The sequence below is a fragment of the Budorcas taxicolor genome, chromosome 5 (assembly GCF_023091745.1).
Source record: "Budorcas taxicolor isolate Tak-1 chromosome 5, Takin1.1, whole genome shotgun sequence".
In the NCBI taxonomy this organism is placed as follows: Eukaryota; Metazoa; Chordata; class Mammalia; order Artiodactyla; family Bovidae; genus Budorcas; species Budorcas taxicolor.
This window is the reverse complement of record NC_068914.1, coordinates 132,134,708-132,256,603: the sequence shown is the minus strand read 5'-3', so window position 1 is coordinate 132,256,603 and position 121,896 is coordinate 132,134,708. Positions and strand designations below refer to the sequence as shown.

Below are 121,896 nucleotides of genomic sequence, written 5' to 3'. Positions count from 1 at the left end.
TAAATAATTAAAATAAAATATTTCTAAATAATTTTTTTTAAGATCTCTTTGTGAATTAACTAGATGATAAACTGGGAAACTCCCTTCTCCCCTACACTCTGAGGGCTAAAACAGAACATAGCACACACACAAAAAAAGGGGGAGGGGGGTGTAATTGTCCAGGAGCGAAGGAAAAAAGTAGAAGATTCTATAGGCACAGAAATGACTTTGATCTTTTCATGCAGGGATTCAAAAGTCTGGTGGTAATGACCTTGACCCTCTTCCTGGTGTTTTCTTTCATGGGAAATTGCAACAGTGCTCCGCAGGTAATCACAAGCAAAAATTGGGGCTCCTCTATGCGCTGAGTATACGTCCTTCCTTCCTTCTCCCCTCCCCTTTATTTCTTCCCTTCTTTTCCTTCTTTCTTCTCCTTCCTTCCCTTCCCTTTCTTTTGTTCTCTCCCCTGCCTTCTCGTTTATTTCTAATGCTGGGCTGGGCAGCAACGCCTAACTGCTTTCCTCTTCTTGGGTTGTAGAGACTCTTGGAGAGAAGGAACTGGACTCCTCAAGCTATGCTCTACCTGAAGGGTGCACGTATGTTCCAAACACTTTGCTCTTCTGACAGTGGTAAAAGGAGAGCCTTAGGGCCGCATGAATCCGTGGGACAGACGGTGCAGGGAGAGAATCCTATCGAGTTTGTCCCCATAAATAACCGAGGTCATCCTAGTCTCAGTTAATCAAGGAGAAAGGTCGAGGGTGGAGGTAGGGGTGAGGTGGGGAGGATAATCAGAAATCCTCCAAACAAAACCGGAAGGTAGTTGGCTCTTGCTCAAAGGAAGATTGGGGTTTCCCAGGCACACCGCCCTGGCTGGTGAGCGAGATCGCCGCTCCTTCCAAAGCGCTAGGGGAGGTGCGCGGCTTTCCCGGTGGTCTCCTCCCCCATCCGCGCCGGGGGCCGGGAGGCCCGCAGCCCCGCGCGCCCCGGGTGGGAGCACCGGCCTCGCCGCCCCGGCTCGCCCGCTCCTGGTCCAGAAACTCCGATCGGCCGGGCCGGGCGGGCGCTGAGCCCTTGTCTCGCCTTGGCAGAGGGGCGCCGCTTCCTTTCCGACCAGAGCCGGAGGAAGGACCTCTCCGACCGGCCGCCGTTCGGTGAGTGCGCGGGAGCCAGGAGGCCGCGGGCGCCGGAAGACCGCGCGGGTCGGGAGGGCGCACTCCGCCCCCGGGAAGGCGGGCTCCGGGGCCGCCCAAGGGAGAGCCGGCCGCGCGCGGCCCGGCTGACCTTAAGGATAGAGATCCGGTGGCGGGAGCCGGGGTTCCGCTCCAGACAGCCGGGGACGGGGGGGAGTGGCGGGGCGGGGGGTAGCGCGGAGAGGTCACGATAGGTATGAGAACTGTGCGCCTGCGCCTAGAAATGTGCCTCCGGTTTAACGCAAGATTTCCTTTAAACGCTGTTGTTACCAATGTTATCATCATCGTCATTATTAAAATAGTGATTTGCCTAAAAATTTCAGACGCCTCTATTTTATTACTGTAAAGAACTATCAAAAGTTTCAAAGCCAGAAATAGTGAAGAAGTGGGGGGACTTTAAGGATGGAGCCGGAGACTCTTTCATGATAAACTTTCCACGCCGTTGGATTAAAAAATAGCAATATCATTCATTTTGATAAACCTTCAAGATTGCTGAGAATTACCAAGTCTACTCGTTTTGAAAAATACCAAACACTGTTTTGAGCACGTAGTAGGTGCTTATCAAATTTTGATTTACCTTCTTCAAGCTGGCACCTTATTTACTGTAGGAGGGTAAGGTTTGTTTTCCCACTTCTGTAGATCCCCAAAAATCGTGGTTTGTGTTGAATCAGGACGGTTTGTCTTCCATCAACTTAGGTTTGAAATAGTTTTGAGTATTTTTCAGATTCTCTTTCAGTCAAATAATTGCCTTAAATGTGGCCAAGAAGGTAGATTATTGTCTCAAACTGCTTTGGAAGGAGTAAGAAAGAACTAGACTCCAGGCTCTGTGTGTGTGTGTGTGTGTGTGTGTGTGTGTGTGTGTGTGTGTGTGTGTGTGTGTGTGTGTGGCTCTGTGTGTGTGTGTGTGTGTGTGTGTGTGTGGCTCTGTGTGTGTGTGTGTGTGTGTGTGTGTGTGTGTGTGTTAGTCATTCAGTGTTTGACTCTTGCAACCTCACCAGGCTCCTCTGTCCATGGAATTCTCCAGGCAGAAATACTGAGTGAGTTGCCATTTCCTCCTCCAGGGGATCTTCTTGACCCAGGGATCAGACTCCAGGCAGAGTGCCCTCTAAACTTTTCCACTCAGGCATCCCATTTTAACCTCTGAGGGGGAAAATTCCTCCTGGGCTCTTTATCTTATCCTCCTTGCTTTAGTGAAATTTGCTGTAGTATATAGTTTAAATTTTCTTTCATTCCCTGTCATACACAATATAACCAACTGTAAGTAATGTCCAAGGAAAGTGTGAAATGTTTCAACTTGTAAAAATCAGTCTATGCAAGGGGCTCTTTGCTGAGCAATCAAAAAGCTATTTTACAGAGATTTTTCTAGTATTATAGCATAGTGGAATAAGACTTATCTCTATGAGTATTTAGGATTCCCTGGTGACAGATGGTAAAGAATCTGCCTGCACTGCAGGAGACCGGGATTTTGTCCTAGGGTCGGGAAGATGCCCTGGAGAAGGGAATGGCAACCCACTCCAGTATTCTTGCCTGGGGAATCCCAGGGATAGAGGAGCCTGGTGGGCTCCATGAGATTGTGGAGTTGGACACAACTGAGCAACTAACAGTTACTTATATGAATGTTTAAACGCTAATAGAACCTGTATATGTTTTTTCATTTCTCCAGAAAGACGAAGCCCAAATTCCCAACAACTAACTCTTCCAGAGGCAGCAGCTGTACTATTGGCTTTTTTGCAGAAACCACAAGAAGGTACAAGCATAGTGAACTCTTTTAACTACAGGACAGAGAAGATTTGAGTGCTTTGGAGATTCTGTGTTGAGTACAACAAAGTTGCTTTTATTTATTTAGATTTTTAAAAATAATTAACAGTTGCCCAGGCCATCAGAAATTCACAGAGATGTTTATTATTTACAGACTACCATATTTCTCATTATAGTGAGTCCCAAGAATGTAAAAACATTTCCTTGATGAGATGGTGGAATTTCATGTTAACTCCATAATCCATAGCCTTTTGGATCTTTTATTTCTCTTAGAACCCTAGAGACTCCAACTTCATTATTTTATATTTGAAAAAAACTGAGGCCGAGTAATCACAAATCCAATTACTTGCTATGAAAATTTGAAGCAAATGAAATAGCTGAAAATCATTCATTTTTGACTTATAAACAGGGCAGTTTCTTACGGTTCACCCTAAGAGATATGGGCTAGTTCTGATGCTAAATGCTAAACCTGTGTGATTTGTGTTTCACTATTCAACTTCTTGGATTTCCCCAATGGCTCAGTGGTTAAAGAATCTGTCTGCAGTGCAGGAGACACAAGGAGACTCAGGTTTGATCTCTGGGTTGGGAAGATCCCCTGTAAGAGGAAAATGGCAACCCACTCCAGTATTCTTTCCTGAAAGCTCCCATGGACAGAGGAACCTGATGGACTACGGTCCACGGGGTCGCAAAGAGTTGGACCTGACTGAGCAACTGAGCATGCATACATATAGCTGCTTGCATGCCAGGATTAGGTGTGATCTTCAAACAGAGACTCTCTGTCCCTGTGGCATTAAAACCACTATTTGCATTAAGGCATCTTGTAACACATTAGCCTGGACTTTGGAATATAACAGGACTGGGTTTAAATCCTGGCCTGACTGTTTTCCTATCTGGGTGGCCTTAGTGTCATTATAGATAAAAAGGGATAATGACATCTACCGGCAGGGTTGCTGTAAGAGCCAAATGAAACAAAGTATGTAATTTTTTATTAGTATTAACAATAGAGGTCATCAAAGCATAATAAATAGACCTAGACGTTTTGCTCTCAAAAACTGTAATGATGCCATATTTATGATATGATTTAAATGATAAAATGTTTCAAAAAAACAGAGTGAGTAGTGTGTGCTCGGTCGTGCCTGACTCTGAGACCCCATGGACTGTAGCTGACCAGACTCCTCTGTCCATGTGACTTCCCAGGCGAGAATACTAGAGTGGATTGCCATTTCTTCCTCCCAGGGATCTTCCTGACTGAGGGATCACACTGGCATCTCCTGAATTGGCAGGTGGATTCTTTAGCACTGAGCCACCTGGAAAGCTCTCTGGTGGGTCAGAGCACAAACTGCTGGCCTGCTGCTCTGACAAGAAAACCCTGTGCTCACTACCTGGCATTGGATGGGCAATGTCTGGGAAAGGAAGAAAGGAGGAGGTTCTTTCTGGCTCCAAACTTACGGCTTTGTTGTGGAAAAACAAAACAAAAACAACCCTACAAGAAGCAAATTGAAGAGACGGGGATAAAGAAGTCTTTTGAACTCAGAGCAAGGTGGGAGTTGACTTGGGGAGGAGGTTATACTACTGAATTCAGCAAATCTGCATTGATGTCTGCTAGGTGCCAGGCACTGTGGCAGATAGAGAAAAAAGCAGGTTAAATTAAAAAGCAAAAATGAGAAGGACTATGTAGTGGTCCAGTGGTTAAGACAGCATCTCCTGCATTGGCAGGCAGATTCTTTACCACTAGCACCACCTGAGAAGCCCAATACATTTATTAATAATTGATTTATCCATACTAAGTGAATTACCTCCTAAGATTACCCACTATTATCATCCATACTTTACAGATGAGGAAATAGAAGCACAGCAAGATTGAGTAGCTTGCCCACTCTCAGGAGGCAGGGACATACTAGAACTGGGCTGAGAAATAGAAGGTAGCTGATTCTTCATCAGAGAATTAATCACATGGTCTATGGATTTTTAACAGAGAGGGAACATGGTAAAGGAAGATGTAACTGGTTATGGCTTATAGGGTAACCGTCAGAGCAGGAACAATAGCTACAATATGAGAACATCTACTGTGTGTCAGATTTTAATGTCATCCTTGTAACTCAGAAAACTGAACCTTTCTGGGGTGTATATCCTTTCCTAAGGCCACGTGGTTAGTAAGAAGTGATATGGGGAGTTTAACTCAGGGCTGTGGGCATCTGTAACTCTTGCCATCTCTCAAATGGATGGTGATAAGAGGGGGGCTGGAGAGGAGGGTCAATGAGAAACTAAGGCAGTCATTTGGGGGTGGAGTCATGAGGTCAGCAGGAATGGAGGCTCTATGCTGAGGCATACCACAAAGAGAGCAGATAACACAAGGTAACTATTTGCTAAAAGCATAAAACAGAATGGATAAGCAACCAGGTCTTACTGTATAGCACAGGAAACTATCAAATATAGCAGAATGCTTAGTAAGAGTACAGAAATCAGAGGAGGAGGAAGATTGTGTTGGGTAGAAAGGGTCATTAAAGAGGATTGGGATGGAGGCGTGGGAGGGAGGCTCAAGAGGGAAGGGATATATGTATACCTATAACTGGTTCACACTGTACAGCAGAAACTAACACACCATTGTAAAGCAGTTATCCTCCAATTTAAATTTTTTTCAATTAAATGATAATAAATTGCAGTTCACAAATCTTTCCCTCGCCCTACCCAATGGTATGATTTACTGCTGCTATGCCCATTCTGAAAGCTTGTTTGGAGGGAATATGGGAAAGGAAATTAGACTGCAGAGTTAAGAGAAAGTGGGCGCTTGCTGGCATGGCCTTCAGAATTCTTGCAATGAAAAAGTGAGAAATAGTTGAGTCATGGGTAGAAGATGCTGCATCCAACATTTGGCATTCTTAGTGATTTTTGAAGTCAGTAGGAGGACAGCAAAGTAGAGATGAGGGGATCATGAAGTCTGAGATTTCATTGCTGGGAAGATTTGCGGAGCCAGAAAGGAAAGTGAGCTGGAACGGAGAAAGGAGGGCTCATTTTAAAGAGAAAGAAAGTAAACTTCCCTGACAGTCCAATGTCTAAGACATTGAGCTCCCAAGGCAGGGGGCCTCCGGTCAGGGAACTAGATCCCACATGCCACAACTCAGACCTAGCACAGCCAAATAAATAAATAAATATTTTTTTAAAAATAAAGAGGAGAAGGATCTTCATTAGAAACCACAGAAGGATTTGACTCTAGGTCTCCATTTCATGTCTTTTGGAAAAATACATTCAAAATTGTAGTTCTTTAAGTTTCTGAAGTGGCTTGTCTCTGATGATGAAATTAGAAAACAAATTTTATTTGTCTAAATTGATGGGAAATTTTGGATTCTTACATGATAGATTAATCAGTGTTCACCTTTATATTTTTATTCTGAAGTCCCTAGATATGATTTGGACTGACTCTTTGCGACCCCATGGGAATTCTTCAGGCCAGAATACTGGAGTAGATAGACTTTCCCTTTTCCAGGGGATCTTCCCAACCCAGGGATCAAACCCAGGTCTCCCATATTGCAGACAGATTCTTTACCAGATGAGCCACAAGGGAAGCTCATATTTTAAGTAGTGGATTATTACTTTAATGGAGGATATACAGGGATGATTCCTTTCTTGTTGTTGTTTTTTTTTCCCCTTTCCTTTAAATACACACTACCCTATATAAAAGAGATAACTAATAAGACCTACTGTATAGCACAGAGAACTCTATTCAATACTCTGTAATGACCTATATGGGAAAAGAAGTGGATACATGTATATGTGTAACTGATTCACTTTGCTATACAGCAGAAACTAACACTATAATAAATTTTTTTTAATGTTTTCATTTAAAGAATAAATAGAGTAGCTGATTATCTGTAGTACTTTGAAGTTTGGTAGCAATTCAGGTTAAATTAACTCAGATATTCCAACTATAATGTTACTGATTAGGGGAAAGTGGTTTTCTCTAGAGATGACCTTAGACAAAATGAACAGTGAAATTTTGCCTCTGGTGACTTCCTCTCCCTTCCCCATTGTCAGTTTCAGCCCTTAAACCCAGTTTTAATTCTAGGAACCTAGTGTCCTCTCAGTCTGTTCCCACACAAGAGGTGATTCCTCCTGCTCTGAAGTTTTGCAATCCCATCCAACTAATAAATGTCCCTTCTTTTTGGCTTCCTTCCACCCCAGGCCTCTAGTTCAGCTAATAAGAGAATATGTGTTCCTTTGGCATCTTTCCCTACCAAAGTGCATTTTAGTAGGAAATATAGAAACAGTGGGACTTTTCAGGTGGTGCTAGTGGTAAAGAATCTGCCAGCCAGTGCAGATGTAAGAGACTCAGGTTTGATCCCTGGATCAGAAGATCCCCTGGAGGAAGTCATGGCAACCCACTCCAGTATTCTTGCCTGGAGAATCCCATGGACAGAGCCTGGCAGGCTACAGTCCATAGGGTCGCACAGCGTCAGACATGACTAAAGCAACTTAGCATGCATGTACGCATAAAAACAATACGTTGATGCAAGTGCATGGTTCTACTAGTGAATATTTAAGACACGAGGCATATTTAGAGAAAGACATGTGGCCATTTTTGATTTCTACTAAACACACCATGTAAATTCATTCACTGTGGCGACCCACATGTTAGATATGAATTCTCTGATGGATCCCAAGCTGAGGGAGGAAATTTTTTAACAAAATCAATCAGAATCCAATTGGGGGCATTCCGTAGCAGAGGGCATGAGTTGACATAATGCAAGGGGGGCAAATCAGATGTTTACTTCCTGAAGTTCTCTTCATCTTGTGTCTTCTTGTAAAAAACAGGATGTGTTTATGTTATGTATTTTTTTTTTTTTCCCTTACAGCTGGAGAAGAAAACTTGGATCAAACCAGATTCCTAGAAAACAGTCTGCTAAACTGGTGAAAATATACCAGATTCCATTCAATTATCATTCTATTCTTGTTGAAAGCATGAGCCATGTGAATAAAGCCTGTGGACCCTTTTTCCTTCGTTTGTAATCTTAGGAACATGTGCAGCCAGTTTTATTCTTCCAGAAGCTAAAGTGATGCTGCGTTCTTAGAACATCACTGCTTTCTCCATGACTTCAGGTCCTATTTATATCACCTGGTGTCTTACTCTTGAATTTAACCCATTTATAGTTACTAGGTTGAAGACTCTTTAGAGTGTTCCTTCTTTTTGTTACAATACCCATCTTAATTTAATCATTCATAGTTGGGTGTTTTTTTTTCCATTTTATTACCCACTTGCATTGTCTTAGCACTCAACAGTGAATCTCCTCTCCTTTTCCCCCTCTTTCCTCACCTCCAAGGAGAGAGAGGTGGGAAGCATGGGAGGATGGGAAAGAGTGAAATTTGATTGTTAGTATCCAGAAGAGAGTTGTCAGGAAGGGAAGCAGTGGGGATGACTGGGAAGAAGCCCTGTGATCAGACACGACACTCTGGTTGCTGAGGGAGGGGACCCTTGGTGAGGCAGGAGCCAGTGGAAGGTTCTACAGTGGGGTGCTCCCCCGTGCTCTCTGGGGATTTCCCTGAATTCAGTTGAGAAACGAGGATCTAAAAGTTACTAGAAAATAAGAGGGAAACATACTCCGCTCCTGGATATATTGCACAAAAGAAATGAATCATTTTTTTAGAGCCATTTTCCTTGGCTAAGCAGATTCAAAGATTGCTTCCTCTGTCTAGAACTTTAGGCTTTATTTGCCCCTGGAGGAGGAAATAGCAGCCCACTTCAGTGTTCTTGCCTGCGAAATCTCAAGGACAGAGGAGCTTGGCACGCTGCAGTTCACAGGGTTGCACAGAGTCAGACATGACTGAGAGACCGAGCACGCACTAGACTTTATTTGCATTAAAACATAACATAACAGCACCCCAAGAATGTAAGTGCATGATACTATGCCTAGTTTTTTCAGTTTTTACAGTCAGCTCTAAAGTCAACAGTTTTTCAGTACTGTCTGAAAAATAAAATATGCACTACCTACAGCAAGCATATGGTATATTTATTTGGAATTACAATATGACCAGCATGTTAATTATTTCTGACTTAATGAATTGAAAGTTGTTACTGATAATTGTCATAAGTGGAAAGCACTGTCATTCTTATTATCATCAGTATATAAGCTATTAGTGAGTAGGTAAAGAATATCATTATATGAATGTCTCTGTAACTTGGAATTACAGTTTTACTGTATTAAGTAAACAAAACCCTATATGTAAGATTTGTCTGTATCTCATTTCATAATTGAATAATGAAACTGTTTTCAAGTTAATGTAACACAGATCTCTGCCAAAAACTTAATATGCTAACATTAAAAAATTCTTTGTGGCATTATAATAGACGCCTGTCGTTAATTATTATTTTATTTTAAAGTGGATTTTCTAGACAGTATAAATGTCTAGTCTATTGAGAATTATTCACTCACCTGACATAGACTTGCACATTTGAACTACTTAAATATTATGTCTATTTGCAGAATATATTTAAAGTCTATCTTACAAAGTAATTCTTCCACCTAGAACAATCTCAAGCATTTCCCACTAAAACAGAGCTTTTAAAAGCTGTCTAAATGGCCAACAGCTGTTAAACTATTATCAGCTCCAATATTAGAAGTATTTGAGTTTCCTGAATATTCTTCTGCTATAAAGATGTGCTCATTAACACAGTAGTTGCATAAAGACCCCTATGCCTGGTTTGCTATAACTTTCTATCTCTCCTGGAGTGACTTTGGAATTCTCTTCATTTCTGCCTTTTCAAAACTGAAATGAATCAAGTAATCAGTGGTCAAAATCTTTCACATTGTATGACTTGTATTTTATTTACAATTTTTCAGAATTATTCAACCTTCTGCTTTACTTTTAAAAAAATGTGAGAATAGTTGCTTTATCCCTGGAGAAGGGTATGGCAACCCACTTCAGTATTCTTGCCTGGAGAATCCCATGGACAGAGGAGCCTAGAAGGTGACAGTTCATATGGTTGCAAAGAGTTGGACACAACTGAAGCAACTGAGCAGGCATGCATGCATAGTTGCTTTATAATGTTGTGTTAGTTTCTGCTGTACAACAAAGTGAATCTGCTATATATATGTGTATATATATATACTTATATCCCCCCTCTTCAGCCTCCCTCCCACCACCCCCATCCCACACCTCTAGGTCATCATATAGCAACTTCACACTAGCTATCTATTTTGCACATGGTAATGTATATACATGAGTGCTACTCTCTCAATTCATCCCACCTCCCTTTCAGTAACTCATCTCACCTTTCAATTCATTCCACCCTCCCGTTCCCCTGCCCCTCATGTCCCCAAGTCCATTCGCTACGTCTGCGTCTCTATTCCTGCCCTCCAAATAGGCTTGTATGGCTTGTACTTAAAATTGGGAAATATTTGCCTCCTATCCATATCCATGTCCTAAAATACCCCACTTCTGGATTGGCCTTGCAGCCACTTTCATACCATCCAGTTGCTCTTGCCCTCTTTGCCTCTATATCCTTCTTCCCCTATGGCTATGTGGCCTCCAGGCTACGTGGCTCTCAATTATCTTCTGTTTCCCTGGGTTTCCCCAGTGGATGTCTTCTCTCCCCCAGTCCCCACATCACCATGGTCATCCTAAGCAAGGAGAGGAGATAAGTCCTAACAGGTTCCCTCCAAGTAGCATTTCTTCTTTACCTGCTGATGAGAAATAAAAGTCTATATCCTCCCAACCCTGAGTTACATTATTTTACCTTGGCCTCAGGAGAAAGAGCAATTGGGAATGCAACTTGCTGGCTTCCTCTTACTGGACTATAAATTCCTTAAGGAAATGTTCATGTCCAATTTGATTTGAGCCTTACAATCACAATGTGAAATGGGCAACTGTGTCTCCCACATTATTTCAGAGAAATTTAGTCTCCCCCTAAGACGTCTCTTTGAATATCTTCAAGTATACACTTAACCAATCCCTCTTCTGAGACCTCCTGAAAAGCTATTTGAATAGCACTTGTAATATTTTATATTCCCGTCTGTATATGTAAAGCCAGCTCTATTCACCCTTCTTCCTACCATAGAAGAAAGGGTCGTACAATGCACTAAAAAAAAAAAAAAAAATCTTGCTGTCAGCTGGCCAAGCACACAATTTTCTATAGTTCCTGACCTCCAGTTTATGGATACATACATTTTTTTCTCTTTTTTTGGCCTCGCTCCACGGCATGTAGGAATGTTGTTCCCTAACCAGGGATTGAACCCACATCTGCTGCACTGGAAGCGTGGAGTCTTAACAAATGGACCACCAGGGAAATCCCATACATTCTTTATTTTTTCTCTTTTTATACATACATCCTTTAAGAGCATCAACTTTCTTATCTCTGTTTCTTTCATTAAAATCGTGTATAAGGCACTATGATAGGCATGGAGTCATCTAATGATCCCGTTGGTTGTTCCTCACCGAGCTTTGTCAAACTTGGGAAAATGACAACTAAACACAGTTTTGTCAGTCTTGGGGCAACAACAACTAAACACTGAACTTTGTCAGTCTTGGGGAAAGAACAACTAAACACTGAGCTTTGTCAGTTGTGGGGAAATGACAACTAAGTGCCTGGAGCAAGGGGTTGGAGTCAGATGGCAGCCGCTGTCTGAACAGAGGACCAAATGCAGGGTAGGAATTAATTCCTACACCTGCCACCAGAAGCCAAGTATTTGCAAATCAGTCTTTCCCCATGACTTATACCATCTGTACTCATTTCTAATCAGAAAACTATTCTTTCATTTTAAAAACAACTTGAATTTTAAAGTTTTATATTAAGAAGTTATAGCTTCTATAGAGTGCATGCTTTCAACCACTTACCAATCAAGAGGATCACTTGAATACACACATCACAACATCACATCACTTTACTAGGGATATATTTTCACGGTTGTTGCAAGAGTGAAACCCATTTTTATCATGAGATCTTTCTGGTGCTTCAACAAATGGGTATTTGAATTGTAATACAAATCTATTTCATATTTTGTTTTTCTAATCTTCTCTGCAGAGCTTTCCAAACTGCTCTGCAGATGCTGGGTTAGTTGGAATCCATTGGGCATTTTTTAAGGAGTAGGCTTTAGGTAACTTACTTTCCTTCCCCACAAACCTCTAAGTGAGGGAGGTTACCATGATCTTCCATTTTGGTCTGAGATGTTGCTAATGTCTGTCATTCTACTCTCCTCTAATTATGGGGCAACAGGAGAGCTGGAATTCAGTTTTCACTGGTCTTGCATGATCTGATTCCAGCTTGCACTTCATCCAGCCCAGCATTTCTCATGATGTACTCTGCATATAAGTTAAGTAAGCAGGGAGACAATATACAGCCTTGACATACTCCTTTGCCTATTTGGAACCAGTCTGTTGTTCCATGTCCAGTTCTAACTGTTTCTTCTTAACCTGCATACAGATATCTCAGGAGGCAGGTCAGATGGTTTGGTATTCCCATCTCTTTAAGAATTTTCCACTTTAATATCTCTTTAATAATTTCTCTTAAGAATTTAAGTTTGTTGTGATCCACACAGTCAAAGGCTTTGGTGTAGTCAATAAAGCAGAAGTAGATGTTTCTCTGGAACTCTCTTGCTTTTTTGATGATCCACCGGATGTCGGCAATTTGATCTCTGATTCCTCTGGTTCCTTTTCTAAATCCAGCTTGAACATCTGGAAGTTATTCTTTTAACTTTTTAAACTTATATGCAGAGTACAACATGAGAAATGCTGGGCTGGATGAAGCACAAGCTGGAGTCAAGATTGCTGGGAGAAATATCAATAACTTTAGAGATGCAGATAACACCACTCTTATGGCAGAAAGCAAAGAACTAAAGAGCCTCTTGATGAAAGTGAAAGAGGAGAGTGAGAAAGTTTGTGTAAGTTCAACTTTCAGAAAACTAAGATCATGGCATCTTGGTCACATCATTTCATGGCAAATGGATGGGTAAAAAATGGAAACAGTGACAGACTTTATCTTTGGGGGCTCCAAAATCACTGTCGATGGTGACTGCAGCCATGAAATTAAAAGACAGTTGCTCCTTGGAATAAAAATTATGATCAACCTAGACAGCATATTAAAAAGCAGAGACATTACTTTACCAACAAAGGTCCGTCTAGTCAAAGCTATGGTTTTTCCAGTAGTCATGTATGTATGTGAGAGTTGGACTATAAAGAAAGCTGAGCACTGAAGAATTGATGCTTTTGAGCTGTGGTGTTGGAGAAGACTCTTGAGAGTCCCTTGAACTGCAAGGAGATCCAGTCCATTCTAAAGGAAATCAGTCCTGAATATTCATTGGAAGGACTGATGCTGAAGCTGAAACTCCAATATTTTGGCCACCTGATGCAAAGAAATGACTCATTGGAAAAGACCCTGATGCTGGGAAAGATTGAAGGCAGGAGGAGAAGGGGTCAACAGAGGATGAGATGGTTGGATGGCATCACTGACTCGATGGACATGAGTTTGAGTAAGCTCTGGGAGTTGGTGATGGACAGGGAAGCCTGGTGTGCTGCAGTCCATGAGGTCGCAAAGAGTTGGACATGACTGAGCAACTGAACTGACCTGTATGATCTGATACACTGTCATTGTTTCTTTTCCTTTTTTTTTTTTTAAAAAAATTACAGGTTATTTATTTATACTGTGCTGGGTCATGATTGCTGCCCACAGGCTCCCTCTAGTAGCAGCAAGAGGAGACTGCTCTTCTTTGTGGTGCGTGGACTTCTCACTGCAGTGGTTCCCTTCGTCGTGGAGCATGGGCTCTAGGCACTTGGACTTCGGTAATTGTGGCCCATGGGCTTAGTTATGCCGTGGCATGTGGAATCTCCCAGACCAGAGATCTAACCCATGTCCCCTGCATTGGCAGGAGGATTCTCAACCACTCTCAACCATTCTCAAACATGGACCACCAGAGAAGTCCCTGTTTCTTTTCTTTTATTGCCATCAACAACCCAAAATTGAGCAGACCTAAAGAGAACCTCTACAGACCTGGGCCAACCAATAAGCCAACCAAGGCATTCTCTGTTATGGAAAAATAATCCACAGGTGAATTTGGGGTTTGTTTGTTTGTTGCCAATTTAGGTTTAACTACATTCAAAACATTAATATGTTTAACTACAACCATTCAACAATGTCTCAGAGACACTGTCCTTATGATAATAGACTCTCTATTTTCTTTTGCTAATATTTTTTAAAGATAGTTTTAAATGTTATCCTTCATAAGGCACTATTTTATAGTAAGTGTTTTTGAACATATTATTTAAATGCCTAAAAGAATTTTAAACAAGACATTCTCAATGCAGTTAAACTTTAAATATTGATGTATTTATTCATATGGATTTAACAATTTATCCCCTATGGAAGACTAACCAAGTTTTCAAAAAGACTTTCCTTTTACACAATAGAACAAACTGATAGAGTGAGGTGGCACAGTACAGATGATAACATCTCCCCACCATTAATTTGAGAAGTAACCTTGTACATATACATTAACATAGCAAGATCTGGATTTTGGATAGCTATTGTCTTATGGAATTTGATTGTCTGTAAAAGTAAGCTTAAATTCATGGTTCTGATTCATGTGAAAAATAAAAATAATCACTAAAGGCCAAATTATTTGAAATATAAAGGTAGAACACATTCATGGCTAAGGTCAGGATCCTTTGGGGACGGGATGGCAGACTTGTTTAGAAGGTATGAAGCTTTATAAACACTAAGCAAAGGGTTATGGTGATGATAATTAAAAAATCAACATTAGGAAATGAAAATTCTTACCGCTTAAAGTAACCATTTTAAAAAACACTTCCACTCTCCCTCCTATAATTAACATTCTTCCTCATGACCTAAACTGACTGGAGAAAAGGAATTGGGGAAAAAAACTGGGATTTCATTATAAATTACAAAATTGCCATTCACTTAACCTCCTCCACTTTTTAGGCAAAGAATAAATCCCATTGTAATACTGAGAGGAAGAGAGTGAAACGTGTGGCATTTCCATCAGTAATCGTTCTTATGTTCTCACTAAGTTAGCCTGTCGGACCAGAGCGGACCTCAGTTCTTGTATTCTCCGTGCTGCTTCTTCTTCCCGCGAGGAACGTGACTCAGAGAAAAGGGCGACTTGATATTTAACCGATCCCTTTCGGCCTCTTCCTCCTCGTCGTATCTCTCATCCTCATCGTCATCCTCCGCATCGCTGCTCTGAGGACTGGAGGCCTGAGATCCCGACGGAGAAGGTGGTACCGAGGGCGGCCTGGGATACTTAAACCCTTCTGTCTGCCAAAGCCAAAAATAAGACACGAAACATCAGAACGACTTCTTGATTTTTCAGTGAGGTAAACACTTGGGATGTGCATTTAATAAAATCACAGTTGGATATTTTTTGTGGTCTGTTCAGGGTCTGTTAATTTTTACTTAATTTGACTCTGGTACCACCAAGTTCAAGAGAGATTCATTAAATAAATAGCTTCATTTTACTGAGCACTGAAATCTGCCAGGTGCTATGTGTATGTGTGAGCGTATTTAATCTCCAACCAATCCGTTCCTCCCTTTTACAGAAGAAAATTGAGGGTCCAAGAGGGTCCAAATGATTTTCCCAAGGTCATACAGCAAATGGTAGAGCACAGATTGGTTCCAGAAGACCTGAATATTTTCAGAGCCTCTACAGACCTGGGCCAACTAATAGGCCAGTCAAGATGTTCACTGCGATCTAAGTGTAACATTCTCAATTCTGGAAAAAACTAATCCATGGGTGAATGTGGGGTTTTCTTGGGTCAGTTTAGATTTAACTACATTTAAAACATCGTGCTGCAGTCCATGGGGTTGCAAAGAGTCAGACACGACTGAGCGACTGAACTGAACTGAAAACATTAATACGTTTAACCACAATCATTCAGCAATGTCTCAGAGACATTGTCTTTATTATAATTAAGTAGGATATTTTCTTTTTGCTAATAGTTTTACGATGATTTTGGGGATGATCTGGCTGTGACTGCCCGAGAGCCTTTAATATCTACTGCCATGATACCCTATTGAGATTAAACAGTCTCTATTTCATCCTTCAGATTTACTCAATCAAACTGCAGAACATGGGCAGCCTGGATATCCATGGACAGCCACCACTAGAAAGATTCCTGAAAGCCAAGCCACTTCGTTGACCTCAAAATTCTACCAGTTCCATTTATTTCAGTTAATGAGCATTTATCACTAGGTTTTAATCAATTGCCCTTCTACCTAAGATGCACTGAGATAACTCATTGGATAAACAGACACTGAGCACCACCTGTAGGACAGACTACCCTAACGCCACTGGGAAAACAAAGATGAAAAACAGGAGGCTTCATCAATCAGGAAAACAGATGGAACAGCACTTGTCATTCTGAATTTCAACTATTTTTTGACACTATTATGTCATATATATAGAATCACTTCAAGACTCTGATACTTTACCTGAAAACAATACAAAACAAGAGAAAAAAAAAAGAGCTGAGCATAGGAGTTCAATATTTATTTAGTTGAATTAGTTAAATAAATGGATGAATATAGCTGAATTATCATTCAGGGCAGTGACCACCTCTATAATAATCTAAGCAAGTCACTCTGAGGACATGGACATGGGAACTGAAACAATCACGGACATGGGAACTGAAATTTATATACTGAGGGATTTATGAAGCCCTTTCATTTTCTCTATTAGCAAATTTTACCTCAGGTTAGCTTTCTAGATCTGGTCCTCAAACACCAAATAAAGGTGAATATAAGGTTTGGGGGAAAATTGTTTATGGTAAAAATGACTCCTGACTGAAACACTACATCTACATTTGGAGTATCTATGAATACTTGACGAAGACCTCTAGCTTTTAGAAATCCTTGAATTTGATGACTCTTGTAATTGCTCACAATCCTTGCAGAGCCCACAGAAGCTTATCAATGAAGATTTACATGAGATGTTGCCTCTTGTGGGGCATGGAACTACTAAGCTAAAATAGATCTCAGGATCAATGGCAGGGCTTTCATCTTTTCGCACCTAAGTGTTCACCTGGTGGGGAGGGGACAGAGAAGTTTAGCTCTTGGACCACTGTGTAGACTGCTGCAAGGACTTATTCCACTGAAGAGAAATGTCTGATACTGCTCTACTTACAGCTGTGTTTCCTTCTAAGTAAATGTGATGACAAGTAGTCGCCTCTAGTCTCATGAATATAAATGTCTAAGGTGACTTTAGAGGAAGACTCCCTGGTGGGCATGGCTGAATGGAATAGAAATGGTCATCTAGTCCAATTTCTACTATGGTGCTTGAAGTCTATTATTCTTGCTGAGTCATCAACCAATATTTAAACATCTCCTTGGGTAGCAAATTCACTTCTGATGAAAGGAAGCCACTTTACTTTTCGACAGCTCTCAAAAGAACAGATGTCTCAGAGAAGTTTCAGGCACCAAAGCACAAGAGTTTTCATTTGAACGTGCTTCGTCAGTGACATGAAGTAGCTGATTGCTGATCCTAGTAGGCTAACTGAATTGTGGGCTTAGAGATGGTCTGACTTGTCAGTTTCTCTACTTGTTTTGTTGCGACACTATGAAAAAGTATAATAATTTGTGAATTTAGCTACTTTCAAATAAAAGGACTTACTACACATAAACCTTTTAGCTTTCAAAACAAATGAACAATACATAAACTGTTTACCGTTGGTGGTGATGTGGGTTCCATGTGGAATTTTTCTGGAAAGGCTCTTCTTAATGTCAGGAGCCTGGCATGCTGGTAATACTGTGATAGAAAATCAATCCATGGTTAAAAAACACTTATATATTTATATCTCAGTGGCCAAATTATTATATAAAAATCTTATTATCCCACTTATAAATGTATATACTTTAAACTGGCAGATTTTAGTCATCCTAAACTTAAGAATCAAAAAGCCATGACATTGCTGTGTAATACTGGGAACTCAACCAGGTTCTCTGTGACAACCTAGAGGGATGAGATGGGGGGGTGGAAAGAAGGTCAAGAGGAGGGGATATATGTTTACTTACGGCTGATTCACATTTTATGGCAGAAAGCACCACAACATTCTAAACAATTATCCTCCAATTAAAATAATTTTTAAAATATGGTAATTTATAGGTTTATTATTTTTCAGTGAATAAATAAATAAGTATTACCAAAAATTTGAAGGGAAGGCCATCCTTCTAAGTAAATGAACTCTTACTTGAACTCTGAATTGAGCACAAAGGTGATTGAAAACACTGGTTTTATTCTACAGAGAAGGAGTATGGTGTGGAAAAAAGTTGGGGCATGAATAGTCAGACAAACTGGATTTAAATCGTGCTTCAGATATTAAGAAAGAAACATAACTTTTACGTGCCTTATCATCCTGCTTTCATTATAAGATGAAGACAGTAAAATTAATCTTCCAGGTAATAAGCGTAACTGTCAGCATTAGTGTGTGTGTATCCTCAGCTGATGGCTGCATCTGTCATTTGTCAGCCAGAGTTCAGCAGTATATAAGCAGCTACATTATGTGAAGGCAAAGTCAATTTAGTTTTTATTAAATTATCCAGTCTTGCTTGGAAAATCCTATGGACAGAGGAGCCTGGTAGGCTGCAGTCCATGAGGTCGCTGAGAGTCAGACACGACTGAGTGACTTCACTTTCACTTCTCACTTTCATGCATTGGAGAAAGAAATGGCAACCCACTCCAGTGTTCTTGCCTGGAGAATCCCAGAGATGGGGGAGCCTGGTGGGCTGCCGTCTACGGTGTCGCACAAAGTCAGACACGACTGAAGCGACTTAGCAGCAGCAGCAGCAGCAAGATGTATGAACATCTATCTGAGTATTTATAAACTTACTGCAGAATAGAATGGAGGTATTTCCTGTACCTGTCATTTGAAGAAACAAGATTATTCCCACTCCCCATTGTAGTTGAAAAATGTGATCATATTATCTCTTAGAGTGAAACAAAACAGGGACTTTCTTCTTGATGTTTTCCTCATCTTCATGAAACAATATCTGTAATGCATCAAGTTAAGCCCTAGCAATAGAATAATTAGTAAGCTCATGGCTAGATCTCTCTGAACTGGCTGTTCTGGTCTCAAACTAAATATGCAGAATTGGAGTTAGGACTTTGCAAACTCCCATCAAGTTAAAAGTAGTCATAGTAAGTATGTGAGAACATCAGTGAGATCTTAACAATGATGATACAGATTGACCTTATAGATGGCAACTCAGATCAGATCTTTTATAGTCCAGGGGGGATTTTTAAAGGGGTCCTCTGTGTAGATCACAGACGTGCTTACTCTGCCTAAGTATCTCCAGTCCAGAAGATCTGAGAGCCTCTCGGTTCGATTCCTTTGAATAATCCTCTGGCGGCGTGACTGTTTGCAAAATCCGTAGAGAAACTGAGTCAGTTGATTGCAAGAATCATCAGGTGAGCGGAACCGCCTGTCAACGATGTAAATTCCTGAGGGACACAAACGCGAGCGCACAAGTAAAGGCAGGGCTAACCTTGGAGCGTTTCTACTCCTGTTCCTTAGGATCCATCATGGACCGCATGCTTATCCACTCCCTGACTCCCCTACTGCTTCTGCTTCATCCTTTCCCTTCCAAGACTGTATTTCTCCTGTGATTTCCTTCTAATAGCTCACAACTCTCACTAACATACAGCCAACCAAATGAATGTTGCCATAAAAAATCTGGCACAACAGGGCTACCCCAGATCAGTGGTCATCCTTGGGGCTGCTGGCTAACCAGAGTCTCCACGGTAAAGACTGAATCTCAGTGCTTTTCAGGTTCCCCAGTGTCCCCACTGTGCACCATGGGGGTGAGACTACAGCTATCACCCAAGGAAAGACAACGCTGACAATGCGACTCTAGAAGACCAGAGGATCAGCATGTCCAGGCAGAGCATCCAGCCCATTCTAATTTTTCTTGCTGCTAGGCAACATGGACACAGAGATGATGACACCATCTGCCATCTTAAATGTGAATTTTGATAACTCAGTAGTTGGAACTTACAAACTAATTATGCTGACCAATACACATACTCTAAAGCAATGGATATCATAATATTACTTCCAGGTAATAGGAGACCAAACCAGTTCAGAAAAATGAAAAGGTGAAAAGGCAAGATTTGTCCAAGTTTAGCACTCCTTTTGGAGAAGGGGATGGCTACCTACTCCACTATCTTTACCTGGAGAATCTCATGAACAGAGGAACCTGGTGGGGTACAGTCACTGGGGTCACAAAGAGTTGGACATGACTGAGCAACTAATACTTTCATTTTCACACTTTGTAGTTTGACTTTTAAGCAATATATTCGATATTAATATCATCCTTATCTTTTCTATGGACCTTATAAGTAATCTACTTTTAATCAACCAAGAAGTATAAATATTAATTGGGGTTTCCCTATTGACTCAGCAGTAAAGAATCTGCCTGCAATGCAAGAGACCCAGGTTTGATCCCTGGATCAGGAAAAATCCCCTGGAGGAGGGCATGGGATTCCACTCCAGTATTCTTGCCTCGGAAATCCCATGGACAGAGGAGCCTGGCAGGCTACAGTCTATGGGGTCACGGAGACCAACACAACTTAGCGACTAAACGACAACAAATAAAACAATCGTCATCGGGATAGTGTTAGAGTTGGGCTCTGTAAAGACTCTGTGCTTTGTTTGGTAAGAGGTCCCTTCTCCTTGGTTGGGTTCATGATGAAAAGCCTCACCGTATGCAGTGGGGTCAGCCACATGCTCCTGCATGAAACAGCCAAAGCCAGAGAGATTGGTGGTCACACTGGGGATGCCCATCACAGTGCATTCAGCTGCCAGGGGAAACAGAAAAAAGCTTGGCTTCAGACCAGCAATTATACCCTGCTATACATCCAGAGAAGGAAATTGCTCCAGTCCTAGTAACAGCAATGCTTGTTTTGTGCCAGGCACAGTATTAAGCTCCTTACATGCATGAATAAATTTAATCTTCTTGAGCAGCCAGTGAAGTAACGCTATCACTATCCCCATCTTATAGATGAAGACACTGAGGCCCAGGGAGTTTAAATAGCTTTCCCAGCTTCACAAAGCCAGGGAATGTGGTGGAGCTGGGATTTGTAGCCAGGTCGCCAGCCCCAGAGCTGCTCAGAACTGCTACCTTACACTGCTTCTCTCATTCCAGCTGCCTTTCTTTTGCTCTGTTCAAAGCTTGTGTCTCTAAATATATGGCAAGTTTATGCAGTAAGCCAACTCACTGGGAAAAGACCCTGATGCTGAGAAAGACTGAGAGCAAGAGAAGCAGATGACAGGAAGAGATGGTAGGATGGCATTACCAACTCAATGGACATGAGTTTGAGCAGGCTCCAGGAGATGGTGAAGAACAAGGAAGCCTTGCATGCTGCAGTCCATGGGGTCGCAAAGAGTCGGGAGACGACTGAGCGACTGAACAACAAAATATGTTATGGACAAGACCAGTTCCTCCCCTCATTTTCGTCTCTTTTGCCACCAATCTCTTCCACTTTCTCAGGTGCTCAGCGAAACCATGGTTTATTTCAATCCTCTATCACCTTTTAATCAAAACCTTTTCTCCAGACAATCTCAGATGTTACCTCACTCAAGGATGATTGAATTGTTAACATGAAATTTATATTCAATTATGGAATTTTTCTTGGTTGATTAGTGGGGATGGTGGATAAAAAAAATTTCCTCATGACCCATGTACTCCTATTCTGCAAGTATTTCCTCTTGGTTTAGCTCCAGAGAGTAGTGGTTTTCAAATCTGGGGAAAGATGGATGAGGAGAAGAAATTGAATTAGGGATTAATGACTCATTTGAGAATGTGATGAAACCCTAGAACTCCTCCCCAGAAAAATTTTGCCTACAATTCTATGAAACTTCACAGATCCTTAGTTTTATTAAATATTCTTTTACACTTTTGGAAGAAAAGTTATGACCAACCTAGATAGCATATTGAAAAGCAGAGACATTACTTTGCCAGCAAAATCCGTCTAGTCAAGGCTATGGTTTTTCCAGTGCTCATGTATGGATGTGAGAGTTGGACTGTGAAGAAGGCTGACCACCGAAGAATTGATGCTTTTGACCTGTGGTTTCGGAGAAGACTCTTGAGAGTCCCTTGGACTGTGAGGAGATCCAACCAATCCATTCTGAAGGAGATCAGCCCTGGGATTTCTTTTGAGGGAATGATGCTAAAACTGAAACTCCAGTACTTTGGCCACCTCATGTGAAGAGTTGACTCATTGGAAAAGACTGATGCTGGGAGGGATTGGGGGCAGGAGGAGAAGGGGACGACAGAGGATGAGATGGCTGGATGGCGTCGCTGACTCTATGGACGTGAGTCTGAGTGAACTCCGGGAGTTGGTGATGGACAGGGAGGCCTGGCGTGCTGCGGTTCATGGGGTCGCAAAGAGTTGGACACGACTAAGCAACTGAACTGAACTGAACTGAATACAATTTCAGGCACCTTTGTAAACACCGTATGTGTCCACTGAATGAAATTAATGAAGTCAGTGTTTATCTTCTCTGGGTTTTCTCAAAACATAAAACACAGATTTTAATACTTTCCAGAGTGAGAGTTGGCACCACATAAAGCAATTTTTCTAAAAAATTATCTAATATGCTAATACCAAACCTATACCACCAAAGTTTCTGCTATTTCTGTAATTCAAGTTAGGAAATAAGGGGCCAATTTCTTTTAGTTAATTTAAAACAGAGAAGGATTCAGTCACTGTTTGGCATGGATTTCTCACACACCCCTTTTCATCTATTTATCTTTTATAACAGCTTTGCTGGCCTTTGTCTTAAGCTAGATATAGCTCTTCAGGTTAAGTTTGCCTTTGTCCTATAATATGATATTCTGGTGGGAAATAAAAGCCTTCTCTTTATCCAGTATAAATGACTTCCCACATTCCCGTTGTCACTCATGGTTTGGTTTTGTCCTTTTTTGTCCTCCATATTTACAGTTGAAAATTATATTACTTACTAGAAAGAATAGGAGTACCAAAGTTGCCAGTTCGTCAAGTGAATTGTTTCAATGTATCTCAAAAGATAGTTACTTTATTAAAAACAATTTAAGATAACTGTTTGGGCATTTTACAAGTAAGAAAATACTGCCTTCACGAAAATGGAATTGGTGCCAAAAACAACTTTTAGAACTACGAGAGAGAGAACTGGAGGATTCAGATTAGTAACTTTACTATGTCATGTTTCAAGAATGGGTAATTCTTTATTAATCTTTCCGCAAACATTCTTATGGTTTTACAGCTGCTGGCAAATTATTCTTGCTGGAGCCTAAGACAATATAAAAGGAACTTTATCAAAAGATGCAGAGCCTTGTCACTCCTGTTGTAAAGAGTATAGTATCCTATTTATATAGACTTTAAAATTCTATACTTAAATTCTGGGGTCAGAATGTAAAGATTAGAAAAACCTTCCTCATAATTCAGCCTATGACCGCTCTCACCCTAATTGCTGCTGCCCCTTACTTAGACCATGATGACACTGAGATGCAGAAGGCAAAATGTATTCATTATAAATAAAAATGTTTTCTGAGCCTTTTATTTTCAATTATAAATAGAATTATAGCTGTACTGGGAGGAAAATCTCTGATTACCAAGAAGATGGAAAAGTCATCAATGTCTTCTTTGCATTGGCATATAAAATAATTGTTTCCTTTTTAATTAGGCATTTCAGTACAAATACAAATTGCCAGCCCCTGATGCCATTGACAAGCAAGTTAGTAGGATACAGAAAAGAAAAAAAGACAGTGGATCTGAGAATCTACCACCTGTGGAAAAAAAAGGAGGGTGGGCAGGTGCGGAGTCTGAATGGAATTACGTCATTGGCATAATGCCTACCACCAAACTGACATGCTATCTTTACCTCTTTTTTTGAGAGACAAGGGTGTGAAGATGACTTTTCACCATACATCTCTTTATACTATTTGTGTCTTTAACCATGTGAATGCATTATGTAATTAAAAGATAAATATATCCTTAACTTAAAAAAGGATTCTTCTGAAATAAATTTTGTAACAGTTTCAGAAATAATCGTTTCTCATATTAATTTCCTTGTAGTTAGTTTCTCCTTCATATTAATGGATAAGACTGGTGAATTTAACTAAAAAGATATATTCTTTATAAAACAGTCTTTTTCTTTGGAATGCAATGAGGCAACAATTCAGATACTAAAATATGCCCAACCACAACCTCTTACACTTATATAAAAGATTACATAGTATGTCCTCAGGCTTCCCAGGTGGCACTAGTCGTAAAGAACCTGTCTGCCAATTCAAGAGACACAGGAGAGGTGGGTTTGATCCCTGGGTTGGGAAGATACCCTGAAGGAGGGCACAACCACCCACTCCAGTATTCTTGCCTGGAGGATCTCATGGACAGATGAGGCTGGCGAGCTACAATCCATAGGGTCGCAAAGAGTTGGGCACAACTGAAGTTGACCTTAGCATGCACACATGCATTATGTCCTTACGCTTATGTCAGAAGCAACAAAGCGTAAATCTGATCTGGGATAGATCCGACCAAAATCACTTTTAAAACAAACAAAACCAGAACCTTAGTAGAAATGACATATCAACTTGGAATATTACATACTTATGTGTAGAATAATATTCTAATACAGTTTAAAGCATCTCACAATCTATACATGTCACATACCTGGAGTATAACCCCAAGGTTCATAGTATGATGGAAATACTCCAAGATGACAACCTCGGACAAACTCTTCATAATCCATGGGTAGCAAGGGGCTGGTGGAGGACAGGAACTCTGGGTGCAAAATCAACTGAAAGAAGAAAAAAAAATCTAATGAGAAAAAAGAGAAAAGAAAGAATAAATCAGAGCAAAAAAATCTCCTAAAGTTTTTTTATTTCAGAATTTAAATACTATAGAATCCTTGTGTTATAGACTCAGGGGAAAGGAAGAGAGATAAGGAAAAAGGAAAAGGTCTGGGTGTTTTTTTCTCCCCTCTCTATTCTCTGTGAATATCTACTCTAAGGACTGATTTCCCCTCAAGTTCCCAGGCCTAGATTGGAGGATATAGAGTTGTGTCCATTTTTGTTCTCATGCAACCCAGCCTTTATTGACAGTAAAGATTTTATTTGCTTTTCTACCTGCTGGCCCCTGTCTTGTTTTTCAATTTATTCCCACCAGGAACAGAAAAGAAGGGAGCTACCCTTCCACGACAAGTGAAATGGAACTGAGGGCCAGTTGCAAGCTGTAATGTCCCTGAACTGGAGACAGGAAGAAGGGCAGGACATCCTGATAGGATATTTTCACCATGTGAGTACAATGGTCAAAAATAACCTCCAGAGCAGAGGTTATAGAAAAATGCAGTAAACAACTAAGATGCAATGAGTTTGAGCATTACCTTTCCTTTTAGCATAATTGATTTTTTTTAAGTTTATGCAATTTGATTTCACAAAACACTTGTGTTTAAAACTGGCACACAGCATTCTGAACAGTTAGCAATTGGCTCGCGGGCACTGTATGAGCCTTTTCTTGGACTGCACAGCCTGTGTGTGTGTGCACTAGTCACTTCAGTTGTGTCCGACTCTTTGCGACCCCATGGACTGTGTCGCCTGCCATGCTCCACTGTCCACGAGATTCTTCAGGCAAGAATACTGAAGTGAGTTGCCATGCCCTCTTCCAGGGGATCTTCCCAACCCAGGGATTAAATCTGTATCTCTTACGTCTCCTGTATTAGCAGGAGGGTTTCCACTAGCGCCACCTAGGAAACCCCGCAGCCTTTAATTTTCTGCCAAGGCAGAGACCAGACTGCAGCTATACTTGGACAGCTATGACTAGAACAGCTATGACTAGAACAGCTACTTAGCTGGTAACCTAGATAAATGAGTTCTATTTCTCCTACTTATTAAAATGATGACTTATGAAATTTAATATAATTATAATATATAAATTATATTACTACAGTACTTTAAAATCAGATTTTTCTAATTCATTTATTAGAATTTAATTTTCATAACTTACTTAGCTATGAGGGGAGGCTGATAAGTAACCTAAAATTGGTTTGGTGAGAATTTTAATAAAATGGGGAAATAGAATTTTATATATATATTTTTTCATATATAGCATGTTTTATATATTTTTATTTGTTTATATGTAAACATGTTTATATATAACTTGAAATAATGTCAAATTTACAGAAAAGTTGCAAGTATAATGTGAAGAGAATTAATATTTTTCCATATGTGTATAAATTGCTGACTAGATACTCATATCCACAAATACTTAACGTGTGTTTCCTACAAACAAGAATATTCTCCCTTAAAAAACTAAAAATAGAGTAACCATGCTGCTGCTGCTGCTAAGTCGCTTCCGTCATGTCTGACTCTGTGCGACCCCATAGACAGCAGCCCACCAGGCTCCCCCATCCCTGGGATTCTCCAGGCAAGAACACTGGAGTGGGTCGCCATTTCCTTCTCCAATGCATGAAAGTGAAAAGTGAAAGTGAAGTCGCTCAGTCATGTCTGACTCTCAGTGACCGCATGGACTGCAGCCTACTCTGTCCATGGGATTTTCCAGGCAAGAGTACTGGAGTGGGGTGCCATTGCCTTCTCCGAGAGTAACCATATGATCCTGCAATTCCACTGCTGGGTATGTATCTGGAGAAAACTCTAATTTGAAAAATACCATGCACCCCAGTGTTTACAGCAGCACTATTTACAATAGCCAAGACATGGAAGAAACCTAAATGTCCATTGATAGATAAATGGATAAAAATGAAATATTACTCCATAAAAAGTGAAATAATGCCATTTGCAGCAACATGGATGGACCTAAAGAGTATCATATTAAGTGAAATAAGTCAGATAAAGACAAATATCATATGATATCACATATGCATAGAATCTAAAAGATGGTACAAATGACCTTATTTACAAAATAGAAATAAACTCATAGCCATAGAAAACAAACTTATGGTCACCAAAGGAAACAGTGAGGGAGAGGGGAAGAGAGATAAACTACAAGTCTGGGATTAACATATATACACTACTGTATATAAAATAAGGAAACAATGGGGTCCTACTGTATAGCACAGGAAATGAGACTCATATCTTATAATACAAATAACTTATAGTGGAAAAAACTAAAAAAGAATATATATGTATATATAGCTGAAACACTTTGCTGTATGGTTGAAATTAACAATTGAAATAAGAGTATATTCTTCCAAAGAGATTACTTTGAAGAAAAAAGAACCCTAATTTGGGATATACAGCAATAATGATGACAATAGTTGTCTAATACTTTATATACTATAAATCAGTTTCACATATATTACCTCATTTAATTTTAGCAACACTGTGTGATAAGGAGAGTAGACATTCTGATTGTCCTTATTTTATTTCTAGTTTTAAAAATAAGGAAACTAAGACTTTGCAAGCATATGTCAATAGATCCATAAATAGGAGATATATAACACTAAAGAAGAAATGAAATGGTAAAATGTCCCAAACTAGTACCTATAAATGATGGTTTATTCAATCATAAGAGTTACAAATTGGCAAAGAAAATGAATAAAGTATTTTCTTCCACAAAACATAATTTTAATTCCTATTACATGCAAAGTACTGCACTAGGAAAAGAGGCCCAAAGAGACAGACTCTTGACTGTGTCTATGTCTACAAGCCCGAATCCCACTGTACTCAGTTGGCAAATAGCAGCAAAGAGGGATTTGAAAGGCATTGTGCCTGTTTTGGCATTTCCAAACAGGAAAATTTGTTCTCTTCAAAGCCCATTTTGAAACATGAAAACATCATGGCTCATGCGTTTTGTTCCCAGCCAAAGGGAATAACAGCACAACTAAAATAAGAACACAGCTGTTCTACATCCTAAGACAGCCAATGGCAGAAGCCCAGGGCAGAGGAAGGGATGTTAGAGGTCAGCCCAAGGTCACAGGGAGGATTAAATGAGATCCTGTGTGCAAAGCCCCCCAGCAGAGCAGCTGGTTCACAGCAAGACCTGGATCAGTCAACATACAACAAAAACTTGTCAGGCGGTATTTATTCTGGGAAGGAAGCAAGGTCCCCGGAAATTAGTTTGCTTTCACAGTGGGCAGCACAGGGTCCAGATCTGAAATCTGCGGTCCAGACTTTTCTCACTATGCCTCAAAACTGAGGCAGGATCAATGATAAATTCAGATTCAAAATTATCTGCAATGCTTCCTGAATCAAACGGTCACATTAATATAAAAAAAACTTGCCAATTCAGTTGGAGAGTGAAGAATCACTCTATAGCTGTCTATAAACATGCAGGTAATCCAATAGATACTTACACTGTCAAACTTTTAAAGAGCACTATTAATAAAATAAAATACCTAATTCTGAATTGACCGAAGTTTATCTCAGTGCTTTGAATGTATATTGTTAGAGCTATTCTTTGGAAAACAAACTTACAGTTAGCAGGAGCTCAGGCGGGGGGGGATAAATTTAGAGATGCAGATTGGCACATACACGCTACTATATAAAAATGGGCTTCCCTGATAGCTCAAATGGCAAGCAATCTGTCTGCAATGCAGGAGACCCAGGTTCGATCCCGGGGTCAGGAAGATCCCCTGGAAAAGAGAATGGCAACCTACTCCAGTATTCTTGCCGGGAAAATCCCATGGACAGAAGAGCCTCGAGGGCTACAGTCCACGGGATGGCAAGGAGTTGGACACAACTGAGCAACTGACACTTCCACTTTCATGTATAAAATAGATAACAAGTAAGTATCTATTCTATAGCACAGGGACTCTACTCAATATTTTGTAATGACCTATATGGGGAAAGAAGTTTTTAAAAAGGAGCTGATATATGTGTATGTATAACTGATTCAGTTTGCTGTACAGCAGAAATAAACACAACACTGTAAATCAACTATACTGCAACAAAAATTTTAAACAGGTAAAGAGAGGCTATTCTTTTATTTCTTCTCTGTATGTTTGTCTTATATTAAACAGTGAATATCTGAAAATATTCATGAGCTTAACTGCATAAACACGATTTCTTTGAGAAGCCTGCTAAACAGGGTACGTATGATTTATTTAGGGCTTCCTGGTGGCTTAACAGTAGAATCTGCCTGCCAATAGAGGAGACATGGGTTCGTTCCCTGGGTTGGGAAGATTCCTTGCAGAAGGAAATGGCAACCGCTTCACTATTCTTGCCTGGGAAATCCCATGGACAGAGGAGATTAGGGGGCTCTAGTTCATGGGGTGGCAAAGAGTCAGACACGACTGAGGGACTAAACAGCAACCTCTTCTTTCCATTTTGCTCTCTCTTCCTTGTGTCTGGCTGCACCTCTCTGCCTGCTCTTGCTTTCCACTTCTTTATCCTTCACAGGCATTTCTGTCAATAAGTTTTCATAACTACTTCTGTCTCGGTATCTGATTTTCAGAGGACAAAAACTGAGAAAACAGATAAGACGTGATCACCAGCTCAAAAAAACCACAGTCTCTGGAGAAATGGACACATTAAATTAAAATATATAGAATTCAGTGTGATAACTCCTATAATTGCAGAAGATACAGACAAGGAAACAATTGTTCTGTCTGGAGTAGGTAAATGTATATTAAGGAAAAGCGTAAGAAAGAGATGACTTTGAGGTTAGATTCCAAAAGAATTGTTCAAATAACAGAAATAAGATTATTTCAGAGGGAAAAAATATCAGCAATTACATAGAGATATGAAAGTGTTTCACATGTTTAGGAAATAAGTTACTTGTCCATTCCTAGGAATTGCTTCACTGTTATCATACTTTTTTAAAAACACCAGTCTGTATTTATTGTACATAATAAGCATCAAGCACAGATAGATCATCAGAGGAAGAGTCAAAATTTTAGATATGGATGTGACATGAAATCAAATCACACTGGCCTCCAAAATCAAGTCCCCTGGGGATTCTCATTCCCTTTGCCGGATCCCCAGGTTGGGAATTCTGTTGTGGGTCCTAGAAATTTCTTAACAGTGAGAGCATTTCTTTGGTATAATTGTTCTGTAGTTTGTGGGTCATCTGCTCTATGGCTCTATGGTGAGGCTAATGGCGACCTCCTCTAAGAGGGCTTATGCCACACGCTGTGTGACCCAGGTCTGCTGCACCCAGAGCCCCTGCCTCTGTGGCAGGCCACTGCTGACTCATACCTCTGCAGGAGACACTCAAACACTCAAAGGCAGGTCTGGCTCAGTCTCTATGGGGTCTCTGGGTCCCAGTGTGCAGAAGATTTTGTTTGAGCCCTCCAAGAGTCTCTGGCGGGTATGGGGTTTGATTCTAAATGCAATTTCACCCCTCGTACCATTTTGCTGGGGCTTCTCCTTTGCCTTTGGATGTGGAGTATATTTTTTTGGTGAGATCCAACATTATTCTGTCGATGGTTGTTCAGCAGCAAGTTGCAATTTTGGAGTTCTTGCAGGAGGAGATGAGCTCATGTCTTTCTACTCCACCATCTTGCTTCCCCCCAGAAAAATATCCCCAGGGAATTTGATTTTGGAGGCCAGTGGGATTTGATTACAGCACTTACACAGGACCAGGGAAACAGATTCTTGGAGGGCACAAACAAAACCATGTGCATATCAGCAGCCAGGAGAAAGGAACAGTGCCTCCACAAGAGACTGAGCCAGACTTGCCTGTGAGTGTCCAGGAGTCTCTGGTGGAGATGTGGGTCGACAGCGGCCCGTTGCAGGGTCGGGGCACTGAATACAACAGTGCGTGCACAAATCCTTTTGAAGGAGGTTGCCATTATCTTCATTACCCCTACCATAGTTTGGCCTCAGTCAAACAACAGGGAAGGAACACAGCCCCACCCATCAAAAGAAAATTAGAATAAAGATTTACCAAGCATGGCCCCATCCATCAGAACAAGACCCAGATTCCCCCACAGTCAGTCTCTCCCATCAGAAAGCTCCCATAAACCTCTTATCTTTATCCATCAGAGGGCAGACAGAATGAAAACCATAATCACAAAAAATTAACCAAACTGATCACATGGACCACAGCCTGTCTAACTCAATGAAACTATGAGCCATGCCATGTAGGGCCACCCAAGACAGACAGGTCATAGGGGAGAGTTCTGACAAAACGTGGTCCACTGGAGAAGGGAATGGCAAACCACTTCAGTATTCTTGCCTGAGAACCTCATGAACACTATGAAAAAGCAAAAAGATAGGACACTGAAAGATGAACTCACCAGGTCTGTAGGTGCCAAATATGCTACTGGAGAAGAGTGGAGAAATAACTCCAGAAAAAAGGAAGAGACAGAGCCAAAGCGAGAACACCCAGTTGTGAATGTGACTGGTGATGGAAGCAAAGTCCAATGCTGTAAAGAAGAATATTGCATAGGAACCTGAATGTTAGGTCCATGAATCAAGGTAAATTGGAAGCGGTCAAATAGGAGATGGCAAGAGTGACAACTGACATTCTAGGAATCAGTGAACTAAAATGGACCGGAATGGGTGAATTTAAATCAGATGACCATTATATCTACTCCTGTGGGCAAGAATCCCTTAGAAGCAATAGAGCAGACCTCTTAGTCAACAAAAGAGTCCTAAATGCAGAACTTGGATGCAATCTCAAAAATGACAGAACTATCTCTGTTCGTTTCCAAGGCAAACCATTCAATATTACAGTAATCCAAGTCTATGCCCCGACCAGTAACGCAGAAGAAGTTGAAGTTGAACAGTTCTGTGAAGACCTACAAGATCTTGCAGAACTAACACCAAAAAAAGATGTCCCCATCATCATAGTGGACTGGAATACAAAAGTAAGAAGTCAAGAAATACCTGGAGTAACAGGCGATTTTGGCCTTGGAGTACAAAATGAAGCAGGGCAAAGGTGAACAGAGTTTTGCCAAGAGAACACATTGGTCATAGCAAACACCCTCTTCCAACAACACAAGAGACAACTCTACACATGGACATCACCAGATGGTCAACAGTGAAGTCAGATTGATTATATTCGTTGAAGCTGAAGATGCAGAAGCTCTATCCTGTCAGCAAAATCAAGGCCAGGAGCTGACTGTGGCTCAGATCATGAACTCTTTATTGCCAAATTCAAACTTAAACTGAAGAAAGTGGGGAAAACCACTAGACCATTCAGATATGACCTAAATCATATCCCTTATGATTATACAGTGGAAGTGACAAATAGATTAAAGGGATTAGATTTGATGGACAGAGTGCCTGATGAACTATGGACAGAGGTTTGTGACATTGTACATAAGGCACTGATCAAGACCATCTCCAAGAAAAAGAAATGCAAAAAGGCAAAATGGTTGTCTGAGGAGACCTTACAAATTGCTGAAAAAAGAAGAGAAGCTAAAGGCAAAGGAGAAAAGGAAAGATATACCCATCTGAATGCAGAGTTCCAAAGAATAGCAAGGAGAGATAAGAAAGCCTTCTTCAGTGATCAATGCAAAAAAATAGAGGAAAACAATAGAATGGGGAAGACTAGAGAGCTCTTCAAGAAAATTAGAGATACCAAGGGAATATTTCATGCAAAGATGGGCACAATAAAGGACAAGAATGATATGGACCTAACAGAAACAGGAGATATTAAGAAGAGGTGGCAAGAATGCAGAGAACTATACAAAAAAGATCTTTATGACCCAGATAACCACGTTGGTGTGATCACTCACCTAGAGCCAGACATCCTGGAGTGTGAAGTCATGCGGACCTTAGGGAGCATCACTACAAGCAAAGCTAGTGGAGGTGATGGAATTCCAGTTGAGCTATTTCAAATCCTAAAAGATGATGCTGTGAAAGTGCTGCACTCAATATGCCAGCAAATTTGGAAAACTCAGCAGTGGCCACAGAACTGGAAAAGGTCAGTTTTCATTACAATCCCAAAGAAAGGTAATGCCAAAGAATATTCAAACTACCCCACAATTGCACTCATCTCATACATTAGTATAGTAATGCTCAAAATTCTCCAAGCCAGGCTTCAATAATATGTGAGGCGTGAACTTTCAGATGTTCAAGCTGGTTTTAGAAAAGGCAGAGGAACCAGAGATCAAAAGGTAGAGAGCTCCAGAAAAACATCAACTTCTGCTTTACTGACTATGCCAAAGCCTTTGACTGTGTGGATCACATCAAACTGTGGAAAATTCTTAGAGCTGGGAATACCACACCACCTTACCTGCCTCCTGAGAAATCTGCATGCAGGTCAAGAAGCAACAGTTAGAACTGAACATAGAACAACAGACTGGTTCCAAATTGCGAAGGGAGTATGTCAAGGCTGTGTATTGTCACCCTGCTTATTTAACTTATATGCAGAGTATATCATGAGAAACGCTGGGCTGGATGAAGCACAAGCTGGAATCAAGACTGCCGGGATAAATAGCAATAACTTCAGATATGCAGATGACACCACCCTTATGACAGAAAGTGAAGAGGAACTAAAAAGCCTCTTGATGAAAGTGAAAGAGGAGAGTGGAAAAAGTTGGCTTAAAACTCAGCATTCAAAAAACTAAGATCATGGCATCCTGTCCCATCACTCCATAGCAAATAGATGGAGAAACAATGGAAACAGTGACAGAGTTTATTTTGGAGGGATCCAAAATCACTGCAGATGGTGACAGCAGCCATAAAGTTAAAAGACACTTGTTTCTTTGAAAAAAAGCTATGACCAACCTAGACAGCGTATTAAAAAGTAAACACGTTACTTTGCCAGCAAAGGCCCATCTAATCTAAGCTATGTTTTTCCAGCAGCTGTTTATGGGTATGAGAGTTGGATGATAAGGAAAACTGAGTATTGAAGAACTGATGCTTTTGAACTGTGGTGCTGGAGAAGACTCATGGACTGCAAGGAGATCCAACCAGTCAATCCTAAAGGAAATCAGTCCTGAATATTCACTGGAGGGATTGATGCTGAAGCTGAAACTCCAATACTTTGGTCACCTGATGCAAAGAACTGACTCATTGGAAAAGACCCTGGTGCTGGGAAAGACTGAAGGCAGGAAGAGAAGGGGATGACGGAGGATGAGATGTTTGGATGGCATCACCGACTCAATGGACATGAGTTTGAGCAAACTCCAGGAGATGGTGATGGACAGGGAAGCCTGGTGTGCTGCAGACTATGGGGTCACAAAGAGTTGGACATTACTGAGTGACTGAACTGAACCTTGACATGAAAGGTTCTGAGAAAAACAGAAATCAAAGGGGAAATAACATGCTTTCTCGCTCCCACTATTTTCTTTCCAAGATACAAAAAACTGAGAAGGAGCAGTCTGGAGTAAACTACGTGAGAATGATGACAAGTGTGTGTTGACGTACTCTGTGGACAGAATCCTGCTGAAAAAATGTAAAGAGTGGTGCAGTCTTGGCAGCAATAGTCCTACATTTCCAAGGGAAAATGTGCAGCCTGGCTCTTATATGTGTGCTATGTGTTGAATATTTGGAAATTCACAAACACAAAAGAAAAACTAAAAATCACCCATAATTCTATAGCACAGGGCAATATACACATATATGTGGGTCTATGTGTAGATTGTTTGAAATGAAAGGGTTAACACAATATGGAACATTTTATAAACAGCATGGATCATCTAATGCAGTACTATGAGCTCTTTCTACTATTATTACAATTTCTCCTGCCTTGATTTCTTATATATTTTCCTCTTTCTTTCCCTAATCTTTCATCTTTTAATCCTCTCTTGAGGTTTCCTTGGGTCAATATTTACTTCATTCATTCCACCTAGTCTTCCAATATGCCAAGGTTATCATTCCTTGGCCTTCACTACTGCCCACATGCCAATAGCTCCCCTCGCAACTGTCCTTATAAACCCCAGGCCTATGTTTTCTAAGTACCTCTTAAGCATCTTAACTTGAATATCCCATATGTAACTCAATCTATGAAAAATTGAACTTCATTTGAGATATGACCCTCAAACCAACTTCTTTTATTTTATTTTTTTTTAATATTTATTTGCCTGTACTGGGTCTTTAGTTCCAGCATGTGAACTCTTAGTTGTGGCACGTGGGATCTAGTTCCCTGACCAGGGAATGAACCTGGGCCCCCTGCATTGGGAATGCAGTTTCTGAGCCACTGGACCACTAGGGAAGTCCCCAAACCAACTTCTTTTAAAGCTTTTCCTTAGGTTCTAGAAAGTGTGGGTTACATACTGAAGCCTTGCCTTCTGCCTCTTTCTCACTCTGTGTCCACTGGTGACTTAAATATGGTCTTTTTCTTCAGGCAACCATTTCTTCCATTGTTCCATCCTCTCCAGAACTTCTGAGAAGGCCTTTGGTAGTGGCCCTCGGTATCTCTCACCTGGACTGTTGCAGTAGGTCCTTAACTTGTCTCCGTGACATCCACTGATGCCTATGTCAATGATTGAGTGCAGGATGAGAAATACATTTACGAATAGATTGTGTTTTCCCAAGAGACTTTACAGAGAAGAGTAGAAAAACATTTAAAAACATCAAGAGGGGGTAGAGTTAAGGCAAATCTTGTTTTTTCATGTGGAAAAATTTCAGAAGTATTTGTAAACAGCAAGGGAAAGAGCTAGTAAGCCTACAATATAGAAAAGGATAAACAGGGTGCATTTCCTAAGAATGTGGGAGGAAATAAGGTCCCAGAAAAACTCTTACAATCTGAAGGAAAAAAAAAGTAAGAATGAGTCAAAATCTAGATGTGAGGCCAGTATGAAGGGACTGTGAAGGAATTTAGAATTCATATCATCTGCTAAAGGCAAAAGAAAGGGACACTGGGACCTTCCTTTCAAAAAGATTGGTAAATTCTTGTGACAACTTGATCTTGAGTGCTGGTGGATGGAAGTGAGTAGGAATAAGCTATGATCTGTTAACACATTTACCCTTGTCTCCCACACCTAACCCCATGCCTAGAACATAACACACCCTCAGTAAACGTCATGGAGATTAAGCTCCATTGCAGCAGAAACCAGGTCTTATTTATTCAACACTGTGCTTCATCACTGGAGAAACTCAAAGAGTCAAAAGAACAAATTAGTCTGTAGGAAATTATATAAAACCATCATTAGCCACATTCTCTGAAACTTGAATCTTCTCATACTATGCCCTTAAATTGAACTTTATGAGGAAGAAATAAAGACAATTTATGCTATCTCCGAGATTCATTCATTAAACAGTTTTTAGACCATATGTGTTTCATTAAACATAAGGCCATTTCCTGATGCTTGCTGACAGTATTTTACAATGAAAATGAAAGCTGCATTACAACTCAAAGCCATAAATAGTCTTCAATTATTTTTAAGAATGATACCAACATAGTCACTTTTTAATTGCTCAAGACAGGAAACAGTATTAGTTTTCCTTTAGAAGTATCATTTACAGTATTTCCGGTAGATGTTAAAACAAACAAGGGATGCTTCTAATAAATTCTCAAAAACCTGTCCTCTATGATTTTGAAATGTCCCGCGTAGACGAGTTGTACCTTGACTCTGTCTGTGCGGCTATTGAAGAGCCCAATACGTCTAATGGTGCTGAGGATGGGATCGGTGGAATCATCAATCATGTTGTGAGTGGTCACTGGGGGCAAAGACTGCCGCTGAAGGAGCAGAGGGAAGAAAATGTCAGTGCAGGAAAAGAATTACTAAGTGTGACTAATTTCAACAATAGGTCATCGGCAATATGTCATCCAATCTTTATGCCTTTATGGTCTGAGATGCCACTTAAGTGGATGAGGGGTTGTCTGTGTATTTCATAGGAAGACAACAGGTTAAAGAACTTCCTTCCATACTCTGAACACCCGATGCTTTTGTTCACCAGCAGCCACTCTATGGAAAGCCTAGAATTCTTGAAGCCTCCTGAGACTTAACAGTAAGTCCCCAACATACAAACCTTCAAGTTGGGAATTTTCAAAAAGATGCAAAAGCACATTCCGTCAGCATCAGATGTGTGTGGAATTGCAGCTTGCCCTCCATCTCCTATTGCTGGTGGTCCTTCAGCTCCACCATCTCCTGCATCTTCTACCTCCTCCAGTCACTAACTCTTCTTGCCTGTTCATTTGATGCCAGCCCCCAAAGGCCAGCTGTTGTTGGACTGCCCTACTGTACTTTTCAAGGTACTGTATTGTGAGATTCAAAATGTTTATTTTTTGTGTTTGTTTTTATGTGTTATTTGTGTGAGAAGTACTATAAACCTATTACAGTACTGTACTATATAGCCAATTATATTAGCTGGGTACCTAGACTAACTTCATCTCAGAACATCAGCTCATTCATATGTAGGGGACTAACTGTATTTGGAATAAGAATGGAACTCCAGGTGAGCTACTCTGCTGGTTCCCACCAGGGGGCTGTTCTTCAGTGCCTCCCTGTGCATTGCTGTACATGGCTAACACAATTACCTTTTTAACAATTCCACTCGACTGAGAAACATTCACCTTTTCTCTAGATTGCCTCCAAAGTCTATGCTTTTTTGAAAACTTTAGGCACTTCTTTTTTGTCATTGCAATATACATAGTTTTTCAATTGGCATATTGGTTCCAAATGAATTTTTAAAGTAGATATGAAGACGAGTTCCTTGAGATTTGTTTATAGGAGCCTTGAAAAACCACTGGTGAAAAAGAACCCACAAAGGTGTCCTTTAGGTAAATACCTAAGGATGACTTTTCTAGCTTTCAGGTTTAAAAATTTCCCAAATTAGCCCATTTCAAAAATTAAGATATTGATCTACATAGACTTTAACAATTATGGGAAGTAATGGGCATTTTTTCCTTTATTACCTGAGTTGAAAAGATAGCTCTTTTCATAATTGTCCGATCATCTCGATCCAAAATATTGTTCATGTCAGGAATTTCTCCTCTGTGGGGAAAATAGTTTTAAAAATCAAAATAAAACAGCTAGCACTAACCAACTACTTCCTATGCATCAACACCATTTCAAGCAATTTAAAAATAAATGTAAAGCATACATAGTTTCCTGATGAAGCTCACAGACAAATTCCAAAGGGCAAAGAAGTTTGATAAAAGAATACCTTTGCTAGCACAAAAGAAAATTGAAATTAACTTTTAAAACATAACTCTTGATGACCAGGAGGATACTTTCATAATATTTTGTGTACTTTAACAATTATAGGAAGTGAGTACTATGTTCTACAGTGGCCATAACTTTTCCATCTGTAAGTTGATATTTTAAAAAATTGTATATTTATTTTTGGCTGTGCTGGGTCTTTGTTGCTGTGCGGGTTTTTCTCTTCATTTCAACGAGTGGCGGCTACTCTAATAGCAGTTCATGGGCTTCTCATTGTGGTGAGCTTCTCAATGTATACTAAGTATACATTAGGTAATGTATATTATTTAAGTAAATGTTACTTCACATTAACTACTATGTTCATTAATAAATATATGTTAATATGTCAATATATATTTTGACTTGAAATCTTCCACAGCTTCAAACTGACATATTAACTCTCAATGAGAATTCCATTGAAGGAGACCCTATCTGCGGGCTTCCTTGATGCCTTAGCAGGTAAAGAAACTGTCTGCAATGCAGGAAACTTGGGATTGATTCCTGGATTGAGAAGGGAAAATGGCACCCTCCTCCAGTATTCTTGCCTGAAAAATCCCGTTTTCAGGACAGAGGAGCCTGGTGGGCTACAGGCCAAAGTGTCGCAAAGAGTCAGACATGACTGAGTGACTGAGTTCACACACAGATAACTTACCCACGTATTTAACTATGTTCTCATTTGTACAACTGTCCACAAATATTTGTCAGATGAGGGATTAAACAAAGCCTGCTCATATGATGCAACATATCTTCAGTTCAGTTCAGTCGTTCAGTCGTGTCCGACTCTGCAACCCCATGGACTGCAGCATGCCAGGTCTCCCTGTCTATCACCAACTCCCAGAGCCTACTCAAACTCATGTCCATTGCATCAGTGATGTCATGCAACCATCTCATCCTCTGTCGTCCCCTTCTCCACCTGCCCTCAATCTTACCCAGCATCAGAGTCTTTTCAAATGAGTCGGCTCTTCGCATCAGGTGGCCAAAGTATTGGAGTTTCAGCTTTAGCATCAGTCCTTCCAATGAACACCCAGGACTGATCTCCTTTAGGATGGGCTAGTTGGATCTCCTTGCAGTCCAAGGGACTCTCAAGAGTCTTCTCCAGCACCACAGTTCAAAAACATCAATTCTTCTGCACTCAGCTTTCTTTATAGTCCAACTCTCACATCCATACACGACTACTGGAAAAGCCATAGCCTTGACTAGTCGAACCTTTGTTGGCGAAGTAATGTCTCTGCTTTTTAATATGCTGTCTAGGTTGGTCATAACTTTTCTTCCAAGGAGCAAGCATCTTTTAATGTCATGGCTGCAGTCACCATCTGCAGTGATTTTGGAGCCCCCAAAAATAAAGTCTGACACTGTTTCCACTGTTTCCCCATCTATTTGCCATGAAGTGATGGGACTGGATGCCATGATCCTAGTTTTCTGAATGTGGAGTTTTAAGCCAACTTTTTCACTCTCCTCTTTCAGTTTCATCAAGAGGCTCTTGGCTCTTCTTTGCTCTCTGCCATAAGTCTGGTGTCATCTGCATATCTGAGGTTATTGATATTTCTCCTGGCAATCTTGATTTCAGCTTGTGCTTCATCCAGCCTGGCATTTTGCATGATGTACTCTGCATATAGGTTAAATAAGCAGCATGACGATATACAGCCTTATCATACTTCTTTCCCTATTTGGAACCAGTCTGTTGTTCCACGTCCAGTTTTAAATGTTGCTTCCTGACCTGCATACAGATGTCTCAGGAGGCAGGTAAGGTGATCTGCTCTTCCCATCTCTAAGAATTTTTCACAATTTGTCGTGATCCACACAGTCAAAGGCTTTGGCGTAGTCAATAAAGCAAAAGGAGATGTTTTTCTGAAACTCTCTCGCTTTTTCTATGATCCAACGGATGTTGGCAATTTGATCTCTGGTTCATGTGCCTTTTCTAAAACCAGCTTAAACATCTGGAAGTTCACAGTTCAGGTACTGTTGAAGCCTGGCTTGAAGAATCTTCAAAGGCTATTAATTCTTTTATATTTGGAACAAAATAAGTATAGTGTCTAAATATTTGTCTCAATAGTAAAGCCCTGAATGTTTGAGCGGTGTAGTGTTCCAAGCTCCTACCTTAATAATGCATCATACAGTTTCTTTCCAAACTTTTCCTTCACAGAATGTGCAGTGTCCCTGTATGAACAGAAAGATACACAACTCAAACAATGTCACCCTTTTAAGTCTTTCTTTGCCATGATGGTGTTCTGTCAATGCATTCTTTGAAACTGCAGGTCTCTTTTATATAACCTCTCTTATTCTTTCCTTATTTGCCAGTTTAGCCTGAGTTAACACCTCTAGAGCTGAGGTAACTGAACACCCTGACCAGTGTGGGGAGTGTAACTTTCTTTGGCTTGATGATAATCAGGAGAAGGTTGGGGGAAGGGAAAGGAAGTGTATGTAGGTACCCGTATAATATGAGGAATTTGTTTATGAGAAATGGAATATTTCCTGCCATATCAGTAAACAAGGATGTCACAGTCATCAGCAATTTGCAGTCCCCAGTGTGAGATGGTGAGCCCTAAGGAAACTCAGGAAGGAGAAGAATACCTGCCATCTAGCAGCTATCAGACTGCAGTCACTACCTACTGTGAGTCCCAAGGGAGCTCAGAATGTGAAAAACACTGGATACTAGCCTCAAATAGGTGAGGTTTCTATCAAAGGAACGTTTTCAGTGAGTCCAGACTCCTGCATCTTCCCATACAAAGAAAAGCACTAAGTTCCTTAACTGGAGATATCTGATTTTCTTTTATTAGCAATAATCTTTTGATGTTCAGACTACCTGCCCTTTGTTGCAAAACTGCTATATAATCTGGCTCCTCTCCTGGCCTCCTCAGAGCAGTTCTCTCAGGGTTACTTGAGATGCTGTCTCACGGGCTCAAAGTTTTAAATATTCCCAGCAAATAAAACATAACTCTCAATTTTTAGGTTGCAACTATTTTTTAAGTCAACATTGATCATTGTTGAGTCTGGCCTACGGGGGAGAGGGGAAGCACGATAACTAATTTCATTATTTTGGCCTATGTTTTAACATTTCCATAATAAATTTTTTAAAAATCTGACCCATCTTTAAAGATTTCTACAAAGGCCTGATCCTTCCACAGTAGCTCGTTCCAACATTTTTATACGAACACAGTTTTATAGACATGACAAAATTTAACAAAGGAGCCCAATGAGAAGAGAACTGAGTAGTATGTAAGCTATTATAATCTTAAGGGGAAAAAATAGTTCAAGGAAATAGATCATAAATCATGCACTTAGAAAAATCCCTTTACACCTATTGCTTGAGAATATTTACAAGATGTGAGGTTACCATAGCTGTTTGCGCACTGCCTGGCCTTTCAGGGTTTCCACATTGAAATTATTTGTCTTGGCAGGCATAATGAAAAACACCACCACGGTGACGTCACTTTTATGCATCTAATGAGGGGTTAGAAAACACAACAGAGTCAACTATCAAAGATAAAATAAACCATGTGACAGCTGGACCTTAAACTGTGACAAATAGTGCTTTGAAACATCTTGAGAGAATAAGAATACTTATTTATGACTGACAAAGAAATTATACATCACTGTCTTAAAGCTTCTTCAGAAAATTTAAATATGATGTTCAACTAAGATCTGACAATTAACAATTAAAAATCCACACAGAATAATTTCATCACATCCATCATCTAAAACATATAGCAATTGCTACTGATATCACTGTGGTTTTCTGTAGTTAAGAAATAACATAAAAGATAACACAAATGTTAAAATTCCAGATTGGAAAGTTAATGAGGATTTCGTTTTGGTTTACTCTACGTCTTATAGCTAATTTACATGGATTTGCACAAGCAGGTTATTACCATTTTTCCATTAAATGTCTTGATTCTCATGATGTTGCATTTTGTTATTTTCAACCATAAAGGAACCAGAATGGGTACTCAGAACTTTTGATGTAGCAGTTACTGTGTTGGGTGCTTTAAACACATAAGTTAACCCAAGCCTAACTCTCACTCTCGTCATTTATTTCAAAAGAGAGGCACAAGAGTTTTGATTCTTCTTCTGAGCTCCTATCACAGGTTACTGGCAAACCTGGGAGTCAAACTAATGTTTTGTTTTGTTTTTTTTAACTGGTGTTTTTTGACTCTACAATCTGTTTACTTTTCCTATTCCAAAATATTATTGACCTGAAGTTTCTCAGAAAGAAATGACATGCCAAAGAGCTGTGGGAATGAAAGCGTAAACTTACTTAAAACTGTGAACTGATGAATGCTTTTATATTCTGAAATGACTGACTCTTGAATGTGGGGCACTATCATCTAATCTGTGGCCTCTGCCCTCTGGGACCTTATATTCTATTTAAAACATCTACAGGAGCCATAAAACAGGAAACACCCCAGGAGTAGGCAGTGTGCTTTTATTAAAGACTAAATGTACTATATGGAAAGAAAATGTCTTATTTTGATTTCTCCAAGGATTGTAATTATCTTTGATGTCTAGAATAAGAGAAATTCACTTTTTCTTCACATCTAAAAATAAAGCAAATATTTAATAAATGTATGGATAAATTAATAATGTCTCTGGACATGACATTTTTATATAGCTGTGAGTCCATCTATAAAGCTTGTTAAATAGATACATATCAGAAAGTACTGTGAAATAAGATTATTCCAGTTTATTCTTGAATAATCTTTCTGGTCTTCAACCCTATTTTATAAGCATGGATGTTTACTAATGTGATTTTAGTAATCTCTTAAAATACTTGGTACAGTGTATGTGCTTAGCCTCTCAGTCATGTTTGGTTCTTTGCCACCTTTTGGACTGTAGACTGCTAGGTTCCTCTGTTCATGGGATTTCCCAGGCAAGAATACTGGAGTGGATTGCCAGTTCCTTCTCCAGGGGATCTTCCTGACCCAGGGATCAAACCTGCAACTCCTGTCTCTCCTGCGTTTCAGGCAGATTCTTTACTCTCTGAACCACCCAGGAATATCTGGGCTAAGACAGTGATAAATCTACATCCAAGAAATAAAAACTGAATGGGAAAGTTATACAGAGCTCAGGAAATTTTAGATTGCCTCAGCATCTCAATAAAATTAGACTTCCACACTGACCTCTTCTATTTTCCTTATGTATTCTATATTTTTGTATGATGGGACAAGAATATAAGCCAATAATTTTCATCAGTATCTATGATGCAGTCCTTCCGTTGGCACAGGTTTTATTGCTGGATTAGTTCAGAACCTATTACAAGAATACACCTGCCAATGCAAGAAACACAAGAGACATGAGTTTGATCCCTGGGTCGGGAAGATCCTTTGGAGAAGGAAAGAGTAACCCACTCCAGTATTCTGGCCTGGGAAATCCTATGGACAAAGGAGCCTGGTGGGCTACAGTCCATGGGGTCACAAAGAGTCAGACATGACTGAACATGCTCACACAACAACAGTTCACAACCTATTTTAAGATTCTGAGCAAATCTAACCTATTGAGCAAACAATCATTCCGTATTTGGGAGTGGGAAACTCCTCCATGTTTCTGTGTGGTGGGACCTCTCTTAGTTTCATGGCTGGAGGCTTTCAGATCTCAGAGTAGAGGCATGGCTAGTGAGTTGGGAGAGGAACAGAGTTTGTGTGTGTCTGCCCCATTCTACGAGGGCAACTGCTTGGCTGTCAGTCATGTCGCACATGTTTTTCTGAAGGCTTCTGGTTGGAGGGGATGGAAATGGCCAGGGCTGTCTGTGACCAGATGTCTAATACCACAAAATTTAATACCAAGGCCCAATATTAGGAAGCCCATTAATGCCATGCAACCAAGCCATATCTCCCATTATAGTATTTTTAAAAATTAATTTTTATTGGAGTACAATTGTTTTATAAACCCACTCCAGTATTCTTGCCTGGAGAATCCCAGGGATGGGGGAGCCTGGTGGGCTGCCGTCTATGGAGTCACACAGAGTTGGAAACAACTGAAGTGACTTAGCAGCAGCAGTTGCTTTACAATGTTGTGTTAGTTTCTACTGTATAGCAAAGTGAATTAGCCATACATATACAAATATCTTCTCTCTTTTAGACTTCCTTCCCATTCAGGTCACCACAGTGCATTAAATCTATCGACTTTTAAAAAGGCAAAGTTTTGTTCTCTTTACTCTCTGTTTGCTTGATTTCTCTGTATCTTTCAATTGTTTACAAACTCTTGGGGGATAGATGGGAAGAGGATGCTATGTGGTCAGCTTAAAACATGGCACATATATAACATATAAAGGAAGAGAATGTAAAAAATGAACATATACATTTATATATATGTATAACTGAATCAGGGCTTCCCAGGTAGCACCAGTGTAAAGAACCCGCCTGGCAATGCAGGAGACACAAGAGTCCTGGGATGATCCCTGGATCAGGAAGATCCCCTAGAGAAGGGCATGGCAACCCACTCCAGTGTTCTTGCCTGGAGAATCCCATGGACAGAGGAGCCTGGTGAGCTACAGTCCATAGGGTCTCAAAGAGTTGGACACGACGGAAGCAACAGAGCACGTGTAACTGTATCACTTTGCCATACCCCTGAAACTAACACTGCATTGTAAATCAACTATATATCAGTAGAATTTTGAAAAAATTTTAAATTAACATAAAATGTCCTTTGGGGTGCATTTCCAATAAAATTTTGCTTCTATGATTCTTTAAAAGAAAAACACCATACTATTATATTGGCTATACCCAATATAACATGATAAGTTTGTAGCTGTCTTTAAAAAATACCTGACATCCTAGACAAATATATGAGCAAAGAGTGTGGCAATCATATTTATCATTTTAAATATGATAATTGAAAGACCAAAAGCATTTTTAAAATAAAGCTACCATTTTAAGTCTTCAAAATCATATATTTTTTAAAAAGCCAGGAAGTTCTTTACTTTCCACAGAACAAAGTTCTCTACGAAAGCAGTTTCATGTTCTAGAGCATTCTTACCCTCAGCAGGAAGTTTAACCTGGATAAGGATTCTAAGAAGATGTCAGCTCCTTTGTTTGAAAACTCATACCTCCCAGCAATGAAGAGGAACAACGTTTTTTCAAGATCAAAGTCCAGATGACTAAAACAAAACAAAACAGTTTCCAATGAAAGAAAGCAACAGCAACAAAATGTACACATGAGTTCTGTTAAAGTACAAAGGGGACTGGGAAAGATAAATATTTACTTTAACAACCCTGTTTTCTCTATACCCCAGATCCCTAACATCACAGGGTAATTTTTTCTTAATATAGAAAAACATACCCATAGAAATGACCTCGAACAAACTCTTGGATCCTGGCCTTGTACATAGCATGGAGATTTTGAAACTCATGTACAGCTGAAAATTTCTTAACGTTCAAGCCATTTGGAGTAACTACATCTGGAAAAGCAAAGTAAAATCCTCATGAAAAATCTCTTTTGAGAGAGGGCAGCACTGCCAAAACAACAGTATTTTGCTAGAGAAGACTCTTGAGAGTCCCTTGGGTAGCAAGGAAACCAAACCAATCACTCCTAAAGGAAATCAGCCCTGAATATTAATGGGAAGGACAGGTGCTGAAGCTGAAGCTCCAATACTTTGGCCACCAGATGCGAAGAGCCCACTCATTAGAAAAGACCCTGATGCTGGGAAAGATTGAAGACAGGAAGAGAAGGAGGAGGCAGAGGATGAGATGGTTGAATGGCATCACCGACTCGATGCACATGAGTTTGTGCAAGCTTCGGGAGCTGGTAATGGACGGGGAAGCCTAAAGTGCTGCAGTCCATGGGGTCACAAAGAGTTGGACACGACTTAGCAACTGAACAACAACAACAACAAGTTAGGTGTCTATTAACATTTCTAGTTTCTGACTATTATAGAAGTGGAAGTTTATAAAAATCCATAATGAATCCCTGACATAGAAAATCAGGAGGATCTGACTGAAATAGCATTGAGTAATGGGTATTATGTAATAGACCAATAGCAAAAATAGTCATTGTTAAGAGTTTTCAGTTACCAATCACTTACTATGCATTAGATACTGCTCTAAATGCCTTGTAATGTAACTCATTTAATCCCTGCAACAACCAGTGGAGCAAAGTGATATTTCATAGGCAGAAACTGAGACACAGAGTTGTTCCAGAATCTGTTCCAGAACACATGGGTAAAGGCCATGCTGTCTGTCTCCACCTGTTTTACCCTTAACTATGCTGTGTGCTAAACGAACTCCTTTTTTGTTTTAATTTTTATTGGCGTAAAGTGGCTTTACAGTGTTGTGTTAGTTTCTACTGTATGGCAAGGTGAATCAGCTATATATATATATATATATATATATATATATCTCCCCTGTTTTTTGGATTTCTTTCCCATTTAGATCACCACATAGCACTGAGTAGAATTCATGTAGGTTCTCATTGGTTATCTATTGTATACGTGCATGTGTGCTAAATCACTTCAGTCATGTCCAGCTCTTTGCTATCCAGTGAACAGTAGCCCATCAGGCTCGCTGTCCATGGGATTCTCCAGGCAAGAATACTGGAGTGGTTTGCCATGTCCTCCTCCAGGGCATCTTCCTGACCCAGGGATCAAACCCAGGTCTCTAATGTTTCCTGCACTGGCCAGTGGGTTCTTTACCACTAGGACTACCTGGGAAGTCCATCTGTTTTATACACAGTAGAATAAATATGTCAATCCCAATGCCTCAGTTCCCATCCTCTCCTTTCCCTCTTGGTATCCATATGTTTGTTCTCTATGTCTGTGTCTCTATTTCTCTTTCTTAAATAAAATTATCTATACCAATTTGTTTAGACTCCACATACGTGCATTAATATATGGTATTTGTTTTTCTCTTTCTGACTTACTTCACTCCATATGACAGCCTCCAAGTCCATCCATGTTAAACTACCTCTTGTCATTTTATTTTAGTCAAATGTGTGAAGAGTGTTCTGTCCATAAGGAATATTGGAAAAGTAGTCCTTTATTCCAACACATAACTGATTCTTTCTGCCTAGAAGATTTTGTTGCTTGGGTAGGGAGATGTTTTTGGTTTTTCAGAATATTGGTCTATGCCAAGAAAGATAAAGACTGCTCAGAATACATGATGGAAATCACCTACTGAGTTGAATTCATGGGTTATTGTATTTAGAAGCAGCAAAAACAACAGACAGAAGTTAGTAGAGAAACTGTTGAAACACTAGAAAAGAATATTTGAGAAACCTCAGAATGTGCAATGTCATGCAAATAAGGAATGACAGAGGTATCTGCCACCTTTAATTGCCAAAGAATGTCAAGGAACAAAAAAATTACAGAATTGTGAACCTGGTGATTTTTGAAAAAGCAATTTTAGATCAAGTGTTGGAAGTTGGAAGTTAAAGTTGAAGAGGCTCTAAGTGGAAAAACTGGATTATTTTTGTAAAATACTTGATAGCAGGAGGAAAGATGAGATTATGTAGACATCTAAGAGGGTAGTGGTCTTCAGAGAAATTTTTATTTCAGAATAGGAAAAAACAAAGCATTTTTGTAAGCACAGAAAATGATCCTGATGACAGGAAAAAAAAAAAGTAAGATCCAAGAAACAAGTGAGCATATTGAAGCAAACTCCTGCAAGAGACACGAGTGTGAGAAGCAAAGTGGATTCAAGAGAACCTTTGGAAAGAATAAAGACCAGCACAGGATCTTCAGGTGCCACTATTCAGATTACTTGCTTCCTTTGTAATTATGTAGAACTTTTTAATGCTTTCTCTAGATGTTAAACTGGTATACGAAAGAAAGATTAATTAACTAGAGATAAGACCACCGGAATTAAGCAAGGAAAATGTATTAATTAGGACTGTTTTGTTGCGAGAGAAACCTGGACTTCCCTGGTAGCTCAGCTGGTAAAGAAACTGCCTGCAATGCAGGAGACCCTGATTTGATTCCTGGGTTGGGAAGATCCCCTGGAAGAGGGCATGTCAACCCACTCCAGTATTCTTGCTTGGAGAATCCACATGGACAGAGGAGCCTGGCGGGCTACAGTCCATGGGGTCGCAAAGAGTCAGACATGACTGAGTGACCAAGCACAGCACAAGCGAAATCTACTAACACTGATTTAACTATTACAAGGAGGAATTATTAATAGGATGCAGGAGTGTCTGATGGCAAAGATGTAGCTGGGCCTCAGGAATTAATTTAAACCATGGTCTAAATCACTGTGGAGAATCTAGAGTTCTCTCAGTCTGTTTCTGCTTCTTAATTTACTTCACTGTAGCTTATCTTTCTTTGCATCTCATGCAACATAGGAAGTGAACACTACCAACAGCTTGCAAGCTTCTATTATACAAGACTATTCAAACAAACTCATCTGTTTAGACTCATTATGAAACCATTCTGATTGAGCCAACTTATACCAGGTATCCACCTCTGGACCAACCAGCTGTGGCCAGGTGACAGGGTCATGTTTTATGAACATACCTCTTGGCATTGCAACCTTGGGATGGGTCTGGGGCTAGTTCCCAGAAAAACTTGCAAGAAAATCTTGGGAGAAGTAAAACAACAGGTTTCTACTAAACAGGACCAATGAGGCAATGTTCTAAGATGTAGGACTGGTGAAGTCTCACACACGTTTCTGATATTTTCCTGACATTCATTTTCTTAAAATAGAAAAGTCAACTCAGCTTGCTTAAACTCAGGAAGTCATCATGACAACCCAGCTCAGAATTAGAGTATGTTATGGGGAGGGAGGTGGGAGGGGGGTTCATGTTTGGGAATGCATGTAAGAATTAAAGATTTTAAAATTAAAAAAATAAAAATTAAAAAAAAATAAAAATAAACATAGACTATTCAACAAGCACAGATTGTATACTATGATGTTCCAGATATAGCTTAGTGTTCAACAAAGCTACTGAAAATGAGAATTCAAATATGTATAAAGATTTGAGTAGTGATAGTGCAGTTTTCCTCTTATTTTATGCATTTTTGTTCAAAACTATCACAGATTGGTGACAAACTCAGGGATAATAATCACCAGGTTTTCTCTTCAGCATGTGTTCTGCCTCAATTGCTGTAATTTCAGAAACTGTGGTGAAAACATGAGCACAATGGACGGAAGCGCGCTCCATGCAATACCGGTGATAAATCTGCCTTTCCCCAGCCTCTTTGTCTATGTTAAACTGTGAAAACAAAACAAACACACACACATAGGCATTTGCTTGCACCAATTCTTCTACATAAGCAAAGCAAAATCACATATTTCTCGCACTGTTTTTCCTTACAGCTATGTGGAATTTTATGACCACAGAAAAGAAGTGACAAATTTTTATTAAACCCATCACTGAAACAAAAAGCTACTTATGCTTACAAAGAGTGCTTTTTACTTTAAGCTGGGGAGACATGCAATCATATTTGAAGGCAGTGTGATATGAACACTGACTTTTTATTGAAAGGATAAAGTTATAATATTGATATATAACTATATATTATGATTTTATTCCTTAAAAACAACTAATAAAACCTGATGAATATTATTAGTTGTTTTTATTAATTGCTGTATACTGGCGTGCTGTGATTCATGGTGTTGAAAGAGTCGGACACGATTGAGCGACTGAACTGAACTGAACTGAACTGATGCTCCTAAGTATTTTGAAGTGAAATATTTGATGTGCTTGAAATATTCGCTATGCCTCTGTAGTATTTTCTCTTTCACAAACATCAGAGCCTGCTCTTCTCCAGGAAGCACGGTGGTTGAGCTTATCACAGATCACTGGTTTGCCCTTATTAGTCTACTATTAGGAAATCTCCCTGACCTCTTGACCTTTCTGAATTCCTTGGTGACTTTATTTTGAATATACATCTTATGTTTACAATTTGACCTTCAGGTTCAGTTGACCTTTTTATAGGCAAACTCTCCTTAGGACCATTCACTGTTTTGCAAATGTTAAGTTTTGTCCAAAAGAGCTTTCCTGCACTCAAAATCCCTCTGAGATGGTGGCATAACTTTCTGTTCTCATTATCAGAGTAGTATTAATCATGTATTACAAATAGGCACAAAAATACACTCAGAAAAGTATGCAGTCTATTGCATAGACTCCTAGAATTTTTTTAAACGGGAGGGGAGTCAATTTTTCAACTTCCTAATGTTCCGGATAGTGAGACAAAACTCTAAAATGCTAAATTGACTTGACTGACAATATAGACACCAAGTCTGCAAAACTCCTGACTGTGTGTTACTCAAGTGCTTAACCATGATTTTTTAATTTTAACTTTTTTACATTCTTTCCTTCCTTATTTTTTGAAATTTATTTGATTTTAATTGGCAGATAATTGCTTTACAATGTTATATTGGTCGCTTGACCACTACTACTGACAGAATATGAAAAACATAGTTACATTAATCTGAACTAATGAAAACCAGAAGAAAGAAGTCAAAACTGAATGACTTTAGGTCATAGAATAGGGCAGTCTTCTAAGATAAGCAAACCCAACTGTTTGATCACCAGGGATCTACATTCCTGTTTTTGGTAACTCTGTCTTAACTGGACCCCTTACAAAACTCCACCTATAACTCACTGCAGAGTTACAGCAGAAATCTGACCTTCGTTCATCTGGAGGATGGAGGAAGTGAGGCTCATAGTACAAGCGGGTGTCTAGCATCCCTGTGGGGTACCTGCCGCTCAGAGCTGTGTGAGGATCCTGGGGTCCTCACAGCATTTCCCAAGCAGCCCAACCTCAGGGCCGCAGGGGCTGACGTCTTCCAGGCCCCTTTGGATCTTGGGTCTGTAACTTCAAAGTGGACAGACGTCTGGCCTGTCCCCGCTACACTCAGCTGCACTCTGAACAAAGTTAAATTTTATGAGCTCTCAGTCCGCTCAGGGGAAGCTGTGTCATGAATATTGATTGGTCAAAAGGGCATTTCTGCCATCTGGATGACAGATGAAAGGTGAAGATCAATACTTCCCATCCTTCAGCTTCAAGAGTCGGAAAGAAAGGTGGCGAGGGTGGTAGAGCTAATTACCTTATCAAGGTGGTTGTAGAAATCGATGTTAGCTGCACAGAGATACCGCCCAAGCAGGGTGGCGTGGGTGGTAAAGACTGTAGCAATGGGCAGTTTCCGAGCTCGAGAAAGGATCAGTCCAATCCCGGCTTGCCATTCATGGAACTGGACAATGACGTGTCTCCCGTCAGCATGGTCCGTCACCTAGGTCAGACAAGAAGCTTGTAGAAAAGTTCAGGATGAAGTTTGATCTTACTCATAGTCCACAGAAAAAGGAAAGTTGCTATGCTTGTAAATTTTAGTACAATTAAAAGGAATCTGAATATAAACCATGCAGATTTAGCAACTATAAGGGTTTTCTAGAATTTAGCTTCCTGTTCATAAAGCCCATATATGTTTATGGCTTAATCCTCTTTTTCAATATGGATCAGATTTATTTTTGCATTCACAGAGGGGACTCCTAGAATAAATGTGCAGTAGGTGGTCAATGAATATTCATTGAATGAATGATTAATAGCAACAAAATTTTAGAAGTTTCACTGAACAGCTGAATCAATTGGGACAAGCCACTTACAATCTTCTTTTTTAAATTAAAAGTAATGACTTCATGTTTTAAGTCAGTCTTACTTGGATTTTCTGCTACTTAGAGCCAAAAACATTTTAGCTGATATATTATTATTATATACATCATTATTTTATATTATTAATATTATTTTTAATATATCTTATTTGTATTTGTATTCACTTTCATGCATTGGAGAAGGAAATGGCAACCCACTCCAGTATTCTTGCCTGGAGAATCCCAGGGACGGGGGAGCCTGGTGGGCTGCCGTCTACAGGGTCGCACAGAGTTGGCCACGACTGAAGCGACTTAGCAGTAGCAGCATTTGTATATTATTATTTTAAGAATATGGGACTGGGGGAAAAAGAGATTTGCTTAGAGTCAAATAGAAATTTAGTAACACACTGAGGACCCAGATCTAATTCCAGGTCTAACTCTAACACTAGGCAAGGCACCGATTTCTTAGCCTTAAAGTTACTTTGTTTTACTACAAATAGAGGTATCATACACTCCAGCAATCCCACTCCTGGGCATATGTCTGGTAAAGATGAAAACTCTAGTTTGGAAGGATACACACACCCCAGTGTTCATAGCAGCACTATTTACAATACCCAAGACCTGGACGCAACCTAAATGTCCATCAGCCAATGAATGGATAAAGACATGGCATATATATACAATGGAATATTACTCAGTCATAAAAAGAATGAAATACTGTCATTTGCAACAACATAGATGCAGTAGAGATGATCATACTAAGTGAAGTATATCAGACAGAGGTATCATTTCTAAGGGAAATTTAAATAATTCACAAATGAATTTGTTTACAAAATGGAAACACACTCACATAGAAACAAACTTAGAGTTACCAAAAGGTAAACAGTGGTGGGTAGGGATAAATTAGGAGTATGGGATTAAGAGATACACAGTACTATATATAAACTAGATAAGCAGTAAAGATTCACAAACTGTATTTTATATCTTGTAATAACCTACACGCCCTTTATGGTTGCTGGCTTCGTCAGAAAGAAGTTATACTGGTAAAGCGGACACACAGCCAATATACAGCTCTGTGATTTATTCTTAGAACGTAGTCCCACTTTGCCAGAGATACTCTTAATTTTTTGATTTTTAAGCAAAGCATAATCATCTTGAGGTAATGCAAGGAATGTGAAGAAATCCTACTGCCATCCTTTCAGGAATTGAGTACAGACTTGGCTCATTTAACAAAGACTGATTTCCAAGGCTTTTATTGTTGTTTTACTTCTACACAATATTTCATTGCTGTGGACTTCTTAGCAACTGCTGAGATCACTTCACCCTTTAGTAAATGATTGAAAGATATAAGAGCCACTGCAGTCACACAAGCACTCATGCATGAACAAAACCAAATATTTCAAGCCATTTTCTACTCCCCTGATGCTGGAACGCATGTACTTAGTCCATGATGTAGAGTATTTTTCTTGCATATATACTGGATATTACCTATGTAGCAGGAAATATAATTGGGTGTTTTACCCACATTGTTCTAGTTAAACCTGACATACGGTGAATATTAATAAGCATGATTATCACCATGTTTCAAAGACTGGTATTCAGTCACAGGGCTTCCCTGGTGGCTCAGACGGTAAAGAATCTGCCTGCAGTGTGTGAGACCTGGGTTCGATCCCTGGGTTGGGAAGATCCCCTGGAGCAAGGCATGGCAACCCATTCCAGTATTCTTGCCTGGAGAATCCCCATTGAGTTACAAGAAGGCATTTTCTCAGATTCCTTTGATATGTCAATAAAACAATTAATAATGGTACCATCTCAAAACTAGCTTGAAAACCAGAGGATCATTACTGGCTACAGCAATGTGCTTCTTGTCTATTGTGGGGCTCTACAGTAAACAGTACCTCTTTCAAGAACCAGGCAGTTAATGACCCAAAGATCAGCATATCATTGGCTTCCTGGTCGTGATAAGGAATGCCAACGTTGCATGCTTCCCAGAGGTCTCCTTTCCACTTGTCCAGGTTCCAAGCCGAATAGCCAATGTCAAAGAGAACCACGTAAGGACTCCCTTCTATCAGCCATCTTCCAAAGCGCACCTGCCATAGAAAGGACACACAGCCATGGAGTAACGCTAGGCAATGCAGGGGAAGAAAATGTATTTGTACTTAGAAGCTGTACTTGATAGAAACTGTATTTAGAACTCTGGAGATTACACAAGCCGTATAGAAAACAACAGTGGTAACATGCAGCATCTCATGTTTGAGCCTGAAGAGGAAATGGGCCGGCACCCAATCATCTAGAATCTCCAAGTTCTTGCTTTTCATTAGATTTAGTCATTCAAAAATGAAGTATGTAGACCGTGTGATCTTTGTTCTTCTGTCTATCATTACCTTCCCATGACCTTCTCATGGTTTTAGGTTGTTTCTCTAGACAAAAGTATAAGATTTCTCTTATTCCTCCTATCAAAAAAAAAAAAAAAAAAAGTGACGATAAGTGTTTCCCAGTATGGTTACTGCAAGAAGTCTTAACTAAATATATTGACCAAGACATATTCTGGGGGCTTCCCAGGCAGTGCTAGTGGTACAGAACCTACCTGCCAATGCAGGAGACATAAACGCGGGTTCGACCCCTGGATCAGGAAGATCCCCTGGAGGAAGGCATGGCAACCCACTTGAGTATTCTTAACTGGAGAATCCCATGGACAGAGGAGCCTAGGGGGCTATGGTCCATATGGTTGCACAGTCGGATACGTCTGAAGTGACTTCACGCACACAGGCAAGACACATTTTCTCTTTAAGGTAACTATTCTATTATATTCTTCAAATTGATTATTTATTCCAAAATATTTTACCTTGTGGATGTTTTAATGTAGTAGCTGTTTCAAATTTTTCCAATTAAAAACTAGTCATTTGTATGTTTAAATTTTAACTTTCCTTTTGGTATCTACTTTACTATAGTAATTTACTCATGTTTTTTATTTTACGTTTCTTCTCCTATTATGTGCAACGCAATTCCATAAATGAATTCAAACCCTTTTTGAAGTTGGCAGAAGCTAAGAGCCTCTCTCATTGGGTATCTAGTCCTCTCTATTAAACTGAATTTACATTGCCAGCATTGACCTTATGACTCTTCCCAAGGCTGAATTTTCCAGAGTGTGAAAGCCCATTTGATCACCATTCCCTTACTTGGGACTCAGGAATTCATGGTGATTTCTTTCTCGCACCCATGCCTTGGTCAACACTGAAAGATCCTCATTACTTGTCAGCTGCAGCCATTGCAATTCAGTATTTATCATGGCATAATTTCCTTTTCAGATTTAGTTTTCCTGAGCTCCAAAGAACTTTTCAATAGATTCTTCTGGGACATTCATTGATTTATACATTCATTTAACAAATAGGTACTGGCTGCCTGATATGTGGCATATGATGTAGTGAGCTAAGAGCACAGAGAAGTGTAGAAACTACAGAAAATGTAAGCTAGCTTGTCTTGACTTCCAATGCATTCTTGCTCATGACAGGAAGCATCTTTACATCAGAGATCCACTTGGAATCTTGAGTGCAGTCAGTTTCATCATGACTTTCATCTCCCTCTTCTTTCACAAGAGCTTCAAATGTGAGGGGCTTCCCTCATAGCTCAGTTGGTAAAGAATCCACCTGCATTGCAGGAGACCCCGGTTTGATTCCTGGGTTGGGAAGGTCCTCTGCAGAAGGGATAGGCTACCCACTCCAGTATTCTTGGACTTCCCTTATGGCTCAGCTGGTAAAAAAGCCTCCTACAATGTGGGAGACGTTGGTTTGATCCCTGGGTTGGGAAGATCCCCTGGAGAAGGAAAAGGCTACCCATTGCAGTATTCTGGCCTGGAGAACTCCATGGACTGTATAGTCCATGGGGTCGCCAAGAGTCAGACATGACTGAGAGGCTTTCACTTTCACACTTTCAAATGTGAACCCCTTCTAACATCTCACTCATTTCATCCCAACAGTATAACCTGCAACCTTTGTTATTCTAATTCTCCACACCATTTTCACTGTGATATGCTTCCAAAGTACCCTCTGGGACTTCGGCTTCCCTTTTAAACTAAGTGTTTTATACCCTAAACCTCCTAGATATCACCACTCCCATCGGCATCTCAATGAAAACTCATTTTTCCACTCATATATTCCTCAGGTGAATGCAAAGGAAAGTTAAGGTTTTTTTACATCATACTGAAACTTTTAAAACCTTATTCTTTCTTTGCATATAAAGACATCTCTGAAATTTACATTATCCAAACATGTTACCTTTCCCTATTCTATGAATCTCTTGGGTACTTTTCTATCTTATTCTGGGAAATTTTAAAATCAGGATTGTATCCTACACACTTACCTCATAGCTATTTGACCTTACTGACTTTAAAGAACTTCATGTCCACTGCATGTCAGCCACCCAAGCTCAAGGCTGCAATCTTATCCTTGTTGATAGCTGAACTGTTATTTCTCTGAAATGTTTATCCTTCAACCACAACTTCCATACTTCTCTCACTGTGTTTTTCCCAGTGTATGTATTCTTTCATTTTCCTCTTCAGCATCTCCAGTTTCTAGGACCCTCCTTCTTGTCCTACATCATCACCATTTTTTTCCTTTCATCACTTCCTTTCCTGTCCATTTCAGACCCAACCATCCAGCAACTCAACCGTTAATTCAGTCAATTGCACAGTTACCTCCAAGACTTATGCCACCTTGCCCCGTTGCACACCTGCTGAAATTAAATGACATTGAATCTCCAACTATTTAACTTCTAACACTTTCACTCGGGCTGCTGACTGCAGTAAAGCCCCTCTACATATAAACCTTCAAGCTGCGAACTTTCAAAGAGGCAAACGTGCATTCACATGTCCAGTCACATAAATTAGTTCACATGTGTGGCATTCATTGCCACATGTGTGCATCTTCTACAAGTGGTTATGCTTTTGTGTACTTTACTGTACAGTACTATATAGAACACAGTAGTATAGTACTTTATTTCAGGCCCCAGACCCTGTGCCATCAACATCAGTTATGCATGAAATTACAGCTCACCTTCCATCTCCTATTGCTGATGATCCTTCAGCTCTACCATCTCCCACCTCCCTCCTCCAGTCAGTAAATCTTCTTGTCGGTTCACCTGATGCCAGCCCTTGAATGCTAGCTATGGGACGGTACTACTGTACTATTGAAGGCACTGTACAGTAAGGTTAAAAATGTTTTACTTTTTGTGTTCATTTTTCATGTATGGTTTGTGTGAAAAGTATCATAAACCTGTTGCAGGACAGTGCTATAAAGCCAATTGTGTTAGTTGGGTACCTAGGCTAACTTTGGTGAACAAACAATTGAACTTGAGAATGTGCTCTCAAAACAGAACTCATTCATGTGTAGGAGACTCCTGGAGAAAGTCACAGTTGTGTATATTTGTGCCATTAAAAAGTCACGACTATACCTTAAGGAGGGGCTTCTCTGGTGGCTCAGTTGGTAAAGAATCTGCCTACAATTCAGGAGACCTGGGTTCAATCCCAGGGTCAGGAAGATCCTCTGGAAATGGCAACCCACTCCAGTGTTCTTGCCTGGATAATTCCATGGACAGAGGAGCCTGGTGGGCTACAGTCCATGAGGTCACAAAGAGTCAGACATGACTAATCGACCAACACACACACATACCTTAGCGATGTCCGGAAATTCTTTTCCCTATTCCTTAAACACTTTTCCAGAATTTCTTTCTTCACACTCTTATATTAATACTTGCCTTCTAACTCTCAGAACTTTATCTTGAGCACTTAAGATCACTGAAAACACGGAGTGAGATGATCTTGAATTCCTCAGTAACGCATTTCTGTTTGCATTAATCCTTTGTTTCCAGTTTGAGCAAAAGGAATGAAGAACAATCCTTTCAGCAGGGCTTTGGATCTCATTTCTTCTCCTGTTCTCAGTGACCTTACTCTCATCATCTATTCCTTCTAAACTTTCAGTTTCTCTCCGTCCTCTGGATGCTTCTTTATGGAATATAAATATGCTCACTCATATCTAAGAAAACATGAATTCTCAGAACCATATCACTTGAAATGACTTTTATCCTTCCTCTTCGTAGAAGAACCTCCCAGCCACATTTCTGTATCCTTTACCTCACTGCTCATTCATTCCTCAAGCTACTGCAATCTGCTTTAACCCCACTTTCTCCTCTGACGTTGTCATTAGCAAGATGACCACAAATGACCTGAGTATTTATTACTCAACCCAACTGACCTGGGTTCAATCCTTAGTTGATCCAATCCCTCCTTTGTACTTGAAACTCTCTCCTTCCTTGTCTTGACATCTCTATTTCTATTGAGGTGGCAAAAATTACTGCAAGTTTAGTAGCTTAAAATGGCACAATTTATTATCTTACAGATTTAGGGGTTCGCCCTCTGAAATGGATCTTATGAGTTAAAACTGACATGTTGGCAGAGGTGCATTTCATCAGCAGTCTCTTGGGGAGAATCTGTCTTCTAGCCTTGCCCAGTTTCCAGAGGCCACGTGCATTCCTTGGCTTGTGGCCCCTTTCCTCCACCTCGAAGCTTTCGTCACTTCAATTTCTGCCCACGTTGCCATATCTCCTCTCTGATTGTAATTCTACTGCCTCCCTCTTACTAATATCAGGATACTTATGATTACATTGGATCCACCCAGCTAATCCGGGATAATCTTCCCATCTCAGGAACCTTAACACTGTGACAACTACAAAGCCCTTCTGGTTCTAACCATTAGCTGAGCTTCCACTTTTGCAGTCTGTGACTTGTTTTCATGTCGATGTTCTAACGCACTGACATCGCCCAAGTTTTGGCTCAAAATGTTGCCTCTTAGTCTATAATCTTCCACTGAATAATGTTATAAACACCCATAATGTCAACTACAATTTAGACACAGCTGACTTTTCCCCAAGCATCTCTATTCTATGCCCTCTGCTGAGTTCCAAACCTACTATACTACTAGGTTTTCATGAGGTGTCTCAGATGTAACCTATTTAAAATCAAGTTCATCGTCTTTCTCATACACTAACTTCTTTGGCCTAAGAAGATGAGTGGTCTTTTCTCATGAGTTCATGTAAAGGGTGGTGTGTTTCCACAACAGTTTACTAAGACTTGCTGAAGGAAGCATCAGACGGTATCTTTTACCTGGCAACCGTGTTTGTTCATCGCGTCCATGGCTCTTCTAACAGCATCATTCACAGGTTCACACTGTTCCACCTGAGTCTTCATATTATGCTCAAAATATGGACCAATCAGAAAATAGTTGTCTCCCCATTCATCTGCTGTTGTTTTGGCCTTTGTCTGAATCACGGTATAGATGCCACCAACTGTTGAAAAAAAAAAGGTCCCATTACCCTTCAGGTTAATAGCTCATGTTAAGTGATGAAGGGATGGAAACAAGTCCTCAATTTTTCTATGTTGCTTAAGTAAACATATATTTTTTGCTGTGCCATGCAGCATGTGGGATCTTATTTCCTTGACCAGGGATTGAACCCATGCCCTCTGCATCCCTGCATTGGAAGGGTGGAGTCTTAACCACTGAACCACCAGGAAAGTCCAAGCCAACTTTTTTTTGAAGTATAGTTGGTCTACAATATTGTGTTAGTCCTCATTTTTAAGTTAGCACCTAGAATCAAGCACAAGGATTTATTTAGCTTTGTAAAAGAAAGGTTTTAAAGAATACTATCAGAGAGTTAGTATTTGTTTCAATTCCATGCTGGGTACTTTGCCAGAGAGCAGCAGATTGGCAGCAGCAAATCACAAATATTTCAAGGAAACCTGAAGAGACAACTGGGATGAAGCAGTACCCGGCTTAAAGCTCTATCTACATGGACGTGTCAAAGGTGGGACAAATAGCTATTTTCAAGGCATGTGCCCTCAGCAGCAGTAATCACCTTTCACCTCTTTTCCTTCAGTGGCCCAAGGGCGTAAGATAAGACCAAGTATCAGCTACTGCTCAAATTATGAGCAAATTTGATGGGTCAGTTGGTAAAGGGTCTGCTTGCAATGCAGGAGACTTCCCTAGGTCGGGAAGATCCCCTGGAGAAGGGAATGGCAACCCACTCCAGTATTCTTGCCTGGAGAATTCCATGGACCAAGGAACCTGGCGGGCTACAGTTCATAGTTGCAAAGAGTTGGACATGACTGGGTGACTAACACTTCCACTTTTTTTACTTTCTCCCAGAATAAACAACCACTTCCCTTCTAGGAACTAAGCAAGTACCTTTTGACAAGGGGAAAAACAGGACAGATCTTAAAGGGGGGTGCTTGGTCCAACATCCAAGTTTTCATATAGTACTTCATTTTAGCTCTCTGCCATTGCTGCCACTACTATTAAAACATAAAGCCAAAAAATAATATACTTTTGGAAAATATGCCTACTGTTATAGCCAGCATGTCTACATCTGGAAAATTATCCTGACGGGAAAATAAGATATGCATTTAAGGATATTTGGGTTTCCCAGGTGGCTCAGACGTTATAGAACCCACCTGTCAATACAGGAGACCCAGGTTCGATCCCTGGGTCAGGAAGATCTCCTGGAGGAAGAAATGGCAACCCACTCCGGTATTCTTGCCTGGATAATTCCATGGACAGAGGAGTCTGGCGGGCTACAGTCCATAGGGTTGCACAGGGTCAGACATGACTAAAATGACTTAATATGCGTGCACAAGGATATTTATTAAAGAATTATAAAGGTGAAAATTGTAACTAGCTTAAATTAAACTAGTTAACTCGTTTAACCTCTCTGAGGCTCCATTAGCTCACCTGTTCAAGGGGGATACAATAGTACTGAGTTGGCCAAAAAGTTTTTTCAGATTTGTCCCTGAGATGTAACAGAAAAACCTCAACACAAAACCTCTTTTTGGCCGACCCAATACTTCACCTGGGGAGAAAGGACAGGTTGGAGCAGCAGTATTAAAAATTATGCCTCATTGAAAAGGTGATATTTAAAGTAAGTACTTAAAAGACTAAGGAAATCAAGCAAGTTGATTCATGAGGAAGAATTTTTTAGGTGGAGGGAACAGCTGGGGCCAAGGCGCTACTTCTGGAGCAGAGGGTACCAGCAGAGTCATAGGCATTCAAAAGGAAGAGTTCAGTGAACAGGTAGGAGGGATGGGGAAGGTCAAGGGGAAGAAGACCCTTAGTAAACTGCACAGGATAATTCTTATGCCAGCTCAGAGCAATCGCCTAGTATGAGAATCTGAAAACAGTCTAAATCAGTTTCTTAAGTGGTACTTTGCCCATGAACCATAGGCAAAGGAATGACTCAAGAAATTCTATGTAAAATCCCCCAAGCTAATACAGATTCTGGCATTAATCATCAACTCTACTTCGAAGAATAATTTTGTCACTTGTACACGAAGAAGAAAAAGTCTTATTTTTCATCATGGTTTTTCATAATGTATTTCAGTTCTTCAACGTATGGAGTTTGGTAGCTACTACATCTCTTAAATTTCTTATTTCAATCATTCAGACCGTAAGTAATATTTTACTTGTAGTATATGACTTACAATGATAGTCAAAATTGACAGCCAAAAGGTAGAATTGCCATCTGCAACTTTCTTGAACCACTCAGAACATACTTGTTGATAAGTTGCTTTTTGCGAAGTGAGATACAAAAGGCAAATATAAATAATACTACATGACAAAACAAGGTTCACTAATTTAGAAAAGAGCTAATGTAACTTCCAAAATGTAAATATTGTATGTAGTTTTCATATAAGCCTACATGTTTATTGTCCTTTGAAACTTGATCTTTAAGAAAAAACTTTTTGACCATACCTAAAAGAGATTGAAGTGGCCACTTGAGCAGAGTCTGATAATAAAGATATTATCAATCCCAGCTTCCACTGGCTGATGAATGCAGCATGGGACACAAGAGGATGATCTGCAAATCTACAAGCAGAGCCTTCCAGACTGGATCAGAACAGACAGGGTTCACTTAACCATTCAATGATGAATCTGATTGATGGCAACCTCAAGGACACCTACGCACTTCGCCAAATTCCAGAAAAGTTTGGGAACCATCAAAACCATTTGTTGAGAAAAAAAAAAAAAAATTAGACAAACAGTTTGCAATAGAACTTTTCTCTAAAGTCTGAGTCATGTCTTAGCAACATATTTAAATATATATATTTATATAAGCTTTATTCAAGCCCACTATCAAAATAATTCAAACTCTTCAAATAATTGCTCCTCTTTGTAGACTTACTAATTCCTTCATTTGTATCTAATCCAGGGGAGTAAAAGTTCTGATGGCATACACTTCTTAAATGTCTTACATTTCTATTCTGGGACAATCTTTTTTTTAATGGCAAACTTTTTTAAAAATTAATTAGTTGATTTGTTTTTGGCTGTGCTTGATTTTCGCTGCTGCCCACAGGCTTTTTCTAGTTGTGGGGAGCAGGGACCACTCTTCGTTGTGGTGTTGGAGCTTCTCATTGTGGGGGTTTCTCTTGTTGCAGAACACCGGCTCTAGGGCAAGGGCTCCAGAGTTGTGGTCCACTGGCTTAGTTGGCCCGCGGCATGTGGAATCTTCCCGGAACAGGGATTGAACCTGTGTCTGCTGAATCGGCAGGTGGATTCTTAACCACTGCACCACCAGGGAAGTCCTTTGAGCACTCCCTTTTATTTGCAACTATGTAGTGTTGCAAATTCAAATACAATTGTGTTAATGCAAACAAAAAATTTTTATTTGTTAAAGGATATACGGGAGAAGGGGAATTCTTTATTTCAAAAAAAGGTAGGATTTGAGAAGTGAAATGCAAAGATAAACACAATTAATTAATTTGCTACTTCTTTTTCCCATTTGAGGACTTCAGTTTTGAAATAAAATAGTCCCCAAATGGCCTTAAGAGTGCTTATAAATACTATGACTATATTATTTCAGTCTCTTAGGGACAGAAGCATAAAACTAAGAAAATGTTTTTCATCCCATATTGGTTGAGACCTGATTGTAAATAAGTTTTCCCCCACCCCCCAGACTTCTCCCCTTACACTCTTTCTGTGAGGAGGTGCTCTTACTGCTAATTGTAAAGCTTCATTTCAGGCCCTCTCTGCCCTTCCCAGATTTATATGCCAACTACTCTCCTTAGTTCTCACTCTATTTACCATCTTTAACCCAACTCCCCACCCAGCATACTAATTAAAGATGAGTATGATAGCCTAGAAACAGGGTCATTCCTATTTTTAAATTTGGAGTATAGACCAAGGGTTCACTAAAATCTATTTTTTAATGAATTATTGTTTTCCCACAGTGTAGGTCATTGAATTTGGACTGACTCTTCAAACATGTACTTTGCATTTTATTGATCTCTACTTTGCTGAAACAACATGGGAGCTATTTCTCGTGTGAGGGCAAAGTAAAGAAAGAAAAGATGAGCTCTCGTAAACAGATGTGTCAGTGAAGTAGCTAAAACCTCAAGTCATCATCTAGAAGTACTGCCGACATTGTTAAAAGCAGAACTCCAAGGCAGTATGGAAGGTGGGAGCTAGTCACAATAAGGATTTTTTGTTGAGTTGCTAAGGCATGGCCAACTCTTTCCTGACCCCATGGATTGTATGTAGCCCACTAAATGCCTCTTTCCATGGGATCTCCCAGGCAAGAATACTGTAGTGGGTTTCTTTCTCCAGGGGACCTTCCTGACCCAGGGATCGAACCCTCATTTCCTGCATCGACAGGCAGATTCTTTATCAATGAACCACCAGGAAAGTCATAAAAAGGAGATACATATAATAATATATAAGTATGTATATAAAGAGACTCTTCACTATTTCTAAGTGATTAAAAGTCAGAGAATTTAAAAGTCTATGATTTCAGTGTGCATAACTACTCATCTGACTCCTATCCAAAGACACAGTTGCAGAAGCAGGGACAGTCATTACAGAATTAGACATCATTCTCTGAGGCAGCAGGTCTGGTGGGAAAGAGACTAAATGCTACTGGTGTCGATGGTCACCAAATGTTTGTGTGCCTGGCAATCAACTAGGTCTGTGTCTCCAATCAGAGCAACTGTAGTCCGGGGCAGTGGGAGATGACAGACTTGGAGAAAGCCCACAGGCATGACCTCCCTGATTCTATCCGCAATGGCAGATCTGAATGCTTTATGCAAGAAGGGCTTAGTCATGGCAATCTGAATGAAAGGAAAGTGGGGAGTCTAGTGCTCTTCTTGAACCTATGTATGTGCCAAACCTAGTTCTTACAGAGACTGTGTGTTTCATGTGGTGAGACTTGGGGTGCCTTTGAGATGACATGGCTGCGCATATCCACAGCAGGCAAAGCAACCCCAGCCTCTAATTTTAGTGCTGCTCATGACTATATAATCCTGATCCATGTGTTTCTTCCCTTTTTCCTGCTTTTGCACTTAAGAACAAAATCATGCAATTGTTCATACTGAGAGTTGGTGTGAAAATGAATGATTCAAGGTCTCCATTTTATGAATAAATTTTGTAAGAAATAAAAATAAGCTAACAGTAAGGGCTAGGCACTGTTCTAAGTGATTTACAGTTGGTATTTTCTTTTAGTTTTCACCACATTGTTAAGGAAGATACTATTATTATCTTTTTTTTTCTAAGGTGGGGAAACTGAGACATAGAGGCTGTGAGATGGATCCAATATTAGACATGTAATGATAGAGCTGGGATTCCAATCCAGGCAGTCTGACTCCAGACGTACAAGCCTTAGACAGCAGGATTGTAAGTAGAATTGTCCCTTGGTATCCATAGCAGGTTGGGTTTGGGACACAACTCCCTGGCTACCACTCTGGATACCAAAATCCTAGATGCTCAAGTCCTATATATAAAATGGCATAATATTTGCATATAACTTATGCACATCCTCCCACATACTTTAAATCATCTCTAGGTTACTTGTAAAGGCTAATAGAGTTTTGCCAAGAGAATGCACTGGTCATAACACTCTCCTCTAACAAAACAAGAGAAGACTCTACACATGGACATCACCAGATGGTCAACACCGAAATCAGATTGATTATATTCTTTGCAGCCAAAGATGGAGAAGCTCTATACAGAAAGCAAAAACAAGACCGGGAGCTGATTGTGGCTCAGATCATGAACTCCTTATTGCCAAATTCAGACTGAAGTTGAAGAAAGTGGAGAAAACCACTAGACCATTCAGGTATGACCTAAATCAAATCCTTTATAATTATACAGTGGGAGTGAGAAATAGATTTAAGGGCCTAGATCTGACAGACAGAGTGCCTGATGAACTATGGATGGAGGTTTGTGACATTGTACAGGAAACAAGGATCAAGACCATCTCCAAGAAAAAGAAATGCAAAAAAGCAAAATGGCTGTCTAGGGAAGGCTTACAAATAGCTGTGAAAAGAAGAGAAGCAAAAAGCAAAGGAGAAAAGGAAAGATATAAGCATCTGAATGCAGAGTTCCAAAGAATAGCAAGGCAAGATAAGAAAGCCTTCTTCAGCGATCAATGCAAAGAAATAGAGGCAAACAATGGAATGGGAAAGACTAGAGATCTCTTCAAGAAAAGTAGAGATACCAAGTGAACATTTCATGCAAAGATGGGCTCGATAAAGGACAGAAATGGTATGGACCTAACAGAAGCAGCAGATATTCAGAAGAGGTGGCAAGAATACACAGAAGAACTGTACATAAAAGAGCTTCATAACCCAGATAATCACAATGTGTGATCTAGGTGTGATCACTCACCTAGAGCCAGACATCCTGGAATGTGAAGTCAAGTGGGCCTTAGAAAGCATCACTACGAACAAAGCTAGTGGAGGTGATGGAATTCCAGTTGAGCTATTTCAAATCCTGAAGGATGATGCTGTGAAAGTGCTGTGCTCGACATGCAAGCAAATTTGAAAAACTCAGCAGTGGCCACAAGACTGGAAAAGGTCAGCATTCATCCCAATCCCAAAGAAAGACAATGCCAAAGGGTGCTCAAACTACCGCACAATTGCACTCTTCTCACATGCTAGTAAAGTAATACTCAAGCCAGGCTTCAGCAATACGTGAACCATGAACTTCCAGATGTTAAAGCTGGATTTAGAAAAGGCAGAGGACCCAGAGATCAAATTGCCAACATCCGCTGGATCATCAAAAAAGCAAGAGAGTTCTAAAAAAACATCTACTTCTGCTTTATTGACTATGCCAAAGCCTTTGACTGTGTGGATCACAATAAACTGTAGAAAATTCTGAAAGAGATGGGAATACCAGACCACCTGACCTGCCTCTTAAGAAATCTGTATGCAGGTCAGAAAGCAACAGTTAAAATTGGACATGGAAAAACAGACTGGTTCCAAATAGGAAAAGGAGTACGTCAAGTCTGTATATTATCACCCTGCTATTTAACTTATATTCAGAGTACATCATGAGAAACGCTGGGCTGGAAGAAACACAAGCTGGAATCAAGATCGCCGGGAGAAATATCAATAACTTCAGATAATCACATGACACCACCTTTATGGCAGAAAGTGAAGAGGAACTAAAAAGCCTCTTGATGAAAGTGAAAGAGGAGAGTGAAAAAGTTGGCTTAAAGCTCAACATTTAGAAAACGAAGATCATGGCATCTGGTCCCATCACTTCATGGGAAATAGATGGGGAAACAGTGGAAACAGTGTCAGACATTATTTTTTGGGCTCCAAAATCACTGCAGATGGTGATTACAGCCATGAAATTAAAAGACTCTTACTCCTTGTTAGAAAAGTTATGACCGACCTAGATAGTATATTCAAAAGCAGAGATATTACTTTGCCAACAAACATCCATCTAGTCAAGGCTATAGTTTTTCCAGTAGTCATGTATGGAGGTGAGAGTTGGACTGTGAAGAAGGCTGAGCGCTGAAGAATTGATGCTTTTGAACTGTGGTGTTGGAGAAGACTCTTGAGAGTCCCGTGGACTGCAAAGAGATGCAACCAGTCCATCCTAAAGGAGATCAGTCCTGGGTGTTCATTGGAAGGACTGATGCTGAAGCTGAAACTCCAATACTTTGGCCACCTCATGCAAAGAGTTGACTCACTAGAAAAGACCCTGATGCTGGGAGTGATTAGGGGCAGGAGGAGAAGGGGACAACAGAGGATGGGATGGCTGGATGGTATCACCGACCTGATGGACATGAGTTTGAGTGAACTCTGGGAGTTGGTGATGGACAGGGAGGCCTGGAGTTCTGCAGTTCATGGGGTTGCAAAGAGTCGGACACGACTGAGTGACTGAACTGAACTGAACTGAACTGAACTGAGGTTACTTGTAACATCTAACACAATGCAAATGGGGTATGGTCAGTCTGCTGGTGTGTGTTAAAGTTTTGCTTTTTGGAGTTCTCTGGAATTTTTTTTCAACTATTTGTGATCCAGATTTGGTTCAGTCCAGATATGGAACCACGGACAGGAGGGCTGCCTTTAACTCTATGGAGCAACATATTGATGAGTCTTTGCAAGTGGTGGTGGGAGGGACAGAAGGAGAAAGTGAGCAGGGTCACACAAGAACAAGAATCTTTATGTCTTGGAGAGGGTGCAATCATTTCTACTCTGCTTTAGAGAAGGCCCATCTGGAAAACAACACTTATGGAAAATGGCTTTTTTACTTTGGTTAAGGGAACTTCAGAGCAGTAGTTCTCACACTGATCATAGAGCCCTTTGGAAATATAATGAAATCACTCAGATCTTGACTCTGAAAAAACACATATATATAATGAGCAAAAATTGCTATATATCTTGGCTCTTCTCTTACCACTTTGGAGCCGTCCCTTGGAGCAATCTGACAGGCTGTACCCCAAGCTATAGTCCTCAGAAAGTCCACTTAATAAAACACAATTCTCAACTTTTAGATTGTGCTTTTTTTTTTTTTTTTCAGCCAACACTGACTTAGGGCTAAAACAAGTTGTTTTTAGTCAGTTTTTAGAGGGAAGCATCTGTTTAGTGACTAAATTTCAGAATGGTTCACATTTATTAAATTAGCATACATTACTTTTGACAACATTCATTAAACTCTTTTTAATGACTCCAGAAATTCTCAACATGATCATTGGTCCACAGTTTTCAATGATTTAGGCAAGTTTGTACAAAAGAAACAATTGTAGCAGAGAAGTTGAAAGTAAAGCTTATTTCAGGGTTTGGGCAAAGCCTCCTTCCTAGATCACAGAACAATCTCTTATTGTTACTTTCTTGCTAACTTGTCCCCCAACTAGTTATAGTGCTTTTTGTGGTGCATATTAATATAAACAGGCTTCCTTCCTGCCTCAGATGGTAAAGAACCCACCTGCAATGAGACAGACCGGGGTTTGTTCCCTGGGTTGGGACGATCCCCTGGAGAAGGAAATGGCGACCCACTCCAGTATTCTTGCCTGGAGAATCCCCACAGACAGAGGAGCCTGGCAGGCACAGTCCTTGGGGTTGCAAAGAGTCAGACATGAGTGAGCGACAGCACAGCACAGCACAGCATTAATGTACACGATGGAATATTACTCAGCCAGAGAGAAAGAAAGAAATTTTGCCATTTGCAACAAAATGGATGGACTAGGTCAGACAAAGAAAGACAAATTCTGTACTGTATGATACCACTTATATGTGGAATCTGAAAACTACAACAAACTAGTGAACAAAAAGAAAGGAAGCAGGCTCACAGATAAAACAAATTAGTGGTTACTCGTTGGGGGAGGGAGGGGAAGAGGAGCAATGTAGGGCTAGGGGGGAAAGTTATTGTAGGATTACATGAAATCATGTGTGTGAGACTTGAAAATTATAAAGCACGCTAGAATTTAATGAATCTTTCATTCAGCAAAAAATAAAAAATTAAAAAATTAAAAGACACATCTCACTCCTTACCGCTTTCCACTATCTAGAACTTCAATGGCTTCCCACGCTCCTTGGTTGGAAATGTAAACCCTTAAGGCTATTAACTCACTCTACATTTCACAATCCAGCCCTTGTTGGTGTCTCCCATCTCCTCTCAGGCTCTGCTCCTCTTACCCTTTCTGAGCTTCCCTCAGATCCCTGAACAGAGTTCACTTTCTCACTTCTGCATCTCAATATGTACAGTTCCCACACACTGAACACTGTCTGGTCTTTATCACCACCTCCTCATCTCTACCCAACAACTATTTATCCTTCAGGAACCAGCTCAAATGTCTCTCTGTTAAAGGTTTTTCCCAAGCCTCCAATTAGACAGAAACCTCCCCTCCCCCAACTAAAGCACAGGCTGACCTTAGAGATATTACAGGTTCTTATCCAGATCATCCCAATAAAAGGAAATTGCAATAAAGTGAATCATGAATTTTTTGGTTTCCCAAGTGCATATAAAAGTTGTGTTTGTACTATAATGCAGTCTATTAAGTATGCAATAGTATTTTGTCTAAAAACATAATGTACCTGCCTTAATGTAAAAATATATTATTGTTAAAAAGGCTACCACCACATGAGCCTTCAGTGAGTTATAACCTTTTTGTAATAGTAATGTCAAAGATCGTTGATCACAGATCACCATAACAAATACATTAATAATGAAAAAGTTTCAAATATCATGAGAATTAATAGAATCTGACACAGAGACAAAAAGTGATTAAATGCCATTGGAAAAATGGACTTGCTTGATGCAAGATTGCCACAAACATTCAGCTTGTCAAAAAAATGCAATATTGGCTAAGCACAATAATGTAAAACACAATAAAATCAGGTCTGCCTGTACAGTTGTAGAGCACCTTGTTCTCATTCTTACACTCATTACAGTTGACTACAATTGCATGTTTAATGTCTGTAAATTCTGAAAGATTGGGAATCGATTCTGTGTTGTTGAACTCTATGCCCTTCATTTCCCAGTGTCTGATATCCAGTAGATAGTTGATGAATCTTTATTGAATAAGAATGAATGAATGCATAAAAGTAACGTATTTCAAGGTTAATTATTAAAGTATAAAAGGTTATTTTGAAGTCTGAGAATTAACACCCAATAATTTAACTATGGCTCTCTCACTTGTTATATTTTACACATTTCCATTGTTTACAGGCAAAATTCTGTCAGTAAGGAATTTTCCCCTTCTCTAAAAAATCTTTTGTTTTCTTGGATATAAGTATGTTTTCTTGTTTGCCATGAAACATTTGTAAGATGGCTGGAGCATACGTACTATGTACATTTCATCATGAAGAAACTGATGTTCAGGCAGTTTAAGGGATTTTTTTCTAAGTCTCAGAAAACCCTGAACTTTTTGGATGGCAACTCTTGTGTTCTTATACCTACAGGATATTTCATTAGACAATGACATTTAATTTTTTTATTCTTGCATGCTAACAAAAAAGAGAAGTGGACTCAGGAGACCAAAATGCTAGTTCCAATCCTGCTATGTGCTTGACCACTTACTGCATCCTGGTAGGCATCTTTTTCATCTATGAAATAGAGAAGTTGGATTCATGATCTTGAAGATGTCTCCTATACTGCTATGAACAGCAGGGAAATAAAAACTCAAAGTAAAATTTTCGAAGAAACTATAGTGTCAATGTCTTGTCAGAGATGCACACAATAATTGTCCATTTATATAAAAATGTCATAAAATCAGACTATAATAAATATTGAAGCTATGTTGGAGAAAATATCAACTAGGGTAAATCACTTTAATGGGTTTCCTCTCGACAAGAAAATTCCCTTTATCTTGCATGGGAAATGAAAGAAAAATAGTATCAAAGGCAGCTTAGAAATTGAAAAATAAATGTATTCATTCCTTCATTCAAAAGAAAAAATATCCATTGAGCATTTTCTATGCACCAGGCTCTGTTACAGGCCCTGAGAGCAGCATGCATGTCATCAGGCTAGAAGATTCAGGGCGGGGGATGGGGAGCAGTCAGTGTCACCATTGTGTGCCCAGCACCAGGAAACCGTACCCCGCTAACATTTGCTAAAAGGAGAGAAGAGGAAGGAAGGGGAAGCATTCCGCTCAGAAGAACCCACACAAGGGCTTCCCTGTTGGCTCAGTGGCAGAGATTGCAGGAGACATGGGTTCAATTCCTTATCCAGGAAGATCCCACGTGCCACGGAGCAACTTGGCCCCTGTGCCACAACTATTGAGCCTCTGCCCTAGAACCCAGGAGCCAAAGCTACTGAGCCCACATGGCGCAGCTACTGAAGCCTATGCTTCTTAGAGCCTGTGCTCTGGAACAGGAGAAGCTCAGGCACCACAACTAGAGAGTAGCTTCTGCCCTCTGCAACTAAAGAAAATCCCGCGCAACAGTGAAGATCCAGCACAGCTGAAAGTAGTAAAAATAAACAAATAAGTAACTACTTAAAAACAAACAAAAGAGAAGAACCCACACAGCACTCTTCCGAACAGATTCCTGGTGCAAAAGAGGCCCCCCACCCCGTTTCTTTTCCACCAATAAGCTATATCCTTGAATGCCTGCTTGCTAGGCAGAGAAAATCTCTATTTCAAGTCACAGTCTGGGATTTACGTGTAGTAAAGATGGCTCTGCTCCCAGGAGCTTTGGGCATATTTAAAAATCTTGTGACTGGAAAAAGAACATTAGGAACAAGCTGATTGAAAAACACTTCGCTTTTCCATATTAAGGTTTCTGTCCTCTTGGCCTGTTCCTCAGTAAACTATGGAGACAAAGACAGTGCTTTGTTCTCTTACATTCATTCTGTGCATTTCTACCTAGGAAGAATTTATTTTTATTTATGAGTTTATGAATTTTATGAATGTATACATGTGAGAATGAACATAGCATAAGGTAAAAATCAGAACAGATGCTAAATGTACTTTCTTTGATTTTGAGGTTTTGCTGGTTCTGATTAGCTAAAAGGAAGATGTAATTTTCACATTCATGTATGTTTCAGATCCTTTAAATTATTGCAATAAACATGTTATAGTAACAAAAACAATAATATAATTTCCCCCAAATTGAATATATAATAGATCACATCACATCTTTTCATTTCAGATCCTTTAAATTCCACACATTATCACTGCCTTCATCCAACAATCATTTGGGCTGGTTTTCCTTGATCTTAAAAACTCAACCTTCACAACTGTTACTTTTTCTCTACCAATATTCCCTCAGTATTAGTAGTAATAGTCTTGAGACTTTTAAACTAGACATTATCAATCCACAAGGAATTGTTTTTTAAGAATTTTACAGGTAGCTTTATCATTAAAAAAGTTTAGGTCACAGTTCTCTGCCTTGCCTTCTCTAATCCAGCATAAAAGAGGTTATATTTTACTAGGAAATTGTTCCAATTTTGTTAATTTGATTTCCTTTATCTTATAATTTCTATGTTTATACAGTATTGAAGAAAAAACTACATGCATTCTTCTTAATAGGAGGTCAATATTATACCTTCAGGACTTCTTCTAAGTTAAAACTTTAATTCCAAGCTAATCTTGAATTATTAGAAATGTTATTAAATATTTCACATAGTTGCTAACAGAGCACATGTGTATTTCAGATCCTTTTAACAGGGGTTGAAATTTCTAATTAGTCCAGATCAGGCACAATTCTTCCTAAAATAAACTACAAAACTGAACTTTGTTCCTGAAAAAAATAATCATGAAACCCGAAAAGTAAATATTAATTCTATATTTCTGTTTTGTCATAACATGAATTTGTAATTTTGATTTAAATGCGCATTTCCTGATCAAGACTGATATTTTCAGTTGTCTCTCCCTTCAACACGTAGAGCAGTGTAAGTTTTCATTGCCTGTTGAAATAGACAAGGTTAAACCTCGTCTAAACCTGTATTAGGTTTGAATACTTTCCTCACTCACAAGGGCAATTCATTCTCACTAGAATGCGTTCTGTGAATTCCTAATCTACATTCTCCAGTGATCTGGCAAATAGATGCCTCAGGGGCAGTACAAACCTTTATTGGTCACTTCCCAAGAGACTTCAAAGAGCAGTAAATTCTCCACAGGAAGTCCGGCTTCCCACCGAGGCAGCCCACCTAGGGATGTCACAGATAGCGACCGACCTCGAAGCATTCTTCCTTCAGTTCTCCGGCACTTTTGGTCTCTCTTTCGGTGACCTGTTATCCTAGGGGTGATGCGTGTTAGGGACACAGAGGTTCAGAGCTGGGAGATGGCAGAGTTCGGTAGCTTCTCATATGAAGTAAACCAGCAGAAATAAATCTCGTGGACTTCCCAGAGAATTCCCAATGGAAAGCGGAATTCTCAGCTCCTTTTACACTCTTTCTGGGGAGGTCCAGTGAGGACACTATCTCTGATCGATATCTACCCAAATAACCCAGAGCATCACAAGTAAAACCCACCAGCTTAGGGCTTAGGTAAACACTCATAGGATAACAGAATCTTTACAGGCTCAACATGACGTTAGCACGGACCTTTAACCCCTGTCCTCTAGAACAAACTCCTAGACTCACACAGTCACTGGTACTTATTTCATCACCTTCAAAGTGATCCAAGAATAGCAATTCCACTTATAAAGTATGCAGATCATTGCAGGTTACATATAAAATTGATTGGGACATGTTTCTAAGCTTCAAATCTCTTTAGATTTCCTAAATGTTATTTTTTCTTTTGATTCCCATTTTTGGATCAATAAAAACATTATTTCTAGTTGTTTTATTCCACATTGACAAATTGAATTTTTATGATAAACACTGATCTTGGTTCCTCTTTCCTTGATTACTTTTCTTAAAAAATTCCTTATGGAAAAGTATAAATACCAGGATGTCTTTAGGTATAATATACAAAGAATGTAATTTTGATCAATGATCTTTAGATCATTTTAATGAGGTTGTAGAAATTAATTTCAGTCAATTTACCTCAAATGTTATCAAATTGATAAAGAATAATTCAATGGATGGGAAAGATTGGAATAAATATAAACAAAATTCTTACAATGGTTTTCTTTAGGTGGTAGTGATGACAATTAATATTTAGGTGATCTTTTCTGTTTACTGTTATCCTACAAATTTTCTGCAATAAACACATGTGCATATAGTCATACCATACACAGAACAAGGAAAGGATTTTTGAAAGTACAATCAGATCACCTCCTGATTATTTCACTCTCACTCTCATTACTTTGGATTTTTGAAATTCCTGGGGTTGGCTTTCACCTGGGGCTTTGCCTCAAACACCAACACTCTCAACAACCCTTCACTTCCTAACAATCCCTCAAAGTAAACTAACCCTTGTAAATACTAACCCAAAGTAATATAACCCTTGAACCTATTATTCCTGACATGAGGACACACTTTGTCAATTCTTTGCTTTTTAGCAGTGAATGTCTTTTTCAAAATTGCTCCCTGAGTCAACAGAAGTGAAATAAATGAACCATATTTTCCCACTGAGGCAGCCCACCTAGGGATGTCACAGATAGCGATCGACCTCGAAGCACTCTTCCTTCAGTTCTCTGGAACTTTCGGTCCCTCTCTCGGTGAACTGTAATCCTAGGGGTGGTGCGTGTTAGGGAAGCAGAGGTTCAGAGCTGGGAGATCACAGGCGCTGGTAGATTCTCATGTGAGGTAAACCAGCAGAAACAAATCTCATGGACTTCCCAGAGAATTCCAAATGGAAGGCCGAATTCTCAGCTCCTTTTACACTCTTTCAGGAAAAATACGTATATATATTTTCCATGGACATACTTCCATGGAAATATGTCCGTGGAAAATGCCTTTATCAATCCACATTTATCTGGATAAATTTGCTTTCCTTCAGATATATATGAAAAGAATGCAGTCATTTATGCAACAAGATTTAGAAGAGAATCAGAGAAAGGTCTCTGTTTCCTATATTCCTGAATACTCTCCTTTAAGATTTGTGCTAAAAGGACAAACTGATTAATTGGGAGCTAAAAGAACAGATATCTAGACAGAAAGGGAGATGGGATTTCTCCAAGACAGGAGAAAGACTCTCAACAGTTCCTGAGCTCTAATTTTACTCATACCAACATTTTATCATTCAGTAAAAAGAGATGATATACACCTTACTATCTAAAAACCAAACAAACCAATCAAAAAAATGGGTGGGAGACCTAAACACACATTTCTCCAAAGAAGATATACAGACAGCCAACAGGTCCATGAAATGATGTGTATGTGTGCTAAGTCGCTTCAGTCATGTCCGACTGTTTGCCATCCCGTAGACTGTAGCCCACCAGGTTCCCCTGCCCATGGGATTCTCCAGGCAAGAATACTGGAGGGGGTTGCCATGACCTCCTCCTGAGGATCCTCCCCTCACAGGGGTTGAACTCATGTCTCCTGCGGCTCCTGTATTGCAGGTGGATTCTTTACTGCTGAGCCCCTGGGGAAGCCCTACATGAAAGGATGTTCAGTCGATAATTACTAGAGAAGTGCAAACCAGGACTACAATAAGGTATCATCTCACACTAATCAGAATGTCCATCATTTAAAAAGTCTACAAATAAATACTGGAGAGGGTGTGGAAAAAAGGCAACACTCCCACACTGTTGGTGGGAATGTAGACTGGCACAGCCTCTATGCAGAACAGTATGGAGATTCCTTGAAAAGCTACAGATTGTTACCACAATTCTGTAATTCCACTCCTACAGCACCCCACTCCAGTACTCTTGCCTGGAAAATCCCATGGACGGAGGAGCCCGGTGGGCTGCCGTCTACAGGGTGGCACAGAGTCGGACACGACTGAAGCGACTTCACTTTCACTTTTCACTTTCATGCATTGGAGAAAGAAATGGCAACCCACTCCAGTGTTCTTGCCTGGAGAATCCCAGGGATGGAGTAGCCTAGTGGGCTGCCATCTATGGGGTCGCATATAGTCGGACACGACTGAAGCGACTTAGCAGCAGTAGCAGTAGCAGGCATATATCTGGAGAAAACTCTGATTCAAAAAGATAACATGAATCACTTTGCTGTTCACCTGAAACTAACACAACATTGTAAATTACCTATTCTTCAAGGACTTCCCTGTGGTCATACTCTGTGCTTCCACTGCAGGGGGCTAGGGTTTGATCCCTGGTCCGGGAAGTGAGGGCTTTCCGGTGGCTTACTGGTAAAGAATCCGCCTGCCAATGCAGGGGACATGTGTTCAATCCCTGGGTCAGGAAGAACCCCTGGAGAAGGAAATGGCAACCCACTTCAGTATTCTTGCCTGGGAAATCCCATAGAGAGAGGAGCCTTGTGGGCTACAGTCTATGGGGTCACAAAAGAGTCAGACATGACTTAGTAACTAAACAATACCAGGGAAGTAAGATCTTGCAGCTATGTGTAGAGTGGCAAAAACAAAAACAAAACTGTACATTCAATTAAAAAGAGCTTAAACAAATAAGAACTTTGAAAAACAAGGCTCAGGTGGGCTTCCCTAGTGACAATATTCCATGTGTTGCACATAGATCCCAGGAAAATAACAAGTACAAAATTCCATGGAGAGAAGACAATGGGAGCTACATATTTATTAACAATTCTTTTCCTAGACTCTGCCTTATGCTGTTCTTCTCTTGGTTGATTTTAATCTCTGTGTTTTCCCTGTAATAAATCATAACAGTGAGGACAACCAAAAAGAGAGAGGTCAGAGGAAAATTAAGAGGATAAAAAAGGATTCCTAGCTGGTTTCCTTGGTAAGTATTCCAGCAGAGGTCACTAGATACACTTAGAAAACCACGCATCTGCTTTGCAATTTTGCAGTCTTCTTGGAAGTCTTTAGGATTTCAAAGGCTTGATTAGTCCTCACCTGCATATCCAGAAGGATTCTATTAACACATATATGGAGCACCTACTGTGTACTACTATTGTAGGAGCTGAAGGTATTTTCTAAAAACGGTAGACAAGTCCCTGCTTCTGTATGAATGCTGCTGCTGCTGCTAAGTCTCTTTAGTCATGTCCAACTCTGTGCGACCCCATGGATGGCAGCCCACTAGGCTCCCCTGTCCCTGGGATTCTCCAGGCAAGAACACTGGAGTGGGTTGCCATTTCCTTCTCCAATGCATGAAAGTGAAAAGTGAAAGTGAAGTCGCTCAGTTGTTTCCGACTCTTCGCAACCCCATGGACTGCAGCCTACCAGGCTCCTCCGTCCATTGGATTTTCCAGGCAAGAGTACTGGAGTGGGGTGCCATTGCCTTCTCTGGCCTCTGTGTGAATAGATAGACATTGGGAATACCAGACCACCTAACCTGCCTCTTGAGAAATCTGTATGCAGGTCAAGAAACAACAGTTAGAACTGGACATGGAACAAGAGACTGGTTCCAAATAGGAAAAGGAGTACGTCAAGGCTGTGTATTGTCACCCTGCTTATTTAACTTATATGCAGAGTATATCATGAGAAACGCTGGACTGGAAGAAACACAAGCTGGAATCAAGATTGCTGGGAGAAATATCAATAACCTCAGATATGCAGATGACACCACCCTTATGGCAGAAAGTGAAGAGGAACTAAAAAGCCTCTTGATGAAAGTGAAAGAGGAGAGTGAAAAAGTGGGCTTAAAGCTCAACATTCAGAAAACGAAGATCATGGCATCCAGTCCCATCACTCCATGGGAAATAGATGGGAAACAGTGTCAGAGTTTATTTTGGGGGGCTCCAAAATCACTCCAGATGGTGACTGCAGCCATGAAATTAAAAGACGCTTACTCCTTGGAAGAAAAGCTATGACCAACCTAGACAGCATATTCAAAAGCAGAGACATTACTTTGCCAACTAAGGTCCGTCTAGTCAAGGCCATGGTTTTTCCAGTAGTCATGTGTGGATGTGAGAGTTGGACTGTGAAGAAGGCTGAGTGCTGAAGAATTGACGCTTTTGAACTGTGGTGTTGGAGAAGACTCTTGAGAGTCCCTTGGACTGCAAGGAGATCTAACCAGTCCATTCTGAAGATCAACCCTGGGATTTCTTTGGAAGGAATGATGCTAAAGCTGAAACTCCAGTACTTTGGCCACCTCATGCGAAGAGTTGACTCATTGGAGAAGACTTTGATGCTGGGAGGGATTGGGGGCAGGAGGAGAAGGGGACGACAGAAGATGGGATGGCTGGATGGCATCACGGACACGATGGACGTGAGTCTGAGTGAACTCCGGGTGTTGGTGATAGACAGGGAGGCCTGGAGTTCTGCAATTCATGGGGTTGCAAAGAGTCAGACACGACTGAGCGACTGAACTGAACTGAATCATGTAAGCCAAAGTTTCCAAAGAAGAAAAACCACAATGGTAGAGGGTTCCATTTGATAGAAATGGGTGCTTCAGCTGGAGAGGGCAAGGAAGATGACTCTGAGGAAGTGTTACATGAATTGAGACACAAATAATGAAAAGTGGCTGCACTTGAAGATCTGGGAGAAGAGAGAGTAATGCCTTTAAGTCACACAGCAACAGAATGACCAATGTGCTTAGGGCCCAGAGTGAAATGAATGAGAAGTCTGGAGGGGAAAAAGAGACAAAAGCAGAGAACAAATCAAAGAAATGTTGGTTGAAAACTTTTATTTTTGTTGATTTGGAAAATCATTGACTGATTTTATGCAGGGTAACAATGTGATCTTATTTATGCTCTGAATAGATTTCTCAGTTTTCTCTACAAGAAAGAAAAAAAAAAGGAATATTGAGAAGGGCAAGAGAAGAGGCTTGGAATCTGAGGTTATGAAGCTTTCCTATCAGTTACAGATTCTAGAAAGTAGTACTTTACCCCTTCCATAGATAATCTACTGTTTTCTTCTCAACAAGGTATTAACATTTGATCTTTTTCTTCTTAAAATATAGAGAGTGCCTTTCCAAGGTGGCATCTCTCTATAGTTCACTTCTACACTCTAACTTGTCTATTTTCTGTAGCTTATTATGCATGGGTGGCTGCTGTCACTACAGAAATAAGATTAAAATAGAGATTTAAATGCAATGTCTCAGGGACTGTGGACAGAATCCTTGACTTCATGAAGTTTACATTCTAGCAGGGAAAGTCAGTATGAAACAAGTAACTAAAGGACTTTGAAAGTGATAAGTTAAATACAGGTAACACCATAGCCTTGACTAGACGGACCTTAGTCAGCAAAGTAATGTCTCTGCTTTTGAATATGCTATCTAGGTTGGTCATAACTTTTCTTCCAAGCAGTAAGCGTCTTTTAATTTCATGGCTGCAGTCACCATCTGCAGTGATTTTGGAGCCCCCAAAATTAAAGTCTGACACTGTTTCCACTGTTTCCCCATCTATTTCCCATGAAGGGATGGGACCGGATGCCATGATCTTCGTTTTCTGAATGTTGAGCTTTAAGCCAACTTTTTCACTCTCCTCTTTCACTTTCATCAAGAGGCTTTTTAGTTCCTCTTCACTTTCTGCTATAAACTTTGGAAGGAATGATGCTAGAGCTGAAACTCCAGTACTTTGGCCACCTCATGTGAAGAGTTGACTCACTGGAAAAGACTTTGATGCTGGGAGGGACTGGGGGCAGGAGGAGAAGGGGACGACAGAGGATAAGATGGCTGGATGGCATCACTGACTCGGTGGACGTGAGTCTGAGTGAACTCCGGGAGTTGGTGATGGACAGGGAGGCCTAGAGTGCTGTGATTCATGGGGTCGCAAAGAGTTGGACATGACTGAGCGACTGAACTGAACTGAACTGAACAGTAGAATTAACACAACTAGATATTGAGAATGAGTTCCCAAGAAAGAGAAACAGAAGGAAATCAGAAAAGAAGTAATACGGTCACTATTTGAGGATGACATGATATTATATACAGAAAACCCTAAAAACTCCACAAAAATATGTTAAAACTAATAAATGAATTCAGTAAAGCTGAAGGATAAAAAATCAATACCAAAATCTGTTGCATTTCTATACACTAATAATAAACTGTGAGAAAGAGAAGTTAAGAAAACAATTCCAATTATAATTGCATCAGAAAGGGGCTTCCCTGGTGGTCCACTGGTTTTGAATTCTCCTTCCAATGCAGGGGCTGCTAAGCTGCTGCTAAGTCACTTCAGTCGTGTCCAACTCTGTGCGACCCCGTAGACAGCAGCCCACCAGGCTCCCCCTGCCCTGGGATTCTCCAGGCAAGCACACTGGGTGGGGTGCCATTTCCTTCTCCAATGCATGAAAGTGAAAAGTGAAAGTGAAGTCGCTCAGTCGTGTCCGACTCTTTGTGACCTCATGGACTGCAGCCCACCAGGCTCCTCCATCCATGGGATTTTCCAGGCAAGAGTACTGGAGTGGGTTGCCATTTCCTTCTCCACCAATGCAGGGGACCTGGGTTCAATTCCTGGTCAGGGAACTAGGATCCCACAGGCCATAGAGCAACTTAGCCCACGCAGTGCAACTACTGAGCCTGCGCACTGTGGGGCCCGTGTGCTACAGCTGGGGAGCCAGAGTGCCACAACTGAGGCCCAACACAGACAAATAAATAAATACATAAATATTTTTTTAAGACAATTGCTTCAGAAAGAATAGAATCCAGAAATAAATTTATGACAAAGGAACCAAGAATAAACAATGGGGATAGGACAGTCTTAATAAACGGTGTTGAGAAAGATGACAGCCACATGCAAAAGAATGACAGTAGGCTGCTCTTTCATATCTTACTCAAACGTTAACCCCAAATGGATTAAAGACTTAAATATAAGACCTGAAACCATAAAACTCCTAGAAGAAAGCATAATAAATAAGCTTCTTGACATCAGTCTTGACAATGTTTTTTTGGATTTAACAACAAGAGCAAAGACACCAAAAGCAAAAATAAACAAGTGGGATTATTTCAAATTAAAAAGCTTCTTCACAGAAAAGGAAACCATCAACAAAATAAAAAAGCAAACTGTGAAGGACAGAAAATATTTGCAAATCATATATGTGATAGTATATAAGAGACTCATATAACTGAATACCCCCCCCCAAAAAAAACTGATTTAAAAATTGGCAGAGGAATCTGAATAGACATTTTTCCAAAGAGGATGAAAGGTTGTTGCTGAACCACGGATAAGATGCCAGGATTCTTGGCCTCCGGAGGAGAAGAATTCAATCCGGTGCCAGAGATGAGGCTTAATCACTCAGAGCTTTGTGTAATAAAGTTTTATTAAAGTATAAAGGAGATAGAGAAAGCTTCTGACATAGGCATCAGAAGAGGGTAGAAAGAGTACCCCCTTGCTAGTGTTAGTAATGGAGTTATATACTCTCCAATCAGTTATTACAGTGAATCAAAAGAATGTCTGGAGGTTGTAAGGACCTCACTAGACCTACTGCCATAATTTACATTTTAAGATAATAGGATTAGCCAGAAGGACTGTCCTCAAGCAGGATACATTATTGTTATATAATCCTAAGGAATGTAGAGGGACAAAGAATTTTGTCCTTTCTTCCTCCTTGAGAATTCCAGACCCTTCTCTTCTTGGGGACCCCTAGAATTCTTATCAACCTGCCTAGGAAATGACTCTCTCAAGGACATACAGGTGACCATCAGGTACATGAGAATGTACTCAACATCACTAATCATCAGGGAAATGCAAGTCAAAACCACTATGAGACACCACGTCGCACCTGTTAGAACAGCTATTATCAAACGGACCAAAAGTGGCTAGTCCTGGTGAGCATGTGGAGAAGACGAAATCCTCAGACACTGATGATGGGAATGTAAATCAATGTAGTCACTGTGGAAAACAGTTCGAAAAACTGAAAACTACCATATAATTCAGCAATTGCCCTCTGGGTATTTATCTGAAGGAAACAGAAATGCTAACTGGAAAAGATAACTGCATCCTCATGTTCTTTGGAGCATTATTTACCATAGCCAAGATGTGAAAACAACCTTAGTATTCACTGATGGATGAATAGATAAAGAAAATGTGATATATATACATATGTATGTGCGTGTGTGTGTGTGTGCGCGTGCACGCAATGGAATATTAACTGTGAGAAAGAAGGAAAATTTGCCATTTTTAACAACACGGATGGATCTTGAAGGCATTGTGCTAAGTGAAATAAGTCAGACAGAGAAACACAGTTACCACATGTGCAATCTAAAAAAAGCCAGACTTACAGAAACAGTGTTGATTGGTGATTGCCAGGGGCTAGGAGCTGGGAGAAATGGGGAGATGTTGGTCAAAGGATACAATTTTCCAGTTACAAAATGAATAAGTTCTGGGGGCCGAATGCACGGTATGATGATTACAGGTAGCAATGATATTACGTACGTGATGTTGATAGAGAAGTAGATCTTGAACGCTCTAACCAAGATAATCATGTGAGCTGAAACAGGGATTAATTACTCCTACTGCAGTAATGTGCCTGAGGGTTGACGCATACGTTTTGACCTAGATGTTCCACTTATATGCTGACTACGAAACCCAATCTCAGTTAAAAAAGAAAATTGACTCCAATGTAATCTATGCAAGTACTCAGTCACGTCCGACTCTTTGTGACTCTATGGCCTGTAGCCCGCCAGGCTCTTCTGTCCATGCGGATTCTCCAGGCAAGAATACTGGAGTGGGTTGCCATGCCCTTACGCAGGGGATCCTGCAGACCTAGAGATCAAACCCAGGTCTCCTGTCTTGTGGACAAATTCTTTACCATCTGAGCCACCAGGGAAGCCCAAATCTATGCAAGAGATGGTGGTAATTTGTATTAGAGTGATAGCAATGAAAGTTCAGAGACCTGAATAGTGGGATGTGTTTAATAATTGACAAAGAAGATGTGGTACAGACATAAAATGGAATGTTACTCAGCTGTAAAAAAAAAAAAAAGAATGAAATAATGCCGTTTGCAACATGGCCTAGAAATTATCATAATAAGTCACGCAAGTCAGACAGACAAAGACAAATATCCTGTGATATGGCTTATATGTGGAATATAAAAACTGATACAAATGAATTTATTTATAAAACAGAAACATGCCCACAGACATAGAAACTGATGGTTACCAAATGGGAAAGTGAGAGGGAGGGATGGACTAGTTTGGGATTAGCATATAACACTGCAATGTGTGTCCATGGAGTCGCAAAGAGTCGGACACAACTGAGCAACTGAACTGACTGACTGATATATAAACTAGACAATCAACAAGAACCTACTGTATAACACAGCTAACTATACTCAACATTTTGTAATAACCTATTAGGGAAAAGAATCTGGAAAGGAATATATATATATAAATTCAAAGCTAACACAACACTGTGAAGCAACTATCAGTTCAGGTCAGTCGCTCAGTGGTGTCCAAGTCTTTGCAAAACCATGGACTGCAGCACGCCACACTTCCCTGTCCATTACCAACTCCTGAAGCTTGCTCAAACTCATGTCCATTGAGTCAGTGATGGCATCCAACCATCTCATCCTCTGTCATCGCCTTTTCCTCCTGCCTTCAACCTTTCCCTGCATCAGGGTCTTTTCCAATGAGTCAGTTCTTCAAATCAGGTGGCCAAAGTATTGGAGTTTCAGCTACAACATCAGTCCTTCCTATGAATATTCAGGACTGATTTCCTTTAGGATTGCCTGGTTTAATCTGCTTGCAGTCCAAGGGACTCTCAAGAGTCTTCTTCAACACCACAGTTGGAAAGCATCCATTCTTCAGTTCTCAGCTTTCTTTATAGTCCAACTCTCACAGCCATACATGACCACTGGAAAAACCATAGCTTTGACTAGATGGACTTTGTTGGTGAAGTAACGTCTCTGCTTTTTAATGTGCTGTCTAGGTTGGTCATAGCTTTTCTTCCAGAGAGCAAGCATCTTTTAATTTCATGGCTGCAGTCACCATCTGCAGTGATTTTGAAGTAGCAAAGGCCAGATTTGCCTGTTACTCCAAGTATCTTTTGACTTGCTACTTTTGCATATATAAAGTCTGTCACTCTTTCCATTGTGAAAGAAAGTGAAGTTGATCAGTCATGTCCGATTCTTTGTGACCCCATGGACTATAGCCCACCAGGCTCCTCTGTCCATGGAACGTTCTAGGCAAGATTACTCGAGTGGGTTGTCATTTCCTTCTCCAGGGGATCTTTCCAACCTAGGGTTTGAACTCTGGTCTCCCATATTGCGGGTAGAGGCTTTACCATCTGAACTACCACGGAATCCCCATCTATTTGCCATGAAGTAATGGGACCAGATGCCATGATCTTTGTTTTTTGAATGTTGAGTTTTAAGTTTTTTTAAGTCTTTTACTCTCCTCTTTCACTTTCATCAAGAGACTCTTCAATTCTTCTTCACTTTCTCACATAATGGTGGTGTCATCTGCATATCTGAGGTTATTGATATTTCTCCCAGCAATCTTGATTCCAGCTTGTGCTTCATCCAGCCAGGCATTTTGCATGATGTACTCTGCATATAAATTAAATAAGCAGAGCGACAATATAGAGCCTTGAGGCAATCCTTTCCCAATATGGAACCTGTCTGTTGTTCCATGTACAGTTCTAACTGTTGCTTCTTGACCTGCATACAGGTTTCTTAGGAGACAGGAAAGGTGGTCTGTACTCCCATCTCTTTAAGAATTTTCTACAGTTTGGTGTGATCCACCCAGTCAAAGGCTTTTCCATAGTCAATAAAGAAGAAGTAGATATTTTTCTGGAACTCTCTTGCTTTTTCTATGATCCAACAGATGTTGGCAATTTGATCTCAGGTTCCTCTGCATTTTCTAAATCCAGCTTGAACATCTGGAAGCTCTCAGTTCAGGTACTGTTGAAGCCTGGCTTGGAGAATTTTGAGCATTACTTTGCTAATATGTGAGATCAGTGCCATTGTGGAGTAGTCTGAACATTCTTTGGCATTGCCTTTCTTTGGGATTGGAATGAAAACTGACCTTTTCCAGTCCTGTGGCCACTACTGAGTTTTCCAAATTTGCTGGCATATTGAGTGCAGCACTTGCACGGCATCATCTTTTAGGAGTTGAAGTAGCTCAACTGGAATTCCATCACCTCCACTTTGTTCATAGTGATGCTTCTGAAGGCCCACTTGACTTTGCACTCCAGGATGTCTGGCTCTAGGTGAGTGATCACACCATCATGGCTATCTGGGTCATGAAGATCTTTCTTATATAGTTCTTCTATGTATTCCTGTCACCTCTTCTGAATATCTTCTGCTTCTGTTAGGTCTATACCATTTCTGTCCTTTATTGAGCCCATCTTTGCATGAAATGTTCCCTAGGTATTTCTCATTTTCTTGAAGAGATCTCTAGTCTTTCCCATTCTATTGTTTTCCTCTATTTCTTTGCACTTATCACTGAGGAAGGCTTTCTTATCTATCCTTGCCATTCTTTGAAACTCTGCATTCAGATGGGTATATCTTTCCTTTTCTCCTTTGCCTTTAGCTTCTCTTCTTTTCTCAGCTATTTGTAAGGCCTCTTCAGACAACCGGGGCTTCCCTGGTAGCTCAGACGGTAAAGTTTCTGCCCACAATGCAGGAGACCTGGGTTCAATCCCTGGGTCAGGAAGATCCCCTGGAGAAGGAAATGGCAACCCACTCCAGTATTCTTGCCTGGAAAATCCCATGGGCTGAGGAGCCTGGTAGGCTACAGTCCATGGGGTAGCAAAGAGTCACATTTTCCCTTTTTGCATTTCTTTTTCTTGGGGATGGTCTTAATCCCTGCCTCCTGTACAATGTCACGAACTTCTGTCCATAGTTTTTCAGGCACTCTATCAGATCTAATCCCTTGAATCTATTTGTCACTTCCACTGTATAATCGTAAGGGATTTGATTTAGGTCATACCTGAATGGTCTAGTGGTTTTCCCTACTTTCTTCAAGTCCAAATTTTACAATAAGGAGTTTATGATCTGAGCCACAGTCAGCTCCTAGTCTTGTTTTTGCTGACTGTATAGTGCTTCTCCATCTTTGGCTGCAAAGAATATAATCAATCTGATTTCAGTACTGACCATCTGGTGATGTCCATGCGTAGTCTTTTCTTATGTTATTGGAAGAGGATGTTTGCTATGACCAGTGTGTTCTCTTGGCAAAACTCTGTTTGCCCTTGCCCTGCTTTATTTTGTACTCCAAGGCCAAATTTGCCTGTTACTCCAGTATCTTTTGACTTGCTGCTTTTGCATTTCAGTCCTCTATGATGAAAGGGACATCTTTGGGAGTGTGTTAGTTTTAGAAGGTCTTGTAGGTCTTCGTAGAACCATTCAACTTCAGCTTCTTCAGCATTACTGCTTGAGACAGGATGGCAGGGTAGAAGGATGTGTGCTCATCTTCTGCGAGAATTACAAAATTATAACTTGCTGGTGAACAACCATCGACAGGAGAATTTTAGATTCCCATCAGAAAAAGATTCTCCATGTCCAATGGCAATGGAGAAGCCCCAGCAAGATAGTAGGAGGGGCAAAATCACATTTAGAATCAAACTCCATACCCACCAGAGATGCTCAGAGGGCTCAAACAAAACCTTGTGTGCACCAGGACCCAGAGACCCCACAGAGACTGAACCAGACCTGCCTTTGAGTGTTTGAGTGTCTCCTGTAGAGGTACGAGTCAGCAGTGGCCTGACGCAGGGGCAGGGGCTCTGGGTGCAGCATATCTGGGTCACACAGCGTGGGGCATAAGCCCTCTTGCAGGAGCTCTCCATTGGCCCCACCATAGAGCCACAGAGCAGACGACCCACAAACTGCAGAACAATTATACCAAAGAAATGCTCGCACTGTTAAGAAAGTTCTAGCACCCTCAACAGAGCTCCCAACCTGGGGATCTGGCAAAGGGACTGAAAACCTCCAGGAAATTTGACTTTAGAGGCCAGTGGGATTTGATTACAGAATTTACACAGGACTGGGGAAACACTCTTGGAGGGCACAAACAAAACCTTGTGTGTGCCAGGACCCAGGAGAAATCAACTATACTTCAGTATAAATAAATAATAAATAAGTAGTAGAAACAATTGGCAGAAAAGTAAAAGATTTCACAGGATCACAAGACCTGGAGTTCTGGCAGTGGAGAAGGGTAGCTTGGTGCCTAGCCTGACATCTATGTATATGGTCATGCAGTGTGCTAAAATAAGAAACACTGAGGGGAAGAGTAGATTTACTTGAGAGATTAGACTGACATCAGTTTTAACCATGGTGAGTTTGAAATGCCAGCCAGATGTTCAAAAAAATGTTAAATATACTGCCTACTCAGAACCTCGGGGGACTGACCTCAGACATAACTGGTAACTGAGCTTACGGGAACAGTAAGATTCCAGGAAGAGAGGCTGCAGAGTGTTAAGACCGAGCTCCAGAAAATTCCGCTTTTATGGTAGAAGTCATAATACGGTCCCCTGAATTTTACCTGGTATGAAAGTGAAAGTGTCAGTTGCTTGATTGTATCTGACTTTTTGTGACCCCATGGACTATAGTTCACCAAGCTCTTCTGTCCGCGGAATTCTCCTGGCAAGAATACTGGAGAGGGTAGTCATTCTCTTTGCCAGAGGATCTTCCTGACCTGGGATCGAACCTGGGTCTCTCACATTGCAGGCAGATTCCTAGTCCTTATATAAAAGGAGTAATTATTTCTCATAAAAGGGAAATTTAACATAAAACCTTGGATTTCTATTTTCTCCTGAAAAATCTAGATCCTATTTGCATATATTTACTGCACCAGTCACTGGAACTGGAGCAACCTGTCTTAGTTTAGCAGTCACCATAGTTACCTTGTCTCCACAGGGCTATTTTACTCATTTAGGTTAACTGTAAATGACTCCTGAAAAACACAGGAACCGCAGGCTTTTAATTTTACTTTTTATTGTGCACATTTGGAGCTGCTGATCAGGAAATGATCAAAGAAAGAAGTTATTCTAAAATTTACCTTGTAATCTAAGTTGACAATGCCCATTGTCATGCTTATTGATGACAATGAGAAAGATTTTTGACCTTGATCACTGAGATGATTTTAGGGGAGCATAAATGGAGTTTTGCTTAGACACCCAGAACTTGTTTTAGAAATAGAACTTTTGCTTCACTGTGCTCTCTTCTCTGGCTTTATTTTAAACTCTTCTTTCCTGAGTCTACTATACAAGATAAAGAGATTCGGAGGAGGAGCTTTAGCTCCTGTGAATGAAGAGCTGAAAGAATGGGATTTGAGGGAAGACAGAAGGCAGAGAGGATTTCTCTCTGGGGAGAGAGTAAGTTACCCTGAGATGTTCAATCGAATTTTGTGATTTTTTTTTCAATGTGTACCCATCTCCTTTTTCCTATTAAAATTTTAACAGAATTGATATGACCACTTTTTTAAAATATCAGGTAAAAAAAATCAGAATCAAAGCAAAGGTGTGTAAAGTTGTTGACAAAATCTGCCAAGAGGAGAAACCGAAGCCTGATGAGACTGTACATGTATCAGATTGCTGGAGAGGTGGAATAGTGAAATTTTTTTAAAAAGGGAGCGCTTTGGCGGACTTCCCTGGTGGTCCAGTGGTTAAGACTCTGTACTTCCAATGCAGGTTTCGAGGGTTATATCCCTGGTTGGGGAACTAACATCCCACATGCCTCAAGGTGCATGAAATAAGTAAAAACAAAATAAAAAGAGCTTTGGAGGCAGGCTAGTTTCCATGAGAACTGAACTACTCACCAGTCTGTGATATGGGGTTAATAACATTTACCTCATGAGGTGGTTGTGAGGATTACTTAGGAGAATGTAAGCACATCCCTCGTAGGGTCTGTCAAATCCTGCTTTGGCTCAGAGTCCAGGGGCTGCAATCTTGACGCATGAAGCTGACCTGTGGTTGGCCAAGATGCAAAGTTGCCTCTGCCCCAGTCTCCACTTAGGAGACCACTGGTTGGCTGCCAGTTCTACTCTACTTGGATGCAAGGCCACTAGTGTAGAGGTTAGAAATAATTGACAGGCTTGCTTTTCTGACATTCTTCACCCAAATCAGGAAATAAAATATGGCCACAACTTTTTACATAGTGATTTTATACTAAACATATATATATATGTTATATATTGAAAGTTCTTTTTTTTTTTTAATCATATCTTTCACAGGATCAGTACCAGGCTATTTCTCAATCACTGCACTTGGAGGAGAAACAGTATTTATTACTTCATGTGGCTGGCAATTGCATGTGCACTTCGACTAGAAAAAAAGTTCTTATGACCCAGAAATGTTCCCAAGGAATACCGTGAAATCACTTTCTTGATACGATCACAAAGCTGTTTGATGTTGATCTAAACTGAAAGCTTAAGAGGAAAGTGGTATTAGAAAACGCCAAGAGACATTTATTCTAAGTCCATCCATAGGTGCCATGTTTCCACATATGGCAAATAAGTACTGTGTTTGTTTTCAGAGGTCTTTCTAATGCAAGGTAATGAAGATAAGCATTGTTGCAGGCATATATATTCTTCAGCATATTGGTATCTTAGTGATTAAGAGCGTGGGTTTGATTTTTGAAGTTGTTCTTTTTTTTTTTTTTTTTTTGATACGTATTCCCAGGTGTTTTAAATGAAGTTGATATTTCACCAAACGTATGTATAGCTATCTGGTTAAAAATCATATATGAATAAATAAATCAAAGATGAATAAGAAAGTGAATGATAAAGGTAATGCTGTTGTCTCTACTATCCACAGAATGTGTTAACATTATTATGATTTTTTTAAATTTTTTATTTCTTTTTTTTTTTTTTTGCAGCAATACTTAGAAACTTTAGCTTGGTTTGCAAAATCAAAAGTTTATTTCTCGGATAGCTTACTCTTTAGATTGTGTGCAGAATTGATTTTCCCATTCATTCTAGGAATTTGGCCACCTGACTGAGACATACTTCCCAGTTTTTCTGGACACCAGGTATAGACATGGAAGTAATTTTCCACCAAAGGAATGTGAACAGAACTGATTTATGTCCCAGACTTTAGAAAATCCCAGAATTCATGAAAAGTTTTCTTCTTGGACATATACCATATAACATCATAATTAGCTGAATAGTAAGGGATGACATTTTATAATGAACCAATCATCAGAGAAGACAAGTTAATTACAATGCAAAGTAGATAGTGCTCAGGTAGGCTCAGGAAATGAATAATCAGAATGGATATAAGCAAGCAATGTCTTCTAAGATAACCAAGGAAGAGTTAAAATTAAAAGCAATTTATCATCTCTTGCAGTTAGCCTAGCAGTTCTTACCTTCAGGGGAGAAATGAGCAAAATACACTAGGTTCAGTATCAGTTCAGTCACTCAGTTGTGTCCAACTCTTTGCGACCCCATGGACAGCAGCATGCCAGGCTTCCCTGTCCATCACCAACTCCTGGAGCTTTCTCAAACTCATGTCCATCGAGTTGGTGATGCCATCCAACCATCTCATCCTTCCTTCTCCTCCTGCCTTCAATCTTTCCCAGCATCAGGGTCTTTTCCAATGAGTCAGTTCTTCACATCAGGTGGCCGAAGTATTGGAGCTTCAGCTTCAGCATCAGTCCTTCCAATGAATAGTCAGGACTGATTTCCTTTAGGATTGACTGGTTTGATCTAGGTTAATTTTCCTTTGGTGTAAAATTACTTCCAAGTCTATAACTGGTCTCTGGAAAAACTGGGAAATATGTTTCAGTCAGGTGGCCAAATTCCCAGAATGAATGAGAAAATCAATTTGGCACTAGGTACAGTTTTGCAATTAAAAACTGATGTTAAGTCCTTCCGTCCAAGGCCAGATAAACTTCTGGATGGAAGTTCAAAGATACTTCTTGTTCAGAAAGCATTTATTTTCTCATCTTTGCACCTCATTAAAATTAGGCTTTGAGGGACTTCTCTGGTGCTCCACTGGTTAAGAACCTACCTTCCAATGCAGGGAATGTGAGTTCAATCCCTGGTCCGGGAACAAAGATCCCAGATACTGTGGGACAACTTAGTGTACCCAACTAGAGAAAGCCCACACACCCCCAGTGAAGACCCCAGAGCAGCCAAAAAAAAAAAAAAAAAAAAAGCCTGGATTCAGGAATAGAGCACACAGTTTTTACAAGATCACTTGTGGAAAAATAGAAAAAGACCTTGACTTTTGTTCTTAAGGTTTATTTTGTCTCAAATCACACAAGTTTTAATTAGAAATTGTAAGATATCCAAATACTATTATAAGCTTTGCAGACAACATGGGACATGTGTACCAGTCTGTGAGTATATATGTGAAGTTAAGAACTTTATCTTCATTGTAAAAAAAAAAAAAAAGAACTTTATCTTCATTGTGCAGACTTTTAAAAATTTACCTCTACCGAAATATATAATTTAAAATGAAAAATTTTCCTCTTTCAGTGAGAAGCAGAGCAATTTCTAGAATAAGAGGGAGAGAAAGTTATTATCTGTCCTAAGCATCTGTTTCTTTCTCTTTTTTTTTTTTTTTTTTTAAAGATTCAGAAGATTGTTATGCCTAGGCTTTTATTCTTATTTGTGATGGCAATTATTTGCCAAAATGATACTTTTAAAAAACATTCTCATGGGGAATTGACCTCCTTAAACCTGCCTGAGAAGTCAAGAGAAAGGAATTAATCCTTTCCTGGGGAAAAAAATTCCTTCTCTGAAATCAACACAGCATACAGGAATTTGACCTGGCAAAAGAAAATTCTATAAGAAATATTGCTCACCCAGTTTTCTTACCCTGGACAGTAGATGCTTAACTGTAATTCATGTAGCATCTACCTAGTCAAATATTTAATGTGTATCAGCCTCTGGAAGATTTCATTATTTAGGATTTTATGAAGACAACAGGATTAGACTGTGACTGAATTCAAGTATATAATGAACAAGGTTTAAACACTTCAGCATAACCTTTGCAGCAGATACAAATGAAAGTTCCAATATTAACTTCTAGTTTTCTCTTTGCAGTTCAGTTAAGTTCAGTTAAGTAGCTCAGTCATGTCCGACCTCTGCAACCCCATGAATCGCAGCACGCCAGGCCTCCCTGTCCATAACCAACTCCCGGAGTTCACCCAAACTCACTTCCATCGAGTCAGGGATGCCATCCAGCCATCTCATCCGCTGTCGTCCTATTCTCCTCCTGCCCCCAATCCCTCCCATCATCAAAGTCTTCTCCAATGAGTCAACTCTTCGCATGAGGTGGCCAAAGTATTGGAGTTTCAGCTTTAGTATCAGTCCTTCCAAAGAACACTCAGGACTGATAATGGACTGGTTGGATCCCCTTGCAGTCCAAGGGACTCTCATGAGCCTTCTCCAACACCACAGTTCAAAAGCATCAATTCTTCAGCACTCAACTTTCTTCACAGTCCAACTCTCACATCCATACATGACCACTGGAAAAACCATAGCCTTGACTAGACGGACCTTAGTCAGCAAAGTAATGTCTCTGCTTTTGAATATGCTATCTAGGTTGGTCATAACTTTTCTTCCAAGGAGTAAGCGTCTTTTAATTTCATGGCTGCAGTCACCATCTGCAGTGATTTTGAAGCCCAAAAAATAAAGTCTGGCACTCTTTCTATTGTTTCCCAATCTATTTTCCATGAAGTGATGGGACCAGATGCCATGATCTTCGTTTTCTGAATGTTGAGTTTTAAGCCAACTTTTTCACTCTCCTCTTTCACTTTCATCAGGAGGCTCTTTTGTTCCTCTTCACTTTCTGCCATAAGGGTGGTGTCATCTGCGTATCTGAGGTTATTGAGATTTCTCCCAGCAATCTTGATTCCAGCCTGTGCTTCATCCAGCCCAGCGTTTCTCATGATGTACTCTGCATATAAGTTAAATAATCAGGGTGACAATATACAGCCTTGACGTACTCCTTTTCCTATTTGGAACCAGTCTGTTGTTCCATGTCCAGTTCTAACTGTTGCTTCCTGACCTGAATATAGGGTTCTCAAGAGGCAGGTCAGGTGGTCTGGGATTCCCATCTCTTTCAGAATTTTCCACAGTTTATTGTGATCCACACAGTCAAAGGCTTTGGCATAGTCAATAAAGGAGAAGCAGATGTTTTTCTGGAACTCTCTTGCTTTTTCCATGATCCAGCGGATGTTGGCAATTTGATCTCTGGTTCCTCTGTCTTTTCTAAAACCAGCTTGAACATCTGGAAGTTCACGGTTCACGGATTGCTGAAGCCTGGCTTGGATAACTTTGAGCATTACTTTACTAGCGAGTGAGATGAGTGCAATTGTGCAGTCGTTTGAGCATTCTTTGACATTGCCTTTCTTTGGGACTGGAATGAAAGCTGACCTTTTCCAGTCCTGTGGCCACTGTAGAGTCTTCCAAATTTGCTGGTATATTGAGTGCAGCACTTTCACAGCATCATCTTTCAGGATTTAAAATAGCTCAAGTGGAATTCCATTACCTCCATAGCTTTGTTCGTAGTGATGCTTGCTAAGGCCCACTTGACTTCACATTCCAGGATGTCTGGATCTAGATGAGTGATCACATCATCATGATTATCTTGGTTGTGAATTTCTTTTTTGTACATTTCTTCTATGTATTCTTGCCGCCTCTTCTTAATATCTTCTGCTTCTGTTAGGTCCATACCATTTCTGTCCTTTATTGAGCCCATCTTTGCATGAAATGTTCCTTTGGTATCTCTTGGTATCTATTTTCTTGAAGAGATCTCTAGTCTTTCCCATTCTGTTATTTTCCTTTATTTCTTTGCATTGATCACTGAGGAAGGCCTTCTTATCTCTCCTTGCTATTCTTTGGAACTCTGCATTCAGATGCTTATATCTTTCCTTTTCTCCTTTGCTTTTCACTTCTCTTCTTTTCACAGCTATCTGTAAGGCCTCCTCAGATAGCCATTTTGCTTTTTTGCATTTCTTTTCCATGGGGATGGTCTTGATCCCTGTCTCCTGTACAATGTCACTAACCGCTGTCCATAGTTCATCAGGCACTCTACCAGATCTAGTCCCTTAAATCTATTTCTCACTTCCACTATATAATCATAAGGAATTTGATTAAGGTCATACCTGAATGGTTTAGTGGTTTTCCCTACTTTCTTCAATTTCAGTCTGAATTTGGCAATAAGGAGTTTCTGATCTGAGCCACAGTCAGCTCCCGGTCTTGTTTTTGCTGACTGTATAGAGCTTCTCCATCTTTGGCTGCAAAGAATATAATCAATATGATTCTGGTGTTGACCATCTGGTGATGTCCATGTGTAGAGTCTTCTCTTGTGTTGTTGGAAGAGGGTGTTTGCTATGACCACTGCGTTCTCTTGGCAAAACTCTATTAGCCTTTGCCCACTGGAACATGGAAAAAGCAAGAGAGTTCCAGAATAACATCTATTTCTGCTTTATTGGCTATGCCGAAGACTTTGATTGTGTGGATCACAATAAACTGTGGAAAATTCTGAAATACGTAGAAAATTCCACCTAACCTGCCTCTTGAGAAATCTGTATGCAGGTCAAGAAACAACAGTTAGAACTGGACATGGAACAACAGACTGGTTCCAAATAGGAAAAGGAGTACGTCAAGGCTGTATATTGTTACCCTGCTTGTTTAACTTACATGCAGAGTACATCATGAGAAACGCTGGACTGGAAGAAACACAAGCTGAAATCAAGATTGCCAGGAGAAATCTCAATAACCTCAGATACGCAGATGACACCACCCTTGTGGCAGAAAGTGAAGAGGAGATAAAAAGCCTCCTGATGAAAGTGAAAGAGGAGAGTGAAAAAGTTGGCTTAAAGCTCAACATTCAGAAAACAAAGATCATGGCATCTGGTCCCATCACTTCATGGGAAATAGATGGGGAAACAGTAGAAACAGTGTCAGACTTTATTTTTTTGGGCTCCAAAATCGCTGCAGATGGTGACTGCAGCCATGAAATTAAAAGACGCTTACTCCTTGGAAGGAAAGTTATGACCAACCTAGATAGTATATTGAAAAGCAGAGACATTACTTTGCTGACTAATGTCCGTCTAGTCAAGGCTATGGTTTTTCTTGTGGTCATGTATGGATGTGAGAGTTGGACTGTGAAGAAGGCTGAGTGCCAAAGAATTGATGCTTTTGAACTGTGGTGTTGGAGAAGACTCTTGAGAGTCCCTTGGACTGAAAGAAGATTCAACCAGTCCACTCTGAAGGAGATCAACCCTGGGATTTCTTTGGAAGGACTGATGCTAAAGCTGAAGCTCCAGTACTTTGGCCACCTCATGCAAAGAGTTGACTCATTGGAAAAGACTCTGATGCTGGGAGGGATTGGGGGCAGGAGGAGAAGGGGACGACAGAGGATGAGATGGCTGGATGGCATCACGGACTCGATGGATGTGAGTCTGAGTGAACTCCGGGAGATGGTGATGGACAGGGAGGCCTGGAGTTCTGCAATTCATGGGGTCGCAAAGAGTCAGACATGACTGAGCGACTGAATTGAACTGAACTGAACTGAACTGCTTCATTCCGTACTCCACGGCCAAATTTGCTTGTTATTCCAGGTGTTTCTTGACTTCCTACTTTTGCATTCCAGTCCCTTATAATGAAAAAGACATCTTTTTTGGGTGTTAGTTCTAAAAGGTCTCGTAGGTCTTCACAGAACCATTCAACTTCAGCTTCTTCACCATTACTGGTTGGGGCATAGACTTGGATTACTGTGATATTGAATGGTTTGCCTTGGAAACGAACAGAGATCATTCTGTCGTTTTGAGATTGCATCCAAGTACTGCATTTCGGACTCTTTTATTGACCATGATGGCTACTCCATTTCTTCTAAGGGATTCCTGCCCACAGTAGTAGATATAATGGTCATCTGAGTTAAATTCACCCATTCCAGTCCATTTTAGTTTGCGGATTCCTAGAAATTCGACGTTCACTCTTGCCATCTCCTGTTTGACCACTTCCAATTTGCCTTGATTCATGGACCTAACATTCCAGGTTCTTGTGCAATATTGCTCTTTTCATCACCAGACCTTGCTTCTATCACCAGTCACATCCACATCTGGGTATTGTTTTTGCTTTGGCTCCATTCCTTCATTCTTCTGGAGTTATTTCTCCTCTGATCTCCAGTAGCATATTGGGCATGTACCAACCTGGGGTTTCTCTTTCAATATCCTATCATTTTGCCTTTTCATACTGTTCATGGAGTTCTCAAGGCAAGAATTCTGAAGTGGTTTGCCATTCCCTTGTCCAGTGGACCACATTCTGTCAGACCGCTCCACCATGACCCGCCCGTCTTGGGTGGCCCCACACGGCATGGCTTAGTTTCATTGAGTTAGACAAGGCTGTGGTCGGTGTTATTAGACTGACTAGTTTTCTGTCATTACGGTTTGTGTGTCTGCCCTCCAGTCCCCTCTTGCAACACCTACTGTCCTACTTGGATTTCCCTTACCTTGGATGTGGGGTATCTCTTCAGGGCTGCTCCAGCAAAGTGCAGCTGGTGCTCCTTACCTTGAACGAGGGGTATCTCCTCATAGCCACCCCTCCTGGCCTTGAACGTGGAGTAGCTCCTCTCGGCCCTCCTGCGCCCGTGCAGCCACTGAAAGCCCAGCATTAGCTAGATTCAGATGAGAGCAGAGTCTCTCATCATTTCTGAGTCTTTCTGAGATGTCCATGTGGGCTTTCCCTAATGCTTCCTAGCAATCGGTCTGTTTCATGACATTCCTATTAGAAATCACTATCTCATGTCAGGATCCTGATTATTAATAATACTTCCAAGCTTTTCATTCTGCATCTGAAAATGTTCATAGTTTAAACCTTGCATGTCATCAATTTTTTTCTCATATATCAAAGGAGTCCATTTCTCTCCTCTACCTTGGCCACCCCTGCAGTGCATGCTGCCATTAACTATAACCTCTAAGCTGCCTTTCTGCTGTTGTTATTATTATTGTTGCTTAGTCACTAAATTGTGTTCGACTCTTTGCCACCCCTTGGACTGTAGCCCGCCAGGCTTCTCTGTCCATGAAATTTTCCAGGTGAGAGTACTAGAGTGGGTTGCCATTTCCTTCTCCAGGGTATTTTCCCAACCCAGGGATCAAACCCACATCTCCAGCATTGCAGGAGGATTCTTTACCACTGAGTCACCCACCTGGGGAAGCCCTTAAACTACCTTAGCCTTCTTTGGTGTATAATCTTATTACAATATTCTGTTAGTTTCTGCAGTACAACAAAGTGAATCAGCTGTATGTGTACATATATCCCCTCCATCTAGGACCTTCTTACTCCTCCTACCTAGGCCCCTTGCATTTCTCTAGCTCTCCTCCTTGCCACAAATATACACCGTCTATTTTCCACTCAGCAGTAAAAGTGGCCATTTACACCCGTGGTGGATTCATGTCAATGTATGGCAAAACCAATACAGTATTGTAAAGTAAAATAAAGTAAAAATTAAAAGAAAAAAAAAAAGAAAAAAATTTTTGCCTGGGATTCAAGTGATTTTATATTGGTAAGGCAGGTGGAGAAGAGGATGACTGAGGACGAGATAGTTGGATGGCATCGCTGACTCAATGGACATGAGTTTGAACAAGCTCTGGGAGTTGGTGATGGACAGGAAAGCCTGGCGTGCTGCAGTCCATGGGGTCACAAAGAGTCAGACACAACTGAGTGGCTGAACTGAACTGAAGGATCGATATCTTTAGGATATTGTCTTTCCACCCAGAAATATAAATTTCTTTGAAATTAGATCTTTTCATTAATAAATTTTATCAATTATAATGTTATTTTATTATGATTTATAATTAGTAACTTTATAAGTTTCATCATATAAGATTTTACTTGTATTTCACCTTTTCATTTAATTTATTCATGGGTATTTTAAATTCTTTTCTTTTCTTTCTTTCTTTATTTTTATTTTAATTGGAGGCTAATTACTTTACAATATTGTAGTGGTTTTTGCCATACATTGACATGAATCAGCCATGGGTGTACATGTGTTCTGGATCCTGAATTCCCCTTCCTCTCCCTCCCCATCCCATCCCTCAGGGTCATCCCAATGAACCAGCCCTGAGCACCCTGTCTCATGCAAAGAACCTGGACTGGCGATCTATTTCACATGTGATAATATACATGTTTCAATGCTATTCTCTCACATCATCCCACCCTCGCCTTCTCCCACAGAGTCCAAAAGCCTGTTCTTTACGTCTGTGTCTCTTTTGCTGTCTCTTATATAGAGTCATCATTACCATCCTTCTAAATTACATATATATGTGTTGCTGCTACTGCTAAGTCGCTTCAGTCGTGTCCAACTCTGTGCGACACCATAGACGGCAGCCCACCAGGCTCCCCCGTCCCTGGGATTCTCCAGGCAAGAATACTGGAGTGGGTTGCCGTTTCCTTCTCCAATATATGTGTTAATATACTGTATTGGTGTTTTTCTTTCTGACTTACTTCACTCTGTATAATAGGCTCCAGTTTCATCCACCTCAGTAGAACTGATTCAAATGCATTCTTTTTAATAGCTGAGTAGTATTCCAATGTGTATATGTACCACAGGTTTCTTATCCATTTGTCTGCTGATGGACATCTAGGTTGCTTCCATGTCTTGGTTATTGTAAACAGTGCTGCGATGAACACTGGGGTACACATGTCCCTTTCAGTTCTGGTTTCCTCAGTGTGTAGGCCCAGCAGTGGGATTGCTGGGTCGTATGGCAGTTAGAGATACCAAGGGAACATTTCATACAAAGATGGGCTCGATAAAGGACAGAAATGGTATGGACATAACAGAAGCAGAAGATATTAAGAAGAGGTGGCAAGAATACACAGAAGAACTGTACAAAAAAGATCTTCACAACCAAGATAATCATGATGGTGTGATCACTCACCTAGAGCCAGACATCCTGGAATGTGAAGTCAAGTGTGCCTTAGGAAGCATCACTACGAACAAAGCTGGTGTAGGTGATGGAATTCCAGTTGAGCTATTTTAAATCCTGAAAGATGATGTGAAAGTACTGCACTCAATATGCCAGCAAATTTGGAAAACTCAGCAGTGGCCACAGGCCTGGAAAAGGTCAATTTTCATTCCAATCCCAAAGAAAGAAAATGCCAAAGAATGCTCAAACGACTGCACAATTGCACTCATCTCACACACTAGTAAAGTAATGCTCAAAATTCTCCAAGCCAGGCTTCAGCAATATGTGAACTGTGAACTTCCAGGTGTTCAAGCTGGTTTTAGAAAAGGCAGAGGAACCAGAGATCAAATTGCCAACATCTGCTGGATCATGGAAAAAGCAAGAGAGTTCCAGAAAAACATCTATTTCTGCTTTATTGACTATGTCGAAGCCTTTGACTGTGTGGATCACAATAAACTGTGGAAAATTCTGAAAGAGATGGGAATCCCAGACTACCTGACCTGCCTCTTGAGAAATCTGTATGCAGGCCAGGAAGCAACAGTTAGAACTGAACAACAGACTGGTTCCAAATAGGAAAAGGAGTCTGTCAAGGCTGTATATTGTCACTCTGCTTATTTAACTTCCATGCAGAGTACATCATGAGAAATGCTGGGCTGGGTGAAGCATAGGCTGGAATCAAGATTGCTGGGAGAAATCTCAATAACCTCAGATACGCAGATGACACCACCCTTATGGCAGAAAGTGAAGAGGAACTAAAGAGCCTCTTGATGAAAGTAAAAGAGGAGAGTGAAAAAGTTGGCTTAAAACTCAGCATTCAGAAAATGAAGATCATGGCACCCAGTCCCATCCCTTCATGGGAAATAGATGAGGAAACAGTGGAAACAGTATCAGACTTTATTTTGGGGGGCTCCAAAATCACTGCAGATGGTGACTGCAGCCATGAAATTAAAAGATGCTTACTCCTTGGAAGGAAAGTCATGACCAACCTAGATAGCATATTGAAAAGCAGAGACATTACTTTGCCAACAAAGTTCCATCTAGTCAAGGCTATGGTTTTCCCAGTGGTCATGTATGGATGTGAGAGCTGGACTGTGAAGAAAGCTGAGTGCTGAAGAATTGATGCTTTTGAACTGTGGTGTTGGGGAAGACTCATGAGAGTCCCTTGAACTGCAAGGAAATCCAACCAGTCCATTCTAAAGGAGATCAGTCCTGGGTGTTCTTTGGAAGGACTGATGCTAAAGCTGAAACTCCAATACTTTGGCCACCTCATGCGAAGAGTTGACTCATTGGAAAAGACTCTGATGCTGGGAGGGATTGGCGGCAGGAGGGGAAGGGGATGACAGAGGGTGAGATGGCTGGATGGCATCACTGACTCGATGGACATGAGTTTGGGTGAACTCCAGGAGTTGGTGATGGAGAGGGAGGCCTGGTGTGCTGCAATTCATGGGGTCGCAGGAGTCGGACACGACTGAGCAACTGAAATGAACTGAACTGAACTGATGGCAGTTCTATTTCCAATTTTTTAAGGAATCTCTACACAGTCCTCCCTAGTGGCTGTACTAGTTTGCATTCCCACCAACAATGTAAGAGGCTTCCTTTTTCTCTGCACCCTCTCCCACATTTATTGTTTGTAGACTTTTTGATAGCAGCCATTCTAACCAGCCTGAGATGATACCTCATTGTAGTTTTAATTTGCATTTCTCTGATAATGAGTGATGTTGAGCATCTTTTCATGTGTCTTTTTAAATACTTTATCATTAGTGTGATATATGAAATGGATTTCAAGTTTGAACTTCTAGTACAAAGAAAAGTAGTTGGTGTTTACAGTTCTCTTGTATCTGCCATATTACATTGTGTTATTAGCACTGATAGGTTTTTAATGGTGTTTCTCGAATATTTTTAGAAAGGCAATCATATCAAGATGGTATTTCTTTCTTAATATTTATAGCACATCTCATTTTTCTTTGATTGCAAGAGCTAGACTATACTAAGCATTGCCAAATAATCATGACAAGTGTCTATCAGTGACTCTTATGAGACTGATTTAAGTATTAATATTTTAATACTTTGTTTGCTCTTCAACTCTGAAACACAGCCCTTATTGTGTTTAGTAACTTTTCCTATTTTTCTTCATTTTTTCTTTATCAATTTTATTTCCTTTTTAAATTTGTTAATTTCAGATATAGTGTTTTATTTAAAATAATTTCTTGGATTTGCTTAGTGCTTCCATACTAATATTCACCCTAATCTTCACTAATCTGTTGTAACAGGGTTGTAACAGACATAACCCTGTCTGTTATAGTCACTTCTGTGTCTTGCACCTCACAAATTGCCTGACATGTTGCACACACTCTGGAAGTATTTGCTAAAAGGGTGGATGATTGTGTCAATAGCTTCCTAAGGAAGTTGTTGCTAATTTCTTCTTACCCAAGGTAATAAGGGTACCCACTTGTGATTTTTCTCTTTGATGTTCAACATTCCTCAGCGAAATCGAGTTCTATTGTTTTAAATCACTTTTTGAAGGGAGAGTAATTTCCTCTTTGGGGTCTGAACTGAAAAAAAATCCTTCTCTCCTTGAGCACAACACAGATCATTTCTCAAAACTGTTGCCAGATTAGAGGCTAACAAGTTCATGTTCCTTTGTGATTCCTCCTAAACCAATTCAAGTTACATTTGAATGCACTGAATGTATTTCTGAGTAGCCTCCAGGGCACCTCGCTTTTCTCCACTGACCTACTTTGTATTTAGGCTGAGAGCATCACACATTTCTAGAGCTCTGGTGTCAGCCAATGGACTAGGTGCTTTATGTCTCTTAAGTATTTAGTTCTCACAACAACCCTGGGTGGGAAGAACCAATATTTTACCCATTTTACACATGAGGAAAATGAGGCAAAGGTTAATGGATTGGTTCAACACCACACAGCTAACAGGTGTCAGAACCCCGACTTACATCAGGAAGTCTGGCTCTAGAAGCTGCTCTGCTTGTTTTTCTTAAGCCCTTGTCAATGCAGCCTGGTAAATATCTCCAAAATTCTCCAGCTTCTCTATCTGCCATCACCATCCTAGTCTAAGTGAAAGTGAAATTTGCTGTCACATCCAACTCTCTGTGACCCCATGGACTATAAAGTCCATGGAATTCTCCCGGCCAGAATACTGGAGTGGGTGGTCTTTCCCTTTTCCAGGGGATCTTCCCAACCCAGGGATCAAACCCAGGTGTACTGCATTGCAGGCAGCTTCTTTACCAACTGAGCTATCCTCGCATAAGTTACAGTCATATTTTGTAATTGTTTCCAGGATTCACTCTTGCCACTTTGCAACTAAAGTGTTGTGCTGTGTTTCTTTTTTTTTTTTTGAAAAGTGCAAATTGGATCAAGTCACACTCAAACTCAGAACTCTCAATTGCCTTCAAGTTCTTAGGCTACATATTCAGATCAGAAGTGAAGTGAAAGTGAAGTCGCTCAGTCGAGCCCGACTCTTAGTGACCCCATGGACTGCAGCCTACCAGGCTCCGCCATCCATGGGATTTTCCAGGCAAGAGTACTGGAGTGAGTTACCATTGCCTTCTTATAAGTTCTTGCAGAATCCAGCTCCTGCGTACTTCCACAGCTTCTTTTTTATCAGGGTTTTTTTTTTTCCTTTGAGCCCCCTCCTCACTGGCTTTCTTTCAGTTTCTTAAATAGATCATGGTTCTTTCTGCCTGAGTCTTGGTTGTACATATTTTGCTCTCTGCCTACAATGCTCCTCAAATCTTTCCCCTTCAGATCAAGTGTAACCATCCCAGAGGGAAGCTTTCTATGGTTCCCTGAAGTAAGGCACATTTTCCTCATAATATGTATTACAGTTTGTAATTATGCATTCAATATGTCTAACTGTGTAATTATTTGAGTGGCATCTTTTTGTCCACTAGACTTTGTCCACTCTTTCTGCAATGCTTGTTACATTGCCTGGTTCTCAGTAACTGAAAGGTGATCAGTCGTGTCCGACCCTTTGTAATCTCATGGACTACACAGTCCATGGAATTCTCCAGGCCAGAATACTGGAGTGGGTAGCCGTTCCCTTCTCCAGGGGATCTTCCCAACCCAGGGATCAAACCCAGGTCTCCTGCATTGCAGATGGATTCTTTACCAGCTGAATCACAAGGGAAGTAAGCACTCATTTGAAATTAATGGTTAGATTCATGAATGTATAAATCTGTTTCTGGAGGGAGGCCTAGGCTGATTTCTTCATATTTAGGCACTTTCTAGAAGCAAAATCAGGAAAGTTTCAGTTATCAAGTATGAGTGAAATGTTGAAATGACACAATTTAAAAAATAATAGGGAAAATATAGAAGATGTGGAATGGATTAAGGGAATGAGGGAAAGAGGTGGGGAAAGGATAGTGCAGAGATGCACTCATATCTCTAAGCCACTACTGGCACACACGTGAATTGGAAGTATTAGTACTTGGTAAGAACCAGGAGCTCTGCCTTCCCTGGAAAATCCTTCCTTTGGAAATGATGTGTTTCTCACTTGTGTCTGGGGTCTCCATGTGTACTTGCAGTCCATTCTCAGGTTAAGGAATGGAGGAAGAAGAGGAAAGAGATCATTTTTCTTTATAAAAATACATGTAAATCAATGAATATCTTTATTTAGAGTTTAACGGACACATTATTCATAAACCCAATAAGGCCAAAAGTCCATAATTATTCAGGGTCTAAATAATGCCTATTGTGGCCCATGCATGGGTTGGAAAAAAATTTTCAGACATGAGCAGAATGAGAGGATAATAGAGTTTATTAGAGCAGGAGACACCATTAAAACAGTGGGCTGGCTCAAGGGAGAACCCACACTTTTCAAGGGCTGGTAGCTAATTTTTATAGCCTCAAGACAAAGAAAATGCCTGCTGGAAGGGTGGCAGTAAGTGATTTGTTAGGGTGCTAAAGTCAGGGAACTGACCAGTTTAGATCAGGAGACTCATGGCAACAGTTGTTATGGGGCTCAATCAATGCTGGAGACTTTTGTCTTGTGACCTTGGTACAGGGCTCCACAATGTCAGCACCCGCTGTCGATGCCGTGTTTTGTGGCCACTTTTAGTAGTGGAATCTCTGTGAAATAGCCACCTTCCCTCACCTGCCCCAGCCTCACCATCTAACATGCACAACCTAGAATCTGATGCTCCAGGGCCATCAGGCTGCATTTCAAAACCCCCAGACCTGCTTCTCTCCCTGGGCAGTTACTGTCCCCTTTGCCAGGAATAGTCTGAGGGCTGCTCATTCTGGGCCCCCAGCCAGCACCTCTGAGTAACCTCAAGATATCCCTTAAGGAAGAATATCTAAGGAAACCTTAGGAAAGTAGAGCTTCAGAAAGCCTTGGTCCAGCTGTTTTTTAATGCCCTGTGTATCCCTGGCTACTTTATCACATTGTATTTTATAGCAGCTTCGTGTTTGCCTCTATTTCTTCTCTTATAAGATGGTTAAAGGTGGAATTGTGCTGTTTCCACCTTTAATTCTCAGCCCCTAGCACAATGTCTGGAACATGACAGTCAATAAAAGTCTGAAGATTTTTCTTGTTACTGTTCTTTGTGTAGTTTGACTTATTTAAAGTATACATTTTTTAGACACGTTTAGACATGTTTTTTAGACCTTTTTTCACATGGCTTACAATGATCCATACAATAGTGTGAAGGTAGCACAATTCTGAAGTAGGATTGAAAAGAAAATAAGAATGAGGATAAAAGATATTCAGGACTAAAGTGAAAACTGGCTACTATCATAGACAAAATTCCTTGCAGTATAATTTAGCCTTAAATATATCCACATAAAACAAGGCATCATCTCTCATTCCATTCTTTATGTTTACAAAATAAAAAGCAAAACCAATTTCTTAGCAGATTTTTTTCTCTTTAAAACGCTTTAGAATATTCAAAGACATTATTACTATTAAAATTTTAAAGATCTGACTATTTAAAAATCTGACTAGTGTATGGGTTGAAACATGCTGCTGCTGCTGCTGCTGCTAAGTCGCTTCAGTCGTGTCCAACTCTGTGCGACCCCAGAGACGGCAGCCCACCAGGCTCCCCCGTCCCTGGGATTCTCCAGGCAAGAAATCTGGAGTGGGTTGCCATTTCCTTCTCCAATGCATGAAAGTGAAAAGCAAAAGTGAAGTCGCTCAGTCGTGTCTGACTCTTAGCGACCCCATGGACTGACTGCAGCCTACTAGGCTCCTCCATCCATGGGATTTTCCAGGCAAGAGTACTGCAGTTGGGTGCCATTGCCTTCTCTGGTTGAAACATGGAGGAAACCATTTAATAGGCATCTACTTTAAAATGAGTTTGAGCAAGCTCCAGGAGCCGGTGATGGACAGGGAAACCTGACTTGCTGTAGTCCATGGGGTTGTAAAGAGTCGGACTCGACTGGGCAACTGAACTGAACGGAACTGAATTTAAAGCTGAGATGTAAATATATTACTGAGTTTGCAAGGTGTCCAAAATTAACATACAGAAAAAACATACATGTCTTTTATGTATCTGTATGGAATGGACATAGATATAATATTTGTGTATAATATAGGCCTTTTAAACTAAAAATCTGTCCTGTAAATATACAAGTGAACTAACATTCATCCTGCTTGTGTAAAGCTTTTTGCACAAATTTTTTAGCACTCCCATCTCCCCTCTCCCATCTCCCCTCCCTCACATTATTTTTAGAGCTAGAAACAAAATGCAATAAATCTTTAAATTTTAAGTAAGCTCATGATGTTCCCTTGTAAAGCCCTTGGCTAATATATGTGTGTTATTTTTGTCTACTGTTAAAAATATCCTTGCATTGTTCTAGAATTATGTAATTGATTAGAAATGACCACGTATGTCTTCAACAGGAATTGAAAGCACCAGCTGCCTGCTATCAGGTGGGTGTCATAATTGTCAGCCAGCTAGCTAGTTCCTCATGGCTAAGAGGACGTGCCCGGCAACCTTGAGTGTTTGGTAAAGCAGGCGGCCAAATACCATGCCAGTAGAATAAACAAGAGATAACCTGAAAAGTGAGCTGTCATCACCTTCTGTTTGAATTTTTTTTCCCTTGGAAGGAAAACTCCCTGTGTATTTAACCCTTCTAAAAACCTCAGGATTTTCTATATTTCTTAGAAAGCTGCTTTCACCCCAAACCAGATTTATCTCAGAATAATCTCATCACATGGATGTGAAGTAGAAGATCCGTGGCTTTGGAAGTGTAACATTTGAACACACATGTAGTGTTGTATGCCTTAGGCTAAACATTAAAATGCCATATCAATATACACATATATGTTTTATTTCTCTGATCTCTAAATAGTAAAATTTCTTGGTTGTTTCAAATTAAATTAAATCTGTCTTCTAAGGATGTTAGAATTCATTTTTCCTCCATATCGTTCAGTTAAATCTATTAACTTAAGATGATAAAATTTGTTCTTTATTATCTGAGCATAGATAAAGTAATACAGAATATTTAAAGAGAACAGTGGTTCTTTTAACCATTAGCTCTATTAATCTAGAAACAAGAAAACAAGGGTCTCAACGCTAGACTCTGAAAAACAGTGTCTATTCAAAATGAGCCTGTTCCATGGGCTTGAAAGGAGACACAGAATTTGTCTCATAATACTGCTTATAACTTGTCTTATAATTAAAATACCTTATGTTCTGTAGAATCTCAAAAATTTCCCAAAGAAAACTGATAGATCTAGAAAAACCTTTGTGAACTCTGACTTCTATAAACAATAGCAAACAGCTCTTACAATCTAGTGACCTGAGTGTCATGGCTTGTTTTACTTTATGAACTAGGCAAGAACATTATGAAAAAAAAAATCACTAGAGACCTCAGAATGTTTGTAAAGAACACTTAATAAAAGATCATATTGTTCTTTGAGTTTATGGTTGCTGGGGACAGAGATAGGGGGAATGGATAGTTAGGGAGCTTGGGAGGGACATGTATACACTGCTTTCTTTAAAATGGAGAACCAACAAGGACCTGCTGTACAGCCATGGAACTCTGCTCAAGTTATGCGGCAGCCTGGGTGGGAGGAGGGTTTGGGAGAGAATGGATCCATGTATCTGTATGGTTGAGTCCTTTCTCTGTTTCCCTGAAACTATCACAACATTTTTGGTTAACTGACTACATTGACATTGACATTGAAGTCGCTCAATCGTGTCCAACTGTTTTCGACCTCATGGACTGTAGCCTATCAGGCTGCTCTGTCCATGGAATTTTCCAGGCAAGAGTACTGGAGTGGGTTGCCATTTCCTTCTCCAATTGTAATTGACTACACCGTAATACAAAATTAAAAGTTTTACAAAAATATGATCTTATTCTTGCTATTTTCCCACAGTGTAGGAGGCTGGAGAAAAGATGAAAACATAAGACAACATTAATTTATAAAAATTTCTGAAGATTTTAATGTCTTTGCTGTATTTTTTTAACATTGAAACCAATTTTAACGATTTTTTATTTAAAAAGCTTTAATTCACTTTAATCAACAATACATTCATCTGGTTCAAAAGCCATCAGTTGAGTTCAGTTCAGTTGCTCAGTCGTGTCCGACTCTTTGCCATAAAAGTATAAAAATGATACCCTAAAATGCTCTTTCATATGTCCAGGTCTTACCACAGCCACTCTCCCCATCCCCAACCATTACCAGTTAACTGTGAAGATACATAGGATATTTTTTTATAACCTTACAGCTTTTTTAAAAATTGAAGTATAGTTAATTTACAATGTTGGGACTACCCTAGTGGTTCAGTGGTTAAGAATCCACCTTGCAATGCAGGGGACACAGCTTCGACCCTGGTTGGGGAACTAAGAACCCACATGCCATGGAGAAACTAAGCCTGGGAGCCCCAACTACTGAGTCTGTGCACCACAGCTAAAGAGTCTATTCACTGCCTTGAAAGAGCCCTCGTGCCACAGCCAGGACCGGAGGCAGCCAAATAAATAAACACTGAAAAATGCTGCCTTAGTTCCAACTGTACTGTAAAGTGCTTCCATTATATGTACTGTTTTCCAGATTATTTTCCAGTTTAGGTTATTGCAACATAGTGAGCACAGTTCCCTGTGCTATACAGTAGGTCCCTGTTGTTTACCAATTTTATATATGGCAGTGTGTTTATGTTAATCCCACACTCCTAATTTATCTCTCTCCCTTACAGTTTCTTAATGTACATATACTCAATATCAAATATGTCGTTTTATTCCCTCCATTTTTCTGCAAGGTATTTTCACCTATCAATCCATCTTCTTGTATTGATATGTGGAGAGGATGCTGATTCATTTGCACAGTAGAATAATATTCCGTTGAGTGGAAGGATATACTCTAATAGTCTTCCATTGATAGATACTTCAACTGTTTCCCATCTTTTGCTGTAATAGACAACTGTTGCCTGACTAAACTAACATATACATTGTGTCCTTCTTGTGCTAACAAGCAGGATTAAGTTTAAAACCAGACCTTCTGAATCAAAGTCATTCCCTTTTACAACCTGATTGACGTTGCTCAATTGCCCTTCATAAGTGTTATATCAATTCATGCTCCTTCCAGCAGTATATGAGGTCCACTTCCCCACCCTATAGGCATGTTATTATTACAGAGTGTGAGCAAACATTGGGATTTTTCCTCATAGGTGAAAAGTGGTGTATCAGTTTACTTTTAACCCGCACTTCTTTAAAAGAAATGTTTGGCTGTTCTGGGTCTTCATTGTGGTGCACCGGCTCTCTCTAGCTAAGCCTCGTGGGGGAGCCTCACCTTGTTAGGGAGCACTGGCTCTAGAGTGCTCAGACTCTCACTGCAGTGCTCAGGCTTAGTTGCCCTGACATGCGGGGTCTTCATTCCCTGACAAAGGCTCAAACCTGCATCCCCTGCATTGGAAGGCTGATTCTTAACCACTGGACCACCAGGGAAGTCCCTAATCTGAACTTCTTAAATGAAGCTGAGAATGTTCTCACTTATTTCATAGTGATTTTTTTATTTTTTGTGTACTGTTCATGCTTATCTTTGATTCTTTTCCTATGGCATTTAAAACATCAATTTCTAAGAAGTCCACATACATTAGAGATATTAACCATTTGCCTGAGACTTTAGTTGATATTTTCCCCCAGCATGTTGTTTTTTGACTTTGTTTGCATTGTATTTCCAAGCAGGTTTTTCTTTCATTCTGTGGTTGAATTGGACCAATATTTTCTTAAATGACTCTAGATTTGGAGACTTAATTAGAAAGTCCTCCCAAGCCAAGGTAATAAAGGAATGTACTATTTTCTTTTAGACCATACATGTTTTTTTCTTTCTGCATTTAAATCTTTGATTCATTTACAGATTGTCATGTTTTAGGGTGTGGGGCATGTATATAATATTTTTTCCAGTCATGCTGTTGAGTTTTGCATAATTTTTTCCAGTTATCTAAATCTTATTATCTAAATCATCTCCATAAAGTATCTCTTAGTCCACTGAGATTTACTTTTAAGAACTGTCATGGCACTTGGGGTTTTACCACTGTACTGTGGCTTTATCATAAATGTACACATGTAGGTTTTGACAATTTTGGGGACTCATTTCCTACATTTACGTCCTTATTCACTACAACTTAAATGGAAGAATATGACATTGTGATCACATGGACTTGAGTAAGAGCCAAGACTTCCTCTGCAAGTGTGACATTTGGACCCAAGTGTAATTTTCTGTATACTATACTAAACACACAAATCATTACACTTCTGTATGTTTCATTTCCCTTAGATGTGGACTTTGTTTTTTGGCTTTCACCATGACAACTAAAAGCTATGTATGCTAAATAAACACTCAATAAACATGTGTTTCTTGGCTAAGTTAGTGTTGTATGGCTTCTTCTTTTAATTTTTGCCTTAATTTTATTCACATAGACCTGTTTGCACCAAAATAGTGCAGAATTCCTACTTTCCTTTGATCTTTCAGTTTTCTAAAGTAATCTCTAGTGTTTCTATGTGGGAGCTCCAATAAAAATAGAAACCAGGTTGAGTCAGACACTACAGTGGAAATGTCGTACTTTCCCCTTATAAGATCTGCCATTGACCTAAAAAAAAAAAAACCAAAACATAACAAAAAACCCTCACTAAGGCAGAATTCAGATATAACTGAAAGCACTTCTTACACTGGCTATTGCTGCTTCAGTCTCTCAGTCATATCCGACTATTTCTGACCCCATGGATTCTAGCACACCAGGCTCCTCTGCCCATGGAATTTTCCAGACAAGAATACAGGAGCAGGTTGCCATTTCCTCCTCCAGGAGATCTTCCCGACCCAGGGATTGAACCCATGTCTCTTATGTCTCCTGCACTGGTGATTCTTTACCACTAGTGTCACCTGGGAAGCTCATGTTAGCTATTGGAGGACAGTGCTACTGCTAAGTCACTTCAGTTGTGTCCAACTCTGTGCAACCCCATAGACGGCAGCCCACCAGGCTCCCCTGTCCCTGGCATTCTCCTGGCAAGAACATTGGGGTGGGTTGCCATTTCCTTCTCCAATGCATGAAAGTGAAAAGTGAAAGTGAAGTCGCTCAGTCGTGTCCAACTCTTAGCGACCCCATGGACTGCAGCCTACCAGGCTCCTCCGTCCAAGGGATTTTCCAGGCAAGAGTACTGGAGTGGGGTGCCATTGCCTTCTCCAGGAGGACAGTAATACTAGGCAATAAAATAGGGTGTTGGAAAAGATCACAGATTAGGTGTTGAGATTTGACATCTATTGTTTTTATCATTCGCCATCTATTTTCCCTCAATGTCTGGTAAGAATATCTTAAATCTCTCCTCAGACACTTCCCTCTATCACTCTCAGCTTTCATGGGCTTTGGCTCCAGAAAAACAAAGTCATTAGTCAGTGTGAACACAGTATCTTCTAGGCCATGGAGATAGGCCCAGGGATGTGCATTTGACTCAGTGAGAGTAGGATACAATGAGCTTTTTCCTGATGTTTCTAGGAAGGCAGTAGGTAGTTTCCAACTAGATCTCATTGGAGATTACGTGAGACTGAACTTTTACCACCACACAGAATCTCAAAATCAAAACACATATACTAAGGAGAGAAAAGTTAGAGGGTTGGAGAAAACCTTGAATATTCTGGTAACATTTTTTTGTTCCTGAATATAATCTTGCTTAATGTCAGTTCCACTTCTACGCTTTTCAGTTGGGTGCGCCAATAAATCATCCCTCTTTTCTGTTTTGTTTTAGCTAGTTTGAAAGATCAGTAACTGATCGATCAGCTCCATAAACTAGTTTGGTCACATTTAGGTAAATCAGATTAGCACACGGGTCTCAGTGGCTTCAGAAATGCTTGAGCCAAGGTCATTTCCAATGTTAACATTATATGAGACAAAATTAGCTTTTTGGGTAAATTATCAATGTCAGTCCCAAACAGTCCATGAGTTTTACATTTTGGATACTGACCTGTGGAATCAGTTTAGGTCAGTTCAGTTGCTCAGTTGTGTCCGACTCTTTGCGACCCCATGGACTGCAGCACGCCAGGCCTCCCTGTCCATCACCAACTCTTGGAGTTTACTCAAACTCATGTCCATTGAGTCGTTGATGCTGCCCAACCATCTCATCCTCTGTTGTCCCCTTCTCCTCCTGCCTTCAATCTTTCCTAGCACCAGGGTATTCCTGAGTCTATATATTAACTAGTCAGGGGCTCACTGGTGATCTACTCTATTCTCAAGGAATCTTAGCAATTCCATTTTTGTTTCCCCAGAGAAACAACCACCAAAGAGCTCCGACTGCACAAGTGAAGACTCAATTATTTTCCTTGATTTTATTGCAACTTGTTTTGCTATCTATCATTCATATCTGTCTCCTCCATTAGATACAAGGTTATTTTCTGGACTTTCCTGATGGTCCAGTGATTGTGGGTCCACCTGCTGATGCAGAGGACATGGGTTTGACCTCTGCTCTGGGAAGATTCCCAGTGCCTCAGGGCAGCTGGGCCCCTGCACCGCAAATACTGATGGCTGCGAGGCCTAGAGCCCATGCTCCACAACAAGAGAAGCCACAGCGATGAGAAGGCCAAGCACTGCAGCTAGAGAGTAGTCCCTGCTCGCTGCAAGTGGAGAAAGCCCACACACAGCAACGAAGACCCAGTGCTGCCAGAAATAAATAAATAGATTTTTAAAAAGTTATTTGCTAGCAGGTGCTTTGCCTTATGGTAATTTTCCCAATAAAGTCTTACAGAATATGTTACTAAATTAAATTTGGCTGCTGAGACACACACCCAAAATAACAGCAATAGGCATTTGTTTCCTCAGGCAAAAGCAAGTTGGAAGCAGGCAGTCTGTAGCCAGAAGAGCAGCAGCTCCATGAACTCCAAAGACCCAGACTTCTTCCAGCTCTTGGCTCCTCCAAAGCAAGGGTTTTGCTTTTCTGCTCATGGTGCAGGACAGCTGATAAATTTGATTGTGATGTTTCCCTTCTTTTGGCATTAAAGTATTTGTTCTTCTGTATAATGGTAAGAATACATGGTCTTTTTTCCCTCCATGTCTTTATCTGGCTATGTTGAGGCCCTGGATCTCCCTCCACACAAAGACTCATTTCTGTCCCTGACGAAGTTTAAAAAATTTTAAACTGGTCTATGAAATGCAAGCTTGGGAACCATTGGCTTGCTGTAAATTTAGTATTCACAAATAAATTGGAACAATGAATTACAAATTAAAATAAACTTTCTCCTACATCTAGCTAGATATGATTATCATCCTGATTGTCATTTTTAAAAATTGAAGTATGGTTGATTTACAGCACTGTGTTGAGCTTCATATACCATAGTAATTCAGGTATGTATTTTTCAGTTTCTTTTCTTTTATAGGTTATTGCAAAATGTTGAGTATAGCATCCTGTTCTGTTCAGCAGATTGAGTCATTTAAAAATTGAATCATTTAAAAAATGTGACCTGAGAAGTATACTTAGTACCTGTGGTTTAGACTCCCTTTCTGTGAAAATTCTGCTATGTTTCAAGGTTGGTATCTTGAGCCAGGTACGGATACATATAACCTGTTGATTGCTTCAAATATATGTAAATTACAAGTGACATTTGATGTCCCTGCATAATAAAATGTTAATGTTGAAAGTCAAAACAAAAACAAAAAAACAAAAACAAAAAAAGACATTGTCAGTTGGAGTTATCCCTAGGATGCAAGAATAGTGAACACATGCAAATTGATAAATATATTATACCAAATTAAAAAAAAAGGAACATCCTCATAGTATGCTGGAACATTAAATGAACAATGATTTTGACATTATTTTATGTTAAAGATACAAAAATGTAACAATAAGTGTTAATATTTATAGCAATAGTAGCATAGGACAGATTAAGAAGCTGTGGTGCTTAGGCTGAACCTCAACTCTGCAACTGAGACAGTCAATTCCTAGGCAGGTTGATAAGACGCCCAGGAGTCCCCAAGGAGAGAGGAGTCTGGAATTCTCAAGGAGGAGGAAAGGACAAACTTTTTTTCCCTCTGCATTCCTTAGGATTATATAACAATAATGTATCACTCTTGAGGACAGTTTCTGGAAAAAACCTGGCTAATCCTGTTATCTTAAAATGTAAATTATGGGAGTGGGTCTAGCAAGGTCTTTACAACCTCCAGACATTCTTTTGATTCACTGTAATAAGTAATTAAGAGATCATTCTGTCGTTTTTGAGATTGCATCCAAGTACTGCATTTTGGACTCTTGTTGACCATGATGGCTACTCCATTTCTTCTAAGGGATTCCTGCCCACAGTAGCAGATATAATGGTCATCTGAGTTAAATTCACCCATTTCAGTCCATTTTAGTTCACTGATTCCTAGAATGTTGACATTCACTCTGGCCATCTCCTGTTTGACCACTTCCAATTTGCCTTGATTCATGGACCTGACATTCCAGGTTCCTATGCAATATTGCTTTATATAGCATCAGACCTAGCTTCTATCACCAGTCCCATTCACAGCTGGGTATTGTTTTTGCTTTGGCTCCATCCCTTCATTCTTTCTGGAGTTATTTCTCCACTGATCTCCAGTAGCATATTGGGCACCTACTGACCTGGGGAGTTCCTCTTTCAGTATCTTATCATTTTGCCTTTTCATACTGTTTATGGGGTTCTCAAGGCAACAATACTGAAGTGGTTTGCCATTCCCTTGTCCAGGGGACCACATTCTGTCAGACCTCTCCACCATGACCCTTCCATCTTGGGTGGCCCCACATGGCATGGCTTAGTTTCATTAAGCGAGACAGGCTGTGGTCCATGTGATCAGATTGGCTAGTTTTCTGTGATTATGGTTTCAGTCTGTCTGCCCTCTGATGCCCTCTTGCAACACCAACCAGTAATGCTGAAGAAGCTGAATGGTTCTATGAAGACCTACAAGACCTTTTAGAAATAACATACCCCAAAAATGTCCTTTTCATTATAGGGGACTGGAATGCAAAAGTAGGAAGTCAAGAAACACCTGGAAAAACAGGCAAATTTGGCCTTGGAATATGGAATGAAGTTGTACAAAAGCTAATAGAGTTTTGCCAAGAGAACGCACTAGTCATAGCAAAACCCTCTTCCAACAACACAAGAGATAACTCTACACATGGATATCACCAGATGGTCAACACTGAAATCAGATTGATTATATTCTTTGCAGCCAAAGATGGAGAAGCTCTATACAGTCAGCAAAAACAAGACTGGGGACTGACTGTGGCTCAGATCATGAAATCCTTATTGCCAAATTCAGACTTAAATTGAAGAAAGTGGGGAAAACCACTAGACCATTCAGGTATGACCTAAATCAAATCCTTTATGATTATACAGTGGAAGTGAGAAATAGATTTAAGGGCCTAGATCTGATAGACAGAGTGCCTGATGAACTATGGACAGAGGTTCGTGACATTGTATAGGAGACAGGGATCAACACCATCCCCATGGAAAAGAAATGTAAACAAGCAAAATGGCTGTCTGAGGAGGCCTTACAAATAGCTGTGAAAAGAAGAGAAGTGAAAAGCAAAGGAGAAAAGGAAAGATATACCCATTTGAATGCAGAGTTCCAAAGAATAGCAAGGAGAGATAAGAAAGCCTTCCGCAGCAATCAATGCAAAAAAAAAAAAAAAAAAAGGAAAACAACAGAATGGGAAAGATTAGAGATCTCTTCAAGAAAATTAGAGATATCAAGGCCAAAATTTCATGCAAAGATGGGCTTGATAAAGGACAGAAATGGTATGGACCTAATAGAAGCAGAAGATATCAAGAAGAGGTGGCAAGAATACACTGAAGAACTGTACAAAAAAGAGCTTCATGACCAAGATAATCATGATGGTGTGATCACTCACCTAGAGCCAGACATCCTGGAATGTGAAGTCAAGTGGGCCTTAGGAAGCATCACTACGAACAAAGCTAGTGGAGGTGATAGGTTTCCAGTTGAGCTGTTTCAAATCCTGGAAGATGATGAAAGTGCTGCACTCAATATGCCAGCAAATTTGGAAAACTCAGCAGTGGCCAAAGGACTGGAAAAGGTCAGTTTTCATTCCAATCCCAAAGAAAGGCAATGCCAAAGAATGCTCAAACTATCACACAATTGCACTCATCTCACACACTAGTAAAGTAATGCTCAAAATTCTCCAAGCCAGGCTTCAGCAATATGTGAATCGTGAACTTCCAGATGTTCAAGCTGGTTTTAGAAAAGACAGAGGAACCAGAGATCAAATTGCCAACATCCGCTGGATCATGGAAAAAGCAAGAGTTCCAGAAAAACATCTGTTTCTGCTTTATTGACTATGTCAAAGCCTTTGACTGTGTGGATCACAATAAACTGTGGAAAATTCTGAAAGAGATGGGAATCCCAGACCACCTGACCTGCCTCTTGAGAACCCTATATGCAGGTCAGGAAGCAACAGTTAGAACTGGACATGGAACAACAGACTGGTTCCAAATAGGAAAAGGAGGACGTCAAGGCTGTATATTGTCACCCTGCTTATTTAACTTATATGCAGAGTACATCATGAGAAACGCTGGGCTAGAAGAAGCACAGCTGGAATCAAGATTGCCGGGAGAAATCTCAATAACCTCAGATATGCAGATGACACCACCCTTATGGCAGAAAGCGAAGAGGAGCTAAAAAGCCTCTTGATGAAAGTGAAAGAGGAGAGTGAAAAAGTTGGCTTAAAGCTCAACATTCAGAAAACGAAGATCATGGCATCCGGTCCCATCACTTCATGGGGAATAGATGGGGAAAAAGTGGAAGGAGTGTCAGACTTTTATTTTTTGGGGCTCCAAAATCACTGCAGATGGTGACTGCAGCCATGAAATTAAAAGACACTTACTCCTTGGAAGGAAAGTTATGACAAACCTACATAGCATATTCAAAAGCAGAGACATTACTTTGCTGACTAAGGTCCGTCTAGTCAAGGCTATGGTTTTTCCAGTGGTCATGTATGGATGTGAGAGTTGGACTGTGAAGAAAGCTGAGGGCTGAAGAATTGATGCTTTTGAACTGTGGTGTTGGAGAAAACTCTTGAGAGTTCCTTGGACTGCAGGGAGCTCCAATCAGTCCATTCTAAAGGAGATCAGTCCTGGGTGTTCATTGGAAGGAGTGATGCTGAAGCTGAAACTCCAATACTTTGGCCACCTGATACCAGGGTTGACTCATGGAAAAGACCCTGATGCTGGGAGGGATTAGGGGCAGGAAGAGAAGGGGATGCCAGAGGATGAGATGGCTGGATGATATGACCGACTCGATGGACATGAGTTTGAGTAGACTCCAGGAGTTGGTGATGGATAGGGAGGCCTGGTGTGCTGCGATTCTTGGGGTCACAAAGAGTCAGACATGACTGAGTGACTGAACTGAACTGAACTGAATAAGTAATTAAAAAGTATGTAACTCCATTGCTAACACTAGCTAGCGGGTACTCTTTCTGCCCTTTTCTGATGTTTGTGTCAGAAGCTTTCTTTATCCCTTTTATAGTTTAATAAATCTCTATTACACCAAACTCTAAGCAATCAAGCCTCGTCTCTGGCCCCGGCTTGAATTCTTCTCCTCCGGAGACTAAGAATCCTGGTGTCTTTCTTGGTTCAGCAACAACTTTAACGACTTAGCAGCTGTGTGACTCTCTGTGTGTCTGTTTCAGTTTTATCTATAAAAGGAGGATCAAATACTTTAGAGCAGTGGTTCTCAACCGGGGGTGATTTTGCTCCCAGGAGAAATTTGACGTCTGCAGACATTTTGGGTTGACAAAACCGGGGAGAGGGGTGTGTAACTGGCATCAAGAGGGTAGATGCCACAGATGCTAGGAAACATCCTATGATGCAGTGTGTGTCAGTTGCTCATTCGTGCCCAACTCTTTACAACCCATGGACTGCAGCCCACCATGCTCTCTGTCCATGGGATCTTCCAGGCAAGGATACTGGGGTGGTTTGCCCTTTCCTTTTCCAGAGGATATTCCTGACTCAGGGATGGAACCAGGTCTCCTGCACTGCAGGCAGATTCTTTACCGAATGAGCTATCAGGGAAGACTTTCCCACAATACAGAATATTCCAGCCCCAAATTATAGTGCCAAAGTGCAGAAACACTACCTTATGGCTCAGTTCAGCTGCTCAGTCATGTCTGACTCTTTGTAACCTCATGGATTGCAGCACGCCATGCATCCCTGTCCATCACCAACTCCTAGAGGTTACTCAAACTCATGTCCAGCGAGTCAGTGATGTCATCCAACCATCTCATCCTCTGTCGTCCCCTTCTCCTCTTGCCTTCAATCTTTCCTAGCATCACGGTCTTTTCAAGTGAGTCAGTTCTTCACATCAGGTGGCCAAAGTATTCGAGCTTCAGCTTCAGCATCAGTCCTTCCAATGAGTATTCGAACTGATTTCCTTTAGGATGGACTGGCTGGATCTCCTTTCAGTCCAAGGGACTCTCAAGAGTCTTCTCCAACACCACAGTTCAAAAGCATCAATTCTTCTCAGCTCAGCTTTATGGTCCAATTCACATCTGTACATGACTGGAAAAGCCATAGCTTTGACTAGATGGACATTTGTTAGCAAACTAAGGTCTCTGCTTTTTAGTATTCTGCCTAGGTTTGTCAGTTTTTCTTCCAAAGCATCTTTTAATTTCATGGCTGTAGTGACCATCCGTAGTGATTTTGCACCCCAAGAAGTCTGTCACTGTTCCTATTTGTCCCCCATCTATTTGCCATGAAGTGATGGGACCTGATGCCATAATCTTCATTTTTCAAATGTTGAGTTTTAAGCCAGCTTAGGATGACTTAAATGAGTTATTAATATATATGTAAATCATATATATTGTATATATGTTATATATATGTAAATCACTTTGGCCGCCTAATGCCAAGAGCTGACTCATTTGAGAAGACCCTGATGCTGGGAAAGACTGAAGGCAGAAAGGGACTACAGAGGATGAGATGGTTGGATGGCATCATCGACTCAACGGACATGAGTTTGGGTGAACTCTGGGAGTTGGACAGGGAGGCCTGGCGTGCTGTTCATAGGGTTGCAAAGAGTTGGACACGACCGAGTGACTGAACTGAACTGAACTGAACTCACTTATAACAATAAGCACTAAAATACTATTAGACTCAAGCATTGTGCTTTAAGTTTTACATTTTCTCATTTAATTCATATATCATGTTGAAGAGGTACCATTATTACCACTTCATAGGTGAGAAAATTGAGGCTTAGGGGTGGTTAAGAAGGTAACTTGCCCCAAACTGCAGTTAATCAATGAAATCCAGGTTTACGTGATAACAAATTCCATGCTTTTAACACTACAGAAAGTGACCCCTAGATATTACATGTAGACTATTTTTTAAAGGAAGTCTGCATTAAGGGTCCCTCCTGACCCCTCTATTAAGCTGTCTCCCAGTAGCCTAGATGTGAATTCAGCCCACTTTCATTTTTCATTATCAAATTGAACCAACTGTAACAAAGTTAATCCCAATTTTAGAAAGCCGTTTTAGAGGCTTTTCCTTTGAGAAATAAAATGGACTTCTTTGTAAATGTCATTCACTGGTTCTTTCTTCAGTGGTAAACCTAAAATGGTACCCTCAGTATTTTCAGGGTTGTGAAAATACTGGGTACATGTCACTTTACGTTTGACCAGGCCCACAGAATGCATACCAAGACTGAACCGTAATGTAAATGATGGGCTTTGGATGTCACAGCAATGTTAGTTCATTGACTGTTAACAAATACACCACTCTGAGTGATGCTGATAAGAGGGGCAGCTACGAATATGTGTTCATATACATATATTCATAGACAGATTTCCCGTAAACACAAGGGCAAGTGTTAATGGGAAATCTCTGCATCAATTTTGCTGTGAAACCAAACTCTCAAAAAAAAAAAAAAAAAAAAAATCCTTGAGACTTCCCTGGCAGTCCAATGGTTAAGAATTTGCCTTATAATATAGGGAATGAAGGTTCAATCCCTGGTCGGGGAACTAAGATCCACATGCTATGGGGCAGTTAAACCAGTGAGCCACAACTAGAGTCTGTGTCCTGCACCAAAAGATCCCGCACGACACAATAATGACCCTGCATGTCATGGTTAAGATCTGACACAGCCAAGTAAATTTAAAATAACTGAAACAAAAAAGTGGTAACATATTCTTAGGACAACAAAATCACAGCACATGTTGTTACAAAGAATTGTGCTGTTTGATGGAAGAAGTACAGGATGAAATGTAGATGACAGAATTTAAGGAAAATTTATGATATGGGGGAAGAACTATTTAAAAAAAAGAAACAGATGGAAATCTTTTAGAAATTAAAGAATTCGAGAGACAGGAGCACACTACGCTAGGTGGTTTATTTTATTTGTTCAAGGACTCATCTTGCAAGTATTAAAGCAAGCATGGGCTTTGATTCTGGGAGCCCAGATTCACAGACTTAGGAAGACAAAAGCGAACTGTGCTCCATGTACATGGATGCAAACTAAAGGCTCGTGGTTAATCAAATTGTAGTTTTAAGTTTCTACAGCCTTGCAGCCAGAAGTCACAGGTCCTTTAGGTCCTTTTGGATGCCCCAGAGGGTATCTGCACTTTTCTTGAGTTGGGCAACCTCTTCATCCTTCAGCTTCTGGTTGATAACACTCGTTAACCCTCGAGCATTCAGGATACATGGAAGGCTCAGGAAGACTTCATTCTCAATGCCATACATGCCCTGCCAGAACAAGAAAAGCACTAAGATTAAGAAATGAAACCATGGGTAAGAATGACCAACCGCAGGTCCTGGGGTTGAACAGGACAACTTGCAGGAAATTTGATAAGCATAAACTCCTTCTTTAGTTTTTATCACCAACAGGCCTATCTATCTTTAATATTTGTATTTCAAATTTGATTTTATACATAGAATATACAAACAGACACTATGAAAAAACTAGAATTTTTAAGTACTTTATCAAACTTATTGACACCTCTCTGCTTGTATGTCTTCAAATTGAATCACATTCAAATGTGGTTCTTATTGAGCTTTTTTTCATGAAATTTTAAGTATCCTGAAAATTCTTTAGTTAAGTAGAAGATTTTAGGTAGTAGTTGACCTACAAGGTCCAGGAAAGTTAACTGGAAGTCACACAAAGGCAAGATTCTTGGAATACTCAAGAATTGCTGCGGGGCAAAAAAAAAAAAAAAAAATCACACAATCCCCAAACACTGTACTGGTTTGTATTAAGTAATTTACTCACAGGATCAATTTAATTACGCAATTATTTTAGTATGTTAATCAAGGGAGTTTTATATTTTCTTAAATTAGCTCTGAAAGTTTTTGTACATATACAAAAGTGGGGGCAATAAACAAATTTTTATATATGGACTTGGCAATTATCCAATTTTGCCATACTTGCTTTTATTTTTTTTTGCTATAGTATCAAAAAGCCAAACAACAATAACAAAAAAAACACCTGAAAACACCTGATGCCATGATTTACCCCCGAATACTTCTGTATTTCCCTCTTCTGTTTCTGTCTACTGCATTTTCTCCCTTACTTTTTCACTCCTGCTGTTGACTTGCAGAAAATGAGTCAGTTATCTCCGCTTTATTTAAAAATAATCAATTCCTACTTAACTGTTCCATAACTTCTGAATTAAACTAAACTTGCTAAGGTATAAGTGCTACATACATCAAAGCCAAGCTATAGTTTATAATACACCAACTTGAAATGAAATTATTAAACTTCTTCAAACGATCATCTAAGAATATGCTGAATAAGACTCACAGTTAATTATTTAATTTGGCACATTATACAAAGGGGAATTATAAAAACGCATCTGATGTCTCAGCTTCTATAAACTTTTGCTCTTTTGGCCTAAGCTTCTGATAGAAAGGAGTAAAATGCTCTCCATAAAATGCTGAGATGAAAAATAACTGTGGACTGAGACCTTCTCTCATCCTTAAAATTAATACTTATGGAATACTCAGTGAGAAACTACCTAATATTTTGTAACAGTTTACCTTCACCATTGTTGACACTGGGTGAATCCTGGATAGATTTTTCAACATGGATTCAATAAGATCGGCCACACTTAATCCAATAGCCCAGTTGGTATATCCTTTTAGCTTGATGACTTCATAGGCACTAAGAAAAAAAAAAATCGTAAAGGAGATAATTGACCAGATGCTTTGGTGGTTTGATTCCTGCTGTCTCTTAACTCTGACATCCTGAGAACATTATTTAGACTACCTATCTCAGGGTCCACTTCTGTAAAATAAGGGTAACAATGGTATCTGCTTCATAAGTTTGTTAAATGAGTTAATATATATGTAAAATATTTAAAACTTTAAAACTACATGGTTGGTACTATGTAAATGCTTTGACAAATTTAAGTAGTTTATTGTATAAATAGCCATTTTAAAAATCACAGTGGTAGCATGTACATTTTGCAACCAATCTTATTTATAAACATAAATATTTCCAAAGATATTAATAAAATCAGGGAACAATGAAAGTAAAAGAACCTTCATATTCACATTCAAAGGACAAATTTCACCTTGATTTTCAGGTCCCTTTGAGGCCACTAATCCCTGTCACCTAAAATACTATGACCAACTAACTTATGAGCAAAGTGACGTCAAAACCTTGCAGACAACTATCTGAGCACAAATTATATACACTCTGAACCCACAAAGGCACTTGTACTTGAGAATTAGGTAGCAGGAGTAACTGAATACTAGAAAAATGGGACTTAATGCAATCTATCACTAATTAAAAGACCTTGGGTGAGTTACACTGGGTTTATCTTAATGAAATCCTAAGAACTCTTTCAACTTTTTAAAGATCCTTTTTCTCCAAATACAGGTCAAATTCTTGGGGGAAAAAAAAGTCTTTAAAATTGAACTAAATGAAACAATTCCATATTTGAGAAAACAGTTACACTTAAAAACACCTTAAGACTTTGTAGAGGAGAAAACTGAGATTCAGCTTAAAAGTTAAATGGCTTCCCAATATTATACAGTGTCAAAAGTCCCATAATTTCAATCTAATCCCACAGTCTTTACTCTGGCCCAAAATGATACTTTATTTTATGATAAATATGAGGGCCATAGAGAGAATGGTTAGTCACAAAAGGCAGTTTTAAAAAACAGGGGAAAGGGGACATCCTCGGTTGAGTGTGGAGAGACACTGAATCAATGTTCAAGCTACTGATTGCTAATAGCTTGAAAACTATTAACAATCAACCAGTAATATTATTTTAGTCAATTATGACACAACAGTGCCTAGGTTTACTTTTCTAAATAAGCCACCTTTGTCATCTGTGAATTCCATGTTTCACTCCTATTACAACAGAATTTCTCTGGAAAAAATATTTGTTTTCCCTAGGGGCACTAGCATAGCAAGTTTGACCAGTGTAGTCAGTCTTGCCTTTTTAAGAAGATAATAGCTGCATATTTGCTATGCTGAGTCTATCTAAAAGAAAAAAATAATTAACAAATGAAAAAAAAAGGGAAAAAAACCACTCTCCCTCAAACAAAAAAAGAGTAAATTTTTTTTTAAAAGTGGAAAACAGAATTTTGG

At 40.1% G+C, this 121,896-nt stretch overlaps 3 protein-coding genes across 3 annotated transcripts in view; 1 reads left to right on the top strand and 2 right to left on the bottom strand.

The window, feature by feature from the left end:
* The first annotated feature begins 218 nt into the window (after positions 1–218).
* SPX (spexin hormone) lies at positions 219–8,074 on the top strand. Its single transcript, XM_052641322.1, has 5 exons — positions 219–305; positions 515–572; positions 1,065–1,127; positions 2,830–2,913; positions 7,775–8,074. The coding sequence occupies exons 1-5, from the start codon at positions 219–221 to the stop codon at positions 7,831–7,833; spliced, it is 351 nt and encodes a 116-aa protein (XP_052497282.1). The 3' UTR covers positions 7,834–8,074.
* A 6,887-nt stretch (positions 8,075–14,961) lies between these two features.
* Positions 14,962–72,365, bottom strand: GYS2 (glycogen synthase 2). Its single transcript, XM_052640734.1, has 16 exons — positions 72,248–72,365; positions 58,570–58,751; positions 53,312–53,503; positions 50,876–51,058; positions 48,890–49,034; positions 45,174–45,291; positions 44,871–44,991; positions 41,233–41,339; positions 39,996–40,055; positions 37,613–37,691; positions 36,320–36,433; positions 24,572–24,698; positions 20,621–20,716; positions 19,197–19,360; positions 17,588–17,668; positions 14,962–15,183 (listed from the first exon to the last, which is right to left on the bottom strand). Exons 1-16 carry the CDS (start codon positions 72,363–72,365, stop codon positions 14,962–14,964), a joined length of 2,109 nt encoding a protein of 702 aa, XP_052496694.1.
* A 46,308-nt stretch (positions 72,366–118,673) lies between these two features.
* LDHB (lactate dehydrogenase B) overlaps positions 118,674–121,896 on the bottom strand; it is an 18,207-nt gene continuing 14,984 nt past the window's right edge. Inside the window, exons 7-8 of the mRNA XM_052639362.1 lie at positions 120,336–120,459; positions 118,674–119,045 (exon numbers count right to left, since the gene is read on the bottom strand). Coding sequence (XP_052495322.1) covers positions 118,878–119,045; positions 120,336–120,459 — 292 coding nt within the window. The 3' untranslated portion in view covers positions 118,674–118,877. The remainder of the gene's footprint in view (positions 119,046–120,335; positions 120,460–121,896) is intronic.

Bases quoted from the DNA above. Each gene is read 5' to 3' on its own strand.
- SPX (XM_052641322.1), top strand. From the start codon at position 219: ATGCAGGGATTCAAAAGTCTGGTGGTAATGACCTTGACCCTCTTCCTG. The intron at 306-514 runs GTAATCACAAGC...CTTGGGTTGTAG, and splicing joins ATTGCAACAGTGCTCCGCAG to AGACTCTTGGAGAGAAGGAA. The intron at 573-1,064 runs GTATGTTCCAAA...TCGCCTTGGCAG, and splicing joins GCTCTACCTGAAGGGTGCAC to AGGGGCGCCGCTTCCTTTCC.
- GYS2 (XM_052640734.1), bottom strand. From the start codon at position 72,365: ATGCTTCGAGGTCGGTCGCTATCTGTGACATCCCTAGGTGGGCTGCCT. The intron at 36,434-37,612 runs GTAATAAAGGAA...CTGCTCCTTCAG, and splicing joins GAGCTATCTTTTCAACTCAG to CGGCAGTCTTTGCCCCCAGT. The intron at 20,717-24,571 runs GTATGTGACATG...TTCCCCTGGCAG, and splicing joins ACCTTGGGGTTATACTCCAG to CTGAATGCACTGTGATGGGC.